We start from the raw sequence: 144,179 nt of genomic DNA, 5'->3' as shown, positions 1-144,179 counted from the left end.
TGACACACACTTGGAGATTTGATTTATATACAAACACACATACACACTCCTTGGAAAGGCTGGCACAGATTGACTAGTTATGCTCCCTTCTGCCCAGACTAAAAGGTAGTTATCACTGCCACCAGCCATCACTTTATAAGCTACTATAAGGCCCTTACAAAGGGTGACCAATTCTACCGTGTAATGTTACTATTATCCAAATGGCAAGTGTGACTTTCAAGGCTATTAGAGTGGCCCATACAATGTCAGCAAATACATATGCAAGTACTCTCAAGAGTTTTTAAATATCTCTAAACAAACCAGACACAATTAAAAGGTTTAATATATATTTAATGGGTCTATATTAGAACATCGAAGTTTCAGTACTTTGAATGTTCTAATATCGAACCCTATTCAGCGAAAGCTGAAAATATCAAAGCAACAGAAAACCATATTTTTTCCTAGGGAAAGAGTTTGGTTGTCCCTTTCTGTTGCTTCGGTATTTTCAGTGCTGTGGTGGAAAGTTATGGGTTGGGTTCAGGTAAGTGTGCGCTTGAGTGCAGATTAGGTTAGTTAGGGTTACGATGCGGGTTACGTATGTGTGCAATTGTGTGGACGTGAGGGTTAGGGCAGGTTAGGTGAGTTAGGGTTAGGGCGCGGGTCAGGTAAGTGTGTGATTGTGTGGACGTGAGGGTTAGCGCGCAGTAGGTGAGTTAGGGTTAGGGCGCGGGTGAGGTGAGTGTGCGATAGTGACTGACCTTAGGGTTAGTGTTTGGGTTAAGGTAAGTGGATAGTTAGTGGTGTGTGTATAGTTTAGTGTAGCGTTAGGTGTAAGATTTTAGGTGTATGTGTGTGGATTGCTGTTAGTTTGGTGTGCTTGTGTTGGTGTATGTGTTTTGGAACAGTAAATTTTTTCCCTAGGAAAAAATTCGCTGTTCTGTATGTTCAATGTGTTCAGCTTTCGCTGAACAGGGTTCGATATTAGAACATTCAAAGTTTTGAAACTTCGATGTTCTAATATAGACCCATATTTAATAATAAAAGAACAAGACAATACTCAATAACTCAATACAGTGACTACAGGGTTCAGAATCACAGTAAATATTTAAAAACAACATTGCAGGACAGTCTCAAATAAATACAGAAAACATCTGAACTAATCCTTACTGTATTCCTATCTATATCTAAGACAAATCACTTTTCCCTATGTCTTATTTACAGACAGCACCCAGGCAGAAGTGCTGAAGATTGATGTTTCCAGGTCTAAAGACAAATACAAAATGAGCAGTCTCTGAGAGAGTTCCCAAATTAATAATCAACATTACTGGTGAGTTAGCCAGGATGACATCATATTTTGTCACCTGCCCCAAGTTCCCAGGCTAACAGAAACTTCGAATTTAGCACCTCTGTGTCAAAAATACTATTCTCTCAGACGTTTGCATAGACCTGGATGCCGTAAAACAGTTAAACACTTTTACATTTGAAACCTAGTAATTATTTCTGTTTCAAGACAATAGAAGAACTTCTTGCTGTAGACATCCTGTGTTCTTGCTGTATTAACTAATTTTATAGCACATCATAAAACTCTTTACTTTTCAACTTATTTTCTTAGAGTTTTGCAAGTTTAACTCTCTATGTTCCAACTTATACTATGAAAACAGTCATTTGCACAGCCATATGGTTTATACACATTTCTGTTTTCCAGTAGGGTACACTGTGGTTACAGCAAAACCACACACACACAAAAAAAAATGTAAAAATAATAATAACCACCAAAAGGCTGCTGATTCAAGAAAGACGAATTTAATAAAACTTAGCGGCTCAGCTTAATAAAAGCCTTCCAAGAGTAAAAACACCCCATTTCAAGACATTCCTTGCATACAAAAATTAACAATTAAACAATTACATCATTATTAAGTCACGTACTTACAATTACATTCCTTGTTGAGCCCAAAGGGCTCCAAAGTGCCATACTTTAAAATTAGCAAAGTTTCCTTTCTTAGAAGTTTTTCCTTTAAACTCATACATTCCCGTAAACATACTTCTATTTTTTTTCCAAAATACAACCCTGTAAATCTTCAGTATTAGAACCATGAAAAGAGTTAAAATGACCACCCAATGTACTGTCCATTCTCTTATTTCTGATATCTCTTAAGTGTTCTTGAAAACAGACTTTAAAACTTCTAAAGGTTTCCCCTATATAATGCAGGTTACATGTACATCTAAGACCATAGAATATTCCTTCAGTACTGCATGTGAAATCGCCCTTTATAAAAAAAACCTAGATTTATTAATATAGGGAAAAAGGTTAACCGCTTGCTTACAAATGGAACATTTATTACAAGGTGTAGTGTCTTTATTCAAGAATATATTTCTGTCCACACTGACATCTGGTGAAATAAACTGGTTATGCATGAGCATGGCAGACAGATTTCTGGCTCTTTTATAAGAAATCTTGACATGTTCGGGTAAAATATGCCTTAACTCCCTATCTCTCAAAACCATGGACCAAAATTTTTGTACTTTTTTCACAATATGTTCAGAAATCACAGTAAAAGTGGTAACAAAATAAATTTATTTTCTATTACTTTCGGTGGTGGTGCTGCGGTAGCGTTTTCTCCTCACAGTAAGACGCTGTCCGGTTCGATTCTCAGCTAGAGTGTCATCTGCTTGGAGACATGCGTGAATGAGCGTACCTTCGTTGAAGGTTGTGCATCAGGGCTGGTAACTCGGCACGTAAAAATAACTACCAATCATTAGCGGACCGGAGTTCCACTGTGGCGACCCCTAACCGGGAAAAAGCCGAAATACATAAACAAACAATTATCTTCATGCAAAGATGTATTATTCTTAACATTTGTTATTTCCCTTGTATCAGACGTTTTTTTCCTACAATAGTTATAAGGGAAAACACCCCATCTATCATTCATATTATGATGCTATCTTATTTCCATAATTTTAGATTTAGCCTCCATAACTTGATCAACATTATAGCCTCTTTTAATAAACATTTTTTTCAGCCTCTAATAATTCTTTAGTAAATGCATCATCTTTACTACACAATCTGTTAATCTGCAAAAATTCATTATATGGTAGTACTGATAACAGATGTGCAGGATGACAACTGTTACCATAGAGGAATTGGTTTCTTTGATCACATTTCTTATGTAAGCTAGTCTCCAACCCATTTAAATCCGTATCCAAAAAAACTCACCCTGGAACATATTCGAGTTCCTTCAAACTGCAATACCATATTATTAAATTGTAAATCATTTACAAATGTCAGGACATCTCCTTGTTGCCCCTCACACAAAAAAATTAAATCCTCTGTAAATCAAAAGTACCATATTACCATTGTTCTATAGAAACTATGTGTATCAATAAAACATTCTTCAAATTTGGCCATAACAAGATTAGCATACACAAGGGCAAAAGCTGCCCCCATGGCTGTCCCTTGTAACTGATGAAGAATTTCCCCATTAAATGTAAAAAAAAATTATTCTTGAGGCAAAAAGGTATCAACTCAATAAGGAAATTGGACATGGGGGAATCAGCCATGAAGTGAAATAAAGCTGCTACACCTACATTGTTTGATTTTAGTGTACAAACTTTTAACATCCACCGACCAGCTCTTTACAAGCTACTATAAGGTTCTTACAAAGGGTGACCAGTTCTACTGTGTAATGTTACTATTATTCAAATGGAAGTATGACTTTCAAGGCTATTAGAGTGGCCCATACAGTGTCACCAAATACATATGCAAGTACACTAAGAGTTTAAATATTTCTAAACAAACCAGACACAATTAAAAGGTTTAATATATATTTAATAATAAATAATAAAAGAACAAGGCAATACTGAATAACTCAATACAGTGACTACAGAGTTCAGAATCACAAGAAATAATTTAAAACAACATTGCAGGATAGTCTCAAATACAGAAAACATCTAAACTAATCCTTACTATATTCCTGTCTATATCTAAGAGAAATTAGTTTTCCCTAAGTCTTACAGACAACACGCAGGCAGAAGTGGTGAAGATGGATGTTTCCAGGTCCAAAGACAAATACAGAATGTGCAGTCTCAGAGAAAGTTCCTAAATTAATAATCAACATTACTGCTGGGTTAGCCAGGATGACATCACACTTTACCTGCCCCCAGTTCCCAAGCTAACAGAAACTTAGGATTTAGCACCTCTGTGTCAAAAATACTCAACTCTCAGAAGTTTGCATAGAACTGGAAGTCATAAAACAGTTAAGAGTTTTACATATTTGTGTTTCAAGACAATAGAAAGAACTTGTAGCTGTGGACATCTTGTCTTCTTGCTGTATTAACTAACTTTATAGCACATCATAAAACTCTTTACCTTTCAACTTATTTTCTTAGAGTTTTGCAAGTTAACTCTGTGTGTTCCTGCTTCTACTATGAAAAAAATCACTTGCACAGCCATATGATTTATACACATTTCTGTTGTCCAGTAGGGTACACTGTGGTTACATTCTGGAAGCTCAGTACATAACATATAGTTCAACACACACTCCTGCACCAGTAGTTTAATATACACATACCCTATAGTTCTCTTACATTTGTAAGACAAACCTGTGGATCATATTAATATTCACAAATGACATATGATTATTTACAAAATTCCAGATAGCTGGGCTGGCATCCTCACAATGTCCATAACCTGATTTTGGCAGATCGATGAATATCAGCTAAAACAATTGCTGAGACACTATAGATATCTAGGGAATGTGTTGGGTTTATAATTCATGAGCATTTGGGCATGCAGAAACTGTCAGCCAAGTCGGTGCCCAAATGTTTCAATGCCGACAAGAAAAGACATCAAATGGACACTTGATTTTGTGGTATTTTTGTCGAGCTGGTGCCAGCTTTTTGGAATGACTTGTTACTATTGGTTAAACATAGTTACCACTATGATCCTGAGACAAAACGGTCCATGCAATGGTGGCACTCAGGTTCTCGCAAATTCAATGAAGTTTAAGATCCATAAGTCATCAGGAAAGGTCATGACAACAGTGTTTTGGGATCAGGAAGGGGTTGTAATGACTATTAAGGAGCCAAACAGTTAATGCAGAATGGGTCTACTTCATTATGTCAACCCACAGTTCGTCAACTGTCAAAACGGCGAGACAAAAATGCTATAATTGTACAAATACAAACTCCCTGAACATCATATATCCTCTCCAGGAAAGTAACCACTTGGCCATCAATGATGAAATCACAAACGGTAGCAAATTATACCCACCAAAGCAGGGGACTCCCCGCCACCACCATTTAAATATACCAACTCAGAAATCGCACTACACCGGAGAAAGGGCACAGTTCACCATGGTGGCCAAGTGGTTACTTTCCCGGAGAGGATATATGATCTTCCAGGTGTTCATGCTTGTAAAATTATGGCGTTTTCATCTTGCTGTTTTGACAGTCTGAACTATGGGTTGACGTTATGAAGGGGACCCATGCAGAATACTACTGCAACTTGCTGTGCCGATTAAAGGAAGCATTGAAAGAAATAAGGAGATGGAAGCTGCAGAAGGTAGTTCTCTTTTTGCAAGACAATGCACCTGTTCACAAGGCTGGCAAAACAATAGATGTTTTGACAAAGTTGGTGTTTGAGTGCATAGACCATCCATCCTACTCACCAGGTCTTGCTCCATATGATTATTTCCTGTTTCCAAACCTTACAAAGAGTTTGAAAGGGCAGCAATTTTTGAGTGATTCAGAGGTGATAGCAGCAGTGGAGCAGTATTTCAGTGAACAGACTTCAAACTTTTTTGGAGGGTTACAGAAACTTCAGGCATGATGTGGCAAGTGTGTTGAACTTCGGGGTGAATATGTTGAATAACTTGTAAGTTTCGTGGCTCTCTGTCATTCTTTTCTAGGTCGAGCTTAGAACTTTTCAGCACCCTGGTAAGCTCATTTTTGGTGCTTCTTTGAAGGTAAGAGTTCTAGAATTGTGTAAAAGTAGCAACACCAGTCCAGCACATTAAAAACAAAACAAGAATTGTTTATATAATGACAGACCTGTTTTGCTGCATAGTCATTAGGCCAGGTTAATGGTGAAAAAACCTGTTGAGCAAATGACACAGTAGTTGCAGCAGTTCTTTTCTGACACAGAAAATGATTTCAGAACTGGCAGTGTAAAGGTTGGCAGTTCCTTAATCTGTTTATCGAGACAGCCTAATTACTTCACCATGCTTTCATACCCCCCATCCTTTTGTTGTCAGTACACTTGCATGACCCAACATCCTGCAGAGACTGCTTGTCCAACAGTTTGCAACTCAAAAAAGCAAAGCCTGTCTCTTGTGCACCTTAAATGAGGATCTGTACTTGACTCTGTTATGTACTTCCTTTGTATTAAAAGTAAAACGGGCACATAGTCAAACCGGTAAGTAAAAACTACAAGAAAAACCTAGCCAAGTTAGGGTTTTCACTGTGTGATGCCTTAAACCGTCTATAAGAGGCCCATGGCATATGTGCAGGTGGACCCTTAAAGACATCATGTTTCAACTAAATGGCTGCTGAATGTCCATGACTTTTTACTTTTTCATGTTTAAGTCTTTATGGATTGTTTCAGGCCAATAAAGCCAATTGCTGCTAGTTGTAAACATGCACGTTTCGGCCTTCTTATGACTTTTGTCAGCACAGCATACGTGGACTATTTGGCTATAATGTAGAAACACAGGGTCTTTGTCTGTGTGCCATTTTTACTTTTTGGTTTAGTTGTCAGTTGGGATGCTTTGCAGACAACTTTACTGGTTATGGACATCAGCTGAGTTGAAAGACCCTGTGTTCCTACTGTATAGCCAAACAGTCCAGTTATGCTGTGCTGACGAGGTCATAATAAGGTGGAAACGTTCATGTACACAGCTAGTGGTGTTTGCTTTTATTGGCCTGAATGTGTCCATAAGGAAAATTAAAAAGTCTTGGACATTCAGAAGCCATTTACCTTAAACAATTTGTTTTTAATGGGTCATTTGCATATATCCTATCTTCCTCTATTACGGAAGGTTTAAGGTATCACACTGAACACTCTAGCTTGGCTAGCTTTTTCTTCTAGTTTTTACTCCCTTTGTGTTAAAGACCTTTGAGAGAATTGCAGGAATGTTAGCACATCTTAACATGCCAGTGACATGGTATGCAGTAGACAGACTGATTCTGTCCACCTTTTTACAGAAGCTGTCCAGGGTTGAATGGCAAAACTAATGACTAAATGAATTTAGGCTTCAAATCAGCCTAGCAATTAAAATAGTACTGTTTGGCCCAAGATGTCTTTCTTTAACAAGAAATGATCTCATATTTTTCAGTCGCTGATGTAAAAAATGATGGTTCCCTGTATTAAAGTATTCTCTTTGATCAAAATATATTATTCAGGGATCATATTCAGTCATTTACTGCCAGAGTTCACAGACATCTCTGAGGCCCCCTTCATACTGTCATGAATTATCGTACTGAAGAGGTAAGTAGTGTAGCAGGTGCTTTACTTGTACCTAGATTAACCTTTGCTAGCCATGTACTAACAGCACTGCAGCGTGCCTTAATAAGAAGTTAAACAGAACTTGCAGTTTGAAGTTTGTACCCAAAGTGAAAAAGAGTAAATTCCATGGATGCTTCACTCTCAGGAAATGAGAATGAATGTCCAACTTATTCCGGTACGCAAACGGATACAGAGGGATAGCAACTGAAGCCTGTAAAGCGTAGTCTAGCATTGGGGATCCTGTTCAGTGGAACTTCTTATTGGGATTTTTCTGGCTACCACACTGTACCATACCATTCCAGTTATTTTTCCCAAGAAGCTTCCCTTGCCCATGGATGCACATACCAGTTACTGGCATGTGCTTTAACATCACACACTGCAGTAGGATACTGTGGCAAGCCTGTGAGCCTTACAGTACTTTCCTGTCAGTATCACATGTCGAATTGTTTTTGTAATGAAAAAGTACACACATTGTTAATGTAGCCATGAAATCTCAACCCAGGACTTGCTGTAGCAGTGTGTTTCACTCGGGAGAGGAGTCTCATTTTCTGCAGTTAAAGAAGGGGGGAAATTTTTCGCCTGCCTTGCCTTGGCTACTGAGCAGTGTGGCTGGGCATTGTGCACTGCTGCACTTGGAGAGAATGGTAGTGTTTCACAGGAATTGGTGGAAAGGTCCTTTGCACAGCTCCAGGCCTTTGTCAAAGTAGCATCAAAAGGCTAAAGAAATGTAAAGAAGCCATTGGTCACATTCTGTTTAAGGAAAGGTAATTTCTTAGATGGCCTACTGGTCCCTGTATGTTGAGTTTGCTTTTACCTTCCAATTGAGTAGACAGTCAAGGGAGGTGCATCCCTGGCAACCAGCTTTGGCAGTGGGACATCTCAGGGTAAATTCTCCACTCAGTTCCTGGCGCATGTGGTGAGGGGCAGGTGTGAGCAGAGCTGCATAAAGTTTATAATGAGCTGATGAATTTGCTAGGCTTGAAGTACTTTGTGATCCCTAAAGCTTTTGCACATCCCCTGTGTGAGAGAAGAATATGCAGTGTTCTGAGCACTTAATTGTTATGTGCTTAGTAGTGTAGTGGCTGCTTATTACATTCTTTTGGGCTTTATTTTCTGTTGTGCTGTGTGACTTTGAGTTTGTTTGAACAGAGCTGCACCAGTCTGTGCTACGTGCAGCAGTGCACACTGCCCAGCCACACTGCATAGTAGCCAGTGAGTGCCTGTTTCTTTCACCCTCATTTCAGGTGATTTGAAATTTATCATTCAGACAACTACACTTAGAGCAGCAGCTTGCAACAGTGTGCAAACATCTGTGGCAGAATTTGTTTTGTTATATTTTGTTGCTAGTTTATTGGCACCTATGCCTGTAACCTGAGAGGATGATCATTTGATCACTGCTGCAGCAGCCTTAACTATGTAGATTGAGTACTGCTATGGAATCAGTAGCCGTCCATCTTCTAAACTTCAGGGCACATTCCACTCACTCAAACCATTAGTCAGCTAAAAGCTTGTTAGCAAGTTAAGTTTTAAAATCTATTAACCAAAAAAAGTAAAAAAAAAAGTTGGAGTGCCCTTGGTGGGCAAGAAAGAGCCAGTCTCTCTGGCTTTGGAGGAAGGGCAGCCTGTCTGCTTAGCCAGAAGGCAGTGCCCATTCCCATGAGTCTTTTGCTGCCAAGAGTGGGTTTGTTTCTTCAGATTTTCCTTTAAAAAGTTACCCTGAACAGGAGTAATTTATGGTTCTTAACTCAGGGTTTAGTTCAGGTTGTTGATGTTTTCCATATGGTCTCTGATGAAAGGAAAAGGTATTCTTCGTTTTCTGAAGAGATTCAAGACTTTGAATCTGAAAATGGTTGTGAAAGCACAGATTGTGTCTTCTCCAAAAAAAATATGGTTCTAAGGAGAGAGTGACTTCAGCCAGTAATTTTAATGGATACGTTTTCTCTGAAACTGTACATAGCATGAGACATTTACTTCCGTGGGAAAACAGTGATGCTTTTCAGGCTCTTGGGAAGTATTATTAATTGCTACAACTGGAATTTCTAGAACATACTCCTATTTTTCCTCTTATTCTGTCTCTTTTGGAGGATGTTTCACAGCTTGCAATTTTCCTGAGAGCCAGCCTGCTGCCCCAAGAAAACACACTTTGTAAAGTGCTGCAGTCTTTTTTTTTTTTTGTAAACTCATCTCAGATCTGACCCAGGAATTGCTTTAGTGAACCCCACTGCTGCTAAAACATCTGGTTAATAATAATTCCTCTACTAACAAGGACGAAGCAGTATTTGATACATTTTGGGAAAAAGTGTATTCTGCAACACACTTTCAAGCTCGTATATTGAAATTTATGCTTGCCACTTGTGTGAATATGAGAAATATTTTGGCATTGGTTTCTTGTGAGGAGAACTTTGCTTTGTGCGTCTTAGTGTATTTTGTGTCTCAAGTGACTACTCAGTGTTTGAAATGTGCTTATGATTCTGTTGATGCTATTTCCCAGGACTGCTGACACTGGAGCTGTTACTAGGAGGATTGCCTGGTTATATTTTCAAAACCTCCCAGGGGATGTTAACAATTAGATTTGATGCTCCCTTGAATAATTAGTTTTTGTGCAGAGGCCATTAAAAAGTGATATGAAATAGGTAAGCTGATTCAAAGGATCTTTCAGATTTTTCAGTCCTTCTCCAAGTTTGCTAAGGTATCATCAGTGCTCCCTCCACAACTTTCTTTGAAAAGAAAAATAAACAGTCACAGCAGGCTGCTGGAAAGCAAATGTTTAAAAAAGCAATAGTAATGAGGTTCCAGAAAAGAATGCAGGACTCCCCTTAGAAAAATGGGCAATCTAACAAGTCTGACTGACTATGTAAAGGATTTCCACCCCCACCCCACACACATCCTGACAATCTTTTAATCCTTCCAGAAAGTGTGAACCACAGTTTACCTGTTTGGCAACAGATTGTTTCAGACAAGTGGGTGCTCAAAGTAATTCATCTAGGTTACAGATAGCAGTGGGAGCGTCTCCCACCCTTTTGAAGAATTCCTCCTCACCCACCCGACAACACTTTTCTTTTCCCTCCTATCATTCATTATATGCTTGCTCAGAAGCTGTCCCTCTTCTTTAATTGGGGGAAAGGTTTTATTCCAAGATGTTCCTGGAAAGAAATTCTTTGGAGACTAGTTATTGATTTTTCCCTTCTGAATCAGTTTATAATAGTTCCTAAATTCAAAATGCTTTCTCTTCAAAATCTGTTACTCCTTATTCCCCATTTCAGTTTTCCACTGACTTTAGATTTAAAAGATTAATATCGGCTCGTTCCTGTAGATCCATATTTTAGATGTTTCTTTAGGTTTTCTGTCTCTGGATCACCCTACCAGTTCTCTGCATTGCCCTCTGATCTACCTACTTGCTCCGAGGGCATTTTTGTCTGGCTCCTGTGATACCCTACTTCAGACTGCAAGATGTTCACATTTTCCATATTTCAACAACTTGCTTATCTTTGCTGAGTCTTTTTCAAAGTGTCCATAGTCCCTCATAGGGTAAGAGATCTACACAGGCTAGGACTGCAACAGAACTTACAGAAGTCGTCTGATTCTTTTTCACAGCATTATTTTCCCTGGGGTGTCTCCTGAACATATCCAGTCAAAGAACTTTTCTTCAGAAGAGAAAATAGATCTATGTTTAGTTTTTTTCCTGGGTTTTTCCACTCAGACTTCGGTCTCAGCAAGGAAATTCCTCAGGATTCTAGGTCTCATGGCATCTGTGATATACCTCTTGCAAGAGTCCACATGTAAAAAGTTCATTGGTACGTGAAATCTGTTTGGTCCCAGCATCAACATCCTTCCATTTTTGGGATTTGTGAAAAGGGAGATCTTTGGGGTGAGATATGAAATTTCTCAAAATCCAGATCTTCCATTCTCCCCTTTTGCTCCAGCCCAGTCTGCCACAACAGATGCCTCAGACTTTGCCTGGAGAGTAGTATCAGTGGGGATAAAAGTTCATGGTCTTTTTGAATAAAAAAGGATTGGAAAAACAGATACGCACAAAAGATATTTTAAGTCTTATAAATACTGCCAACCATTTGTAGTCTCTGGGACTTTAAGTGTTTACAGACAATACCGCAGAGATGTGGTACATAAGGAAATGGGGAACTAGATCTTGATGATCTTGCAGACTAGCCTTGGTAGCCTGGGATATAGCTTTTCAAAACAGTCTGAATATACAGGCTTCTTGCATGCCATCAGAGCAAAATTGTGTGGGGGTCAGGCAAGCTGAGCAGTGACCGTACAGACTGCCACAAATAAAAATTGAATCGGGGGTCTTCCAGCAACTGTGATCCAGCTGCTGTGATCACCTCAACTACATCTGTTTGCCTGTGCTCTCAACAATTAGATGGCAAAATTCTCCAATAGGAATCCATGCAAGAAGGCCTGGAAGACTGCTACTTTATCTTTTCCATGGATAGGAATGTTCCTGTATGTTTTTCCATCCATTCCACTAATATCCAAGGTCATTCTGAAGCTTCAGAAGGGCTTTTAAAAGATAATTGTGTTGACTCCCTTCTCTCAGAAATGGACAGGGGCAATTACCACAAGCATATCTCTCAACTGTACAGATTTTTGCAGAATGTCCAGATTTTGGCCTCATATTTTTGGTCAGTTTTTCATACAATTGCGGTTTTCTGGAAAATTAGTGGTAAATCATAAAAGACTGAAGTTAAAAAATGACAGACATTTGAGTTTCAGACTTCTTAACCTTCAAAAAATTCATGCTAATACAAAACCCGTTATTCTATCAAATTTCAAAATTTGTAAGAGCAATATTTAAAAATTGGCCCTATTTTGGGGCCTTTTTCCAACTTTTATTTATTGCTTTATCCAGAGTTCTTGCTCTAAAGGGTTGCGATATGGTAGTAAACGACCTTTAATATTCCATCTTGGGTGATATGAAGATAAACATGGTGAGCTCCTTATAAAATGATCTATGAGGCTGGTAAGCAGCTAGCCTTGAGCAGCATACTGCCATCACTGTGAATGATGCCAGCCAAAAATGATCTACTTCACAACTGCCTCAGTAATTTCTGTCATGGGGTGGGGAGGCAGGAGGCAAATGAGTGTCAGCTTGGAGAAAGATGATTGCTTAGTCTTGCATGCTTTGCTAGGATGGCCTGCACCTCAGTTCCTGGGATTCTGCATAAAGCCAAAACATTTTCTACCTTTTTAAATAGTCTGTCTCCTACACCTGCCAGCTTTAACAGATTCATATCAGTCAATGTTGTATTACTGTGGCAGTACTCTGTGCTAGAAGCCTAAATAAACATAGTCTGGCACTGAGGTTTTCCTAATCCTTAAACATTCTTATGACATTTATATAGGTGTGGTTGTGTCTCGGATGGGGACATGTCTGGTTTTATTGGAAAGCCCATTTTTTGTGTCTAATTCCGCAGGATGGTAACCTAGAACTCCTCCACATCCTCGTAACTTCAGACAGTTTCCCCATCCAAATCTCCCCATCCAAATCTCGGCCAAATTCAGAACCCTTCCTGTGTTACCTGCAGCCCATGAACATACCTAAACAAATTAGAATCCCTAACTGTTCAATATAATACAGTAATTGTGGGTTACTTCGACTGTCTGTCAGTTAACTAGCTATATACACAAACAAATATGTAAGTGGTTCTTGGACATTAATGCCATCTCTTTCAACCACTTTGTGCCCTCCCCTAACAGGGACTCAAACCCAGTGGTATGTGGTTCTAACTGATATGGCATCATTTTGTACCACATGTGTAGCTGTCCCCTCTTTGGTCAAATCTGACTACCATAAAATCCCAGCCTAAGATGCTCTCAAATCCCACTGTCTTCCAAAACTTCTCCAAGACTAATTTTCTAACACTAACTTTTGACCTGTTGAGATTTAAAACAGCAGTTTATATCACCAATTTCTGTTCTTCACCAAAACTTGTATATTGGCTCTGTCCTCGTTCATCACAAGTACAATGCAAATTCAGAAGCAAACCCCTCTTTGATGGAATCCCTGCATCAACACACTTTATTAGCCCTAAGTAATAAGCCCAAATCCACTTGTTCCAGAAAAAAACAAACTCAAGAAGGTAAGTAAAGAACTAAGGTAAAAGATAAAGACCTGCAAAACTAAATGTGAATCAAATATTGCTGCTGTATGCAAAGATGACCATAAAGCTGTCCTTAACTATGTCAGGAAACATCCAGCACTGCTCTGAGTTGATATTTAAGGGGTACCACCTGCTCTAGCACCACTGATATCTCAGGCATACAAATGGACAATTCAACTTAGACTTTTCACTTATTTATTTATTTTACATTTGTTAACCGGGCTAGTCCAACTGGATATATTTCCATTTTCAGCAGAGGCCCGGGGAGAAAAGCTCCAAAAGTAATAAAAAAATTTACATTACAAATATGAAAGAAAATTATGTTAAAAATAACAGAGTATTTGCTAGTTAAAAAAGAATTCATTCTTATTTGAGCAACACAACATAGAGGATTTTCTACATTAATATAAATGAAATTATGTTAAAATAATCAGAGAGCATTAGCTAAAGAGAATACTATTTACGAAACTAATACCTAAAAGGATAAGACACACATTCATAAAGATATGTGAGGTAGCTTACAATGCATGCGCAGTTTCATTCATCTCAGTTCCTAGTTGTAAGAATAATTTAAGACAGTTATTACTTCCCAAGGGGAAAAAAGTATTAATTGGCGGAGGGAGGCAGTAAAGAGAGAGGGCAATAGCTAAAGCGGAGAATTAGTCCGGGTTAGCAGCAAGAGCATAACCATTTTGTTTTAAGATGTTTCTTGAGACTTTGTTTAAAGAGTGGAAAGGAGGGAAGTAAAGTTAGATCTGATGGTAACAGATTCCAATATTTTCCAGCGCTATTAGAAAACAAGGAGTCACCTGCCAAGTTATTGGACTTGCTTATGGTAGCCAGTAGTTTGGTGGAAGAGCTTAAGGAATTGAGGTTTGTATAGGGGGTAATAAGGTTAGAAAGTATAGGTGTGTTGTTAGCTTGGTAGAAAATCCTGTGGACAACGGTAAGTTGGGAAAGGATGAAGATGTTTTTTAATTTGAGCCAGTCTAGCTGCTGTAGGTTCGGACAGTGGTGCATTCCAAATGGGTTCCCAGTGGCAAATCTGGCAATATTGTTATAGGATTTGGCTAGTTTAGCAAGATTATTTTTCTTTAGGTTAGTATAATTGGGGAAGCATAGAGTAGAGTTGAGATTAGATGGGAGTGGGCAAATGTAGTTCTGGCTGTTGGTGTTAAGAAGGGTTTTATTCTGTATAAGGAGCCCAGTTTTGTATTTACGGTTTTAATAGTGTTATTTATATGGTTATCAATGGTAAGGTTATTGTCAATTATGATTCCTAGCAGTTTGGTGGTAGAGTCGGGGGTTATAAGTGTGCCATTATTCGATTTGATAGAGAAGTTATAGGGGGGGGGACTTACTGTTATGTGTGAAGAGTAAGAGTTTGTTTTTTTAGTGTTCAGAAGGAGGCAGCATTTCAAGAACCAAGTCTCGACTGTGTTAAATACTGTCTGGGTTCGAGATTGTAGTTTGGATGTGGAGTTGGCCGAACATATGAGCATGTAATCATCTGCATATTGTATGCAGGTAGCTTGAGGGATTGCTAAGTGTAGGTCGTTAATGAATAAAGAGAATAAAAGTGAACCTAGAGTGGAGCCCTGTGGGACTCTGAGGGAGACTGGCAGGAGGGCAGATAGATTATTCTCCCAGAGGACTGCTTGTTGCCTATTGGTAAGGTAGGACTTGAACCAGAGAACAGCCTTGGAGTCTAGTGAAAGGGATTCAAGAGTTTTTAAGAGTAGGGGGTGGTTGACCATATCAAAAGCTTTTGACAGATCAATATAGAGGGCTGATGAGAGGATGTTATTACGGTTTTTATTGATGGAGTCGGTGAAAGATAGAAGAGCTGTGGTGGTACTATGGAATGGCCTGAAGCCATGCTGACAGTTAGCTAGTATATTATGTAGGGTTAAGTGGTTTATTAGTTGATGGTGAATGCATTTTTCCATAACTTTTGCTAAGGTAGATAAGAGAGCTATAGTTGGAATAATCATAGGAGTTACCGCCTTTGTGTAAGAGGATAATGTGGGAGATTTTCCAGATGTCAGGAATGGTTCCTTCTTTTATGGTTCTGTTTATAAGTATAGATACTGGATAAGCAACTGCTTTAGCTGCTTTTTGCAGGTATTCAGATGGTACTTGATCAGCAGAGGGTGTACATGGCTTAAGTTTTTGGATGTACGAGGTAGCGATGGGTTGTATTTGGAATGTAGGGAGAGTATTAGGTAAAGAGGTAGGGATATTAGAGTTGTTTGTAGAGAGTTGACAGGCTAGAGATTTTATGGTGTCTGTGAAGAAGGTATTGAAGGCATTGGCAGTTTGATGGGAGGAATTATCAGACCCTGGGGGGTATGGTGTACTAGAGTGCTCTGGGTGTAGGAGTCTATTTAAGCTAGACCAGCACTTTTATGGATTGTTATGGTGTGATTGCTGTAGTTTAGAATAGTAGTTTTTTTATCAGTGAGTATTGCTTTTTTTGTAATATTTCTGAACTGTCTAAAATGCTTGATGCTCTCCACTTGGCCCAAGATTTACTCCTAAGCAGCATCTGTTGTTTAGTATCTTTTGAGTGCCAGGGAGCTGGTTCGGACTTTGTTCTGATTTGACCGTTTAGGTGCATGATTATCAAGGATAGATAAGAATTTAGAGTTAAAATATTTGACAGCCTCCTCAAGAGGGAGAGTCTTCAGTGGGTTCCAGTTACAGGCATTAGGTTCATTTTGGAAAACTACAGGGTTAAAGCGTTTGTTGGTTCTTGAGATCTTATAAGAGGGGTTGGTAGGGATGTCATTCTTTTGTCTTATAATGTAAGTTAACATATGATCACTTAGGTCATCTGGCAAAGTTCCTACCTTGTAGATTTGTTGCTGTTTATTAATAAGTATCCAATCTAAGATACGTTCTTTGTTGTTAGGTTTGTTAAATGTAGTGGTGGTGGCAATTGTTTGACTAAAGCCATGAAGATTAATGAGTGATGAAGGGTTATCTGTATATACACATTTCCAGTGTGTATTAAAGTCTCCTAGTATAATGGTTTCTTGTGGGTAAGACACCCAGCTTGGAATGTCCTCTATTGTAGTACTATTATTACCAGGAGGTATGTAGATGCAGATGATGTATAGGGCTTTGCTAGGGTTAAGTTGAAGTCGGGAGATAAGGACTTTGGCCTTACTATCTTGAGGTGGGTTATAAGGTATCGAGGTGATCTGTAGCATGGATTTAAACTGTGCGGTTGAGTCTCAATATATTATAACCTGGGGAATTATTTCATTATCTTTAGTTCCAGGCTTTAACCAGGTTTCAGTGAGACAGAAGATATCAAAGGAATGTATATCAAGGAGGGCATGGAGCAGGGCAATTTTGTTATTAATACTGCGGATATTGAGATGACCTATAAGTAAGGAATTAGAGACTGGTTTGGGTTGTTAGGGTGGAGGGAGTGGTAGAATGAGTTAATAAAGTGGGGACATTTGTTGGGCCTGGGTTAGGGTGGATGTCACCGTCTTTTAAGGTGGGTGTTTTTAGGCCAGAAACCGGGTAGTTAATGAAGCTGGTTAGATATTTCAGCTTCCTTACAGTGGTGTTATTTAATTTGATATGTGTGAGTTGATGACACTTGGCTAGCAGGTAGCAAGGAGTGGATGTGGTATTTGTTAGAAAATGGGTAAGGATATAGTTTTGAGTAGATGTTTGTTTAGGGAAGTAGTTAAAGTGGTAATAATTCACTTTTTCAATGGATATGAGGAGATGAACAGTGGTGAGGACAGGTATGAGAGTAGTTAAGAGTATTAACTTGGTTAGTAAGGATTTTGTTGTTGTATACATATTGTTAGGGTTATGTATACTGCTACTGTAACATCTGGGCTTAGATAAGGCAAAATGATGTATGGGGTTTGTAGAGTCCTTTGAGAGGAAGGAGTGGTAAAGGTAAATGAAATGAGTAAGTATTTTAAGAGGAGGTACTGGATGCCAAGGGTATGGAGAAAGGCAGATAGGAGAGGTTTGGTTACATTATATAGATTGGTGTAAGCATAGGATTGGAAGGTTGGGAGAGAGGGTGTGGCTAAGGAAGTACAAGTCTAGGGCCATTGGGGGTGGGTGGGAATTGGGGGTAGAGGAGCGGAGTGAGCCCGCAGGGCGAACAGAGCGAGTCAGAGCTGAGAGTGGCTGAGAGGTAATCAGTTATACAGTGAGACTGTGTTCTACAAGGCTTTGGGTAGGTAAGAGGCACTTTCTGTACTTATCTTAAGACATAAAAAGGGTGAGCTTTTGGTCTAGGTGTGTAGAGGAGAAGGTATTATTAAAGAGTTCTATAGCAGGAGTAGTACGTGACAGTAGAATAAAGCTGTCTAGGTTATTTATATTTATGACTAAAAGGTTAATTCCTTTTAATATCTTTCAGGTGGTGAGGGGTAATTTTTAGAAATAAAAGTACTAACAGGGATAACTGAGAATGGCTGTTCAGCAGAGCTAGTGGAGTTCGGCAAGCAGTAAAATACAGCTTTACATGCCTTATGTTCTGCTGCCCTCTAGTGGTATATGTAGGGAATTACACTAAATTCACTAAGCTAGTTATGAGGTAAGGAGGAAAAAGTAAGAAAGGGATGGACGGCCTCGGGGGTAGGTCTGCAGGTGTACTGGCCCTTACAAATAGTTCTACCAAAAGCACTCACAATTTTATAGTTAAATATCTAAAAAAAACTGTCCGTTATCACCTACACTGTGAGGCTGAGCGAAGAACGTCTAGGTAGTTCACGTAGGGCTTACATGTTGGGTATTCCCTTCAGTTCAGTTGGGATTTCTTTTATCTTGCAAGGTTGCTGATAGGGGGACAGTCTGTGTCTCAGCATAAGGCTTATAAGTTGAAAGAGACGGAAAGAAATAATTATAAAATGGCAACTAGGTTAAAGTCTATGCAGGAGTGGGAGGTGAAATGGTGAGGAGGAGTGAGGAGAAGTTCTACTAACAATATGCCCTCCCACCCTACCCACTCCTGGGCAGCATCCAGTTAGCACCTGTCATTGTGATTACTTCAAAACAGCTACTAAAAGCTGTCTCTGAAACAACAACAACAAAAACACTGGCTGTCTGGGTCCAAATAAAATACCAGGCATTTTCCTTGTTAGTAGTAAGCACTGTCTTTCAGACTTCTTTGTAAATCTGTTCAACCTCAGACTCTTGATTGCTTGTGTGTCTGAAGCTTGGAGAATCTCCAGATGGGTATGCCAACTACTGATCCTGGGAGCTATGTTCTGATTAGCCTTACCAGAACCTTTTGGAATGTAACGCAGTGTGTGTTAATGGAATTCATAAATAAGGATATTGGCAGGTAATCAGTTTGCCCCTGTGAAAGTCATATCCTCCTTACTTTACCTGGTTGACATTTTTAAGAGTCATTGAAGCATTTGAAAAAAGTAGGTATACACTACCTACCTAGACCGAACAAAGGTTTTCGACTCTGTCTTTGATAAAGTGACCCAACTAAATACAAACTACTGCACAAGTTGTTGTGTAGCAAGTGGCTAAATACACCTCCAGATTGGTTAAACAGTATGACTCCCTGAAGGTACTTCAGGTGCAATTAACTGTGTTGGTAGGATACCTGTTCAAGTCATTGTCAGCTACAGGACCCACTCAATGAGTCAGGACGCCCACTCTGCCTATTTGGATTTACTTGAGTCTCTCAAGATGCATCTGAACACCATGGTTTTGGGCGTCTTTAACTACCTGTCAGTTGACTGAGTAAATTACTTGTGCTCAAATTCACTTGCCCAAAGGTTCCTTGACTTTAATTCCAGTGCCTTGGACCAGCTGGTTGACACCCTGACAAGGGATGCCAACATCCTGGATCTGGTGCTTACCAATATGAGGGACCACTGTAGCACCCCCACTATGAGGTCTTCCCTGGTGCGATCTGACCACAAATCTGTCTTTTTTGAAGTAACTATCACATCTGATACCCCCTAGCAGCAACTAAACTAAAAAAAGCTTCTCCAAAGCAGATTATAACTTCTTACAGGATGTTATAATTTATGGAAGTGGCAACTATACCGAGTTCTACACCAATGCTTTATACAAACATCTGTATAATTGCATTGACTCTGACGTACCTGATAGGACCAAAACAAGCTCCTCAATGAAGAGCAAAGCTGCCTGGTGGACAGCTGCCATTAACGGGTTTTACAATAAGAAGAAGAAATTGCTGTCTAGGGGTAAGAGGGAGTGAGCCCTAAACTGGAAACACTCCCTCCTCAGCTTAAACAAGCAAATAAGATGACTTGTGAAGTCCTCCAAAGCAAACTACGAATCCAGATTAGCTTTCTCAACTAAGCACAACCATATTGAGTTCTTTAGTTATATCTGTAACCTAAAAGGAAAGGCCCAGATGTGTGCCGAACTGGTAGCTAATGATACCACATATACTGAGCCTGTGGACATAGCTAACCTGTTGGTCGACAGGTTCTGTGAAAACCTGACTCCCCTGTCCCTGCCACACGTGTACCCTATGACATACCTACCACCTATCCCCTACCTTGTATCTGTAAAGAGCAGGTCATAAGCACCTTCTAAGGCCAAAAACACAGCATCTGTGGGACTTGATAACATAACATCCCAGGCAGTGTCCTACATGGGCTCCAACAAGAATTAGCACCATGGGGTACTCTTTTCAGTCATAGTCTAAGTACCGGCTTCATCCCAGCTGAATGGAAAATGGCCACCGATATTCCCTTGCACAAAGGTGGTGCTTCCACTGACCCTGGGAACTGTAGACCTATTAGCTTGACTTGCCTTATCTCTAAGACCATTCAGCGAATCATCATGGACCTTATCAACAAAGATATAGGTAATCTCCAAACACTTGACCCTACTCTGTTTAGATTTGTCAAGGGGAAATCATGCCTATTAAACCTGGTGGGCTTCTTTGATACAATTACCAAGGCTGTGGACAAGGGGAAATCTATGCATACAGCCTACCTAGATTTAGCCAAGGCTTTTAGCACCATCACCCACTCCGGCATCATTGACAAACTCACCCAGGTAGGTATCAACCCTTGTATCGTTAGATGGGTCGGTAACTGGCTCACTGATAGAACACATATAGTCAAATTAGGGGACTCCACCTCCAGCTACAGACCAGTAACCAGTGGTGTTCCACAGGGATCAGTCCTGGGACCTCTACTGTTTGGAATATATTTCTCCGAAGTACATGCAGAAACTAAACGTCTGACTGACAAAGTTCGCTGATGACTGCAAACTGGAGTGGTCATAGAATATCCAAATGATGTCAACATCCTACAAGAAGGTCTTACACAAACAAACGATTGGTGCCAAAGTCATGGTCTTAAACTCGGCAAAAAAAATGTATTATCCCTTTCGGTAAAAGCGAAGATGTCCTTCAAGGATGCAACTGCAGTCCTAACATATGGGTTGTCCTGCCTCAGGCAACCCTTCGGTCGGTCGGATTCCAAAGTCTGGGTCCGGTGTCGGCTGATGTCGCCCCTTCCCCGACGTCAGAGCACCTGGGGTACAAAAGCGTCAGCCGACGCCATCTTCTTCAGTCTTTCTTGCCGCGTGGCGCCTGAAGCAGAAGCAGTTCGCAAGTGCCGGTCGACCAGCTCTTCTGTTTTCAGCTACTGAAGTCTTCAAAAAAGCTAAGTACCCCGTTGGGGACCTTTTCTTGCCTCAGCCGATGTCAGATAAAACTGTAAAAGTTAATAATTGTTTAACTTGTGGGAAACAAATACCTCATAAGGATTTCCACTCTTACTGCTTACCCTGCCTAGGCCCAGAACACAACGTCTCGGCCTGTACAGCTTGTGCTTCTTTCAATAGACGCACTCTTAGGCGTCGGTCAGAGTTTGCACAGGATTATTTTGGAGAAGATTTCGGTTATATCATGCCGTCGGAGCTTCCGACAGCACATTTACCTAAAAAACTAAAGGATAAGGACCGACACTCGTGATCCGCGGTCTCGGCCGACACCATGCTTAGGCCTACCGCGAGTGTCTCTGTCTCTTCTGAGCCCGTTTCACAACCGCTACAGACCGACGACACTGCCCCACCGGTTACCTCCGTACCGGAGGCCAGCTCGGTGCCGGTTTCTGTTCTCCCCTCTGAGACCGAAGACCAGGATACTTCTAACACCATTTCAGTGGATAAGACTACTCCACCACGCAGGGCTGCCAGGCCTCCAGTGTCTGTCCATTAAGGCCTACACACGTGCCAAGGCTGCCAAACAGGCTAAGTCTCTCCCTCCAAGATCTGTTTCTCTGGGATCCACTTCTGGTTCTCAAATTTTAAGTTTAGCTGAGGACCTTATTTCTTTAATTAGGGGTTCTCAGCCACATCCAGATAGAGGCTCTCAGCCGCCTTCTGTCAAGAGGCCTAGGGTTGAGCAGGTAGATCCCCAGTCCTCTGATGAGGCCTCAGGTGATTCTGCACATTCAGACTACCAGGAGGAGGCCTTCCTGGCCTACGAGGATTCTGATGCGGAGGAATCCATTCCCTCTGCTTCTCCTCCTGAGGAGTTTTCCTTTGGGGAAACACTTCATTCCACGAGGGAACACTTCAAATGGCAAGGCCAAGAATACTCAGATTCTAGGAAAAGGTTAAGGGAATTTTTAAAGCTACCTCAGCATAGACCCTTAGCTATTCCTCCAGTTTTAAATGTTTTAGATGATGTGTACTTAGATTCTAGTGTTTCACCTGACTCCCTCCCCCCTGCTCCTGTCAAGTCAGACAGGTACTACAGGGTCCCAGACACACATCAATTTCTGTACAAGGGCCATACTGCTGACCCTGAAACTATTTCTCAGGGGCCTAAAGGGGTTTCCTCCACTACTGCTAAGAATCCACTTCCTGCGGAAAGAGATTCCAGGGCTTTAGAAAGGTGGGGCAAAAAAGTATATACATCTTCCACCCTTTCTATGCGAGCATTAAATTGTCAATTTCATATGATTCAGTATCAGGAATACATGTTGGATGACTTGCAAAAGAAATTGGCTTCCCCTGAACCACTAGATAGAAAGGGGTTACAGGAATTGGTTTATAAGACTCAGCAGGTTAGCAACCATTTCCTTCAGTGTGGATATGATGCATTGGAAGCTTCATGTAGAGCAGCAATGACAGGTGCGGTCTTACGCAGACATGCTTGGTTAAAGGAACAAACATTGCCAGACCACGTGAAAATTAAGCTTTTGGACGCACCACTAGAGAAACATAAGCGATTTGGTGCTACTGCACAAGAGGTTTTAAAGAAAATAGAGGAAAAGGCAAAGTCAGTGCAAACAGTCAAAGATTTCCTCCAGGTACAGCCTCCAAGATTCAGCAGGAATTGGCCTTCCAAGCATTGGTCTTTTCCAGACACAGACAAATTTCAAAGAGGCAAAAACAGACGTGGCAGAGGTAGAGGGCAAACTCGAGGCTCCTACAGAGGACGTCAATGGCAGCCTCCGAACCAGAGAGGTGGGCCAGGACCTTCCACTGCTCCACAGGGACAATCTCAATGACTTGACTTTGACTCCGCCATCCAGGGCTCAATTAGAAGCACCTTTGGGCAGAAAATTATCTTTATTCTCACAAAATTGGCACAGTATTACAAAGGACAAATGGATACTGGACATAATAGACAAAGGATACAGATTCCATTTTCATACACTACCAACAAGACATGGCAGGCCAAACCTGCCACCAAATCAAAGGGCAGAGGCACTCAAACAAATAACAAACCTACTTCAAATAAGAGCAATAGAAAAGGTTCCTTCTGCAGAACAAGGCCAAGGATTTTATTCAAGACTGTTCCTTGTTCCAAGAAAAGAAAACCAATGGAGACCCATTCTGGACTTGTCCGCACTGATTACTTACCTTATTGTGCCAAAATTCAAAATGCTGACTTTACAGCAACTCCTTCCCATGCTGGGCAAGGGGTCTTGGCTGGTAACTCTGGACCTCAAGGAGGCATACCTGCATGTCCCAATCAGACAAAGTTGCAGAAGATACCTCAGATTTCTTGCAGGCTCAGAGCATTATCAATTCTCAGCATTGCTCTTTGGCTTATCTACTGCATCCAGAGTGTTCACGAAATGCCTGGCATCAGTAATTGCACATTGCAGACTTCAGGGGATACAAATATACCCTTACCTGGACGACTGCCTTATACAAGCTGACAGCCAACAAGCCTTGTTAAAAAACTTGGACTATGTCATTCACCTACTGCAGGCCTTGGGATACACGGTCAATATTCAGAAATCAAGTCTCGTACCATCCCAACAAATTCCTTTCCTGGGTGCCACACTGGACACAAACACCCAGATGGCATTTCTGACAAAAGAAAAACAAAAACAATTGCCAGAATACTTCAGAAAATTAGCAACATATACCCAGATGACTGCAAGGAAAATCCTGCAGGCCCTGGGTTTCATGGCATCTTGCATTCTTATGATTCCACACGCAAGGCTGCATATGAGGAAACTACAATGGTATCTAAAAAGTCTATGGTCTCAACACAGCCACAGCCTGGAAGCTTTGATCCCACTCATTCCATGCCTTCAAAAGGAATTTCTGTGGTGGGCCCAAGCAAGCCAGATAAACAAAGGTCTGCCTTTTAGCAAGCCTCATACAAGTCAAACCATAACAACAGACGCCTCAGACCATGGATGGGGGGCGCACATGGAGGGCAGATGCATTCAAGGACAATGGACACAAAAAGAAAAGCACCTGCACATCAACCAAAAAGAAATGCTGGCAGTGATACATGCAATCAAGGCCTTCAAAAAGTTCATGCATCAGGGCCATCTACTAATAAAGACAGACAATACCACAGTTATGTGGTACATAAACAAGCAAGGAGGTACCCATTCCTACCCTCTTTGCAGACTGGCAATGAATCTCTGGGATATTTCCCTTCAATTGAAAATAGAGCTACAATCCCAGTTTGTACCAAGGAAGGACAATGTTCTGGCGGACAGCCTAAGCAGAAACATCATGGATCCACACGAATGGATGTTGCATCTAGACATTTTCTTACAAATAACTCAAGCATGGGGAAGACCGGACATAGATCTTTTTGCCTCCCACCTCAACCACCATCTGCAAAAGTTTTGCACAAGGACATACCATCCTCAAGCATGGAAGGTGGATGCTCTCTCCTTCAGTTGGAACTCTCTAACACTATATGCCTTCCCACCTCTTCCTTTGATGACCAAGGTGTTACTAAAGATCAAGACAGAGCAGCCGAAAGTCATACTGATAGCTCCAGACTGGCCAAGACAACACTGGTACCCACTGCTACGGAGCTTGACTCACACCAATCCGTGGCTTCTTCCTCAATGGCCACTTCTTCTGACACAGCACAATTGCAGGACACTACACCCCAGCTTGAAAACATTGAAGCTGACAGCTTGGAAGATTCCATGATTATTCCTCAGGATACACTTTCCCAAAGGGTAAAAGATATCATCCTGGATACGCGCAGACCTTCCACTAGAAAAACATATTCAGCAAAATGGAAGAGATTTCTTATCTGGAACAGCAAAAAGGGTCAAGACCCATCAGTGATGAGCATTCCACAGATCCTAGAATATTTGGCTGAAATGCTCCACAATAGCCTTTCATATTCTTCCATAAAAATACATGCTTCAGCAATATCTGCCAAATATAACACTGGTCCGCCTGTTTTTTCTCACCCATTGCTAAGACAGTTTCTAAGAGGTATAAAGAACATCAACCCTCCAAGGAAACCACCAGTGCCTGCATGGGACCTCAACTTCATGCTGGAAAAATTAACTCTTCCTCCCTTTGAACCAACAGCATCTTCAGAGTTGAAATTTCTGTCTTGGAAGACAGCTTTCCTGCTGGCAGTAACCTCAGCAAGAAGAGTCTCTGAGCTACAGGCCCTTATGGCAATACAACCATTTCTCATTTTTCATCAGGGCAGAGTTTCTTTGAGAACCAATCCATCATTCATGCCAAAGGTGGTATCCAGGGTGTCCCTGAATCAAGCTTTTCACCTGCCTACCTTTTTTCCCAACCCTCAAAATAAAGGAGAGAGACTTCTGCACACCTTGGACATACACAGACAATTGCACTATTACTTGGACAGAACAAAGTCTTTCAGAAAATCTGACCAGCTTTTTGTAGCTTGCGCTGCTGGATTGCAGGGAAAAGCAATTTCCAAACAGACAATTTCTAAATGGATTGGAAATTGCATTCGATTCTGCTACTCTTTTCATGGAAAAACTGTGCCAGCTGACATCAGGCCACATTCCACCAGAGCTACAGCCACCTCCACAGCCTTTTTAAGAGGAGTGGCAACAAAGGACATTTTAGAAGCTGCTACATGGAGCTCTGTGCATACATTTTCCAAACATTACAACCTGCCTTTATATTCCAGATCCAGAGCAGGCTTTGCTTCTGCAGTCCTGCAAGGCATTTTAGCTACACCATCTTTGTCTTAGTGCCTACCACCCCAGGTTGGGTATGGTATTCAACCCATATGTTAGGACTGCAGTTGCATCCTTGAAGGACATAGTACAGTTTTGTATCTACCATAAATGTAGATGTCCGATAGGTATGCAACTGCAGTCAGGTTTTCCCTCCCACCTACCCCTCTGTGGTCTCCTTTTGGGTTCTACCCCTCATTTTAGCTACCTGGGGTAATCTTTTATGGTGTATTTGTTTTTATGTTGTTGTACTTGTCTGGAATGTTTCTCTATTTTCAAAATTTAGCCTTCCTTAGAGGGCACCTGGCATCTGGGGCAAGAAACACTGAAGAAGATGGCGTCGGCTGACGCTTTTGTACCCCAGGCGCTCTGACGTCGGGGAAGGGGCGACATCAGCCGACGCCGGACCCAGACTTTGGAATCCGGCCAACCGAAGGGCTGCCTGAGGCAGGACAACCCATATGTTAGGACTGCAGTTGCATACCTGTCGGACATCTACATTTATGGTAGGTACAAAACTGTACTTTCCTGCTATCACATCAATAGCAACATCCTAAGTATGTACTCAGTGGTGAGAGACCTGAGCATACAGGTTGACAGCAACGTTACTTTGATCACCATGTTTCCACAATGGTAAGAAGGGCATTCTGTATTGCTCATCTCATAAGTAAGTGCATTGCCTCCAGAAAAAAAAATAGTTATAACCTCACTGTACTCGTCTCTCATCAGGCAAATAGAGTACAATGCCCCTTTTGGTATGTACTTTTTCAAGTACCTACAGTATTTGGAGAGACCACAAAAGTTCCTCACAAGGAAAATTCAAGGTCTTCATCATCTGTCCTATGTGGATTGTCTGAAATTACTGTCACTTTATTCTGTTTCATACAGACTACTCAGAGGCAATCTCTGCCTTGCATATGAGGCAGTCTCTGACCTTGCTTTATTGGAAATGCTGCATATCCACAAGTCAAATGGTACTTGGGTTACTTGCTGTAATGACCTTAACCTGGTATATGACATTAATAGAACCTGCTGGAGGGACAGAATTGTCTCCGAAAAGTTACACCTTTGGAACAGACTTCCGCTTCATGTCAAACAGGGCACCTCATTGCAGTTTTCAAAGGCAATCTGGATGATTGAATGGGTAACCATAAATTCACACATTCACACTGGGGGTTCCACCTGTGTCCCTCTTGGACAGAGGCAGTAGATGCTTATTGTGGAAATAAGGGTAGAACTTGGCTTGGCTTGTAAGGGCCTAGTAACTTCCTGTGATTCAATCAGTAAGGTTTGGTGGTAGAAAATATGGAAATGGGGTGGCACCTTCAGAGGCACTGTTGCTTAAGAGGATCAAGACAAATATTTCCACCATGTTTGCTCCTGTTCACATTGTTTCTGGAACCCTTGATTACCTTTTAACCAGTAACTGACCACCAACAGTTGCTAAGTGTTTGGGGGACAAGCTAGGAAACTCTGGTGATACAGTGAAACTTCACTTTTCATTGGCAGGCTATGCATTCCTGAAAGCAGGGACTTGAGTAAAATAGCTGTTGGCACAATTTTAATTCAACTCAGTGAGAAAAAGCTCTGTGGAAATTAAAACTCCTATCTCTAGCTGCAGACAGCCTTCCAGCAGAGTACCTTAAAAGCTTTAGCCTACCCAGTTTCCATTCTACTGTAATGCTCAATTTAGGAATATAGCATTCTAGAAAAGATCCTGTCTCTACATTAAATGGTGCGACTCTTCAATTACAGCTTAAATGGTACAAATGGATTCTTTATTGAAACAACTTTGTGTAAAAGACCAACATTAAATTTACTTTTCTGTAGCTGAAGGCTCAGTGTGCAGATGGCTTTGAAATTGCAGTCCTTGGATTTCTGTGTAAAGTTTTCTCCAGCACCACAGGTCGACAGTATATTTTTTCCAACACACAGACTTAAGTCAGTTCTTGCAGCTATATATTGTTCCTGGGAAACTATAACTTTGACTATACTGACCTTTGTGAGCATTGTGATATCTTTCTCACTAATGTCTTACTCAGATTTTCCACAGCTTTCCTTCCAAAAAGCAAGGTTCTTTTAATTTTATGGCAGCGGTCATCTTCTGTAGAAATCATTAATCCTAGGAATATAAAATTTTTCATTTTCCCCTTATATTTGCAAAGGAGGTGAATAAGGTATATTGACATCCACATTTCTCTAAGAACTTGCCACAGTTTATTATCCACACAATCAAAGGCCTTAGAGTAGTCTGTAAAACAGGAGCAAGTATGTTTCTGAAGTCCATTGCTTTCAGTATTGTTCAGCGGACGTTGGCAGTTCTCTGGTGCCTGCTGTGACACTGCCAGCCCAGCTATCTGGAATTTTGTAAATAATTCTATGTAATTTGTGATTATTGATATGATTTATACAGAACTGTATGTTATGTATTGAGCTTCAAGAATGTAACCACAGCATATCCTGCTGGAACATAGAAGATTAACTTACAAAACTTCAAGAAAATAAGTTGAAATTAAGTGCTTTTTAATGTGCTCTGAAAGTTCAGTCCAGCAAGAAGGCAGGATGTCTAAAGCTAGAAATTTTTTCTGTTGTCTTGGAGAGAAGTGTTTACTATGTTTAAAATGTAAGAGTGTTTTATTTCTTTATCACTTCCTAGCTGCTGCACATCTGAGAGGTATGTGTTTTTTTTTTTAACAGAGAGATGTTAGTTTTGGTTTAGCTTGGGAGCTGAAGTCAGGTGATAAAAAGTGATGCCATTCAAGCTAACCCAGCAGTAATATGTGATATTGATTTAAGAACTCTCTCAGAGAGAGACTCTGCATTTTGTATTTTGTTTTTGACCTGGAAACATCCATCATCAATATCATCTGCACTTGCCTTGCTAATAGTAAATAACCAGGGTGCTGTAATTTCTCTTGGATATAGATAGGAATATAGCAAAGATTAGTTTAGATGTTTTCTGTATTTATTTGAGACTGTCCTGCAATGTTGTTCTAAAATATTTCCTGATATTCTGAACTCTGAAGTAACTGTGTTGATTAAGTATTGTCTTGTTCTTTTATTATTATTAAATATATTTAAACCTATCTTTGTGGCTGATATTTGTGAGACATATTTAAGCTCTTAGGGTACTTGGATATGTATTTGTTGACACTGTACAGGCCACGCCAATAGTCTTGCAAGTCTTGGTCAACACTACCATTTGGATAATAGTAACATTACACAGTAGGATTGGACAGCCTTTATAAGGGCCTTATAGTAGCTGATACATAGGGGTTTGTGACCGTGATGACTACCTTATAGTCTGGGCAGAAGGGGGCATAGCTAGTAAACATGTGCCAGCCTTCCCCTGGAGTGTCTGTGTGTTTGTATATAAATCGGTGTGTGTGTGTGTGTGTGTGTGTGTGTGTGTGTGTGTGTGTGTGTGTGTGTGTGTGTGTGTGTGTGTCAGTCAGCTACTTGGGCAGAGACACGAAGCACTGGTTGGACAGAGAGGGTGCTGGAGGTCTTGGCCTGACCCCTCAACTGAGATCTTAACTGTATAGCTGTGCCAGTGGGGAGTCTTATTGGGGATCTGGAGAAATAGGGAGAAACCAGCCCAAGACTGACTGATCTCTGCATGCTCTTAAGGGACATTGCACTTTAGCACTTTACTGTGTGTGTACTTATCCTGCCATTGTGTATGTCCCTCACTGTTGCCAGTGGTGAGGATTGTGGCTCCTTGATTACTGGGCCAGTGCAGGGTCGTCACACTTGCTCCCAATCTAAAACCCATTGTACATCTTAACAGTTCTCCGTCCATATATTGCCAAAGTCTAGCTTGTAAAATCTTTTTTTAACATGTTTATTCAGTTGTCACTTTAAGACATAGGCATGCATACATTAACAGAAAACAAAACATATTAACTTTTGTCATGGCTATGAATTATACATTACATATTTTGCTCAGTTGTTGCCTTCCCTTAAACCTCTCTCCTCGCTTTGAACATTATTCTGCAGGTATTATTCCTACAAATTCCTTTATGTAATTTGCTTATTCCCCTTTCTAAAGATCCCACCTCTAGTTATTTTATGTCCTTTGTAATATGAAGTACTTCAATTATAGTAGGTGTAGATTTTGATTTTTTTTTTTTTTTTTTTTTTTTTTAAGCCAGTAGCATTAAACATAGTAAGGCCTTACTACGTGCAGGCAATTCAGATTCTGTGTCACATTTGAAAAGAACAGATGTTCTTCATCTCACATTGCTGCAGTCCTTACACTTGGGTAGTCCGCTGTCCTCGGTCGGCCCGAATATCAAAGTATAAGGCTGACGTCGGTCAAGGCGCATTAGACTGACATCAGGACGTCAGGGTACAAATGCGCATGACCGACGTCATATCCTCAGTCTTTTTTGCCGCATGGTCCGATGCAGAAGCAGCGTTGCAAGTGCCGTTCGGCGTTCTGAAATTTTTCGAATTCGGAGTTTCAGACCGAGTCAAAGTTGGCTAAGTACCCCGTTGGGGAATATTTTAGTTTTTTCTTGCCTCAGTGGTTTACCGGATGTCAGAAAAAGTGAATAACTGTATTTCTTGTGGGAAACAGATACCGCATAGAGATTATCATACTTTGTGTATTCCTTGTTTAGGGCCTGAGCACGACGTTGTTGGGTGTCGCTTTTGTGCTAGATTCAATAAGCGCACTATTAAGAGAAGGTTAGATTGTGCCAGGTTAGTCTTCGGGAAGCGGTGCAATTATAATATGCCGTCGGATGCTCCGACATCCGCTTCTTCGAAGAAGCGCAAGGACAAAGCAGCTAAGCCCAGGCAAGAAGAGCCATCCGTACCGGACGCCGGTTCTTTAGAGGTGTCGGTGGAGCCGGGGGTTCCACCGGAGGTTTCTCTGGAGTCCCAGGGGGAGACTTTGTTATTGCAGGATGTGGCCTCTCAGGAGGCAGGTCAGGCTGAAGGGGCTTCTCAGGTTACTGTACTCCCCTCCCTTCCTAGGGTGGTTAGGCCCTCTCCTTCTGTTTCCAAGGCTTCTCCCAGAGGCAGGCCAGGTTTAGCTTCAGTTGGTGTCACTCCTAGTTCTTCAGGATCTGTGCCCAAGAAACATATGCTTAAAATGGCAGAAGATTTGATTACTTTGATTAGAGGTTCTTTGCCCCTTCCTGATAAGAGACCTAGGGTGGAACCTGAGTTGGGGGTTTTGAGCAGGCTTGGATGTTTCAGAGTCTTCGACTGAAGACTTGCAGGAGTATTCTCCTTATTCTGATTCTGATGTGGATGATTCTACTCCTTCTGCTTCTCCTCCTGAGGATTTTTCTTTTCAGAGACTCTTCATTCCATGAGGGAGCATTTTAAGTGGGAAGGTCAGGACTTCTCTGATTCCAGGAAAAGGCTTAGGGAATTTTTGTTTTTACCCCAGCATAGGCCTTTGGCTATACCTCCTGTTCTAGATGTTGTGGAAGATGTGTTTGCAGAGGCTTCTCTTAATCCTGATTCTTTGCCTCCTGCTCCTGTTAAACCGGATAGGTATTACAGGGTGCCTGAAGCTCATAAGTATCTTTTTAAGAGTCCTAGGGCGGACCCAGAAACTGTTAGTCAGGGGCCTAAGGGTGTTAAGGCTTCTGTTGTTAAAAATCCGGTTCCTCCAGATAAAGAGGCCAGAGCTTTGGATAGATGGGGAAAGAAAGTCTATACTTCTTCCACCCTAGCTATGAGGGCTTTGAATTGCCAGTTTCACATGTTGAAATACCAAAACTATCTACTTTCTCAATTGAAGTCTAAGGTAGATGCTCTGGCGGAAGGTATTGAGTGTAAAGAGTTACGAGATTTAGTGCATGTTTCTGAACAGGTGGGTAAGCATTCTTTGCAATGTGGTTTTGATGCTGTACAGGCCTCATCTAGGGTGGCTGCCACTGGGTCAGTTCTTCGCAGGCTGAGGGATCAGAATTTATCTGACCATGTTAAGACAAGGATTTTAGATGCTCCTTTACAGTCTGATGTGTTGTTTGGTTCACCTGTTGAGGCAGTCTTAAAGAAAATGGAAGACAAGGCTAAGTCTATGCAGACTGTTAAAGATTTTTTGCAGGTTCAGCCTCCGAAGTTTAGTAGAAATTGGCCTACCAAGGGGTGGACGTATCCTTCTTATGATTCCCAGTCTAGGGGTAGATCTAGACGTGGTAGGGGCAGAGCTCAGGGCTCTTTCAGGCCTAGAACAGGGAGTTCACCTGCACAGTCTTCGGGTGAGGGCAGGGGTCAGTCCTTTCATAAACAGACCCAATGACCTACCTTTTCAGCTGCCAGAGCCTTCTCGTCTGGCAGCACCTTTGGGAGGAAGGTTGGCACTTTTCAAGGAAAATTGGAGTTTAATTACCCAAGACAGATGGGTATTGGATATCATACACCAAGGTTACAGGTTTTATTTCCATACCTTGCCTCCTTTCAAAGGCATGCCAGACGTTCCTCCTCAGCAAAGAATAGAGGCTCACAAACAAATTTCTCTGCTACTTCAAATAGGGGCCATACAGCCGGTCCCTATGCCAGAAGTGGGCCTAGGATTTTACTCTCGCCTGTTCCTAGTATCAAAGAAGGGGAACACGTGGAGACCAATTTTGGATTTATCTATCCTCAACACTTATCTGGACATTCCCAAGTTCAAAATGTTGACGTTACAACAGCTTTTACCTCTGCTGGGCAAAGATCATTGGATGGTAACTTTGGATCTCAAGGAGGCTTACCTTCATGTTCCTATCAGACTGAGTTGCAGGAAGTATCTGCGTTTCGGGCTGGGACTTCTCATTATCAGTTCTCTGCATTGCCCTTTGGCTTATCTACTGCGCCCAGAGTGTTCACGAAAGTTCTGGCTCCAGTGATAGCTTTCTTCAGGCTAAAAGGAATACAGATCTATCCTTATTTGGACGATTGCCTGATTCTGGCTCAAGGAAGGGACGAGCTTCTTCATCATTTGGAATATGTGATAGCAGTGCTAAGATGCCTGGGGTATTCTGTGAACGAAATAAAGTCCAGTCTAGTACCCTCTCAGGACATGTGCTTTCTGGGTGTAAGACTGAATACAGCATCCCAGATGGCCTTTTGACCCCGGACAAACAAAAGAATCTTTCCCTTTACTTTCATCAATTGTCTCATCAGTCCAGGCTGACTGCAAGGACAGTCCTTCAAGCCTTGGGGTTCATGGCATCTTGTATTCTGGTGCTTCCCAATGCCAAACTGCATATGAGGAAGCTACAATGGTATCTCAAAAATGTATGGACACAGCACTGCCAGGATCTGGACACTGTCATTCAAATAATACCTTGCATTCAAAAGGAATTTTTGTGGTGGGCTCAGGAATGTCACCTAAACAAGGGACTCTCTGTGACCCGGCCAGAGGCAAGTCAGATTCTAACGACAGATGGCTCAGACAAAGCTTGGGGAGCTCATCTAAATGGAAAGTGGATACAAGGCACGTGGCCTGCCAGACTACAACATCTACATATCAACTTGAAGGAGATGTTAGCAGTCCAGTTTGCATTAATAGCTTTCAAGGATTTACTTCTTCCAAGGCAGGTGTTGATTCTAACAGACAACACAACTGTCATGTGGTACATCAACAAGCAAGGGGGAACACATTCTTATCCTCTATGCAGGCAAGCAATGATTTTGTGGGAGACTGCTCTCAGTTTACAGCTAAATCTTCAGGCAAGGTTTCTGCCGGGAGCACAGAACTCCTTAGCAGATGTGTTGAGCAGACGAATTATGGATCCCCACGAGTGGAAATTGGATCCTCATGTATTTCAGAAATTGACAGTGTCATGGGGAACTCCAGACATAGATCTGTTCGCTTCTCCACTAAACCACCAGCTGCCAAAGTTTTGCACGAAAAGGTTTCATCCCACAGCTTGGAAAGTGGATGCTCTTTCTTTCAATTGGAGCAATCTTCATGTGTATGCCTTTCCACCTCTGCCTCTCCTCCCAAAGGTACTTCTGAAGGTCAGACAGGACAAGCCAAAGATGATTTCAATAGCTCCAGATTGGCCTCGACAGCACTGGTACCCATTACTGAGAAGTCTGGTATGGGAGCCTCCATGGCCTTTGCCTTCGATTCCACACCTGTTGTCTCAGGAGAACGGTCATTTACTCAATGTCAAGCTTCACTCTCTTCACCTAACAGCCTGGCATATTCTGTTTTGAACCATAGAGGGTCTCAACTTCCACAGCAAGTTTTGAATGTTATTTTGGAAGCTAGAAGGCCTAGTACAAGGAAAGTGTACGCAGATAAATGGAAGAGATTTTTATTTTGGAGTGCAGCAAAGGATTTTGATGTTTCTGAGCCTAATTTAAGTGTGGCTCTTCAATATCTTACTGAGTTACTGGACAAAGGTTTGTCCTTCTCTTCTATTAAGATTCATGCTGCAGCAATTTCGGCTCACTATGACTGTGACCCACCATTGTTTTCTCATCCTTTGTTCAAGCAATTTCTTAGAGGGGCAAAGAATATAAGACCCCCAATGAGCTCCTACTCCTGCTTGGGATCTCAATTTTGTGTTGGAGAAACTCACTCTACAACCTTTTGAGCCTGCAGCTACTACCGAGTTGAAATGTTTATCATGGAAGACTGCTTTTTTGTTGGCCATTACCTCTGCAAGAAGGGTTTCTGAATTGCAGGCCCTTATGGCGGTTGAGCCTTTCTTAATTTTCCATAAGGATAGGGTATCTTTGCGTACTAATCCTTCATTTATGCCTAAAGTGGTTTCTAGTGTGGCTTTAAACCAAACTATTCATTTGCCTACTTTTTATGCAAATCCCCAAAATAAAGGGGAAAAGATTTTGCACACTTTAGATGTACACAGGCAGTTGCGATATTATTTGAGCAGAACTAAAGGGTTCAGGCAGTCTCAGCAGTTATTTGTTTCTTTTGCTTTGAGTTCTCAGGGCAAGCCTGTGTCAAAACAAACTATTTCTAAGTGGATTGGGTTTTGCATTGCTTTCTGTTATTCCCATCATGGTAAGGAGATTCCAGCTGGGATTAGGCCTCATTCCACTAGGGCTACTGCCACTGACAGCTTTTTTAAGGGGGGTGGCAACTAAAGATATTTTGGAGGCAGCTACTTGGAGTTCAGTGCACACTTTCTCTAAGCATTATCACCTTCCACTTTATTCTAAATCTAGGGCTGGTTTTGCCACTGCTATTTTACAGGGCATTTTGGCAGCTCCTGCTTCTTTATAGTTTTGCCATCCTCCCTTACCTCTGCTTTGGGATTCTACCCAAGTGTAAGGACTGCAGCAATGTGAGATGAAGAACATAGTACAGTTTTGTACCTACCATAAATGTAGATGTTCGAAGATCCACATTGCTGCAGTCCAATTTACCCTCCCTCCTTCCCCTCTGTAGTTAGAGGCGGTTGTGTGGGTTGGGTTGTAAATATTGTGTATATTGTATATATTGTACATATTATTAGTGCAAGGGTGGTTGGTTGGTTGTTTGCTGTCTTTTGGTTTTGACCTTTCTTTTTAGGGTCTTCTGACATCTGGGGCAAGAAAAGACTGAGGATATGACGTCGGTCACGCGCATTTGTACCCTGACGTCCTGATGTCAGTCTAATCCGCCTTGACCGACGTCAGCCTTATACTTTGATATTCGGGCCGACCGAGGACAGCGGACTACCCAAGTGTAAGGACTGCAGCAATGTGGATCTTCGAACATCTACATTTATTGTAGGTACAAAACTGTACTTTTCCTTAGTTACAGCCATTTGCTCCACCAATATTTCTGACAGAGTACTCTGTAGGGAAATTTTAAATTCTGCCACTCAATTACACTCCCAAAAAACATGTTCTCAGTTAGTACTGTTTTTCCATCACACCTCCAGCATTTGCTGTATACCCAAGGGAAAAAAACTTTGAAGTCTGTTTGGGGTGCAAAAAATACCAAAGCAAACACTTCCAAGCAAAAATCCTAAACCTTCCGGACATAAGTGGAAGCCATACAAAGGTCCTCCCATTGTTCCTTTCCAAATTGCCTTCCCATTCTCTTCCCATTCTTATCTACTATCCTCGGATTGATTTTTATAGTTATCAGACAGTATATTATATGCCCTACTAATCTGTTTTTTACAGTAACTGTACAGAGATATGATATTTCACTTAACACTTCCATATCCTTTCCTATTTACGTATACACTGATATCAATCCCTTCTATGGTAGTCCGGCTCTAACTTGTAGTCCAGACTTTTGTTTGGCCTCATCCTGCCATGTTACCTTTCCTTCTCTCCTTCTCAATATCTTGATTCCTTTGCCAGCTTTCTTCAGTAATATTCCTACTTGTCATCATACCCGTTGTCAGTATCTCCTTTCTTCATTCTCTTGTTGGCTTAGTTTGTAGAATACTTTCTCCAACTTTATGAATGTAATATTTTGTATGGTTATTTTCTTTAAGGATCTGCATCCCAAGTCTTACTCCCCCTTGAACCCCCCCCCCCCCAATTTCATCTCTTTCCACTTTGATATATAATTTTCAGCTTGTGTTGTGTATACGAGCCATTACTGCATGGCTGTTAAGTATTTATTCAAATCAAGCAGTCCCAACCACCTTGTTCTTTGAGGTCTTATCCTTCCAAATAAATTCCTTCAATTACTTATAAGATGTTGTCCACAACATCTCTTCTAGTTGATAAAAATATGCCTGACCTATATATAAAACTAAAGCGACTAAAAACATTAGCTTGTAGAATGTTCAATATTATCTTGTTAATTTTGCTTGCAAGTTAAATAGATGCAGCTGTTTAATTATGTGAATGATGTCCTTCCATATCACTGTTGCAGTATTCATAACAAAAGGGATCTCCTGCTAAGGATATCCCACTGTCTGGCCAGGGTACCAAAGCCTTTAACAGTTACATGTGCCATATGTCACACTTATACTCCCCTCACAAGTTGAAGGCCATAAAGGTGACGTACATACACACATACTCAGAACTTCTTTGCTACCAGTCCAAACGCCATCATTAAACAGTGGTCTGAATGCCCTCCTGTACTGGTTACCAAGAGAATGTTCGTGTGGGAGGCAGATTCTCCATAAAGACCGTTGTGACCAGAGTCGCTCCTGTTTGGGTGCTTCACACAGCTGTACACAGTGTTCTATCTGCCATGGTTTCGTCTCCAAGACCCTATGTAGTTGTCTTTCCTCCTGATCTATTTACCTTGAAAACCAGCATCTTAAGCTGTTGGCTCAAGGTGCTATGGTGGAGTCTTCCCGTTGCAGGGGTCAGCCACCAGGTAAGAAAAAGGCCAAAAAACTTGGGTCGAATATGGCAGCTCTGCAGCCTTCCTCAGATGGCTCTCTCAAGGCTACTAAAGCCCGGAGAATTGTCCACAAGTTGCTTTGTATTTCTCTGCCATAACCCCGTCAGAGGCCAGGATGGATCACACTTATCACACATCCTCTGAGGTTTTACAAACTCGCTCCAAACATTGAGGGAACCTTGGCTGTTTATATCCAAGGGACTGAAGAAGATTCTGCAGATCTTAGTGAAGGATATCTCTGCTACACTTACTGAGTTGTCACAAGACCCTCCCAGGGCGTTTCGTTCAGATATCCTGCAGAAAAGGAAACAGAAAACTAAGCATACGTCCCTTACAGTTAAGGATCCCTAATGAGAATGGCAAGATTTTACTTAGGGGTTGTTTAATGCTTTGATCACCTTAAAGCCTTCTCAAGGGGTGTCTGCTTGCCCCTCCCTTCTCTTCCACTCCCAGACCTAGGGAGCTGGAGTCTTCTGAGGATCAGGATTCAGAGGAGGTGTCCTTAACCTAGTCTTGTTAAATCTCCCTTGGACTAGGGTTCAGAGGAAGAGGATTCTATTAGTCCAGATTCCCCTCTGAGGAACTCTCCTTTGGGGACACTGTTTTCTGTATGATGGAATTCTTTAAGCAGGATTGCTCTCAAATCTAGATATCCAGAAAAGGTATTACGTGCTCCTTAAAATGGAGTCTGTCATGCCTTCTGCTGTTCCCCACTTTTAGCTACCCTACTGGAAACGTTTTCAGCATCTTCTGTGGTGCCTGGTTCTCGGCCCATAGCTCCCAAGAAATGCGACCGGTTTTATAAGGTGTCCGAAGAATGTAAATTTCTCTGTAAATGTCCTTCTGCTGATCTTTCTGTAGTGTCTGTCACTTCTGACAAGCCCTTCAAACTGATGCCCTCTTCCAAGCTGCTTCCTTCAGAGAAGGATAGTTGGGCCATGGAGAATCTGGGCAAAAAGGTTTATACTGCAGCCTCTTTATCTTTTAGAGCCATTAACTACCAGACTCTTGACCAGGTATGCTTTGGCCCTTTCTCGGTGTTCTCAAGTGATTTACTACCTTCATGACTCTTGAGGAAAAGGCTTCTTAAAGGCATCCTTCATATCATGCCAACCAGGAAGCCTATTCCACCTTCCTGGGACGTCAATTTTGTTGTTGAAAAATTGAATCGGGCTCCTTTTGAACCTGCCGGTTCAGCTTCCTTACAACATTGTACTTGGCTCTCATTTCAACCAAGAGGGTGTCTGAACTTCAGCCTCTCATGACTGTTCCTCCTTTCTTAGTTTTACACAGAGACAGGTTGTCTCTTCCAACTAATTCTTCTTTTATGCCCATGGTGGTCAGTGAGTTTTCCCTTAATCAGTCCACTCATTTGCTTTCCTTTTTTCCTTCTCTACAGTCTGCCTTCACACCCTGGATTTGCATAGACAGCTCAAATATTATTTGGATAAAACTAAAGTTATTCACAAAGCTGAGGAGCTTTTTGTTTGCTTTCCTCCCAGTTCTTTGGGTTCCTTTTCTAAGCAGATCATCTCTTCCTGGATCTCTAAAGCAATTTATTTTTGTTGTTTTCATTGTAAATGTCTTTCCTCATTAATAAAGGCTCATTCTATCTGATCTGTTGCTTCCTGTGGTGTTTTTTTCAAGGGGCCGGATACCATTTCCATCTTTGATGCTGCTACTTGGTTTTCTGTCCATGCTTTCACTTGCATTATAAGTTGGATTTTACTTCAAGGGCTAGAGATGGCTTTGCCAGGGCTATCCTGCATTGGTTTCTAGAGGGCTCCTCAGTGCCATCGTCCCCACCCACCAGTTTTCCTCTCAAACTTTTGTATGCTCCTTTCTGTTGTGAATACTGCAGCAGTGTTATAGAAGAACATAGTACAGTTGTGTAAAATCTTAGCATAACAGTAGATGTCCTTTTCTTCACTGTTGCAATATTCACTTCTTCCCTACTGCCTTCTCTGCCCTAGCCTGTTCTTCCTGCTCTGCTGCCCAAGAGGCTCTTCTGTTTTCTGCTTCTTGGATGCACACGTTCTTCCTTGTCCCTAGGGACATTCTGTTGCTTCTGGGGCTTTTTCAGTTCTGAGTGTGTTGTATTTCACCTTTATGGCCTACACCTTGCACGGGGCACCTGTGTGTGATGTATGGCACCAGTAAGTGCTAAAGGCTTTGGTATACTGGCCAGACGTTGGGCTATCCTTGGCAGGAGATCCTGTCTGTTATGAATATTGCAACAGTGAAGAGAAGGACATCTACTGTTATGGGAAGATTTTATACAACTGTACTTCCTCTAGCCTTGCCCTTTGTTAGGACTGGAATGTAAATTGAACTGTTCCAGTACAATGACCACCGTTGTGTTTCCAGAGTTTCCTGTAAATTACAACCTGCACTGTAACAGCGTTATATTTAGTAGGATTTTAAACAATTCATTTGGAATTCCATCCCTTCCAGACTTGTTATTGGCATATTTTTCTTATGCCCATTTAAGTTCACTTTTCAGGATGTCTGGTTCTAAATCAGAGAATATGCCATCATTATGTATCTGTTGTATTAGAGTTTTTACATATATTTGTTCCACGTCTTCTTAATGTCCTCTGCTTCTGCTAGGGCTCTCCCATCTGTGTGTTTTATTATGCCAGTTTTTACCTGGAAGCTTCAGTTAATATCACCAGTCTTCTCGAGGAAATCTCTTGTCAATCCCATTGTGTTATCTTCCATTTCTTTACACTGCTGATTTAAATGTGCTTCTTTAACTCTTTTTTCCATTCTGTGATATTCTCCGCATTTACGTCATCCTGATTACCACCTCAGAGAATGTTTTGCCACCATTTCCTAGTACAGCAGACCATTTCAACCAATTCAGTCTGTTCACATCATTTTTTCATGTAACATTTCCTTTATGGAAACACAAGTCCTGTTAATGCTCAAGTTTGCAATGCTGCCATCTTGAAATAGTGTGTCTATAATACTGATTCACTGTTGTGTAATGCAAGAATATTTTTGTAAAGATGAATCAAGTGTATCTTTTCTCCCTGGAAAACTTATACTAATGATCTCTGCCCAGCTTAAATCCATCTCTCAGTGGGATGTCAGGTATGCTGCCAGAGTGGAGCTGCTGCTTTTATGAAAACATGCTTATATTTATATATGCTCTCTACCAGGTGACAAAGTAGTGACATTAATTGTCTTAAGGTAAAGACGTGCTTAATCAGATAATTTCAGTTTTCCATAAAGTATATCTTGAAATTCATTGTTATGATTAGCCATGGGTGCAGTCATTGTCACTGGAAAAAAAATCACTTGTATTGATACAGAGGAGTTAAATCACTTGTATTGATACAGAGGAGTTTGGTTGAAATATCCTATATATCCTATGCACAGGTTGGCTAAATTAAAGCCAAACATATCTCTTGCCAGCTGTGCTGTCTGTTTTTGTTAAAAAAAATAATGATTTGAGGTTTATTTTAATTCATATTTTCCTCTCTCTCTTAAATCCTCTGTCATTCTCTCATTGGTAATTGAACATACTTGATGCCATGCACCATGACAGACATTTTGTGATTATTGCTGTATACCATTTAGCCTCAGGTGTATTTCTGCTGAAATGCAAACCTCATGACCTACTGCATCTTGGTTTTTATTTGCTTATTTAGTACTTATTGCTATCTTTGCTGTAAGGTGGTATTAACCAGGGTACTTCAGTAGTAGTTTGTATTTATCTTTGATAGAGCAGTGATCCAAAAGGACCTTTTTTTCAGACACCACATGTCTAGTTAATTGCTATACTGAGTCGCACAGTAGATAGATGGATGATGAGGGAATCAAACTATAGACTAGGAAGATTGTATGCAGTCTGGAACAAGCATGGTAGATTTGAATGCCTTGGCGTAAGGGAGGGGTGTTGGTACCGTAGACCTTTTTTAGCTGCATTGATATTTGTCCTGTGCCAGTGCAGCATTCCATAAGCTGACAGAATACCATTCCTCCCTGCAGCCACCTGGGCTTCATCATGTTCAAATAAATGGGCAGAAAACACTTGGTCATCATCTTATTTACTTTATTTATTTATTTATTTATGTCCTTACAAATGTACATATTTATTTATTTTTAGATTATCAGAAACTGAAGACCCACCTGTGAAGTTTGAAATCTCACCATTAGTTTCTTACTTTGGGGAGGTAAGTGACTTGTAGAGTTAGCTGTTCATGTACTTTGCTATCTGACTTAGTCCTGCCCTTTTTTAACCCATTGTACCAGTTGACTGATTTTAAAAGTAAAAGATGAACATTGACTGAAGTGTCAGTATTTCAGTAGTCTGGACAGCCCTTGCTAATGGGGGTGACTGTCCTTGAAGGATTAGGTTCTATTTTTGTGAGGTAGTTTTGTTGAAAGTCTTTTGCCTACAGATCATGTTAAACATAATGTTCCGTCTTACTGCTGCAGCACATGTTCAAGTGCACCACTCTACCCAAATATACCTTCCTAGGAAGCCTAGGCAATAAATCTGATCACTTGTATATAACTTGATAGTACATATATCAAAAAGTTCATCTATTTATTTGGGTCTATATTAGAACACCGAACTTTCAAAATTTCGAGTGTTCTAAAATCGAACCCTATTAATGGAAAATTTAAAACATCGAACATACAGAATAGCGAATTTTTTTCCTAGGGAAAAATTTGCTGTTCTAAAACACATACACACAACACAAGCACACCAAACAAACAGCAATGCACACACATACACCTAAACTCTCACACCTAACCCTACATTAAACTATACATAAACCACTAACTATCCACTTAGCTTAACACAAACCCTAACCCTAAGGTCCGTCACTATCGCACAGTCACCTCACCCACACCCTAACCCTAACTCACCTATCTCGCCCTAACCCTCACGTCCACACAATCGCACACTTACCTGACCCACGCCCTACCCCTGACTCCCCTACCCCGCCCTAACCCTCACGTCCACACAATCGCACACTTACCTGGACCCGACCCGTAACTTTTCACCACAGTGCTGAAAATACCGAAGCAACAGAAACGGACAACCAAATTCTTTCCCTAGGAAAAAATTTGGTTTTCTGTTTCTTCAATATTTTCAGCATTCGCTGAAAACAGGTCAATATTAGAACACTCGAAATTTTGAAAGCTCAGTGTTCTAATAGAGACCCATTTATTTAATTGTGATTTTTTTCTTAGGGTAATGTAAATATGTTAGATTATGTTCAAATTTGTACTAACATGTTTTGGGACTGTCACTTGGTATTGCTACTTGCTATTTGTTACCTATGTAATCTTTAATTTTTTATGTAACTGGAACTTTTCTCCTTGGGTTTCCACTGAAAACGGGCCTCTGACCCAGCTGGGCCAACCCGGTTAACAAATGTCAATAAATAAATAAATAATATAGTAACAGGCATTTAGGGAAAGGTCAGGCTGGAGAACATTAGATCTTACATGATCCAGGCCATCCACTTCACACTGATGAACTGGTTGCCACAGACTGTGCCACACATCAGCAGCTTAGCTATTCCCAAAGTTCGAGCTCCTCTCCTAACTTCTTCAGTGCCTCTCACTTCCTTGTATTCTCCAGACCTTGTTTCCCACTTGTCCCATTGGATAAAGGTCAGAGTTTGCGGTTTTGCTTGTGATAAGTCTTCTCTTATTTGAAGGGCTGCTAGCTTAATGATAACTGTATTATGTGGTTTCACTTTTACTGTTTTTAAGATTTTTTTTTATTTCAGTAAGATAGTCTTTTTCTGTCTAGTCAAAGTTGGTTAACTTCTCACGGCGACTTCTCTTAATGTCTCCACCAGAGTCTTCCACCAAGCGATAGCTGTAGTATCTTGACCCACTCTGAGGATGAGACTTGATAGCTTATCCACAAAGTGAGAGTTGTGCAGGTGTCCTTGGCACCATGAGGACAAGATCTGTAAGGAGCCCTTCTGCACATATGGATTGGGAGCAGATGATGAGGGCTTTGGTCAACACCCACATTGAGTTGGGTCCTCTGTCTTCCCTCTCTGTATCATAGGCGGTTAGAAAAGGACCCATTCCTTCCACATCTTATGCTGTTTGTCTGGGCCCAGTTTTTGTACCAGGAAGTGAGAAGGATACTTGCATCTTCCACATCAGCACCACTAGTTTTATTTCCTTTAGTGAAGCAACAAGAGCACCCAGGATGGAGACCCCTCCATGAAAAGGCAGACCAAGCTGAGGTTGTGTGGTTTTGCAGTGCTTCCTTCGATAGAGCCTATCTGATTACACCTGTGGTGAAAGCAAGCTTGGTCAAGAGTAAACAGGAGGGTAGAATGCTCTCAGCTGGCAGGGGAAAGTTTTACTATAGCACATGTTTTATAGGAATCAGACGTGTACTAAAAACTTCACTTGTGCATTCTTATGTGCACTTCTTGGATAGAAACTCCTGCAGCCATATGGTCTCCTACAGTTGATGTCACCCAATGTGAACTGTAGTGTCAAGGGTTCTGTCACCCTTCCATCAGGTAGCAGCAACATCTCCCTTGTCTACAGAAGGGAGATTGCATGTGTTGAATATATCTCCAGGATACATTCTTGCACATAAAAAATAGCCGTGGCATCAGTCACAGCACAATTGAGACTGTGGGGAGTCAGGATATCCCCATATCCGATGACTGTCTCGGCCTCTACCATAAGAAAAGTCATTAGTGCCTGCAAGGGACTACTACTGCTTTTTTCTTGGTAATATCAGTGAACGCTGAAAAGTCCCTGTTGGAGCCATTGCAAGAGATCTGCAGCAGTCCTTAAGTTGGAGGTTGTCGGGGGGAGGGGGTATTTCCTTCACTTATCAGATCAGTTTGCCATTACCACTGATATATGGGCAAGAATATTCAAATGCTATCAACCAAAATGTCTTTCCTTCCCCAACTCCATTGCTATCCTTGCCATACATACCCCTAATCAGAAAACTGAGGCTAAGGAAGAGAGTCAGAAGAAAAAGAAACTGCTATCCAAGAGATCCTAAAAGACCAGCAAGGACTAAATGATCCAGATTTATTTTAGTACCAGAAAAAATGTGACACCTTAGTCCCGTTTTATACTCCAGTGACCCTAATTGTCTTTATCCCAAACTCCTATTGCATCATCACCCTTCAGTCATCCTTCTTCCCCACTACCAGAGAAGATTAAATATGCTGTTTGGACCTTCAAGATGGACAGTAAAGATGGAGAAATGGTGAAGTAAATTCTTGTGCCTGTTGATACTAGTCATTCACTGTCAGTTTTGCTGTCTCCGTCAAGCCTTACAGTTCCAAGGATGTTTACAAAATGTATGTAAGTAGATGTCCGCTTGATGTTGCGGGGTACCAAACTTTCCTTTTCTTATTTGGATAGCTACCTCCACTCATTTGACAGTAAGTCTGACTGGAACCTGAAGTTAATTATTCTGCCTCTATGGAGAGCTGCCTTCAGTTAGCTTGCTACTGATCAGTAGGGACATTGATTTTTTTTTCCATTTTTGGGGGGAATATCAGTAAATCCTAAGTTTGGATTGTGTGAGTATTGGAAAAGCACAGAATTTTCACAGATTTTTTTTAAGCCAGTAACACTCATTAACCATACATTTCTTCATAAATTTAGATGCTTTTAGTTTGGCTTATTGACTATAATGTACCTTGAATCTGTTGTAGATTTGCATATACATAAGTGAGCCCAAAAATTATAATGACCAAAAAAACGCATTTAAAAAACACTAGTATAACTCTCAGATTTCATCTCAGGAACATGAAATTATTTGTTTATTTATTTATTTATGAGAACTGTAAATCAGTTGTACTCCTTGTGGGCTGTCAGGTCCCAGTGGAAAGGAGTCCATTTAGTCACTTTGTGCCAGTGCTTCCGTCTTAAAGGACAGATGTCAACAGATGTCACTCTGGTTTGGAGTTTCAGTTGCAGCTGTAAATTCAAATCCCTGGGTAGTATGGTATAAAGTCTGCGTTGTGTCCGTAACAAACCTGCGTGAAGCGCATACCTTAATGGTTATTGTGCACTCGTGCATTGGTTTCCTGTCCCTTAACAGGAATGCATCATTCCCAGCCTCACTTTCACATAGTTCCATGCACAAGCTTACCATTGATATTGTAAAACAATACAGGAGTCCATCCCACTCTGACTTTTATGAGACGTGAAAGAATTGTGAAGCAGTTGTTTGCGATGTACATTAATAGTGAGCTCACCATCTGCTATTGAGATGTACATTAATAGTGAGCTCACCATCTGCTATTGAGATGTACATTAATAGTGAGCTCACCATCTGCTATTGAGATGTACATTAATAGTGAGCTCACCATCTGCTATTGAGATGTACATTAATAGTGAGCTCACCATCTGCTATTGAGATGTACATTAATAGTGAGCTCACCATCTGCTATTGAGATGTACATTAATAGTGAGCTCACCATCTGCTATTGAGATGTACATTAATAGTGAGCTCACCATCTGCTATTGAGATGTACATGAATAGTGAGCTCACCATCTGCTATTCTTCCACTACACATTTTATTAGATGATGTCTTCGAAGACCTGGCTCTTCCTCCTGCTCTGAGAAAACCAAACAGGTTTTGTAGAGTGCTTGAAACTCACAAGCACCTCTGTAAAAATCCAAAGTCTGATCCATCTGTTGTCTCTGTTGAATCCAGTAAACGTTTACCTAAAGGACCAACAAGACATCCCTGCCTAATGACAAGGAAAGCAGATTACTACACAGATTTGGAAAGAGAGTCTATGCTTCTGCCGTCCTGGCAGTGGGAGCTTTGAAATGTCAATTTCATGTGTTTTTAAGTAGCTTGAATCTATTCAAGACAAAATGATAGCTAAGGTAGACTCCTTATCCAAGGAAATTCAGGGGATAAACAAAGAAGCTTTACAGGTCTCTAGACACTCTTAAAAATGTGGCTATGTTGCTTTAGAAGCTTTTTGTAGAGCAGCTTTTGTCATCCACAGACAAGCATGACTCACGACCGTGCCCTGTCAGATCAGGTAAAGCCAGAACTAGACGTCTCACTGGACAGGGTGTTATTTTTGAACAGACGTTTGAGAAACTGGACAAAAAGAAAGCAAATTAAAACTGTGAAAGAATTTTACCCATCTCCAACCCCAAGGTCCAGTAGGAATTGCCCCTCAAAACCTTGGCCATTCCCCCATAGACAAGACAAGGGGAGACCTCCTCATGGCAAAAGACCAAGACAGTCTAGGAAATGGAAAACAGAATAATCTGAAAGCGTAGGGGGCTCCAAGAAATCTAACCAGCACCAAGAGCAACTGTGACAATGTTCTACTCCTCCCCTTCCTTTCCACTTCCCATCCCTTCTAGACCTCTAGCAGGAAGACTGCCCTTCCTAAACCAATGGAAAGCCATAACCAGGGATGAGTAGGTCGTCAACATTGTAGAGAAAAGGGTACTATATTCAATTCAGAGAAATTGCAGCCTTCTTGGGCATTCCAAAACCACCAAAGAGCAAGAAAGTCTCTTACTACCTGTCTTCGGAGAGCTACTCCAGCAAGTATCCCTTCAGTGTGCCCCTCCAGAACAAGAAAGAAAAGACTTCTCAATGATTTTTCTAGTCCCAAAAAATAGGGTACTTGGAGACCCATTTTAAACTTCTCAAAACTAATCAAGTTCCTCAACATCCCAAATTTCAAAATGCTTACATTGCAGAAATTACTGCCTTATGATCTCCCAAGATGTTTCCATGGGCCAAAAAGATGCTTAACTCCATGTCCCCAGAGTAGGCAGCCACCGAAAGAGCCTACAGTTTTTATCAACAGGCTCCCACTTCCATTTATTTGCTTTACAATTTGGGCTAATGCACCCAGAGTTTTCACAAAATGTCTAGCTCTTCTGAAAGCACATTTCAGAACTGAGTCCATATTTACTCCTCCTTAAAAGACTGTCTCATTCAAGGAAGATCCACTTCAGAGACCCAGGGTGCCTACAGGTCACTGTAGACTGTTGTCAGAAGGTAGGTCCCACCCTAATTCTTCAAAAATTTAAAACTTTCCCAACAACAAGGATCCTCTTCCTGGGGACCATCATAAACTTGTTTCACCAGAAAGCCCTCCTTCCCCAAGACAAGATTGTTTTCTTGATAGGCTGCCTGACTGGCCAGCTTTCGCAGCAGCTCATCACTGCAAGAGAATTCCTTAGGATACTGATGTACATGGCACCCTGCATAGTTATGATTCCATTTGCAAAGTTACACGTGAGGAACCTTTAATGGTTTCTAAAAAATGTCTCTGAACAGCATTCCCTAGAAACCCTGCTGCCCCTCTTTCCATGCCTGAAAAGAGAACACCTATGGTGGAAAACACCATATAAAGGAATCTAGGAGCAAATTTCACTCTGCCAGAAGCAGACGAGACTATTAGCGCAGACAGCTTGGACAGCCCACTTAGGTCCCCTGAAAGTTCAGTTCATTTGGTCCCCACAGCAAAAGAAGTTGCATGTAAACCAAAAGGAGTTACTAGCAGTCTACCTGTCCATAAAAACCTTTGAAAAACTTAAGCCTAGGGACACTGCAGTCTTGACAGCCAATTTCACTCTTATGTGGCACATAAACAAGAGGGAACTTTGTCCTACTCCCTGTGCAGCTTTGCCAGAAAGATATGGATGCTGGCCCAAGAGATAGGGTTAATCATTATAGCCTCTTATATTCCAGACTAGAGCAGTACCCTTGCAGACTCTAAGCAGGAAACTTCTAAACCCAAATGAATGGATGTTGAAATGAGTTGGTCTTGTATCTGACTACAGTGGGGGAGCCCCTCATTAGACCCGTTTGCTTCTCTTCACAACAAGCAACTACAGAAGTTCTGCTCCAGAACACAACAGATAGGCACTTGGAAGATGGATGCATTCTCCTTCACATGGTCAAACTGATCCCTGTATGCATTCCCGACCTTGATTTCCAGAGTAGTAACAAAATATCAAGGTGGACAGACCCAGCATGATCCTAGTGGCCACCTTCTGGCTGGGGCAACACTGGTTCTCCCTCCTCCTGATGCTCAGCTTGGCCAAAGGGGTCTGTCTTCTGTCCCCACCTAACCACCCTTAAGTTAACAGCTTGGAGGATTGGATTCTGACACCTAGGATAGCATCTTCTCCCGTGGAGGTGGTGCTCTCCATTCTAGGGGAATCAAGAAGGCCCTTAACCAGGAAATCATACCCGGCAAATTAGAAAGCATTTTCCACCTGGTGACACAGCAATGACGCCGACCCTACTCAAGCAGGCATCAGCTCAGTCTTGTACCATTCAAGCCTCTTTATACTAGGCCTTTCCTATTCCAGCATTAAGGTACATGTCTCTGCAATTGCAATTTGTCTGTGCAGTGCTCCACATATCTTTTCATGCCCCCACATGAAACTTTTTCTAAAAGGGGTGATTTACTTCAGACAACTCAGAAGGAACCCCAAACCTCCTTGGGATCTGAATTGTGTTAGAAAAACTAACTTTGCCACCCTTTGAACCAGCTGCCAGTGCCTCTCTAATGATGCTCATCTGGAAGACCCCCACCTTCATAGTTGTGACTTCAGTTGAGAGAGTTTCTGAGCTACAAGTCACCATGAGTAAAGAAACTTTCACTGTCTTCCACAGGGATAGGGTCACCCTCATAACAAACCCAACCTTTATGCCTAAATTGGTATCAGAATTTGCTTTAAATCAGGCTATCCACCTGCCAGTCTTCTACCCAAATCCACAGAACAGGGCAAACCAAGTTCTGTATTCCCTGTATGTGCATAGGCAGATCAGTTATTACCTAGACAGGATAGAAAATCGTAATATAGCGGAGCAATTGATAGTGGCTTCTGCAGGGAGTAAACAAGGCAAACCTGTCTCCAAACAAACCATCTCTGAGTGGATAGCTAAATGCATTAAGTTCTGTTACTCACACTATGGAAAGGATTTCCTGAGTATATTAAAGCCAACTCCACCACATATGGGGTGAGTATCACTGCTTTCCCCAAATAATTTACCTTCCAGACGATCCTAGAGACAGCCACGTAGAACTCTGTCCACACGTTCACAAAACACTATAGAACCTAGGCAGTGCCTCCAGGGATAGAGCAGGTTATGCTTCTGCCATCTTGCAGAATCTTATTTCCCTAGGTCATACAGATGACCCACCACCCAGTTTTTAGCTTTGGGAGTCCTCCCAAGAATCAGTAATGCAGCACTGACTATGAAGAACATAGTTTAGATGTGTCACACTTACCATAACTGTAGATGTTAATTTTGCAGTACATACTCCCACCCTCCAACCATTGCTGATAACGTGTCCTCCCCTTGCTGGGCATAATGGGTAGAGGAGTTCTCTACAGGTATTCCTCTTTTCTCCATCATCCCCTCTCTGCCTCTTATGATTTCCTCTTTTTCACTCAAATTCTGAAAACTGGGGGGGTTGTGCTGTCCTTGGGCATCAGACTGCTTGTTCACTGCTTAGAAAGACCTGAAGATGGAGCTGACAGTTGCCGTTCAAGTACTCTGATGTCCAGACGTCTATTGTCAGATATCTGTTGGTTAGGGATGATGCAAAGACTCTGAAAATCAGTCTAGTCTTGGGCTTCTGCATGGTAGGAAGAACCAAAAATCATTACTGCAACTTATCTACTCAAACATGTACAATTATGGTAAGAGAGAGACAACTGTACCATTGGAGAGAACCTGGGTATGTCATGGCCTGGGTTGACTAGCTGAAGATTCATTGCATTTCCAAGTTAAGACTGTGCTGCTGATTCTGATGTGTCAGCTGTCACAGTCTTCACAGTATTGTTTGCACATCTGAGGTTGTGGGTGTTGAGTAATTTGTGACTTAGTCGAGAAGAGGAGAAACTATTTCCTTTAGAGAGTTACAAAACAAATGTGGGGTTTTACAGACATTTCCTGGATGATTTGTTTTTAATTTGGACAGACAATGAAATATGCCTGCATGACTTTATATTGGAGATAAATGGTCTGAGTATTTGAGTTTTACAATGGAATATTCACGACATAGTATATCATTCTTACATATATATATATATATATTGAGGGACTGGAGAATGGTATGCTGAACACGGGGGTACATAGGAAGGCATGCCATAGAAATACACTGTTACACAGGAAGAGCATGCATCCCCAGTATGTGTTCAGGAATGTAGCGAAAGGTCAAGCTATGAGGGCATCTAGGTTAAATCCCACACAGGAGGGGTATGACCAAGAGCTACATGACCTAAAGGCAAGACTTCTAGATAGAAGTTATAAATTGAATGAAGTAAATATTGCTCTTGAGGAAGCTAGTTTATTAAGGGCAACTAGAGCCTGTCCATATTTTTCCAATGCAAGTGTCCAATTGAGTGACACGCTAAAAGAAAGTACAGGTAATCAAATAAAAATACCAGTGTTCTATACCCTAGATACTAATAATTTGAAAAACATAGTACAAAAACATTGGGATATTTTAACATTAGATGAGGGTATCAAAGAAATAGTAGGAGAGCGACCAGCGTTTCTACTTAAGAATAGAAAGAGTTTGAAACAGCTTTTATGTCACTCAAGAAACATAAGGAAAGGAAATGAAGAAAATGGCAATATTGTCCGTGGAACTAAACCCTGCAATAGATGCAACTTTTGTAATTATACAGATACTAGAACCTCATTCATACATCCAGTTACACAATATGACTATCATTTTTACATGAATGCAGATTGTCAGACAGAGCACGTAGTCTGTCTTGCTAGGTGTATGTCCTGCAGTGCATTTTACATAGGTAAAACTAATAGGAAATTAAGAGAGAGGATGAGGGAACATCTGTACCACACACGCATCAGATCTGAGCACAGTGCACTAGCTAGACACACACTAGAAGCAGGTCCATTACATTATTTTAAGTTTTTGGTACTACAAGTTATTAGTCCTAGTTGTCGAGGAGGGGATGTTAAGAATTTCACAGAAGGATGTGCGCTGAAGTGGATCATAAAATTTAGAGCAGATAAGAGACCGGGACTTAATGACAAGGTACCTCTTAAACCAGTTCTACAAAATAGAAGATTGAAATCTACTAAATAAATAAAATATTTATTTCTACATCTATTTGCAAATTTTATATACACTTTATTTATATGAGTAGTTATTAGGTGTCTTTTGTTTTAGTTTCTGTAGGAATTATTTTATTTTTCACTTGTATATTTAATCATATACATATTTATTCGTTTTTATGAATAATTCATTTATATGTAACCGTCACATGTAAAGTATTTTATATGACAGTTAACTATATTGATTATACACATAGTCTCAATTACCTTAGCAAATGAAAGAAGAAAAATTTTTTTTTAAGTTTTTATGAGATATAATGCAGTTTTACTTTCTCGTAGTGGTAAGGAAGTGATGTCAGCATGACCATTTGTACTGAATTGATGAATTATTCATGAGGAGACCTATTTAAGAAAGATTGGGTCTCTATACTTATTTGTATTTGTTTGGTCTGATGAAGTCTTAACGGTGAAAGCGCTTACCAGGTTTCATTAATAAAAGTGTTTGTTTTACACAATGGTGTAACTGGCAGTATTGTGTTCGTATTAAAAGACTTTTTTAACTACAAGGAGATTGCTTAATTAGCCGTGGTTTGTTCCAGTGGATGTTCTACATTTTCTACTTTATTTCCACTTTCCATACCACAGGAACATTCACTCTGTCAGGGTGCTTTTTTGTGTTACTAATTTGTGACTTGGGTGACAGTGCAAGATCACAGACTTGGATCTGGTGTCAGATGCTTGTTGAAAGGCCCTAGAGTGGTGGACAGTTCCATACAAACTATTGGTGAGTCTTCTGTGCCTTAGTTGAAATCCTTCCCACATTCTAATGACACATACTTCAATTACAAGCTGAAGAATACCTCTAGACAGTGTGGTGTCCACTGGAGAAGGGAACTCCACACCAGTCATTTGAAATTACAAGCTAGTCTCTGTGATGCTAGGAGCCTTCTAAAAAGCTGGTGCTTGCATCCCTTTTAATCTGGTCACTTGGTCAGTCAGTCCTTCCATCTTGTATTTTATCTGATTAAACACTAGAGCAAATGCTTATACTACTCCAGCATGTAACTACTTCTTATCAGGCATTGGAACATTCAGGCTGCATACTCAGGAGTTGTGTTTTATCAGAGTCTTCCAGGAATAAGATACTCCAAAAATTTCAGCAGAGCATGCAGAAGGCAGCACTGCATGTTTTCTGTCTCCTGTGTCATGAAAGAGTATTGTAGTCTCCAGTGATTCCATGTTAATGATGGAAAAAATCAGTCTTGTTACTCCTTGCTGGCCAAGACTGGTGTATTTTAAGCTCTCAGGTCCCTTACAATGCAGGTACTAAGTGCTGCCTGTTTAAGCCCAGGATGCCTGCAACATTTAAGCTGGCAACTGGATACACCTTGGGCTCTGGTTGCTAATATATATCCTTTTACCCTGCTAGATTTGCCGCTTGAAATCTTAGAGGTTATTAGGGCTGCTAGCATACCATTGCTTGGCAGGTTTATTCTTGGAAGTGGAAGCAGATTTTCATCGTGCATACAGCTGCAGTCATAACAGATGGGTTATCCTGCCGTCAGGTGGGTCCTCAGTCGGCCGAATTCCAAAGTCTAGGTTCGGCGTCGGTTGTCGTCGCTTCTTCGCTGACGTCAGTGCGGCAGGGGTATAAAAGAGCCAGCAGACGCCATCTTCTTCAGTCTTTCTTGCCGCCCGGTGCCCGAAGCAGAAGCAGTTCGCAAGTGCTGGTCGGCCAGCTCCTGAGATTTACGAAAATATTTCAGCCGAAGTCTTCTTGAAAGCTAAGTACCCCGTTGGGGAAACTTTTCTTGCCTCAGACCGATGTCAGACAAAGTTAATAATAGCATTTCATGTGGGAAGCAAATACCGCATAAGGATTTCCATTCTTTCTGTATTCCTTGCTTAGGCCCAGACCACGACGTCTCGGCCAGCCGTTTTTGTGCTAGATTCAACAAACGCACTATTAAGCGTCAGGCGGAGTTCGCCCACCACTATTTTGGTAAAAAATTTAATTACATTATGTTGTCGGATACTCCGACTCCAGTTTTGAGTAAAAGACGCAAAGATAAGGACCGTCATACGAGGTCCGCGACTTCTTCCGACACCACGCTAAAGCTGACTACCGGTGCTCCGGTTTTCAGCGAGGCGCCTACGCAGCCCCTGAGTACCGATGACACTTCATTACCGGTGTCTTCTGTGCCCGAGGTCGCAGGCTCCTCAGCCCCCATTCCGACTACAGATACCGACGCCACTCTTGGCGGAGAAACTCAGAGTTTAGACAGGCCTGCCACTTCTCAAGGTGTCTTCAGGCCTTCCTCCTTTTCCATTAAGGCTGTCACAAAATCTAAAGCAGCCATGAAAACTAAAAAAACAAGGACCACAGTCCCCCTCTCAAGGCCCCATGCCTAAAAAAACAGATGCTCAAAATGGCTGAGGATTTGATTACTCTTATCAGGGGTTCTCAACCCTCCTCGGACAAAAGGCCCAGATTGGAGGAAGAATACCCTTCCTCAGATCAAGCCTCTATTACCTCAGAACATTCTGAGGACCAGGAATATACATATTCCCCTTTTGAAGACTCTGATGCAGAGGAGTCTATTCCCTCTGTCTCCCCTCCTGAGGACTATTCTTTTGGGGAAACCCTACATACCTTGAGGGAACATTTTCAATGGGAAGGCCAAGATTACTCAGATTCCAAGAAAAGGCTCGGGGATTTTCTCTTGCTTCCCCAGCACAGGCCTCTGGCTATCCCTCCTGTCTTAGATAGATATACTAGATGATGTGTACACAGAAGCCAGCCTCAACCCAGATTCTTTACCTCCAGCTCCTGTTAAACCTGACAGGTATTACCGGGTACCTGATGCACACCAGTTCCTATACAAAAGCCATGCTGCTGACCCAGAAACTATTTCACAGGGTCCCAAGGGAATTAAGGCCTCTACTGCTAAAAACCCATTACCCTCAGAGAGAGATTCCAGAGCTTTAGAAAGGTGGGGGGAAAATGTGTATACCTCGGCCACTTTAACCATGAGGGCATTAAACTGTCAGTTCCATATGTTAAAGTATCAACAGTTTTTGTTATCTCAGTTGAAAAGCAAAATGACACAACCTGAGCAACCAGATTTAAAGGAGTTGCAGGATTTGTTGCATAGTGCAGAGCAAGTGGGTAAACATACCTTGCAGTGTGGTTTTGATGCTTTAGAGGCCTCCTGTAGAGCTGCTGTTACAGGGTCTGTCATACGTAGACATGCTTGGCTCAAAGAGCAAACCTTACCAGATCATGTCAAAGCTAAATTACTAGATGCATCTCTTCAAAAAGATGTATTGTTTGGTGTTAAAGCTGAGGAGGTATTAAAGAAAATGGAGGAAAAGGCAAGATCAATGCAAACAGTGAAAGATTTCCTACAGGTACAACCTCTACGTTTCAGCAGAAACTGGCCTTCAAAAAATTGGTCCTTTCCAGCCACGGACAGACCTCAGAGAGGCAGATACAGGCGCCCGAGGGGTAGAGGGCAATCTCAAGGATCACTCAGAGCCAGACAATGGCAAGCACCAACCCCAAGAGGTGGAGAAGATAGATCACAGTCATTCAGAAAGCAGACACAATGACTTTCCCCTTTGCATGCCAAGCAAAGCTTTAATGGCAGCACCTTTAGGCGGAAAACTGGCATTATTCTCAAAAAATTGGCATATTGTCACAAAAGACAAATGGATCCTGGGCATTATAGACAGAGGCTACAGATTCCACTTTCACACCCTTCCAAAAATGAGAGGCATGCCAAACCTGCCACAAAATCAAAGGGCAGAGGCACATAAACAAATTTCAGCTCTCATGGACATGAAAGCTATTCAAGAGGTACCTGCAAAAGAACAAGGTCAAGGTTTTTATTCCAGACTATTCCTGGTACCAAGGAAGGACAAAGGTTGGAGACCTATTTTAGACCTATCCATCCTAAACACATATTTACACGTACCAAAATTCAAGATGCTCACATTACAGCAGCTTCTTCCCATGCTGGGCAAGGAGTCTTAGCTGGTAACATTGGACCTCAAGGAGGCATACCTGCATGTCCCTATCAGACAAGATTGCAGAAGATACCTCAGATTTCTTGCAGGTTCAACCCATTATCAATTCTCTGCATTGCCCTTTGGCTTATCTACTGCGCCCAGAGTGTTTACGAAATGCCTGGCATCAGTAATTGCCTTCTGCAGACTTCAAGGGATACAAATATACCCATATCTGGACGACTGCCTGATCCAAGCGGACAACAAGCACATACTTCTGAAACACCTGGCATTTGTAATAAAACTGTTGAAGTTTCTGGGATACACAGTCAACAAAAAGAAATCAAAACTAATACCCTCTTAAACAATAATTTTCCTGGGTGCCAGCTTGAATACAAACACCCAGATGGCCTACCTCATGCCAGAGAAGCAAGGGCAACTATCTCAATACTTCAGCAAAATGGCAACCTTCACCAGGCTGACTGCAAGGAAAGTCCTGCAGGCTCTGGGATTCATGGCATCTTGCATCCTGCTGATCCCATGTGCAAAACTGCATATGAGGAAACTTCAATGGTACCTAAAAAACTTATGGTCTCAACACAGCCACAGTTTGGAAACAATTATACCACTCATTCCATGTCTTCAAAAGGAATTTCTGTGGTGGGCTCAAGCATGCCAAAGAAACATAGGTCTCCCCTTCTACATACCTCAAGCAAATCAAATCATCACAACAGACGCCTCGGACTATGCCTGGGGGGCGCACATGACAGATCAGTGCATTCAGGGAAAATGGTCCCAAAAAGAGAAGCACCTACACATCAATCAAAAGGAAATGCTAGCAGTGCAAAATGCTATTATGGCCTTCAAAGACCTACTGCATCCAGGCCAGCTATTGATAAGGACAGACAACACCACAGTGATGTGGTACATAAACAAACTGGGAGGAACTCATTCATACCCCCTGTGCAGACTAGCCATGTCCCTTTGGAACACGGCTCTGGAATTGCAAATCCAACTTCAAGCACAATTCCTGCCAGGGAAGGAAAACACACTGGCAGACAGCCTAAGCAGAAATATGACAGATCCACACGAATGGAAGTTGCATCCTCAAGTTTTCGCAAAGATAACTCAGGCATGGGGACAGCCAGACATAGATCTCTTTGCTACCCACAGAAATTACCAACTGAAAAAATTTTGCTCAAGGACCTATCATCCACATGCCTGGAAAGTGGACACACTTTCTTTCAATTGGACAACATTGACAGTCTATGCCTTTCCACCTCTCCCTCTGCTGCCCAAAGTTCTATTAAAAGCCAGAGCAGAGAGGCCAAACATGATTCTCGTTGCTCCAGACTGGCCAAGACAACACTGGTATCCACTCCTGAAGAGCCTGACACATTTCCCACCATGGATCCTGCCTCTAGTGCCTCTTCTGTTGTCCCAGCACAACTTCAAAACTCTTCACAGCCAGCTAAAAACCCTCAATCTAGCCGCATGGAGAATCCCTTGATTTCCCAACAGACCCTCCTCTCCAAGGAGGTGCAGGATGTCATCTTGGAGGCCAGAAGACCTTCTACTAGAAAAGCCTACTCTGCCAAATGGAAATGGTTTTGTGCCTGGAATCAGAAAAAGGGCCAGAATCCTTGGGTAATAAATTTACCTCAAATATTACAGTACCTAGCTGAGATGTTAAACAGTAGACTTTCCTTCTCCTCCATCAAGATCCATGCTTCAGCCATTTCTGCACAATACAACACAGATCCTCCTTTATTCTCTCATCCTCTCTTAAGACAGTTCCTCAGAGGGGCTAAGAATATAAACCCCCCAAGGAAACCACCAGTACCTGCTTGGGACCTCCACTTCATTTTGGAAAAACTGACCCTGCCTCCATTTGAGCCAGCTGCTTCAACAGAACTACAATATTTGTCATGGAAAACAGCCTTCCTTCTGGCTATCACCTCAGCACGCAGGGTTTCGGAACTACAGGCCCTTATGGCTGTGCAACCTTTCATCATTTTCCATCAGGACAGAGTTTCCTTACGAACCAACCCTTCCTTTATGCCAAAGGTAGTATCCAGTGTAGCCTTGAATCAGACTATTCATTTACCTACCTTTTACCCTAACCCACAAAACAAATGGGAAAGACTACTACATTCCTTGGACATTCACAGACAACTTCGTTATTATTTGGACAGGACAAAGCCATTCAGAAAATCCGAGCAACTCTTTGTGTCCTATGCTACAGGTGCTCAAGGAAAGGCTATTTCCAAACAGACAATCTCAAAATGGATAGCCCACTGCATATGCTTTTGTTACTCATTTCATGGAAAAACTGTGCCTTCAAGCATCAGATCCCACTCCACAAGGCCCACAGCTACCTCTGCAGCTTTCCTCAGGGGGGTTCCTACCAAGGACATTTTGGAAGCAGCCACTTGGAGTTCTGTGCACACTTTCTCCAAACACTATCACCTTCCACTTTACTCTAAATCTAGAGCGGGCTTTGCCACAGCAGTCTTGCAGGGCATCCTTGCTCCTCCCAGTTCTACTTAGTGCCTGCCACCCCTATTTAGCTTTGGGATTCTACCCATCTGTTATGACTGCAGCTGTATGCACGGTGAACATAGTACAGTTTTGTACCTACCATAAATGTAGATGTTCAAGTGCTAATACAGCTGCAGTCCAGGTTTCCCTCCCTCCATCCCCTCTTAGGACAGGCCTTATGACAAACACCTTCTCATACATCCTAATTGGGTATTCTTTTATGGTGTATTTGCTTGCAAACTACTGTTTTTTGATTATTCTATATTGCATTATTACATAAGTTTATGTTTTACCTTCCTTCTGGGGGCCCCTGACATCTGGGGCAAGGAAAACTGAAGAAAATGGCGTCGGCTGGCTCTTTTATACCCCTGCCGCACTGACGTCAGGGAAGAAGCGACGACAACCGACGCCGGACTTAGACTTTGGAATTCGGCCGACCGAGGACCCGCCTGACGGCAGGATAACCCATCTGTTATGACTGCAGCTGTATTACCACTCGAACATCTACATTTATGGTAGGTACAAAACTGTACTTTCTTGGTTTGGGTGGAGCAGTTCATATATCACTTTGTGGGTGATTTTGATGGCTGTCAGGAAGAAAGCTATCAGTAGTGATAGGGACTTGAAACTGCAATTATGAGACTGTGAGTTCCAGTGTTAGTATACTTGCATCAGGACTGTGGTATCTCTAAGAATTCCTCTTACTATGAGGTACATTGAGCTTTGAGATCTGGAGGACTGCAGGCGTGCATAAGACTTTGTCCCACTCCTACAAAAACACTTGAGTAGCTTTGATGTTTCTTTTAGCACTCACAGTTTTGTGATAGCACTTTTCAGTGAGGACTAGCATTTCTGTCAAGTAGCTAATCTTGACTTCAGATGCCTGTGCGACTTTGATCTCAGTTTTTCCATGACCAGGGTGCCCATTTAATATACCTCTGAGCATCATGACCTGGTGCAGGATAGGACGAAGAACCCAGTACCAGCTGGTCTAACAGTTTCTTTAGGGAGTGCTGCACCTCTATCCCTCATTGAAGAACACCGCTCATCTGCAGAACTTTAACATCTTGGATTTGCCCATTCTTTATTTGAGCCTGCATAGCTCAGTGGCATTAATTGTCATTTCTGGTAAATCCCTTTTTCTAGGCACAATCAACTCTTCTGCTAGGATCAGGGCCTTATGTGTAGGACACTATATTTGTTTATTTCACAAGGATTATGCATCTGTGGACACACTGACTTTTCCTTTTGAAGCTGACTTAAGAATTGTCCCTGAATGTTTTCTTTGCAGGGGTAAAAACCCAAAAAGTGACATACCTATCCTTTGTAACATCTTTATTAAATTACCACTTAACTCATTACAGCTGGGTGATGCCTCCAGGTGTTTCTGCAGTTGCATCCTGTTGATGCCAACATCAAATATTGCTTGTTAATAATGTTTGCAGTAATAATTCCAAAACCATGATGTAATCAAAGTATTAAAATATGTTATCTTAAAGATTAAGACAATGATAAATGCAACTTTATTGATATTTGCCCTCTGTGTGGTGCAGGTAAAGAGATGATAATTATTGTTCGTATAATGTTTATGTGGTCATAAATGCCATGTTTTACTTTTGTTCTCGACCACCAAGTAGCACAGACAGGGTTGCTTAGCCTCGTATGAAAAGTGTCAGCTGGATGAGTAAAGTTCTGATAACAGTATATGTAGAACTTGAGTGGCTGCTGAGATATTGTAAGCTGTTTACTAAACATAGTTACTTACAAAATCCAGTTTGATCTAAAACCTAATGAACACTACCGCTATAAGAATAGTTTGTGCTAAAAGAGTTTGTCATTTCAACTGCTTTTAGTGACCTCTGTGGTTCAGGGCAGCCGCGGTGGTGCAGCATTTAGCGTTGCCGCCTCACAGCAAGAGATTCTCCGGTTTGATCCTCGGCTGGGGGTGCCTTTTGTGCGGAGTCTGCATGTCCTCCCTGTGGTCGCGTGGGTTTCCTCCGGGTGCTTCGGTTTCCTCCCACATCCCAAAGACATGCTGTAAGGTGGATTGGACACACTAAATTGGCCCTAGGTGTGTGTGTGTGTGCGTGTGTGTGTGTGTGTGTGTGCCTTCTGTGGAAGGTTGGGCGCCAGGCTGGCAACTTGACACCGTAAAACTCCACTGCCAGTCATGAGTGGACAGATGATCTGCTGTGGTGACCCCTAACCAGGAAAAGCCGTAAGAAGAAGTGACCTCTGTGGTTCCAGAGATATGAACATTTGTTAGAAATGTGAGGACATAATTTGATTCTTTCAGAAACCTTAGGCTGCACCCATTGGAAGCTACAGTGCAAACTTCATTGGAGAAAATGCTGGCAAAGATACATTAGCATAAAAGAAAACAAATATATTAACATGTTTACCAGTTTACATACATTGTACATCACATATCGTTTCTACCCTTTTAATTTTCGTCAGACAACATTTTATTAATTGCTAAATTCATGCCAGCCTTTAATTCTCACTGCCTCTCCTCCTGAATATTATTCTACGTGTATTGTTATCTCAATTCCCATTTATTTCAATGTAATTTCCTCCTTCCCTTTTCTAAAGTTCCCCTCTTCCATTTCTTTTCTCTCTTAAATTCAGTACTTCAAATCAAGCTGCTTTAGACTTTGATTTCCATTTTCTAGTCATTTTTATTTTTTTTTTGCATATAACAGAAATAAACTTAAGGTCTTATTACTATGTTTAGGCAGTTCAGATTCTATGTCCAAGCTCAAAATAATCATTTCCTTTAGTAAAGCCTTGCTGAGTCTAATTATGGTGGCTGCCAAAAAAGCAATTACTAGAAAATGGAAATCAAAGTCTAAACCACCTTTACTAGAAGTAGTGAATATAGTAACAGAGATAAAATAACTGGAATTGGGATCTTTAGAAAAGGGAAGGAGCAAACTACATAGGAAAAAGTGGGAATGGTGGGAACAGTATATGCAGAGCAGGAAAGAGGTTTAAGAGGCAGGATTTCAATGAGCTGTATAATGCGCTTAACTGACAATGACTGAATGGGTTATAAGTGATGTATAATGTTTGCGACTACAGTTGTTTCAGTGGTGTCTGTGATGTAAATTGTTTGCAACTAAAGTGGTATCATTTTGTATGTTTTTCATTTATATAAATGTAAGATTGCCTTTGTCATATGAAAATTTAATAAAGATGTTTGGAGAAAGTAAAAAAAAAAATGTTCTTAGCTACAGCCATATGCGAATCCAATATTCCTGACAAGAGCTCTCCATCTCACCTACAACATTTACTATCTACCTGAGGAAAAATTCTTTGAATTCTGTTTGGGGTATAAAAATACATACGCAAACACCTCCAAGCAAAGATCCCATTCTTTCTGGTCTTCATTGCATACTTGGGAGCTATACATATGTCTTCCCATTGTTCTTGTAAATTGCTTTTCCAGTCTGTCTTACCAATCTTTTCTAACCTATTGATTCTTATAGTTGTTAAGCAGTGTTTTATATGCCCTTCTAATCTTTCCTTTAACAGCAGCTTTTGTTCTAGATTCAACTAAAAACTCTACCAGAGCAGATCTTTCACTTAGAATTCACCTATCCCTTTCTGTTTGCCTATCCTCTTGTCAATCCAAGGTAGGGAAGGTATTCTATACACTGCAGTCCAAATGTCATATTGGCCTCATCCCACTCTAGTACCTTTCCCTCTGTAGTTGTATGCTCTCAATACTTTGATTCCTTTCCAGTTTTCTCCACTAAATTCCAGCTCCCTCTTGCCTATTTTCTGCATCCCTGTTTGCAGTCATCCCTATTGACAGAATCTCCTTTCTCCATCCTTTTGTCTGCTTAGTTCTTAACATACTTTCTGCTACTTTATGAATGTGATATTATGTATGGTTGTTATTCTACTTAAGGAACTTCATCCAGAATCCCTCTGTCTTTATTTCTCAACCCCCCAGCTTCATTGTCATCCCTTTGCATTTTGAATTATAATTTTCTGCTTATTTTATGTATATGAGCCTTAACAGCATAATGCTATTGGAAGGATCAACTTATCCCACTTGACAGCTGCCCTCTTCCCCTCCCAGATACATTTCTTCAACTCTCATTATTATTGTCCATAATTTCTTCTCTGGTTGAAAAAAGTATGCCTGAACCTTATATAAAATTAAAGGGACTAAAAACATTTTCTCTGCTTATATTTTACTAAACATATCCATAAACAAGAACTTCCAGTCTCTCAGTTCTTGTATTATCTTTTGTTTATTCTCTTCCCACATATCCTTAGCTGCCATAACAAAAGATCTGAAGTAGTTACTTCATTTGATCTGCAACCTGTGGGTGTCTGATCCGACCTCGGATCCGATCCGGCAGCTTTCCAAGATCCAAGCTCCTAGCCCCCCCCCCCCCACCCATAATCACATACTACCAACCACATTACCTTAGATCGTTTTTTGCCGCGGCTGAAGAAGCTTCCCTGTGAAGAGCTCCTGGCTGGGTGAGATCATTGCTGGTTTTAAACCACTTTTTTCAACCAAAGTTGTCGTGTGTGTGCTAGCCCCTTTTTCTACTCCTTGTGCTAGTTTTTGGTCCCTTTTGTTAATTTTAATCACTAGCTTACCTTCACTCCCCCTCCTAGTGTTTGGGTGTGTGTGTGAATAATGTCTGAAGGGCCTAAGGCCGTTTTTTCTAAATGTACTGAGTGTGGCCACAAGCTTTCCCCAGCTGATGGCCACACTCAGTGCGTTTTGTGCCTGGGGGCAGCCCATTTGTCAGAGGCCTGCCAAATCTGTGTGGCCTTTAACCCCCGGGCACTTCGGGATAGGAAGAACAAGCTGATCCTGGCGGGAAAGCTCCCCCAGGAGTCGGCTTCTTCTTCCTCTCCCGTTCGGGCTCTAGCTGCTTCGGCAGCTTCGGCGCAGTCTGTCCCCTTAGCTCTACCCGGGACTCAACCTCCCTCTTCAGGTTTGAGGTCTGGGGAAACTAGTGCCTCTTCCCTTAGAGAGAAGAGGCACAAGGATAAGGAAGGACATAAGTCCCACAAAAGACGGGCCGAACCTCATCCTTCGGCTCCGCCAGTGAAACTGCTTAAGTCTCCCTCGAGGGTCTACGGATCCCCCTCCTCTCGGTGCTGTTCGCCCTGTTTCTCGCCGGAGGTGGAGGATAGATCTCCCTCGAGATCTTCGAGGTGGCCCTCCCGGCCCGCCTCTACTACTTCGTCCAGGTCGACTCGAAGCATCTCTGAAGCGGATATGGATCGGATGATGGGTCGGTTCTTGCAGACCCAAATGCAGATGGGGATGCTCTTGCCTCCCCCCCCCTCTGGAGGGGAGTGCGGCCCCCATATTTGCCCCGATCAATCCTTCTCTGACTCGTTTTCGGGTCTCGGAGTCATCGGATCCAGGCCCTTTCGGACCCGGGGAATTGTCAGCGCCAGTAGCTGTGGTCTCTTCGCCGACTATACCTTCGAGCTTGTCAGACCCGAGCTCTCAGGGCCGAGGGCTGAGCGTCGGATCCGAGGGAGTTGCTGTGTCTTCGGCACTGTTGGCATCGGAGCACACCTCTGCCTCGGCGCCGACTGCATCGGCTCCGACCCCGATCCCTTCCTCGGATCCGAGGAGATTGCTCTCAGAGGCTGGCGAGAGTGGCTCTCCTTCGGCTTTTGAGGTAGTGGAGAGGGTACTGTTGAGGTCCTCCAGATCCCCGACCCGGGCTTCGGATCCATCCGTACCCCCACTGTATGATGGTCTGTCTTCCATCATCCGTCCATCGGGACAGCCTGCCCAAGCCCTCCAGCTAGTTCCCGCGGAGGAACAACAACCCGTGGACAAGCCCTCTTCAGACAGCCCCACCGAGGAGGTCCCTCGTTAACATCGGTGCAGAAGGAGGCACCTGGACTCTCCCGAGTCCGTTACCACAGACACAGACTTAGATGATACGGAGGGTTCCCCAAGGTCACCCCCTGAAGATGTCTCCTTTGGAGACATCATGGAAATGTTGCGTATCAGAGGGGGGGGTGGTCAGCCCAAAAGCCCTCCCTTGATGAGTCCGTGTTCCTGGAGGCCTTTGAGTCAGGCCCATCTACCTCCTGGGTGTCCCCTCCGGCCGACCCCCTGGTGGACTTAATTACCACCAGGGCGTGGAAGGAGCCCGAAACCATGGAGCCAATCCCTAGGCGCCCCGATAATGTCCTCAGCCCACCCACAGATAGACCGTCTTGGGCCAAAGGAACCCTCATTGATGCCATGTTGGTGGCGGCAGCCACCAAGAAAGAACTCGCGCAGGAGAGTTCTTAGGTTCACCCACCGGATAAGGAATCTCGAGCGCTTGACCGGATTGGGAAGCGGATGTTTGCTTCAGCGACCTTTTCCATAAGGGCGCTGAACTATATGGCACATAGCATTAGGCTACAGCGAGACTTTATTAAGGAATACGCTGCAGCCCCCCCGGAGTCCATGTCGGTCCCAGACGAGAAGGATTTTGAGACTCGAATGGCCACTCTAAAATCCATCTCCAATACATCTATGCGGCTTCTCTCCCATGCAACGGAGGGAGCCACTAGAGCTAGCGGAGCCGGGGTCGTCTTGCGACGTCTCTCCTGGCTCCGTCTTTGTGACTTCACGGATCCCTTCAAGGCGTCCTTCGGGAACGCCCCTTTTGATGGTTCTGCCTTGTTTGGCAAAACTGTTAGCGACACGCTGGTCCAAAGAGAAAAGGACGGGAAGACGCTGTCTGCCATCGGAGTCCGCTTCTCTAATCCCCAAAGATCCTTCTCCAGGAATCAGAGGGGACAAAAGAAGCTGTGGTTCCGTAAGTCTCAGCAATCACATCCTGCTGCGGACCACTCGTCCTCTAGAGGCAGAGGAGGACAAGGTGGATGCCGGCCCAGAGGCAGAGGGGGGCCGCGTAATTTCGGGTCTAGAGAACCTTTCTGGAAATACCCGCGCAACAGCCCTGAGGGCTTGCCTGACTGTCCCTCTCTGGAGGCAGTCGGGGGGCGGTTGTCGGAGCACCTGTCAAACTGGGAGTCCCTTACAACAGATCGATGGGTGCTCCGGATCATATCCAGAGGATACTCCATTCCTTTCATAAACCTTCCCCCCAAACCCAGACGTCTCCCTGATGTCCCACCCGATCAGAGGGAGGCAGCGGCTTTGGAGATTTCAAAGCTGCTAAGAAAAAGAGCCATCCAGCCCGTCCCCCCAGATCAGTCCGGATTGGGTTATTACTCCAGGTTCTTTTTGGTGCCAAAGAAAACGGGGGACCTCAGACCCATCTTAGACCTTTCCGCTCTGAACCTGTTCATACCCAAGGAAAAGTTCCAGATGGTCACTCTCCAATCAATTCTCCCCCTTCTGCGGGAGAACGACTGGATGTGCTCGTTAGACCTCAAGGATGCGTATTACCACATCTTGATGGACAGACGATCCAGGAGGTTTCTCCGCTTCCGGCTCGGAGCCAGTCATTATCAATTCAGGGTTCTTCCATTTGGCCTCACCTCAGCCCCCAGAGTGTTCACCAAGGTCATGGCAGTGGTTGCAGCCCACATGAGACTCCAGGGCATTCAGGTCTTCCCCCTACCTAGACGACTGGCTCCTCACCGCGACCAACAGGCATCAGCTCTGTGTGACGAGAGATTATGCTCCGTTTCTGGCCCACAACCTAGGCATCTCAGTGAACGAGTAGAAATCCTGCCTGTGCCCCACTCAAGCCCTAGAATTCATAGGGGCCAGGTTAGATACACGAATCTCCCGAGTTGTTCTAACATCAGTCAGGCTGAACAGCTTGTTGTATCAGGTGTTAGCCCTTCTTTGGAGCCCTGCTCCTCCGGCGGAGTTAGTCCTGAGGGCACTGGGGTCTATGTCAGCAGCGATTGGTCTCTCTCTTCATGCCCGTCTGCGAATGCGCATATTACAATGGACCCTTCAAGTCCAATGGTCCCTGTCGATCCACCCGTTAAGCACGCCAATACCCCTGAGCAGGGTGTGCAGGGACTCCCTTCTGTGGTGGTTACATGCGCAGGAACTGAGAGAAGGGAGGCCCTTTGTGATCCCCCCGGTCGAAGCCACGTTGACCACGGACGCTTCTCACCTCAGGTGGGGGGGGGCATTGTTCAGGCAGATACGTTCAAGGCACGTGGACTTCCCTAGAGACCGCATTGCATATCAGTGTCCTAGAGATGAGGGCGGTGCTTTTGGCGTTGCAAGCTCTCCATGACCTTCTTCTCCTGGGGACTATTGCAATCCAGACGGACAACATGTCAGTAGTCTGGTATATAAACAAACAAGGAGGGACCAGATCTTATCCCCTGTGTCGAGAAGCCATGAGAGTGTGGGAATGGGCGATTTCCACCAACCGCTTTCTGATAGCAACGCACATTCCGGGACGGTCCAACATATTAGCGGACAAGACAAGCTAAGTCGAGTGCTCCTCACTCCATACGAGTGGTCTCTGAATCCGTCTGTTGCGAAGCAGATCTTCCACAAATGGGGTCAGCCTCGCTGCGATCTTTTCGCTTCTCCTTTAAACACAAAATGCAGCGAGTACTTCGCGATAGTTCCCCCCAGAGGGGAGACCCCCAGAGACGCTCTAGTCCATGCTTGTCCCCCCGGACTCCTTTATGCTTATCTCCCCCTCCCACTCATGATGAAATTCATCCAGAAAGCCTGTCGGTTGGGGAGCAGAGTTATCCTCATAGCCCCATTCTGGCCTCGACAGATCTGGTTCCCCTTTCTGCGGTCAGACAGTATGGCTCCTCCATGGATTCTGGATCCCAGTCCAGACCTAATCTCGCATCCAGCGAGATGCCATACCCCAGACCTGGTCAATCTCAAACTTGCTGCTTGGTTAATCCAGTTCCATTAATGGCTAGGACTCCCGGTATCTCATCCCCCGTTAAGGCCATTCAGGTAGCGGCTCATAAACCGTCTACCAGAAAACTTTACAACAGTAAATGGAAACGTTTCTCCATCTGGGCCAAAGACAAAGACTTGGATCCATTTACTGTCCCTGTTCCGACTATTCTGGACTTCTTTCTCTGCTTTTTAGGCAGGGAGCAAGTGCCTCCACGGTTAAGGTGCAGCTGGCGGCTATCTCACATTTTCATGTGGGGGACGGCATAGGCTCCTTAGCATCTACAAAGTTGTGCAAAACCTTCTTAAGAGGCGTTTTTCTTTTGAAACCATCTGTAAAGACTGTGGTTCCCCCGTGGGATCTCACTCTGGTCTTGCAAGCCTTGACGAGACCACCTTTCGAGCATGTGGCCTCGGTTCCGTTGAAGTTCTTATCTTGGAAAACGGCTTTCTTGGTGGCTATTACTTCAGCCAAGAGGGTTTCAGAATTGCAAACACTGTGTATCAAACCTCCGTACCTTATCTTTCACAAGGATAGAGTGTCCCTCAGGACTAATCCGTCTTTCTTGCCTAAGGTGGCTACAGAATCAAATATTAATCAATCAATAAATCTTCCTGTATTTTTCCCAAATTTTCACAACAAAGGTGAATACACGTTGCACAAATTGGATGTACACAGACAACTGCATTTTTACTTGCACAGGACTAGAGAGTTTCGCAAGTCGGACCAGTTGTTTGTTTCTTATGCAAAGTCAGCCATGGGCAAGGCAATTGCTAAAGTGACTGTAGCAAATTGGATCTGTCAGTGCATTATGCTGGGATACACTTCATCTGGGAAGCCAGCTCCGGTTGGCGTCGGTGCTCATTCCACAAGATCTGTAGCTACCTCAACAGCCTTTTGGTCTAGGGTTCCAGTAGACGATATATGTTCAGCAGCTTACCTGGTCCTCATCTCATACGTTCATTTCTCATTACAAGCTGGATATGATTTCCAGGAGTAGGGCTTCTTTGGCTCCGCGGTGCTTAGGAATATCCTTCCGTAAGGACCACCCAGGTTCTTGTAGGTTAGCTGGGGACTCTGTCCCACAGGTTGCAGATCAAATGAAGTAACTACTTCAGATAAAGAAGTTATGTACTCACCATAACGTTCGATCTGAGTAGATACATTTGTCTGCATCCGACCCCCCCCCTGCCATCCCCCGAACCTGTCGGGAATTTTTCTGATCATTCGGAGTTGGTTTCTGTCTCAAGTTGGTGAGGCAAAAAAAACGATCTGAGGTAATGTGGTTGGTAGTAGGGGATTATGGGTAGGGGGGAGGAGCTCGGATCTTGGAGCTTGGAAAGCTGCCGGATCGGATCCGAAGTCGGATCCAACACCCACAGGTTGCAGACAAATTAAGTATCTACTCAGATGGAACGTTATGGTGAGTACATAACTTCTTTGCTTTTTAATCCATATTCCTAAATACTTCATCTTATCATGTCCCCATAAATATGGGTATTGCTCAGCAAGTTCATGAGGTGGTACATAGTTACAGCTATAGCCTTTGTTTTATACAAAATAATATCACTTGCAAATCCATATTTTTTGATCATCCAATTATATCCTTGTATTTCTGAGTCCTTTATTTTCTTTGCCAGTGGCTGTAAATATAAAGTAAATAAAGGGAAAGAGGACACCCCTGCCTGACTCCTCCTGTTCAGATGCAACTTAATAGAGAGGAACCTTCACACTTTATTGCCTCCAATCCTTCATATATCCCCCTAATTAGCCTTATTATTATATGAGGAAATGCAGATATTTCCATTGCCCAACTCATAAAATCCCAGATTTCCTATCAGATGCTTTTTCTCCATCAAGACCCACTAACAGCTGTATTTTCTTATATTTTGCTTTCCCACTGGATCGTCATCATTCTATAAATATCAAATGTTTGCCTCCTCTCCACAAAACCACGTTGATTATTGTCCATCAATTCTGGCAACACATTCCCATTCTTTCAACTAGTATAGACATAAAGACTTTATAATCATGGTTTAAAATTGAAATGGATCTCTATAATGCTGGGTCTGGTATTACAGCACCACAGCTTTCTTCCCAGATGTTGTGTCCACTCCTTTTACAATACTGTTGAAGTCTTTCAGATCTTTAACATTTTCTTCCCACCAAACTTCCATAGAAGTAAAATCTGTTCTTGAGGATGTTTCTGAAAATAAATTATACATCACTGTTTTAATCTCCTCTCCTCCTGTGTTAACAGTTACTTGTTGAGCCTCCTCTTCCTCTAACCTTGGCATAATTAGGTCTTCCATTTGTGCTCTTTATTTCCACATTTCTGTACTTTATATAAGTTTTCATTAAAATTTCGAAATATTTACAACACCTCTACAAGATCCCTGCTTATTGTTCTTGTTACAGGCTTCCTAAGTTTACCAACAACCTTTTATTTTTTCTCTTTCCTAAGTCATCGTGTTAAGCATTTTTGTGCTGTAGAGTTATCAGAACACAGTTGGTTAACAGAAATCTTTCTAAAGTTATACATATTACCAAGATATTCACTTATTTTCTCTCTAGCACTCTGTATTTGTGCCTCTTGTTCTGTGAGATTCCCCTAATTCTGCAACATTTTAATCTTTAAGCACCCTTTAAGTGATTCTTATTACTTCTTGACCATATCTTTCTCTTTTATGTGTATCCTGTTTTTAAACTCCATTGTAGTTATAGACCACTCACTAGCTGTTAACTTCTGAAGATACTTCTATCTTCCCTTATAACTCTTGAGTAATTTCTACTACCCATTCCTTAAATTCCTCTTTCTTTAACAGGTGGGTAGGAAAAGTGGTGCCTCATTTTTACTTCATTGTCCCACATTTTTGTCTCAGTTTTTATCAGTGCAGGATCTGAAATAGTTATTGGATATGTGTCAAAGCTTACAATCATGTGCAGATGTTCCTGTGAAATATAATTTCTGTGTAGTCCTTCCTAGATGTTCATCGTGCATACAGCTGCAGTCATAACAGATGGGTTCTCCTGCCGTCAGGCGGGTCCTCGGTCGGCCGAATTCCAAAGTCTAGGTCTGGCGTCGGTTGTCGTCGCTTCTTCCCTGACACCAGTGCAACAGGGTATAAAAGAACCAGCCGACGCCATTTTCTTCTGTCTTTCTTGCCGCGCGGTGCCCGAAGCAGAAGCAGTTCGCAAGTGCCAGTCGGCCAGCTCCTGAGATTACAAAAAATTTGGAAACCGAAGTCTTCTTAAAAGCCAAGTACCCCGTTGGGGAAACTTTTCTTGCCTCAGACCGATGTCAGACAAAGTTAATAATTGTATTTCTTGTGGGAAGCAAATACCGCATAAGGATTTCCATTCCCTCTGTATACCTTGTTTAGGCTCAGACCACGACGTCTCGGTCTGTCACTTTTGTGCTACATTCAACAAAGCACTATTAAGCGTCGGGCGGAGTTCGCCCAACATTTTTTTGGGAAAGCATTTAACTATACCATGTCATCGGATCCTCTGACTCCGATTTTGTCTAAAAAACGCAAAGACAAGGACCGACACTCGTGGTCCGCGGCCTCTACCGACACCACGCCAAAGCCGACTACACGTGGTCCGGTTCTCAGTGAGGTGCCTACGCAGCCCCTGGTTACCAACGACACATCTTTGGCGGCATCTCCTGTACCAGAGGTCGCAGGCTCCTCGGCCCACACCCCAACTAAAGATACCGAAGCCACTCTTGGCGTTGAAACACAGAATGTGGACAGGACCACCTCCACTCAAGGTGTCTTCAGACCTTCCTCTTCTTTCTCCATCAAGGCTTTCACCAAGTCTAAAGCAACCATGCACCCTAAGAGACCAGCTACACAGGGCCCATCTCCAGGCCCCATGCCTAAGAAACAGATGCTTAAAATGGCTGAGGATTTAATTACTCTAATCAGAGGTTCTCAGCCACCTCCGGACAAAAGGCCCAGAGTGGAGGAACATTCCCCCTCCTCTGATCAGGGCTCCATTATTTCAGAACACTCTGATGATCAGGAACAGTCTTACTCCCTTTTTGAAGACTCTGATGCAGAGGAGTCTATTCCTTCTGTATCCCCCCCTGAGGATTACTCATTTGGGGAAACTTTGCATACCTTAAGGGAACACTTTCACTGGAAAGGCCAGGATTATTCAGATTCCAAGAAAAGGCTCAGGGAATTTCTTTTGTTACCCCAGCACAGGCCTCTGGCTATACCTCCTGTCTTGGACATCCTAGATGATGTTTACTCGGAGGCCTGCCTTAACCCGGACTCTCTACCTCCAGCTCCAGTTAAACCCGACAGGTACTACAGGGTTCCTGACTCGCACCAATTTCTTTACAAAAGCCATGCTGCTGACCTAGAAACCATCTCACAGGGGCCCAAGGGAGTTAAGGCTTCCATTGCCAAAAATCCATTGCCTTCCGAGAGAGATTCCAGATCCTTAGAAAGGTGGGGGAAAAAGGTATATACCTCGGCTACCTTAACCATGAGGGCTTTAAACTGTCAGTTCCATATGCTAAAATACCAACAGTTTCTGTTATCTCAATTGAAAAGTAAAATGTCACAACCTGAACAACCAGACTTGAAGGAGTTGCAGGATTTGATGCATAGTGCAGAACAAGTGGGTAAACATACCTTACAATGTGGTTTTGATGCTCTAGAGGCCTCATGTAGAGCTGCTGTTACAGGCTCAGTCATACGTAGGCATGCCTGGCTCAAGGAACAAGCCTTGCCTGATCATGTCAAAGCTAAATTACTAGACGCCCCTCTTCAAAAGGATGTACTATTTGGGGCAAATGCTGAGGAAGTATTACGGAAAATGGAGGAAAAAGCTAAATCAATGCAAACTGTGAAAGAATTTCTGCAGGTTCAACCCCCACGTTTTAGTAGAAATTGGCCTTCCAAAAACTGGTCCTTTCCTGCCACAGACAGACCCCAAAGAGGCAGATACAGGCGCCCGAAGGGCAGAGGACAGTCACAAGGATCGTACAGAGGCAGACAATGGCAAGCTCCTACACAAAGAGGTGGTGAGGACAACTCACAATCTTTCAGAAAGCAAATCCAATGACTTTCCCCTTTGCAGGCCAACCAGGTCTCAAATGGCAGCCCCCTTAGGAGGAAAGCTGGCACTATTCTCAAAAAATTGGCATGTTGTCACAAAGGACAAATGGATCCTGGGCATTATAAACAGAGGCTACAAATTCCATTTTCATACCCTTCCAAAAATGAGAGGCATGCCAAAACTGCCACACAATCAAAGGGCAGAAGCACAAAAGCAAATTTCAGATCTTATAAACATGAAAGCTATTCAAGAGGTACCTACACACGAACATGGTCAAGTTTTTTATTCCAGGCTATTTCTGGTGCCAAGGAAGGGAAAAGACTGGAGACCTATTTTGGATCTTTCCATCCTAAACACATTCCTACTCGTACCAAAATTCAAGATGCTCACTCTACAGCAACTTCTTCCCATGCTGGGCAAGGAGTCTTGGCTGGTAACATTGGACCTCAAGGAGGCATACCTGCATGTCCCAATCAGACAAAATTGCAGAAGATACCTCAGATTTCTTGCAGGTTCAACCCATTATCAATTCTCTGCATTGCCCTTTGGCTCATCTACTGCGCCCAGAGTATTCACGAAATGCCTGGCATCAGTAATTGCCTACTGCAGACTTCAAGGGATACAAATATACCCTTATTTGGACGACTGCCTGATCCAAGCAGACAGCAAGCACATTCTTCTGAAACATCTGGCTTATGTAATAATGTTATTAAACTCTCTGGGATACACAGTCAACAAAGAGAAATCAAGGCTAATACCCTCTCGGAATATAACTTTCCTGGGTGCCAATTTGGACACAAACACCCAGATGGCCTACCTCACGCCAGAGAAGCAGGGGCAACTAATTCAATATTTCAGATCACTGGCAAATTGTACCAGGCTGACTGCAAGGAAAATCCTGCAGGCTCTGGGATTCATGGCATCTTGCATCTTACTAATCCCATGTGCAAAGCTGCATATGAGAAAACTACAATGGTACCTAAAAAACATATGGTCTCAACACAGCCACAGTTTGGAAACAATAATACCACTAATTCCATGTCTGCAAAAGGAATTTCTGTGGTGGGCTCAAGCATGTCAAACAAACACAGGTCTTCCATTCAGCAAGCCTCAAGCAAATCAAGTCATCACAACAGACGCCTCGGACTACGCCTGGGGGGCGCACATGACAGACCGGTGCATTCAGGGCAAATGGTCCCAAAAAGAAAAGCACCTACACATCAATCAAAAGAAATGCTAGCAGTAATAAATGCTATTATAGCTTTCAAGGACCTTCTACAACCAGGTCAACTATTGATAAGAATGGACAACACCACAGTTATGTGGTACATAAACAAGCAGGGAGGAACACATTCTTATTCCCTATGCAGACTGGCCATGTCACTTTGGAACATGGCCATGGACTTACAAATGGAACTACAAGCACAGTACTTGCCAGGCAAGGAAAACACGCTGGCAGACAACCTAAGCAGGAATATGACAGATCCACACGAATGGAAGTTGCATCCAAAAGTTTTTACAGAAATAATCCAAGAATGGGGAAGGCCAGACATAGATCTCTTTGCCTCACACAAAAATCATCAATTGACAAAATTCTGCTCGAGGATCTTCCATCCAAAGGCCTGGAGAGTGGACGCTCTCTCTTTCAGTTGGACATCAATGACGGTTTATGCCTTCCCGCCTCTTCCTCTGCTGCCCAAAGTCCTATTGAAGACCAGAGCAGACAGACCAAAGATGATCCTCATTGCTCCGGACTGGCCAAGGCAACACTGGTACCCACTCCTGAGGAGCCTGACGCATTCCCCTCCATGGACCCTGCCTCTAATGCCTCTTCTTCTGACTCAGCACAGCTTCAAAATTCTTCACAGTCAGCTAAAAACACTCAATCTATCTGCATGGAAGATTCCTTAGCATCACAGCAGGCCCTACTCTCCAAGGAGGTGCAGGATGTCATTTTGGAGGCCAGAAGGCCATCAACTAGAAAAGCTTACTCTGCAAAATGGAAACGTTTTTGTGTCTGGAATGAGAAAAAGGGCCAGAACCCTGGAAAACTGAATTTACCTCAAATACTACAATATTTGGCTGAACTGCTAAGCAGTGGACTTTCGTTCTCCTCCATCAAAATCCATGCCTCGGCCATTTCTGCAGAATACAACACTGATCCTCCTTTATTCTCTCACCCTTTTTTAAGACAGTTCCTCAGAGGGGCTAAGAATTTAAGACCTCCAAGGAAACAACCAATACCTGCTTGGGATCTTAATTTCATTCTGGAAAAACTGACTTTGCCTCCTTTTGAGCCAGCTGCCTCGTCAGATTTGCAATATTTGTCCTGGAAAACAGCTTTCCTTCTGGCTATCACTTCAGCTCGTAGAGTTTCAGAACTACAGGCTCTCATGGCTGTCCAGCCTTTTATCATCTTCCATCAGGACAGAGTTTCCTTACGGACCAACCCGTCCTTTATGCCTAAAGTGGTATCCAGGGTAGCTTTAAATCAGGCCATACATTTACCTACTTTTTATCCCAATCCTCAAAACAAAGGGGAGAGATTACTACATTCCTTGGACATCCACAGGCAACTGCGTTATTATTTGGACAGAACAAAACCTTTCAGAAAATCAGAACAGCCCTTTGTGGCCTATGCGGTAGGAGCTCAAGGAAAGCCAATTTCCAAACAGACAATCTCAAAATGGATAGCCCACTGCATACGCTTTTGCTATTCCTTTCATGGCAAAACTGTACCTACAGGCATTAGAACTCATTCCACCAGGGCCACAGCCACCTCTGCAGCTTTCCTCAGAGGAGTTCCTACCAAGGATATTTTGGAAGCAGCCACTTGGAGTTCTGTGCATACTTTCTCCAAACACTACAACCTACCATTATACTCCAAATCTAGAGCAGGCTTTGCCACTGCAGTCTTGCAGGGCATTTTGGCTCCTCCTAGTTCCACCTAGTGCCTACCACCCCTTTCTTAGCTTTGGGATTCTACCCATCTGTTATGACTGCAGCTGTATGCACGATGACCATAGTACAGTTTTGTACCTACCATAAATGTAGATGTTAGAGTGCTAATACAGCTGCAGTCCAGGTTTCCCTCCCTCCTTCCCCTCTAGGGGTATTCTTTTATGGTGTATTTGCTTGCAGCTACTGTTTTTTGATTATATTGCATTGCATTATTACATAATTTTATGTATTGCCTTCCTTCTGGGGGCACCTGACATCTGGGGCAAGAAAAACTGAAGAAAATGGCGTCTGCTGGTTCTTTTATACCCCTGTCGCACTGACGTCAGGGAAGAAGCGACGACAACCGACGCCGGACCTAGACTTTGGAATTCGGCCGACCGAGGACCCGCCTGACGGCAGGAGAACCCATCTGTTATGACTGCAGCTGTATTAGCACTCGGACATCTACATTTATGGTAGGTACAAAACTGTACTTTCTTTTACTTTTGGGAATAATATGTAAATTCTGTCCAAGTTTGTACTACTGAATTCACATCTCCCTTACCAAATATTTTCATACATTTCTTAAGAAATCTACCATCTTTTGTTGCATTTTCCCTTCTAGGTCCACCTTATGTATTTCCACTATTGCAAATCAAGTTCCAGTCCCCACCTATAAGTAATATTTCCTGCTGAAAGCTGATTATTTCTTCCCCCATTTTCTTAAGCTCAGTAATATCAGTTTTCACTGGAATAAATTTGCCAACATAAACCTCCTCTCTTGCCAATAACTATAACTCCTTACTGTCATAAATCTACAGCTATTGTTTTTTTCCCCTTCTTCTGTCATTATTGGAGTTCCTCTAGTAGTTTGTGTAATTACACTCCTTTTCCTTTGTCCCTGATATTCTGTTGAATGTCCAGCTTGAAATCATTTCTTTATTAAATTCCCATGCTCATTTCTTTCCAAAGTTGTCTCCTGCAACATTACTATCTTCATTCTGCATTTCTTAATGTAATTCATTACTCTTTCCTTTTTAGCTCTCTGTAAGGCATTTTACTTTCTAAGAGAATTTGGATAGCGTAGCCATTGTAATAAAAAAATGTTGTTTCCCACCTATTATGCTTGTCAGTTTTTTGAATGTGTATTTCCAACTTTCGTGTTACATGTACACATTAATGTTTGAGAGGCTTATCTTTTGTACAGTTGTTTCTTCTCATCTACGTTTGAACTTCACATTTTTTGAGACACTTTGTTTTTTATGAAACCCTCAAACAAAAAACTAAATTAATTGTCAAAACACCTCCATAACCCATTGACTTAGAAGTAAAGAAAATTATGTGCATCTTCAAACAATAAAGTTTAAACCCCCAGATGGAAACAGTTGCCCCAATTCAACAGCTGTACCCGGCATTACCTAACCTAAAATTAAGTTTACCCATGCTAAAATGCATACTATAGCCAGTGTGCCCACTTAAACTGATTGCTGTCTGTTATTTTGTTATCTCTCTTCCCCTTCCAGGTGTGAAAATCAGCTTGTGTGCTTCGGAAAACATAAATACTTAGCCCTAAGAAAAAGTGCACTGGCTAGCTTTAAAATTAAATTAAATTGTACACTGTTACTTTAAAAGGATTAAAGTATTAAGGCGGCTAGAGAGGCTATCCTTATTCATGTCCCACAATTTCAAACTTTATTTTTCACTGAACTCTTTGCCATTGTACCTTTAAATTTTGCATTTTACTCATTAAAGAATGCTCAGAACTTCCTCATCAAAGAATGCTCAGAACTCTCAAGATGATTTGCTTGCACCTGCAAATAGCTCATCTCCATGTAGTAAATGTATCTATGCAAATTTCACTTGTGTCAGAATGTACAGCTGCCTTAGCAACAAACTTTCTACCCCCATTGAACATCTGCTAATGGAAAAATAAAAAGAAGCTAATATCTTTGCAGGTGTAAGAAGGCATGTGATGGCTTTCATCATTTTATCTTTGGTTTCAAGCCTTCTTGTTTACAAAAAACACCAGCTTAAAGCTTAAGCTATGGGCATAAATCTAGACAGTCACTCTTGTAAAAAAAAAAAAAAAAAAAAAAAAAAAAATATTCTATATTATAGTTTTTATCTATGCACTTTTTACACCCCACCCCAGCAGTCCAAAACCCCAAAAAGTACTTGGTTTACTTCTATATCTTTAACACCTACAGCAGTCACAGAAAAGATTCCCCCATTTAAAATACCCCTGACTGCACACAACACATAACTGCTTTATTATATTTAACATGCAGTGTGTCATGAAATGTTTTATACAAATACTGATAATTGTTTTACTTGATTACTTTTTCCCTTATAGTGTCTTTCTAAACATTAATGACATAAATTGGGTATGTGTTTTATAGTCTACCCACAAGTTTAACAGAGTCAACAAAAGTCCAGTCTTTTTCAGACACTTTTTCTTGTAAATCCATGTCCCAGAAATGGGGATTGATCCTTTATATTGTCCCATTTATTCGCTAATTTCAGTGTTGCTGGTGTCTTCCTGTTCATTTCTATTTCCCATCACCAGACTCTGGTTCAAGTCCAAGGTACTCATGATTCTTCCAGTCAAACCCTGTGCTTTTTTCTCTTTCTCAAGCATTTTAGTTTGGAACATTGGGAAAAGGTTTCACTGTTAAATTCTGAGCTTTGTCAGAAGAATGAGTAGTAGTGCCCCTTCTGTTTGCTGGCTCACATTTTGTTGGGTAAACATTTCCTTCCTCCTAATCCTGTTCTGCATCAAAAAGTCTCCTTGCTCCTCCAGGAAAAAGATATTCTGAAGAACTCTAGATATAGCACCTTGAATCTCACACTTGCCTCTCAACATTCCCTGATTGCTGGGATAAATTTGCTTCTCTTCCACCTAATTTATACTGTCTTCAATTTTTAATACTTGGTTACAGTTTTGTCAGGATCAACTCTTTCTACTGCTATGATTGCATCTTCACTAATACAGGTCTTGGTTGCTTTGTCAAGGCCAGATTTGGAGCAGATGCATTATGTGCTCCTTCAATTAACAAACCCTGCTGTGGAATACCAGTGCAGTTGATTATTAGTGCTTGCATAAAATTAATAGTCTGTTCCTTCCAGTCATAGGTAGAGCAGAAAATCAGATTTTTTCCTTGCGTGCTCTGTCCTTTAATTCTACCATTTTTTGAAACCACTCTTAGTGATCGGTTTCATACTCAGCCAGCCTTTTCATTTTGACATCTGATTTTGTAGTTTTTATCAGTTCACCTGAACAGCCGTTTAAAGCTTCTTCCATTTTTTCATAGCCATTTGTTATTTGAGTTGATGTACTAAAGTGTTTCATTTATTTTAATCAGCTCTGAGCACATTTTATTTTTTTCGTCTAGATTACTGGAAACCATCTCTTGTACCAAAGCTGGAGTTTGAACTGCTTTTTTGCTGAACAGCTGCAGGATTCTTTCCAGCCATTGTTTTCTCTTCACCTTTTCCAGCTGATTTTCTTTCAGGCTCCTAAGTGTTCTCTTGGCTAGCATCCAGCTAGCCAGTAACTAACGGAATTTTACTAAAACTGGCAGAATCACTAGCCCTTTTCCTTCACTTTATTTCACTCTGGTAGAGCTAAAATTAGGCTGTTGGTCAGTGTGCAGCCATATTGGAAGTCCCCACATTATTACTCAGTTTTGGTGAATCAGCCTTAGCATTACATCTGAATATTATTGGACGAAACTTTGGCTGTAGCCTTATTATGAATGCAACTGATTTGTGGTCTAATTTAACAAGGGAAGATGTTTCAGTTAGTAGGGAGCAAAGCAGTCTGATAGTGGTAAGGATTATATCCAGGATTTTGATCACTCGTGGCTGGGGTGTGAACTGTCTAGAGAGTTTGTAGTGATAAAGTCAAGGAATTTCTGGATGTACATGTTTGATGATTTGTAAATCTCCCAATTGATGGAGGGGTACCTGAAGTCACCTAGGAGAATGGCATTTGACTTGATGTATAGAGACTCCACACTACTTTGGTAGGAAGTATGAGCTGAGCAGTACATTGGGGGTGGGGTGGGGTGGGGGGGGGTTATAGTTAGCTGTGATAAAAGTTTTCTTTTTTTTCCCTAAGCTATTTATCTGAGTTTGAAAGTGATTTTTTTTGTAACAGTATGGAGACACCAGATGCCTTTAGTGCCTTCATCTTGTGCGTTGGACTTGAACGTGTTGCAGGGATTGAAATCATACACAAAGTGCTCTCATTGGTTTTTACCCATGTCTCCATGATGATATGTGTATCAGTGTGATGTCCTTCCATATCACTGTTGCAGTATTCATTACATTGAGAATCCCCTGCCAAGAGTCACCCAACATCTATAACAAAGCCTTTAGGTTGCTTTAAGGTACACTGTACTTCACATGTATGCTCCTTGCATAGCATAGGGCATAAAGGTGACATCTAGATGTACCATCCTCTGAACTTCTTTGCTGGCAGTCTGAATGCCATCTTTTGCTTGTCTGTCTGATCGCCCAAGTCGTTGCTGGTTACCTAGCTGTTCAGATAAGTGCCCTGTTTAACTTTTTGATTTATCCTTTTTTGCTTTTAGCATTTATGTTGTGGGGCTTCATGTCATCCAGAAAGGGTAAATGCCAGTGTGGGAGACATTCCCCATAAAGACTGTCATGAGCAGTGCTTGTTTTATTTAAGAGCTTTTCACACCATATGTCCTGTACAGTTTGGTAGGCTTTTGTTCCAAAGACCTTACATGGTCATCTTTCCTCTCTCACAACTTATCTTGACAGCATCTAAAGCTCTTGGTGAAAAATGCTACAGAGGGTACTTCCCAGCCTGGGAGTCAGATGTCCTCAAAGAAGGCCAAAAAAAGTCAGGTCAGATTCTTTGACTGTGCCTCCTCCACCGGACGTCTCTCTTGAGGTTAGTGAAAGCCTGGCGGATCGTCCACTTTCTGGGCTGGATTTCTCTGCCATGACCAGTTCGGAGGCCAGCATGGATCCGGCTTCTCGCAGATCCTTGGAGACCTTGCAGACATCTGCTTTGGATGCTCAGGGGGAACTGCAACCGGTGATCACCGAAGGATCTAGGGATTTCCTTGGATACTGGTTCATAGGTTGGTACTAGTCTATCAGCCCTAGGGCCTATACAAGCCTAGCCATAACAATTCCCTCGATATTTCTTCCCACAATTATTTACTTCCCTGGACCCCTGTCTAGCAGGGTGACTGTCGTGATCTCCGGGGTGAATTTCCTATCTCCCATCCAATCGTCAAGGTTCAAGGAGACGCTCTGCTTGACATGTATGGGCAGTCTATTCCAGAGTATGGGGAGTCTCTGGGTCAGGAACCTATCCCTCCAGCATGTTTTTTTTTTATTGTGATGACAATATTTAGATCCCTGGAGAGTGTGGCTGTGAGGGATTGGGATTTCTTTAACTGGAGCATGAGTGTAGGCCGGCATCAGAGCCTTCTTTCTTTCATAAGGCAGACATCCCCTTAATGAAGCAGAAGAGAAACCATATTGCTTCTACTCCCAAGGACCCTCAAAGTGAATGGCAGAATTTTACACTGGGGTTTTTAAATGCTCTTATGGCTGTGAAGCCTCCTCAGGGGGGTCTCTGTCCTCCATGGTCATCTTTCCCTCTCAAGATCTAGGGACCAGGATCCCTCTGAGCTGTGGAAGATGAGGATTTGGATGAGGAATCCTTGGCCTATTCTACCCAGATTCCTTCACCTCTGGAGTATGTCTCCGAGGAAGAGGAGTTTACTAGTCCTGAATCCCCTTTTGAGAAGATTTATTTTGGGGATGCCATTGCCAGGATGATGGAGTTCTGTCTTTAAATGGGATTGGTCCCAAATGTCTGAAGTGCAGAGGAGATATGAGCTCCTCCTAATGTGGGTGATAGGATTTTGATCCCATGTTGGATATCATTTTTTTTGAAGACATGTTTAGAGTCCTGCAGGAGGCCAGGAAATCCTATTTATCCAAATGGAAGAGGCTGTCTGGTGTCTTCCTCATAACCTGGATCCACTTTCTGTGGATGTTCCTTTGATTCTGTCCTATTTGTGTGAATTGCTCATTGCTGGGTTGGCCTATTTTTCTGTTAAGGCCCACTTATCAACTATTTCTGCGTGCCTGCCTTTTTCTCCTCCTTTGACTTCTAGATTTGAAGCTAAACAATTTCTTCATATTAGGCCTCCCAGGAAGCCTGTTCCTCCTCCCTGGGATGTTAATTTTGTTTTTGAAAAATTGACCCAGGCTCCTTTTGAGCCTGCAGCTTCAGCTTCCTTGCAACTTTCTTCTTGGAAGAATGTACTTTTGTTGGCCCTTACTTCTGCCAGACAGGTGCCTAAGTTTCAAGCCTTTATAGCTTGTCCTCCTTTTTTGGTGCTTCATAAGGACAAGAGTGTCTTTGCATATTAATCCTTCTTTTATGCCCAAGGTGGTTAATAAGTTGTCACTTAATCTGTTTCCCCACTTTGCTCCCCCTGTCAGCAATCTGCCAGTGAGAGAGTGCTGTACACACTGGATGTGCATAGAAAACTCAGATTTTATTTAGATAAGACTATTAGGAAATCTGATCAAATGTTTTTTTCTTTTCATCCTAGGTCCCTAGGATTAGCGGTTTCCAGGCAAACTATTTTTCTTGGTTCTCTAAAGCTATTTTGTTTTGTTATCCTTTTCATAAGAGCCGTCCTTTTCCCATTAAGCCTCATTCTACTAGAGCTGTGGCTTCTTCTGGTGCTTTTTTCAAGGGTTTGGATACTACCTCTATTCTTCGAGCAGTAACCTGGACTTCTGTGCATGCATTTACCAAGCACTACAAGTTGAATGAAATCACCAGAGCTAGAGCTAATTTTGCTAAGGCCATCCTTCATGGCTTCCTAGAGGGCTCAGCTCGTCCTTCCTCCTCCCAAGTTTTTTCCTGAGCTTTGGCATTCTCCCTAATGTAATGAATACTGCAACAGTGATAAGGAAGGACATAGTACAGTTCTGTAAAATCTTATCATAACGGTAGATGTCCTTCTCTTTATTGTTGCAGTATTCACTACCTCCCTCTGCCCCCTGGTCCATTTCTCTTCTGGATGTACTGATTATCTCTCTTTTCTTTGAAATGGCATTCCTATTAGGTCTCTCAGTTCTGAGGATGGTATGTCCGGATGGCACCTTTATGCCTTGCACTACACGAGGAGCATACGTTTGATGTATGGCATACCTTAAAGCAGCCTAAAGGCTTTGGTATACTGGCCAGACATCTGGCCGTCCTTGGCAGGGAATCTCCAATGTAATGAATACTGCAACAGTGGAGAGAAGGATATCTACCATTATGGTAAGATTTTACACATCTGTACTTTCCAGGTAAGGAATGCTGGTATGGATTAGAGTTTTTGATAAGGTTCCCAGCACTGAGCAGAAGTACCTTTGTTTTCTGGATTCTGTGTTATGTTGGAAGCTTTAGGAGACTGACATTACCTAAAAAAGTGCTATGGTATAGATAAGGATTTAGCCAGTATAAGAAAGCTTTGTGGGGATAAGTGTAGGCCAACCATGGCAAAGCAGTTAGGACTGTCCCTAGGAAATGATCAGCTGAGGTTCCCCCCTCACTGTCTGGAGCAGACATTTAGAAAGCCTCGGAGGACGTTTGAGAAGTTGGATCTATGCCGGCATCCGATGAGGTCATGGCAGAGGAATCCAAAGCAATGGCTGGACGATCCTCCAGGCTTTCACTCAGCTTGAGAGACATGTCTGGGGAGAGGCTGTTACAGCAGGCTATCAGACCTGAGTTTTTTGGCCTGTTTCTTGGCTGACAGCTGAACCTGAGGACAGGAAAACTCCGCCATAGCATCCTGAACCAATAGCTTAAGATGTTGGTTTTCAAGCTAAATTGACAAGGAGGAGAGGCAACTATAGAAGGTCTTCGGGACAAACACTTAACAGATAGAACACTGTACATGATCATTGGAAGTGATCAAACAGAAAAGACACTGGTCATGATGATTTTTATGGGGAATCTGTCTCTCATAGTGACATTTTTGCCTTTCTGGATGACATGAAACCAACAACTCTAAAAATAAGAGAAAGATAAGAAAGAACCCAGTGGGGCACTTACCTGAAAAAAGGCTTTATAACCAGCACAGAAGAAACGATAACCAAAAACAGCGTTCGCAGCAACTAAGTAACCAAAAACCAGAAGGTAACAGCTAACGCCACAGGCTATGTAGTCTTGAGAAACTGGTAACTCCTTCTTTTGATATAATAACCAAGGTACCTTCCAACAAACGATAGCAGCAGCCCTCTGATAGCAAAAATCCATAATTTATTAAAAAACGATACATACACAAAAAAACGGTTTAGCGCTTTCAGCTGTGCACAACGCAGGCTTCTTCAGAACTGACTTACATTTTTGATTTAGCCCAGTTTAAATTACTTTTTTGGCGCCAAACAGAGCTCACAAATTTAAAGACACACTACCATAATCATTTATCTACGTAAATGTTACTGAATACATAATATCCAAATTCATAAAGACTGATCAATTCATTCTATAAACAAAGAACTTCATGAAATATAAATAATGTTATTAAGTAAATAAAAATATATAAAAAAATAAATAAGTAAAAATAGGAATATATAAATAATTTAATCAAATGCATATCAGAGTGCTTTCAAAACCAATTATATATATATATTTTACATGTATGTTAAAAAATATATATGTTAAAATATGTATATATATTAACAATATATAACAAAAATATATATTTTTCTATATATTAATTATTAATAAATAGGAATATTATATAATATGTTAATAAAATACTTAAAATTAAATATCTTACATAAGTAAAGGTTTAATTGAAATATTATCATTCAGGCCGGGAGTTGAAGAGGCATCCGTGAATAATTGCCACCACATTTCATGGAAAGATAAATACCCTTTGCAGTCACCCCCCCGGGTTCTGACTTAATAGTATCTATAATACTAAAAGTGAACCGATGATCCGAACCATACTGATTAATATGTCTATACAAAGCATTCTTATCATCACCATTTTTAATACAATACATATGGTCATAGATACCCTTATTAAACCCATTTTATAAGAATGACATCGTTATATAGTAATATGTTGGAGGAGGTAACATATATAATTAAGTTATTCAAAGACAGACGGTATGATGTAAAAATGATGGATAAAGTAAAAAAACAAGTAGTTAAGGGATGGGGGACTATATATATTCCGTTATTAGGCTTATCATATAGAAACTCTTGTAACAGTAATGGAACATTTACCTGTACCCCTAAGTCTACTAATTTAAGTAGAGCATGTATTCTTGAGTATGGGCCACATATACATAAGGTTAAAGAGATATTAAATAAAAATTGGAATATCATTCAGACAGATACATATGTATCCAATATAGTTGGTAATAGGCCTTATTTTGTAAATAAAATGGGTCCCAATATAAAAAGAATTTTAGAGAAGGGACCAATATTATTAATAAATAATATAGTCACACATACACACAAATGTGGTAGTTGCAATTGGTGTTATTTGATTAACACCGAAGAAGTAGTGAGGTTAGACAATATATTTAGGTCTTACATTAAATTTAGACAAGGAAATTGTAAAACTAGGTTTGTGGTGTATATCGCATTATGTGTAAAGTGTTCAGCTTTCTACATTGGGAAAACTGAGAGGCAGTTTAATAAGCGTATCTATGACCATATGTATTGTATTAAAAAGGGTGATGATAAGAATGCTTTGTATAGACATATTAATCAGTATGGTTCGGATCATCTGTTCACTTTTGGTTTTATAGATACTATTAAGTCAGACCCCAGGGGAGGTGACTGCAAAGGGTATATATCTTTCCGTGAAATGTGGTGGCAATTATTCACGGATGCCTCAAACTCCCGGCCTGAATGATAATATTTCAATTAAACCTTTACTTATGTAAGAAATTTAATTTTAAGTATTTTATTAACATATTTGTAATATTCCTATTTATTAATAATTAATATATAGAAAAAATATATATTTTATATATTTTTTATATATTAATATATATACATATTTTAACACATTTTAACATAAATATTTTTTAACATACATGTAAAATATATATATATATATATATATATATATATATATATATATATAATTGGTTTTGAAAGCACTCTGATATGAATTTGATTAAATTATTTATATATTCCTATTTTTACTTATTTATTTTTTTTATATATTTTTATTTACTTAATAACATTATTTATATTTCATGAAGTTCTTTGTTTATAGAATGAATTGATCAGTCTTTATGAGTTTGGATATTATGTATTCAGTAACATTTATGTAAATAGATGATTATGGTACAGTGTGTCTTTAAATTTGTGAGCTCTGTTTGGCGCCAAAAAAGTAATTTAAACTGGGCTAAATCAAAAATGTAAGTCATTTCTGAAGAAGCCTGCGTTGTGTACAGGTGAAAGCGCTAAACTGTTTTTTGTGTATGTATCGTTTTTTAATAAATTGTGGATTTTTGCTATCAGAGGGCTGCTGCTATTGTTTGTTGGAAGGTACCTTGGTTATTATATCAAAAGAAGGAGTTACCGGTTTCTCAAGACTACATAGCCTGTGGCGTTAGCTGTTTCCTTCTGGTTTTTGGTTACTCAGCACAGAAGAAAGTCATTCAGGCTGACATTTAGCGATGTTGTCCAGACTGTTCCGGACTGGCAGCAAAAAAGTTCTGAAGTGTGTGTGCTTCTGTACATCACCTTTAAGCCTTACACCTTGAACAGTAAGCGTATGCGTCACATACAGTGCCTGTACATACTAAAGGCTTTGGTAAGTTGGCTGACTGTTGGGCTATCCTTGGTAGGAGATCCATTACATAAGGAATATGTACAGAGTACCACACTAACCCTCTTCAAGCGCAACCTTGATGAGTGGATGGGAAACCACAAATTTGTCCCAGGGGTTCCACCTGTGTCCCTCATTGACAGGGGCGACAAGTGCTGACCGAGGTTTCTTTTTGGGGATAAACTCTTGGCTAGGCTTGTAAGGGCCCCAGGGCCATTAGCCTAGTAACCTCCTATGAATACTGCAATGTTAATATAGAAGGATATCCTATCTTGCATTTTTGGAGCAAGAGGCTGAGAATATGGAGACAAAGAATTGGCCTGAATAGTGTCCATATAAGCATCTAGCACTGGGGGGGACTTGAGGAGGAGCAGGCGTGCCCATTTCTAATATGTTGCAGTATCTCTTTTGCACCTCAGACACCTGTCTGGTCTGCCATTCATAATGTATCATCATGTTTTGTAAGATTTTACCAAAGGAGGCTTCTTCCAAGGGGGAAATCTGGAGAGACGGACAGAGCCTCCTCATCTGAGGAAATCTGTTCTGAAGAGTGTAACAGGGATGAATAGTTGAAAGACTGGATCCCTGTTCAGTGCAGAGGAGGAGGAATCTAAGGTCTGCTTGTGTGGTGTAGCCTGAGAAAGGCGAGTCACAAAAGCAGGTGGCTTCAGAGATGCTATTGCCTTGAAAAATCAGTCCATTCTTTCTCCCTGGAAACAGAGGGGAAGTCAAGTGTTTAAGTTTTTGCTTTTTCTTTTTAGGGGTGATGTCTGCCTGAATCAGCTTGAGCCTTGGCACATATCTATCAGGGATCCAGAAATCTCGGGATTCCTTGAAGGCCCTCTGAGGTAATGAGTAATGGTTCATCAGAGGACTATGTCATCTACAAGGCTTTAGAAACCATACCGGCTTCCAGTGGGGCTGAGGTAGAGAGCTTATGAGAAGACGACTGGGGTACAGCGGGTTCAACAACCTCAGCAGGTATGTCCGATTCTAAGACAATGGCAGGAGAATACTTTCTAGGCCTTCTTTTTTTTTTCCCTCTCTCTCCAGGCCTTTTAAGCTTTTTCTTAGGTGAGAGCCAGACATCTGAGCCTTCCAACATAGTGGAATGGGCCAAGTGTTTCAGACCATGGAGTTCGATGAAGGTAATAAGTGTGGATAGCCAAGACAGTAGGGCTTTAGGAGCTATGTCTGACAGATGGAGCAGGATTTATAGTTGTGTTCTGAGCCTAGGCAGAGCAGGCACTTACTGTGCAAGTCTTTGTACAGAATTGGTCTGCTGCAATCGCACTTACCCTTCCTTGCTGACACCTAACAATTAGCAAAATGGTTAAAAGTTTAAATCAAAGGATACCCAGTGGGGCATTTATCTGATCCGACAAGTGAAGCTATGGTGCCAACAGACCAAACAATTACAGTCCATTGGGTGCAATGACCAGCATATGAGATAATGGTGAGAGATTCTGATCATCTCATATATATGTCCGATTTTATACCCTGACATCTACAAGCTGTGGTCATCACCCAGATGTACATCCTAGGAAGATAAAGCTTTGGTGCCCTGACCAGACGTCAGCGAGCTACAACCCATCTGTTAAAAATACTGCAACAGTGACTCAGGACATCATCAGTTGCTCAGAGAAAAAAATGTCACAAAAATGTTACAAGGTGATCTCAAATAATTTCACTGGAGACTCTCAGAAGAGATGTTTTGCTCTTCAGAAGCAGTGTTCTTTAGCAGGTTTGTTGAAAGATAACACTCACAGAATACCACACAACTCCATGGGTGGTGATGGTAGCATACAGGTTCATAGATGTGTACTAGGCTATTGGCCCTGGAGCCTGTATAAGCCTAGCCCAAGAAGATTCCCTTGCGTCATGCCACCCAAAGTTAGTTCCCAGTGCCCCTGTCAAGCAAGGCCACTGAAGTGATCCCCGGGGTGAATAGATATGGATATTACCAAATATCTACTTATTTCAACACCCACTGGTAGTTGAGATGGTGATGGCATGGTCATAATAAGCAGCAAATACAGGTTTTAGTAACAGTCCAGATAATGACCAGAGTCAAACATACAGAGTCAGAAAGTGGTTATTTTGGGAGTAGGAAGCAAGAACTCAAACCACATGAAAGCAAATGACAAAATAACTTGATCATATTTAAATGAATATCAGTATGGTTCATTAAGGAAACGCTATGTCTGTGACAGAAAGACTGAAGCAAAATTTTCTGTGGGCATTGTTTTTTTTTACAGGATTGCATGTAAACAAACATCCAAGATATACAGAGAATTTGGCTGCTTTGGAGGTGGAAGTTTGGAAGGCAGGTTGTTTGCAAAACCAATGGACATTTAATTGATCAGAGTTAAATTTAACAGTTTGTCAGGGAGGAGCAGTGTAGGTGTGAGAAAAATAAGCTGAAGTACATTATTTTGTCCACTGTTTTGTTTATTTGATCAAGAATATGAGAGGCATATATAGTTACAAACCTGCCTAGATATTTTGAGGAGAGGCTGTGTAGGAAGACTGTGCATGAAGGCAAAAGCCTTACTTGATAACAGCTAAGAAATAGTCAGTGTGGATTTTCAAGTAGGGAAATGCATGTGAGTACAAGATGAAATATTGTCAGAATTACTACAGCTCGACAGCTCCTAGAAGAAGAGAAAAAAAGGAGGGGGGCATATAACCACAGAGAAAGGAAAAACACCCTGTAAAGTTGAAACGTGCACTGACACAAAATCAAGTTCCAGTACTTTTGATCAAATTACTAAAATCCTGGACAAACAACAAACTTGATCTTTCTTCAAAACAAACATACACCACACATGCATTCATATTTCTAGTTTTACTTGAGGTGGATTTAGAGGTAACTGGACTGATGCTGACAGCTGCAGTCAGAATTTCATGAAGTAAAAGACATGAGACCCCAAAGGAATGAATAAGAAAAGTTCATTCATGACATGGGTATGTAAATCTTTGAGAACACTGTTGGGAACTCAGCCTAAAGAGGAAGGACTGACCACACCAGCTTCAAAGTGGGCATAAAGAACTTTTCCAAAAAAAGATTGCTGGATGAATGGATCATGATACCAGAGGAAGTGGCAAACTACAGGTCCACTAAAGCTTTTTGATAAGGCATAGAAGAGCTGCTGGAATGTAGAGAGATGCAGCAACAGTGCTGGATGCATACAATGGTCATACTAATTTAAATGACCCATTAATTAACTGGTTTTGTTAATCTTTTCTGGTGTTGACCATGGCCTCAATGGCAAAGCAAAATACAAGGTACATGGGCATTTCAGAGCAGCCAGTCAGAGAACCTGTCTTTTTGAGACTAATGCCAAAAGAAAATCCACAGGGACGTGGCCAATATGCAGATTAAACAAAAACATTGGCCTGAGGTCAGGACTGAACCTTAAACCTGCAGCTCTGTGGCAGATATATTAACTACTCAGCCACTGTGCTGTCCAAGTGGACAAATCTATTTTTTCTACTTTCACACACGTGTAATGAACTGTAATGCAAGATTTTTCTGGTCAGTCACTCTAAATACAGACTGATCTACCTACGTCTGCTCTTGAAATTTATCTGCTGGATAAGTTGCAGACTCTAAAAAGTATACAAACATCCTGCCCTCTTGGATACATTTTCAGCAGCTGCTGTAAAACCTGATTCTCTGCATGCAATATTCCTCATAACTGTTCCACATGTAACTGTGGTTCGCCCATGCCCACTTTTTTTTGGTACATTCCCTCTCAGAGCAGAAAGTTAGAAATGGTGGCAAGTTTGCGCGGTTCAATCCTGAGACAGGAGATTGCTACTACACTTATTGAGTGTTGCCAAGGGGCCTGCTGTCCCAGGGTTTTTTGTGCGGATGTCTTGCAGAAAAAGAAACAAAAGAGCGTATTTTCTCTGCAGTTCAAGATCCTCAACTAGACTGGCAGGATTTTACTCCTAGGTTGTTTAACACTTTTATGGCTTTAAAGCCTTCTCAAGGGATCTCTGTGCCTGCCCTCCTCTGATCTTCTACTTCTTTTAAAAGACCTAGGGAGCAGTATTCCTCTAATGAGGATCATGATTTGGAGGAAGAATCATTAGCCTGTTGTTCTTGGATCCCTTCCCCCTTGGACTGTGGTTCAGAAGAAGAGGATTCTAGTCTACCAGATTCCTTTGTAGAGGAACTGTCTTTGGGGACACTATTTCCCATGTTTTGAAGTTCTTTAAGTGAGATTGTTCTCTGGTTTTGATGTTTAGAAGAGGTATTATGAGCTCCTCCAGAGAGTCTCCCAAACCTGCAGTTCCTCAAGTTTTGACTGCCCTTTTGGATACATTTTCAGCAGCCGCTGTAGAACCTGATTCTCTGCCCCCGGCTCCTAAGAAACCTGACCGATTTTGCAAGGTGTCTGATGACTGTAAATTTCTGTATAAATACCCTTCTTCTGATCCTTCTGTGGTGTCTGTCTCCTCTGACAAACCCCCCAAGCTATTGCCCACTATTGAGCTGCTTCTTTCAGATAAGGTTAAGTAGGGTCATGGAAAGGCTGGACAGAAATGTCTATGCTGCTGCCACCCTGTCTTTTCAGGCTGTTAATTACCAGACTCTTACAACTAGGTATGTTCTAGCCCTTCTCTCTCTCTCAAGTTTCTCTGATTTTATAGTCTTCCTGATTCTGAGGGGAAGGTTTTGGCCCTTGCCTTGTTGGGTTCTACCTCTTAATTTAACCGCCACTCTATTAAATACAGCTGCTGCTTCTTCCAGGGCTGCTGCATTTGGTTCTGTTATGAGGCATTACTCTTGGCTTTATCTTCAGGCTGTGCCTGATACCATTAAGGCCAAATTATTGGATGCTCCTTTGACTAATAGAAATCTATTTGGTACTGTTGTTGCTGAACTTTTAAAATCTGTCAAGGATAATGACAAAGCCTTGCAGGAACTGAAACATGTTTGTTTCTCCTATTCCAAAGTTTCAGAGGAATTACCCTTCCAAATCTGCTTTCGTTTGCAGACAGTCTTGCCATCTGCCCAAGGGTTAAAAGAGTTCTAGGCGTGTACCTCCTGCTAAATCTGCACAGATCCTGGTTTCCCCAGAAACCATCTTTTCAGGACAAGCCAGGTTGTATCTGACAATTTGCTTCCCTTTTCCCTTGGATGGGTTCTCTTGTCACTTCCAAATTGGTTAAGGATCCCAACAGACTCTTGGGTTCCAGCCATTGTCTGCCAGGGGTATTTCATTATTTGGAAATCTCTTCCTCCTTTTTTGGGCATCTCTCAGCCACATCGAGAACAGCTTCTTCTCTTCCCAGAGGTGCTTCATTCTCTTTTCACCCAAGGCACCATTCAAGCTATGTCTCTGCCCAGGAAGGGAGTTTTTTTTATTCCAGAATGTTCATGGTTCTCAAAGGAGGGCACCTGGAGACAAATGCTGGATGTTTCTCAGCTTATCATCTTTCTTAAGGGCCCCTCTTTTTAGATGTTGTCTCTTCAAATTTTATTTTCTCTTCTTCCTCAGGCCTTTCTGGTCTCTGTCTCTCAAGGATGCTTACCTTCATATCCCCATCCATCCCCTTTTCATGAAATGTTTGTATTTCTGTTTCTTCCTTGCATTTTCAGTTTTCTGCTTTGCCATTTGGCCTCTGTACTACCCCAAGGGTATTCACCAAACACCTTGCTCCTGTCTTTGCTTTTTACAGGATGAGAGGGTTTCAGATCTTTGATCTGCTCATTCCAGCTCCGTCCCCCTAAGCTGTGCTTCAGGATCTTCAGTTTACTGTTTCCCTATTGCAAAGCCTGGCGTTCACCATAAACTTTCAAAAATCAGTCTTGACTCCATCTCAGGTTCACGTTTTCCTTGGTTGCAGGATACAGATGGTCTCCATGCTGGCATCTCTGCCTGCCCCCAAGGCCCTGTCTGATTGCTTTTTTCCAGTGTTGTCTTACTCTGGCTTCAGTCACGACCAGCTACTTTCTCAGGGTCCTCAGGTTTATGGTTTTCACCATTCCCATGCTACCTCTGGCCAGGCTCCATATGAGAAAGCTTCAGTGGTACCTCAAGCCAGTTTGGCTTCAACATTGTCACCTCCCTGAAATTCAGTTCCCTTCCTTCCTTGTTTCGAGTTCGAGCTTCAGTGGTGGATTCATCAGCTTTCTCTCAACCAGGGGCTTCCTTTCCAGTTTCCAGTCCTGACTCAATAGCTCTTTACAAATGTCTCATACAGAGGGTTGGGAGCTTCCTTCAGCTCTCTCAAGGTCCAGGGTCTCTTGCCTCTTCGTCAGAGGTCAAACCACATCAGCATCAAGGAGATGGGGGGGTTGTGCATCTAGCTCTTCAGGTGTTTCATACCCTCTTTCATCCTGGGCCTCTTAAGTTTTCACAGACAATGCCACATTGATGTGGTATGTCAACAAGCAAGGGGTACAAGGTCCCACATCCTCTGCAGGCTAGCTCTTCAGGTCTGGGATCTAGCTGCCTAATTTCAAGTGACTCATCAGGCTGTCTACATTCCCTCAGACCACAGTCTGCTGGCAGACTATTTGAGCAGGTCCAGTACACAAGCTCACAAATGGATGCTTCACAGAGATGTGTTCCTCGACATTGTCCATTGGTGGGGTACTCCTCAGGAAGATCTTATTGCCTCTTCTGTGAACAGACAACTTCCTCTTTTCTGTTCCAGAGTTCAAGTCCTCTGGCTTGGAAGGTGGATTGCGCTATCTTTTCCCCGGAAGGGAATGTTTTTGTACACCTTCCCCTGCTTCAGAAAGCCTTGCACAAGATCAGGCAGGACTCTCCCAATATCTTGTTGATGACTCCCTTTTATCGCAGACAGTATTATTTTCCCCTTCTTTCTCACTTTGAGGGGGGCAATCACCACAAGTTACCTCACTGGGTGGACCTTGTCACATAACAAGACAAGGGGTTTCTGATCTATCCTCATTTGATCACTTAAGTGGATGATAAGGTTTTGATTCTTTTTAGGTATCTCTTTTCTGAGGATGTGCTTCAAGTCATGCAGGAAGTCAGGAAGCCCACTACCAGGAAATCATATTTGTCCAAATGGAAGAGATTTTTCTGTCTGGTGCCTCTGTCACCATCAGGATCCCCTTCTGTGGAGGTTCCTCTGATTCTCTCTTATTTGTGTGATCTGCTCCATGCTGGATTGGCATATTCTTCAGTTAAAGCTCACCTGTCAGCAATTTCTGCTTGTCTGCCCTTGATTCCTCCTTCTCTGGCCTCCAGATTTGAGGTCAAACAGTTTCTCAAAGGGATCCTCCATTTCAGGCCTGAGGCCTATTCTGCCTTCCTGGGACCTCTTTTTTTTTCTTGAAAAATTGACCCTGGCTTCTTTTGATCCTGCTGCTTCAGCTTCCTTACAACATTGTACTTGGAAAACTGTTCTTTTGGTTCTTTTTTCAGTCAAAAGGGTTTCTGAACTTCAGGCTCTCATGGCTGCCCCCACTTAGTTTTCCACAGGGACAGGATGTCTCTTCGTACTAATCCTTTTACATCGAAGGTAGTCAGTGATTTGGCCCCTTATTCAGTTGATTCCTTTGCATTCCTTTTTTCCTTCTCCACAGTCTGCCACTGAGAAGGTTCTTCACACTTTGGACTTGCATAGACAGCTCTGATATTATTTGGCTCAAACTAAAGTTATCCGCAAATCAGGGCAGCTTTTTGTTTCTTTTCATCCCAGGTCTTTAGGTTTAGCTGTTTCTAAGCAGACCATCTCTTACTGGATTTCTATAGCCATTTCTTTGTTATTTTTCCAAGGCAAATGTTTTCCCTCTTCAGTAAAGGCACACTGTACTAGAGCTGTTGCTTCCTCTGGTGCTTTTTCAAAGGGTCACATACCCATTCCATCCTTGAGGCTGCTACTTGGGTTTTCTGTTCATACCTTCACTAAGCATTATAAGTTGGATGTTATTTTCAGGTCTAGAGCTGGCTTTACCAAGGCTCTCCTGCATGGATTTCTTCAAGGCTGTTCAGTGCCATCCTCCTCCCCCCAGGTTTCCTCTTGAGGTTTTGTACTCCTTTATGTAAGGGATACCGTGACAGTGATATGGAAGGACATAGTACAGTTTTGTAAAATCTTAACATAACAGTAGATGTCATTCTCTTCAATGTTTTCAGTATTCGCCCCCCCCCCCCCCCCCCGGCTGTAACCTGTTTTCCTTGCCCTCTTTTCTGGGGATTCTTCTCTCTCCTTCTGGATGCACATGTTCCTCCTGATCCCTAGGGACATTCTGTTCCTCCTAGGGCTTTTCATTTCTGAAGTTTGTACATCTGTATGTCAACTTTATGCTTTATGCCTTGCACAGGGAGCATGTGTATGTTTTTTAGGTTCTTTATGGGGTCTTCACATTTTCAGTTTACTGCTTTGCCCTTTGATCTTTCTACAACTCCAAGGGTTTTTACAGTGTCCAGCATCAGTGGCTTTTTGTCGCATAAAGGTCATACAACTCTTCTTTTACCAGGACGACTTTCTACTCCAGGCTTTATCCAGGGACACTATTCTAAAGCACCTTCATTACACTATGCACCTTTTGACTCTCCAAGGATTCACTATCAATTACAAAAACTCCCAGATCTTTCCTACCCAGCAGCTGACTTTTCTGGGATGCGGTCTGGACACATCTGCCATGCATGCCTCTATTCTTCAGGAGGTCACCTTCCTAGCTAACATGTTCCTACTGCTTTCCAACAAGGATCATTGCTCAGCCAGACAAACTCTCATGGCCCTGAGACTTGTGGCCACCACCATCCCTATGTTGCCCCTTGCCAGGCTGCAATTGAGGAAAATACAATAACATCTGAAAACAGTGTGGTCCCAGCACTCCCACCCCTCTCGATACTGACATTGCCCTTATTCCTTGAATCCGAAATGTACAACTTTGGTGGAACAGCCAGGTTATGGTCAATCCAGGTCTCCTATTCACTCCAGCCCCACACAGCTAAGTCCTATTTACAGATGCTTCTGACAGGGCATGGGGGGCTTGGACAAGTGACCACAGAGTCCCAGGTGAGTGGCCTGCCCATATACTCAAAGAACACATCAACTTATAGGAAGTAAGGGCACTTCTGCAAGTTCTACAGACTTTTTCCACATCTTTGGCAACTAGGCACACTGCTGGAGCACATGAACAGCACCACCGTGATGTGGTACATAAACAGGGAGGCACAAGATCCTGTCCTCTGTCCAGTCTACCATAGGAGGAATGGTGTCTAGCCTCTCAGATAAATATTACATTATTCTTGCAGCGACTTAAATTCCATCTCAACAGAATGTATTGGCAGTCTCTCTAAGCAGGGATTTGGAGGACCCCCACAAATGATCATTGAACGCAGAGGTTTTCAAAGCTGTAACTCTCAGATGGGGTCTTCTCAGATATACCTCTTTGCCTCCTCTGAGCATCATCTTCTCCCACTTTTTACCACAAAGAATCCATCACCTCCAGGCTAGAGAGCATATGCCTTCTCCATCCAGTGGACGGGGAAGTTCCTTTATGCATACCTCTGTCTCTGTTCCCAAGACTGCTTCTTAAGGTCCAGAAGGCATCTGCAAAACTCCTGCTTCTGGGAACTTTCTCGCAAAGACAACACTGGTTCCCACTCCTGTATCACCTATCAAATGGGGAAGTTACTGGAGAATCCTTCCATAGCCATATCTAATCACCCAGCAGAAAGGGCAGCTCCTTCATCCCAATCTGATCTCACTCATTCTAACGCTCTGGATGACAAGATTCTAAACCCTACAAGACACAACTTTTCTGAAGAGATGGTTTGTATCCTACAATAAGCCAGTAAACCCAATACCATGAAGGCTTACACAGCTAAGTGGAAGAAATTTTCCATCTGGTGCCTTAAGCTCATACTCCAACCTCTTCTATCAAGCACCTGCACAGTACTCCAGTACTTGTGTGACTTACATTCGGGGTTAGCCTACTCTTCCATTAAGGCTCTCTTATCTACCATTAATGCTTGCCTACCTCTTGGAGCCCCCTCTCATGTCCAGGACAAAGGTTAAGCTTTTCCTAGGTGGGGGGGGGGGGTACACCTTAAACCCACAAGGAAACATATCACCCTTTTTTGAGATCTTAATTTTGTTTGGAAAAGCTCACTTTACCCACTTTTGAACCGGCTTCTTCAGCTACTCTAAAATTCTGCACTTGGAAAACAGTGCCTTGACTTCAGTGTGCAGGGTCTCAGAACTCCATGCTGTCATGACTATTCCACCCGTCCTCATCTTCCACATAAACAGGGTAAGCCTCAAGGCCAATCCATCCTTCATGCTAAAAGTGGTTAATGAGCTTACACTCAGCCAAGCAATCAGTCTGCCTACCTTTTTCCCCAACCCCCAGAATAGCGGAGAAAGAATATTACACTCTTTAGGGATTCACAGACAGTTGAGGTTTTACCTGGACAAAACTAAGGATATCAGAAAAATAGATAGCTGTTCATCTGTTATGGATTCCACATTTGGACAACCTTTTTCAAAACAATATTGCTTTCTGGATCTCGAAGACCATTTCCTTCTGCTACTCTCACCATGGAAAGACTTTAACCACGTGGCAAAAAGCACACTCCACTCAAGCAGTGGTTTTATTAGGTGCTTTCTACATGGGTTTGGATACCAGATCCATTGTAGAAGCCACTACCTGGTCATCTCTTCATATCTTCAAAAAATAACTACAAGCTAGATGTCTTCTCTAGGTCCAGGGCAGTGCTTGCCAGAACTGTTCTGTCTGTCCTCCTGAATTTCTCATCTGCTTTATCCCCTTAAACCTGCCACCAGTCTCTCTCTCTACAGCTCTGGGAATCACCCATGTGCTAAGAATACTGCAGCAGTGACTTATTCAGGACATAGTGAAAGAACATTTACTTCCTTCCCACCTTATATCCCTTCTGTTTTCTCCTTATTGGTGCAAACACTGTGCCTTACATGCACACACCATACCTCCCAACCGTACCGAATAACTCAGTTTTTACCGAGTTTTGGGGGCCAAATAATGGGGTGCCATGATTCCCGAGTGGCACCCCTTCATTTCTGACTTTTTCACTGCTTTTTTAACATTTTTTGTTTTTTTTTTTGCGGTTTGAACTGACGTCATCATGTGCGCAATGACATCAGCTCCGTCGGGGCTAACAGCCTCTCAGACGAAAAACAAACTAGGAAAAATACAAAAAGTGCTGAGAATTGCACCAGGATACTCCAACACATGAATGCAACAGATATAAACGCTGTTCTTGAAGCAAAGGAAATTTGTTTAATGAAACACAGTACTTGTAAAGCACTTTTCGTCCCACTAAATAGTGGGACTTCTTCAGACAAACAAATGTTCTAAACTGCTGTTTAAATAACCCTGTCCTACATTTGAAAGGACCACACATAATTGATACAGTTAAAATCAAAGTAACAGTTGGTGGTTTAAATTAGTAGTTAAAGCAAAAGATGCAGGCATTAACACTGTGTGCAAAACCATCGTGTAATGCAACGTGTTCAACAAATCGAACACATGATTTAAACTGTTCTAACACCCACATATATTAAGTAATTATTAATATTTACTGTGTGAAATGTGTTTACTTATAAAGAATAGTACTGTAAAAAAACATATATATATATATATATATATATATATATATATATATATATGTATATAGATATATATATATATATATATATATATATATATAGCAGCTGCGGCAAAAGAGCCATGCATAAAAGGTCACCAACAGGTAAGACACCACCTTGATGCTTTACAATACATACATGTTATACAATACAATAAAAAATAAAATTCAAAATACACATTTTACATATAAAAATATATAAGAAACATAAAATCAGTAGTATATGTCTGAACAACTAATTCATGTTCCAACAAAGTAAAGGCATACACACCTTCAAGTTTTGTGGTGTAAGTAACAGATATAATAAATATATTTTCATTTCATAAATATCAGAATACACATTTTACCTATAAAAATGTATAAAAACCTTCAAGCTTTGTGGTGTAAGCAACTAATATAGTATATATATATATATATATATATATATATATATATATATATATGTGTGTGTGTGTGTGTGTGTGTGTATATATATATATATATATATATATATATATATATATATATATATATATATATATATATATATATATATATATATATATATATATATATATGTATATGTATATATATATGTATATGTATATATATATATGTATATGTATATATATATGTATATACGTTTAATTAATATAATGTGTGTAAATGAAATAGGAATAAATATAAATATAAGAATTAAAAATTAAATGTAACGTAGAGAACGTGACTGTTACCTGGTCAAACTCTTCATTTTTAAAATGGGATATATGGAGAAAGTCTCATTAAGGCCTGGGAATGAAAAAGCATCGTTACGAAGTTGCCAATACAGTTCTAATATTTCCAACCGTACATAGTCAGGGTCCCCCCGACCATCATTTTGAACTCAGTCTACCGCCTTAAATAAAAATCTATGATGGGGAAAATCACTAACATGTTTGGCTAATGCATTTTCTAATTTGCCTTTCTTTATATAGTAAAGATGTTCGTACACCCTCTCACGTAGCCTTCTATCTGTCTTAGCAAAGTAGCATTCAACTTATCCTAAATCCTAACAAAACCAAACTACTACTTTTTACCCCAAACAAATCAAAAACAACTCCAGTCTCCTTCTCTATCTCCTCCAATAATGGTACTATCATCTCTCCACACCAAGCTCCTTGGCATCGAAATAGACAACAACCTCCACTTTAACATCCATATCTCTCAAACTATAAATAAGGTGCACAAAAAATGGGTTCCTTATACAGGCAAAAGAACTTTCTAACTAATCAAGCTAAAGTCACCCTAGCTCAAACCCATCTCCTATCTACACTACTGTATGCAGCCCCAATTCTCACTTACATTAGGAAATCTGACCTAGACAAACTTGAGTCCTGTTATAACAGAATTGCCAGTTTGCCAAAAACTCCCCATTTAGAACCCATCACTGCATACCTCTCAGACAACTTCAATGGCTCGAACTGCCACAGTTGCTACTATATCACCAACTTGTTATATCATACAACATCCTAAAACAACCTGACAAAATTCCCGCTTTAAGCATCTACTGACCAGCCACACTCCAAATCGTCCACTCCACTCAGCCAACAAATCACTCCTCACTATTACCTCAGCAAATAATACAGCCGGCAAATCTCTCTTTTCACACACTATAGCTAAAACTTGGAATAATCTTCCCCCATCTGTGACTTCTGCAGCTAACACCACTCTATTCAAAAACTCCCTTAAGGCCCATCTTACAAGTTCTTGGCTCTGTCCATGTATTACATAGTCCACAATCTGTTACCTCTACAAGCATCTCCTATCTCTCTTTTCATGCCCCAATAAATATGTTTCCTCAAAATATTATCCATGGAAAACATGTACCTGTTAAAATCTGACTGTTGCTCTTTGCAAACTAAATGTATATATGTAAATATTTTTTGCAATTGTCTACTGTTTTTAATTTCTTTGACTTCTTTCTAGAAACTACTAGTTTAATAGATACTACTTCCTACGCATTGTATTATATGTTTATTTCTGTAATGTGTTGTTCTAATGTAACTGGAGCTTTTCTTCCCGGGCCTCCGCTGTAAACGGACCTCGTCCAGTCGGACCATCCCGGTAAACAAAATTAAAATAAATAATAAATAAAATGCCAAACATTGCTGGCATTGTGCAACATAAACAACACCTTTGGTCTGGCAATTGAATCTATTTTTTTTACCTTAAATGTATGGTTTCTAATGTTGAAGGTCTCACCAGTGGCCATATTAGGACAGAAGTTACACATGTTAAATTGAAACATACCCTTTCTCCATGGCAACTTTGGGGTATTACTCTCCATGATTTTCTTCAAATTCCTACCCCTTTTCCACACTATTTTAGGGGTGTTAGGCAATTTGTTTCTTAACTCATTGTCGTTGAAAATCAATGGCCAATTTTTGTGCATGATAGATGAAATAAATTCACTGTCAGTACTAAAGGGTGTTATAAAAGACAAATTCAATTGGTTATTTTCACTGTGTTGAGTCTGAATTGTGATGTGTAGGTCTTTACCCAGGATTGGTTGGAAAAAACCTAACCTTTTTTCTTGGACTTCCTCAATGAGGTTAATAATTAGTTGTTCTGGATAACCTTGGTTGGTAAGCATATTTTGCAATGTTTCACATTCTTCTAAAAAGCTCCCTTGATACCATCCAAGTGGCCCGGAGCAACTGCCCTTTCTCTACAGATCTCTTTTGGTACCAAGGGTGGTTACTTTCATAATGTAAGAAACTATTGGAATAAGTATCCTTTCTGTAAATCATAGCACAGTAGGTTTTGTTCTGAAAGTCTTTCCATAGTTCTACATCTAAATAGACAAGCCTGTCCTTACCAAATGTGTACGTGAATTCCAAGAATTCAAAACTAGTATTAACATAGGTTACAATGTTCTTCGCTTCATTTTCGTCTACTTGGATTAAAATAAAAATGTCATCAAGGAAACGTGTAGAGTTTAATCTGATTGTTCACTTGCTCATTTTTCAGCACAATTTCCTGCTCCCAGTAAGCCATCACTAAGTTTGCGAAACTACCTCCACATGGGGATCCCATGGTGATCCCTACTTTCTGGAGATAAATCTTGTTATTAAAGGTCAAATAGTTGTAAGACAAAACAATGTCTAATAACTCTGAAACGACTGTTAGTTCAGCTTGGGTAGCTCCCCTTTTCTGCAAAAGGAGGCAAAACCATTCTATACCAAGCTCATGGGTCTATACATGAGTACAAATCCCTCATAGCTACGGTTAAAAAATGAAGATTCTCATCAAATGTGAGGGTATTCATTTTCTCTAGAAATGACCAGGAATCCTTACAAATGTCCACTTCCTGTTTCACATATTTTTGTAGTATGTTGTCTACTTCTTTGGCACAAGGATAAGTGATACTGTTCCTTCCATCAACTAGTGGTCTCATGGGAGGGTCAGAAAGTGATTTATGAATCTTAGGAGTACCAAATAAAATAGGAATCCTGGGTCTAATCATAATGAGATAATTAAATGTTTGCAGGTAAGTTCTACCTTCAATGAAAAAATCATTGAAAAGTGAACGGATTCTTGAATAAGCCTGACTTAATTCATTTTTTGAAACCTCCTAATACACGTTACTGTCAAATATTTTAAACATTTTAGTAGTGTATTGTTCTTCTGTCATAACAACTAGGCCCCCTCCCTTGTCAGGTTTCATAATCCTTACCCGTTTCCTTCAGTCTAGTGATGGTTTGTTTCTCGTACCTACTTACATTAAACACAGTATTCTTGCAAAAATTATTTGATGACAAAACATTACGTAAGTCCATTTCACAAATTTTGTCAAACAAAGCCAGTGTAGGATGCATTGGTGGAATAAAAGTACTTGCTACGTGACAACAGTCATGTCCCGTCATCTTCTCCCCAAAAAACAATTTTAAATTCATTCTCCTAACAAAAAGTTTAAAATCAATTAATGTGTGGGCTAAGTCAGCTTTACTCCTTGGTACAAAAGTACAACCTTTTGAAAAAATTTCAGTAACCATAGGGTCTATCTGTACATTAGTGAAATTAAAGATTTTAAAATCCTTGTTAGCGTTGAACAAAATAGTAAAGGCATCATGATTTAAACACAGAGCTTTGTTAGAGGTTACAGTAGTTACCTTCCCCTCTTCCTTCGAACATTGTTCCTGTTGTTGGGATTGTATAGGTGGTTCATGTTCTGCCTCAAGTTGTAATGGGATGCTCCAATACGAAAATTTTCTTATCGCCCTTCATTAGAGTTAAAATTGTTGACATTCGTAAAACCGTTACTGTTTTCTTGGTTATATCTCTGCTTAGTGCCATTCCTTTCAGTTTGTAAACTACCTTGTTGGGTTAATCCGACGTCTTCTACATCGTTGTGGATTTGGTCATTTCGGCTTTCTCTGTTAGCCTATTCTGACCCAATCAATGAACCCATTTGTGAGGGAGGAGGGTTCGGGTAAGCCCTACCATTGCTATACGCCTGCCGGTCCCGGTTTACATTTTTAAGTTTGGTTTCCTTAATTTTATTGACATACTGGTCAATACTGTGAAAAATACATTTGTGGTCGTATTTGTATCGTGAAAAGTCACTGTTCTTCTGAATGTCTTCATCCAGAACAGTAGCTTCAGATACTAAAATGTCCGTTGATTTTTGGTAATGCACACACATAAGGTCTAATAGCTCCAAACCATGTTTGTTAAACAGTTTAAGTCCTCATGAAACAGTGATCCCTCTGTTTAGCCCGTTGGGTACTGCCAAGACCTTAAGCCCTTAGGCACAATCCCTTCTGCTAGGCACTCCTTAAAATAGGCGATTTCCTGATGTGTCTTCCAGTATTTCACTAGTTTCTGATCAAGATGTTTCAGTTGCAATGAAATGTCCCCAGTTCCCGGAGCCGGTTGCTACTGATGTCAACTGCTAGATGGTGTCTGCATGGAAATTGGCTCCGCTAACCATTGCAGTAGTTTAGGAGCCCTAATAAGCCCATTTGATCTATTCATTTACTGTGTTATCGTTGCGGGTACTTTCAGACAGTGAAGTATTACTGTTAGGGGAACTACTTGTTGTTAATGAAGTTGCTGGTGGGTCGACCCTTCCATTTTCAACTACTGGTAAGTTGGTTAGAACAACAGTCAAGTAAGAGCTGTTAAAGGATGAATGCACGTTAAAGGCAGAAGTGTTACCAGCTAGGCTATCAGTCCTTTTAGAAAGAGAGCCCACTTGTTTAGTCAGGGACTCAGTTAGAAGAAGTAAGTTCATATTTGGATCTTGGACTTCTTTCAGTAGTACGGTCGGAGAGGGTGCAAGTTCATCAGCCATAAATACCAAAACTCCTCAGATGAAAAACAAATCAGAAAAAATACAAAAAGTGCTGAGAATTGCACCAGGATACTCCAACACACAAATGCAACAAATATAAATGCTGTTCTTGAAGCAAAGAAAATTTATTTAATGAAACACAGTACTTGTAAAGCAGTTTTCGTCCAACTAAATAGTGGGACTTCTTCAGACAAACAAATGTTCTCAACTGTTGTTTAAATAACCCTGTCCTACATTTGATAGGACCACACATAATTGATGCAATTAAAATCAAAGTAACAGTTGGTGGTTTAAATTAGTAGTTAAAGCAAAAGATGCAGGCATTAACACTGTGTGCAAAACCATCATGTAACGCAATGTGTTCAACAAATCGAACACATGATTTAAACTGTTCTAACACCCACATATATTAAATAATTATGAATATTTACTGTGTGAAATATGTTTACTTATAAAGAATAGTACTGCGCTTATATTTGTTGCATTCGTCTGTTGGAGTATCCTGGGGCTAACAGCCTGTCGGAATTGAGCTCAAGGGCTCACAATCACATATTTCTGGCCAGCTTTTTGAATGATTGTGTGTGCGGGAAGCGTCTGGATGCGAGCATCAGAGCATTTGTTCTAATGGAGCTGTTCTCTTTTGGGAAGTGGATTGTGGCTGGAATTCATTCTAATGGAGCCATTCTCGTTTTGGGAAGTGGATTCATTCGTCCACCTGCATGGAAAGAATTCTGGCTGGAGCAGAGCAAATGGAAAGGACTGAAGTAAGTTGTGTCTGTGTGTGTCTGTGTGTGTCTGTGTGTGTCTGTGTGTGTCTGTGTGTGTCTGTGTGTGTCTGTAGTAAAGCCAACCACAACCCTACATGCAGGTGCTATGCCCCCTGAACCCGTGTTGGACATCTGAGTTAACTGCACTTCAGAGGTAAGGGGAAATCTTCACTTGCAATGATTATACCCATTTAAGCTAAAAAAATAACCTAACATTACAACTCAGACAGTTTTTAGCCAGATGTTCTTCGTGTTTCACTGTTGCAGTCATTACATTTGGGTAATCTGCTGGCAGGTTGCCCTCAGTCGGCCTGAATAACAAAGTCTTGGGTCCTGCGTCGGTTGCTGTCTCCTCTTCCATGACGTCAGATAGTCAGGGGTATAAAACATGCAGCCGACGCCATTTTAATCTGTCTTTTTTGCCGCGTGGTGCCTGAAGCAGAAGCATTTCGCAAGTGCCGGTCGGCCGACTCCTGTGATTTTTGTTTTAGAGTTTCAGAACTGAAGTCTTCAAACTAAAGCTAAGTACCCTGTTGGGGAAACTTTTTCTTGCTCCTTACCGATGTCAGTAAAAGTTAATAACTGCATTACTTGTGGGAAGCAAATACCTCATAAGGATTTTCATTTGTAATGTATTCCTTGCCTAGGCCCTGATCACAATGTGCCTTGCTATCGGTTTTGTGCTAAATTTAATCAACGTGTCTGTATATTTTTGCTTCAAGATTTAACTACCCTGAAATGTCGTCGGTTAGCAATCCGACTACCGGAGTTCACAAAAAACGCAAGGAAAAAGACAGAGACAGACCGTCGAGGTCCAAAACCGACGACGAAGCTTCTCCTAAGCCAGTCGCCGGTTCGCCGGTACTCAGTGAGGTGCTTTTGCAGCCCCTAATACCCGCTACTTTTGAGTTGTAGGCCTCTACCGAGACCCATTCGGGGTCCGGTATGCTGTGCGATTCTGCAAATATTGAACCCGTGGATGTCTCTCCCTTGGATGGGTCTGGAGCCGCTGAGCAGGCACCGGCTTCTGAAGGTGTTTTCAGGCCTCAACATTTGTATATTAAACCGACACCATCATCAAAAACAAGGCCAAAACCAACTTCTATGTCTAAAAAACCAACTTCTATGTCTAAAAAACTGACGCATGAGCCACGTGCTCAGGCCCTTATGCCTAAAAAACAAATGATTAAAATGGCTGAGGATTTAATTACCTTGATCCGGGGTTCCCAGCCCCCCCTGCTAAGAGGCCTAGGCAAGGCACTGATTATGAATCTTCAGATCAGGTTTCTATTTCTTCTGATTCCTCTTCTAATCAGGAATGTTCTATTCCACCTTACGAGGACTCTGATGCAGAGGAATCCATCCCTTCTGCTTCTCCTCCTGAGGATTACTCTTTTGGAGAGACTTTGCATACTTTAAGGGAACATTTTCACTGGGAGAGTCAGGACTTCTCAGAATCAAAAAAGAGGCTTAGTGATTTTCTTCTTCTTCCTCAGTACAGGACTTTGGCAATACCTCCTGTACTAGGTATTGTTGATGATGTGTTCTCGGAATGAAGCATGGCTCCTGATTCCCTGCCTTCAGCTCCTAGTAAGCCAGAGAGATATTACAGGGTTCCTGACTCCCACAAATTTCTTTTCAAAAATCCTGCTGCTGGCCCTGAGACTATTTCTCAGGGTCCCAAGGGTGTTAAGGCTTCTACAGCCAAAAATCCTACCCCTTCTGATAGAGATTCCAGGGCGCTGGATAGATGGGGAAAGAAGGTTTATACGTCTGCAACCTTGGCAATCAGGACTTTAAACTGCCAGTTTCATATGCTTAAATATCAACAGCATGTTATGGGCTTACTGAAATAGAAAATGATGTTGATTTCGGATTGTGTAGAAAATAAAAAGTTACAGGATTTATTGCATTCAGCAGAACAGGTTGGAAATCATATTTTGCAATGTGGTTTTGATTCCTTGGAGGCCGCTTGCAGGGCCGCCGTAACTGGATCTGTGATAAGAAGGCATGCCTGTCTCAAGGAGCAAAATCTGCCTGATCATGTTAAAGCTAAATTGTTGGATGCCCCTTTACAGCATGATAGTCTGTTTGGTAATAAGGCAGAAGAGGTTTTAAAGAAAATGGAAGACAAAGCTAAATCTATGCAAACTGTAAAAGATTTCTTGCAAGTGCAGGCACCCAGGTTCAGTAGGCACTGGCCTACTAAAATTTGGTCCTTTCCTGTGTCCAACAGAGCCGTTCAGGACAAACTCAGACGCTCCAAAGGCTCCAGATATCAATCACAAGGATCTTACAGGTCAAAGCAGTGGGGTACCTCCACCTCCAAATCAGGAGGTAACAAAGCACAACCCTACAGTAAACAGTCTCAATGACTTTCCTCTACCATCTCCAGGCACTTATCTTTTGGCAACCCCCTGGGGGGAAAAGTAGCATTTCTTGCTCAAAATTGGCATTTAATTACCCAGGACAAGTGGGTATCAAACATAGTATCCCAGGGCTACAGATTTCATTTCCACACGTTGCCAGTTCCAAACGGATGGTCAGATCTGCCACCAAGCCAGTGGGCAGAGGCCCAGAAACAAGTCATGTCCCTCATGGATATGGGGGCTATTCAACTAGTACCAGAAAAGGACAAGGATTTTATTCAAGACTTTTCCTGGTACCCAGAAAAGACGAATCATGGCGTCCAATTCTGGACTTATCAATTCTAAACACGTTCCTGGACATTCCAAAATTCAAAATGCTGACTTTACAACAGCTACTGCCTATGGTAGGCAAGAATGTCTGGTTGGTAACTCTGGACTTAAAAGAGGCATACCTGCATATCCCAATAAGGAAATCTTGCAGAAGATACCTCTGCTTCAAAGCAGGCTTTTTGCATTACCAATTCTCTGCACTGCCCTTTGGCTTATCTGCTGCGCCCAGGGTCTTTACAAAGTGCCTGGCACCAGTAATTGCATTTTGCAGACAAAGAAACATTCAAATTTATCCTTAGCTGGACGATTGTCTCATTCAGGCAGAGGACATGGACACTCTTTTTCAACATCTGGCGTTTGTAAAAAGGCTTCTAGCATGCCTAGGGTACACCATAAATGAAAAGAAATCACAACTGGTACCCTCTCAAATAATTACATTCCTGGATGCAAGCTTGAATACAACTGCCCAGATGGCTTACCTCACACCAGACAAACAAATTCAATTGACAATATACTTCAAACAAGTGGCAACAGAAACCCAGCTATCTGCAAGACAAATTCTGCAGGCTTTGGGGTTCATGGCATGCTGCATTCTACTAATTCCATATGCGAGACTGCATATGAGGAAACTTCAATGGTATCTAAAAAGCTTATGGAGTCAAAATTGTCACAGCCTGGAAACAATGATTCCTCTCATTCCCTGCCTGCAACAGGAGTTTCTTTGGTGGGCAGAGACATGTCACCAGAACAAGGTACTGTCATTCATTCTATCCTCTGCCACCCAAACCATAACTACAGGCGCATCAGACTGTGCTTGGGGGGGCCCACCTGGCAGGGAGATGCATTCAGGGCAAATGGCGCTCAAACCAAATGCATCTACATATCAACCAGAAAGAAATGCTAGCTGTTCAGAATGCTCTGACAGCCTTCAAGGACTTCCTTTATCCAGGACAACTACTAATAGACGGACAACATTACAGTTTTGTCGTACATAAACGAGCAGGAGGGTACCCACTCCTACCCCTTTGCAGACTAGCCACGGCCTTGTGGAACACAGCCTTGACTTACCAAATTCATCTTCAAGCTCAGTTCCTGCCAGGAAAGCAAAATACTCTGGCAGATGACCCAAGCAGAAATCTTACGGACCCACACGAATGGAAACTGGATCCACAAATCTTCAGCATGTTAACACAAAAATGGGAGAGCCCAGACATAGATCTATTTGCCTCTCCCCAAAACTATCATTTGGACAAATTCTGCACAATAACTCATCACAAAAAAGCATGGAAAGTGGATACTCTAGCCTTCAGCTGGAAAAACCTGTCAGTCTATGCCTTTCCCCCTCTGCCGCTACTCTCCAAGGTCTTACTAAAAGTCAGACAGGAAAAAACAAAAATGATTCTAATTGCTCTGTACTGGCCTCGCCAACACTGTTACCCGCTTCTAAGGAATATGTCACACCTTCCTCTGTGGTGCTTGCCTCAAACACCTCACCTATTGTCCCAGCAGAACTATCAAATTCTGCACACTCAGCTCCAAACTCTGAATCTTGCAGCATGGGTAATTAACTAATTTCACCAACCACATCTCTCAGTAAACCTGTGATGGATGTCATTTTGGAGGCCAGAAGGCCTAGTACTAGAAAATATTATGCTGATAAATAGAAGAGATTCTGTTCTTGGAACCAAGCACAAGGAATAGACACAGCAAGGCCCAATATTCCTCAGCTTTTGCAATACTTAACTGAGATGCTTCACAAGGGCCTATTTTTTTCTTCAATAAAAATCCATGCCTTTGCCATCTTGGCTCATTACAACACAGAGCCTCCCCTCTTTGCCCATCCCCTGCTCAAATAGTACCTCAGAGGGGCCAAAAATGTAAGGCCTCCCAGGAGAACGCCAACTCCTGCATGGGACCTCAGTTTTGTGCTGAAAAAACTCACCCTACCTCCTTTTGAACCAGCAGCTACTGCGGATATAGCATTTCTTTCTTGGAAGACTGCCTTTCTTTTGACAGTCACTTCAGCTAGAAGGGTTTCAGAACTATAGGCTCTCATGGCAGTGGAGCCTTTCATTATTTTTTACCTGGACAGGGTGGCCCTCAGGACCAATCCTTCTTTTATGCCTAAGGTGGTATCCAGTGTGGCTCTTAACCAGACCATTCACCTGCCAACTTTCTTCCCAAATTCACAGAACAAGGGGGAGCGGATTCTGCATTCATTGGATGTACACAGACAACTAAGATTCTACTTAAACAGGACAAAATCTCTAAGAAAGTCTGAGCAACTACTGGTGGCATTTGCTGCAGGATCAGAGGGGAAGGCTATATCAGAGCAGACTATTTCTAAATGGATAAGCCATTGCATTCGTTTCTGCTACTTGCACCATGGTAAACCTGTGCCCAAGGGGAATCCGATCCCATTCCACCAGGGCTGCCTCTACTTCAGCAGCTTTTCTCAGAGGGGTCCTTACCAGAGACATTCTAGAAGCTGCTACTTGGAGCTCAGTTCATACTTTCACAAAGCATTACCATTTACCTCTCTTTTCTAAATCCAGGGCAGGCTTTGCCACTGCAGTCCTGCAGGGCCTTATAGCTGCTCCTAATGCAGTTTAGTTCCATCCTCCCATCCATAGCTTTGGGATTCTACCCAAATGTAATGACTGCAACAGTGAAACACGAAGAACATAGTACAGTTGTGTACACTTAACATAAATGTAGATGTTCGAGTGTAGTCACTGTTGCAGTCCAGATTACCCACCCGCCAGCCCCCTTTCTATACCTTTTCTTTCCTTCACTATACTCAAAAGCCTTTGTGGTGTATTTGCTTTTAGTTGAAGGTAAATTTTATGTGTTCTAAAGTGCATTTTTATATTTATAGTTTTATATCTATCTATATATATATATATATATATATATATATATATATATATATATATATATATATATATATATATATATATAATTTGCTCCCCATTTGGGGGGCACCTGACATCTGGAGCAAGAAAAACTGATTAAAATGGCGTCGGCTGCATGTTTTATACCCCTGACGACCTGACAGCAGCCGACGCAGGACCCAAGACTGTTATTCAGGCTGACTGAGGGCATCATGCCAGCAGATTACCCAAATGTAATGACTGCAACAGTGAATACACTCGAACATCTACATTTATGGTAAGTGTACACAACTGTACTTTATCTCTCCACCAGTCTGATTTATGAAGGATGCTGGGAAGCTAGCACAGTGTGAGTGGAGCACATGTGCACTGTTAAACATGGAGTGGTGGATAATTTCTGGCGCACAGTTAATCCCAGCTGGCAATCGGTGGAGCTCATGCATATCTGCAAAGGTGCAAGAAGGGGAATTGTGTTAGAAGGATCATATTTCAGTTCTACATCACACTTTCTGGGATAGGAGGAAGAGTACCTAAACAACCTAAACCCCCCACCCTGAAATTGCATGCAATGCTCATCACCCATGAGCCCAACCTAGTAGTCCGACAGTGGGGAAGTAAAGTGTGAAAGGAGAAAGAGGTGGCACTCTAAACTGTCACTGCATGAGAGAGTATATAAAAAGAAAAGGTATGTTTTTGCCAGGATGTTCATCGTGTTTTACTGTTTCAGTCATTACTCTTGGGTTATCCTGCTGGCAGGGTACCCGCAGTCGGCCTGAATTCCAAAGTCCTGGTCCGGCGTCGTTTGCTGTCGCCTCTTCCCTGACATCAGTGTGCCAGGGGTATAAAAGATGCAGCCGATGCCATTTTCTTCAGTCTTTCTTGCTGCGTGGTGCACGAAGCAAAAGCAGTTCGCAAGTGCCGGTCGGCCAACTCCTGAGATTTTCAAAACCGAATTTCAGATCCGAAGTCTTCATTAAAGCTAAGTACCCCCTTGGGGAAACTTTTTTCTTGCTCCAGACCGATGTCAGAAAAAGTTAACAATTGTATTTCTTGTGGGAAGCAAATACCTCATAAGGATTTTCATTCTTACTGTATTCCTTGCCTAGGCCCAGATCACGACATTGCTAGCTGTTGGTTTTGTGCTAGATTTAACAAACGCACTATTAAGCGCCGGCATGATTTTGCCTTTCATTACTTTGGCCAAAGGTTTAATTATATAATGCTGTTGAAACAGCCGACGACTGAAGTTTATAAAAAGCGCAAGGAAAAGGACAGGCATCCGAGGTCCAAAACCGACGACGTGGGCCCCGCTAGGCCAGTCGCCGGTTCTCAGCGAGGCGCTTTCACAGTCCCTGACGCCCGCTACCTTAGAGCCACAGGCCACTTCCGACTCCCACGTGGTGCCGACTAGGCCTCTGGATGCTCAAGGTATTGGACTCCCGGAAACTATTCCCTCAGATGGGTCCGGTGCCGCTGAGCAGGCATCGGCTTCTGAGGGTGTTTTTAGACCTACACAATTATATGTCAAGCCAACCTCAGCTTCAAAGACAAAGACTAAAACAGCTCTAAAGACAAAGAAACAAGTACAGCATTCTCCTGGACAGACTTCCATGCCTAAGAAACAGATGCTTAAAATGGCCGAAGACCTAATTACTTTGATCAGGGGTTCCCATCCCCCTCCTGATAAGAGGCCTAGGCAAGAGACAGAATATGGTTCTTCTGATCAGGTTTCAATTTCCTCTGATTCCTCTTCTGAACAGGGATACTCTTTCCCTCCCTATGAGGATTCTGATGCTGAAGAATCTGTTCCTTCAGTCTCTCCTCCTGATTATTATTTTTTTGGGGAAACCCTACATACCATGAGGGAGCATTTTCACTGGGAGAGCCAAGATTACTCAGAATCTAAGAAAAGGCTCAGAGACTTTCTTTTACTACCTCAGCACAGATCTCTCACTATTCCACCTGTTCTAGACATTGTAGATGATGTATTTTCAGAGTCCGGCCTCTCTCCTGACTCTTTACCCCCTGCACCTGCTAAGCCAGCCAGATACTACAGGGTTCCAGACTCTCATAAATTTCTATATAAAACCCTGCTGCTGACCCAGAAACTATATCTCAGGGTCCCAAAGGGGTCACGGCTTCCACTGCAAAAAACCCTGTCCCCTCTGATAGGGATTCTAGGGCTCTGGACAGATGGGGGGGGGGGTTTACACTTCTGCTACCCTGGCTGTAAGGGCTTTAAATTGTCAGTTTCATATGCTTAAATATCAGCAATACTTAATGTCACGGCTTAAACAGAAAATGTTGACAAATTCTGAATGTTCTGATAACAAGGAAATGCAAGATTTATCGCATGCAGCTGAACAAGTGGGAAAGCATACTTTGCAATGTGGTTTTGATTCACTGGAGGCCTCTTGCAGGGCCGCTGTTACAGGTTCGGTCATTAGAAGGCATGCTTGCTTAAAGCAACAGAATCTGCCTGATCATGTTAAAGCAAAATTATTGGATGCTGCATTACAGCATGATACTTTGTTTGGTGTTAAGGCAGAAGTGGTGTTGAAGAAAATGGAGGATAAAGCGAAATTCATGCAGACAGCTATGGATTTCCTACAGGTACAGCCACCCAGATTTAGCAGGAACTGTCCTACTAAGAATTGGTCCTTTCCAGTGTCAGACAGGCCACAAAAAGGCAGATACAGACGCCCCAGAGGCAGATCTCAGCCCCAAGGCTCCATGCAGGCCTAAACAGTGGGGTGCTTCTACCTCCAAAAGCGAAGAAGACAAATCACAACCATACAGGAAACAGTCCCAATGACTTTCCTCTGCCAGAACCAAGCACTTATCTTTTGGCAGCCCCCTTAGGGGGAAAACTAGCACTTTTTTCACCAAATTGGCACATTATTACCCAGGACAAATGGCTCTTGAACATAGTGTCTCAGGGCTACAGGTTCCACTTTCACACCCTGCCAAGGGCAAAAGGTATGCCAGACCTGCCACACAATCAATGGGCAGAGGCACAAAAGCAAGTTTCATCCCTCATGCACATGAGGGCCATTCAGCAAGTACCACAACAAGAGCAAGGACAAGGATTTTACTCAAGACTTTTCTTGGTGCCCAGAAAGGACTGGAGAACCAATACTGGACCTGTCTATACTAAACACTTTTCTGGATGTTCCAAAATTCAAAATGTTGACTCTAGAGCAGCTACTGCCCATGCTGGGCAAGAAGGCTTGGCTCGTAACTTTGGACCAAAAAGAGGCATACCTGCATGTCCCAATTAGACAGTCTTACAGAAGATACTCAGATTCATAGCTGGCTCAATACACTACCAATTCTCTGCACTGCTCTTTGGCTTATCTACTGCGCCCAGGGTCTTCACAAAATGCCTGGCACCAGTAATTGCATTTTGCAGACAAAGAAGAATTCAAATATATCCTTACTTGGACGACTGCCTTATTCAAGCAGAGAACAAAGACATTTTGCTAAAGCATCTGGCGTTTGTAAAAAGATTCTAATTTGCCTAGGGTACACAGTAAACGAAAATAAATCAAAACTAGTACCCTCTCAAGAGATAATATTCCTGGGTGCAAGCTTAAGTACAACTGCCCAGATGGCTTATCTCACGCCAGACAAACAAAGGCAACTGACTTCTTACTTCAAAATGTTGGCAACAAAAGACCCAATTATCTGAAAGGAAAATCCTGCAGGCTTTGGGCTTCATGGCATCCTGCATTCTGCTAATTCCATATGCCAGACTGCATATGAGGAAACTACAATGGTATCTAAAAAGTGTTTGGACTCAACATTGCCACAGCCTGGAAACAGTAATTACCCTCATTCCCTGCCTGCAACAGGAGTTTCGATGGTGGGCACAGGCCTGTCACCACAACAAGGGACAGCCATTCACTTTACCCACAGCCAGGCAGACACTAACAACGGGTGCATCAGATTACGCCTGGGGGGCCCACATGGCAGGAAAATGTATTCAGGGCACATGGCCCGCAAGCCAGATGCATCTTCATATCTATCAAAAAGAGATGCTAGCTGTTCAGAATGCCGTGACAACTTTCAAGGATATACTTCATCCAGGACAACTACTGATAAAGACGGACAATACTACATTTATGTGGTACATAAACAAGCAGGGAGGCACACATTCCTACCCCCTCTGCAGACAAGCCATGGCTTTGTGGGACACAGCATTGACTTGTCAAGTTCACCTGCAAGCACAATTCCTGCCAGGAAAAGTAAATACTCTGGCAGATGAACTAAGCAGAAACCTCATAGACCCCCACGAGTAGAAACTGGATCCACAAGTCTTCAGCATGATAACAAGGAAATGGGGATGCCCAGACATAGATCTATTTGCCTCCCCTCACAACTGCCAATTACAGAGATTCTGCACAAGGATTTATCATAAGCAAGCATGGAAAGTGGATGACCTATCCTTCAGCTGGAAAAACCTAACAGTATATGCCTTTCCTCCACTGCCTCTCCTCCCCAAGGTACTCCTAAAGGTCAGACAAGAGAAGCCAAAAATGATACTGATTGCCCCAGACTGGCCACGCCAGCACTGGTACCCAATCCTAAAGAACTTGTCTCAAGGTTCAGCCTGGACATTGCCTCAAACTTCTCACTTACTGACCCAACAAAACAATCAGATCCTACATAGCCAACTCAGAACCTTAAATTTGGCAGCATGGCGGATAATGTAGCCATTCAGAACACTCCTCTTTCAAAAGCTGTTATGGATGTTATCTTGGAGGCCAGGAGACCCAGTACCAGAAAATCTTATGCAGAAAAATGGAAGAGATTCTGTGCTTGGAACCAGGAACAAGGAATTGACACGTTTGTACCAAATATTCCTCATATTTTACAATACTTAACTGAGATGCTGGACAAAGGCCTATCCTTTTCATCAATTAAGATTCATGCCTCTGCCATTTCAGCCCATTATAATACGGAACCACCTATCTTTTCACATCCTTTAGTAAGGCAGTACCTCAGAGGGGCCAAAAACATAAGACATCCAAGGAGAGCACCAATACCTGCATGGGACCTCAATTATGTCTTGGAAAAACTCACACTGCCTCCTTTTGAGCCAGCCACAACAGCTGATATAAAATTCTTATCCTGGAAACAGCTCTGCTCCTAGCAATAACCTCTGCAAGATGAGTCTCGGAGTTACAGGCACTCATGGCTGTGGAACCTTTTATCATTTTCCATCCAGACAGGGTTTCTCTGAGGATGAACCCTTCATTTATCTCTAAGGTGGTGTCCAGTGTGGCCTTTAACCAAACCATTCACTTGCCTACCTTTTATCCAAACCCACAGAACAAGGGTGAGAGACTTCTGCATTCTTTGGACATACACAGGCAGCTACGCTTCTACTTGGACAGAACTAAAGCTTTCAGAAAGACTGAGCAACTTTTAGTGGCATATGCTGCAGGATCACAAGGAAATGCCATCTCAAAACAGACTATTTCAAAATGGATAAACCCATTGCATTTGTTTCTGCTACTCACAGCATGGCAAATCAGTGCCCGGTTACCCTCCCACCATCCCCCTTTCATTTGCTGGGTCTTAGCTGTACTTCTCTACTCTTTACAACCTGTGTGTGGTGTATTTGCTTGTAGATGAAGGAAATGTTTACTTTAGTGCATGCATGTTTATTGGCATTATCTATTTAGCCTACCCTTTTGGTGGCACCTGACATCTGGGGCAAGAAAAACTGAAGAACATGGCGTTGGCTGCATATTTTATACTCCTGGCGCACTGACGTCAGGGATGAGGTGACGGCAACCAACGCCAGACCAAGGACTTTGGAATTCAGGCCGACTGCGGGTAGCCTACCAGCAGGATAACCCAAGAGTAATGACTGCAACAATGAATACACTCGATCATCTACATTTATGGTAGGTACACAACTGTACTATTGCTTCTCTAACTTTGTGTTTTAACAATCATTTGTGTAAATATGTTTTGTAAAATAATTCCCTCACTTAATTCCATTTTACATTATTTTAATTTGTTTTCTGGTTCCTTTCTCTGCAGTCTCCCATCTGCCATGTTTCAGAGCATCTCCTGAACTTTCCATACCAAGAACATTGCACTTGTGCTGGCAGATTCAACTTTGATTTTATGAAGGTATTTTTAATAAAATGCCTGTAATGTAAATAGAATGACACAGAGTGAGATGAAATTAAAACAAATCAAATAAAACTTACAGACAAGCCCAAAGACAGCATAAAACAATTAGACATAAAATCATCTGTAAATGCCTAATAATGGGTTCAAGTAAAAGAATAAACCAAAATATAATTATAACAAGTCAACCCACACAGTCAAAGGCCATTTCATGTAGGTAGATTTTAAGCAACCTGCAAAAGCTGTCCAAGGAAGGACACTTTCAAAGCCAACAAAATAGTAACTCCCCTAGGTGTGGGTCCTGAGGAACAAAGAAATGAATAGTACATGGTTCTAGAATTAAGAGTTTTTATTGGTTCTCCACATAAGAACTTAACAGAATTTTGTTTTCATGGGCAAAGTAAACCACCCCATTTTAATTTTTGTTTGTGCAGAAAAAGGTTATTGCGTCTGCTGTGGTCATGTTTCCTGAAATAAAGGTGAAGGTAAACACTTGCACCATACCACAATCATCACATAGTCCTCAAAACCTACACCACCAAAACACACACACAGAAACACGAAACACACACCTAAATTCGTGGAGGCTCTCAATAAAAATCTGCTCAAGCAACAGAGACCTCCAAAGCAGAAACGCAAGCAACCTCCACCCCCAACACAACCTAAATGACACACAGCCCACAGACTCAGTGTGCAACTCAACCACAGCCCATAAGGCATAACGTACTCAACACTCTAGTCATAGGTGACTCTATAGTCAGGCACACTGATGTTCCACTCACCAGGCTAAACAAGGAAAAAGTTACTGTAGCTGCCTGTTGGGTGCCAGGATCCACCACATAACGCACGCACTCAGGTCACTGCACAACAAGTACAAATATGACTCTGTCATTGTCCATTTTGGTGTGAATGACCTGAGATGTACCTCCCTGGACTGCATGAAAAGAGACATGGAGGAGCTCTCCGATCTTGTAGCCCAGGCAGGTATGACCCTAGCCCTGAGTAGCATCCTGCCATCACCCAGAATGATACCACAGTACAAGAAAAAATGATTGACTTCAACAATTGGCTAAGCTTCTGGTGTCATTCTGAGGGGATCCATTATCTGTCTGCCTGGGATGACATGATTGACAGACCACGATGCTTTGCCAGAGATGGCCTGCACCTGTCACCCTTGGTATTTTAGATACTGGCAAAGGCTCTTGCCACCACTATAGTGCCTTTTTTAGGCAAGGTTCAAATGACAAATTCACCACCTTAACAGGTACAAGCAAGCAAAATCTGAGGGAAATGCTACTCAGTGCTAAAAGTCTAAACTTCAAAATACATTCACTCGAGGCACTCCTTAAAATGGAGTATATCGACATCTGTGCAGTGACAGAGGACTGATTCAAGGCTCCAGAGAGCACCCGTGCATTACCATATTACCAGGTTATAATTCATACCACAGATTTCGGCCACCTAACCTGGACCGAAACACTAAAGCGGAGGCGTGTCCATATTCATTAAGGATATCCACACCTACAGGCTAGTTGTTCAGCATAATGCATCCGAGATTATCCAAGTACAATTAACTCTGGGCAAGACTACAATCCAAATTGCAACTTGCTACAGATTTCCACCATGCCCCAGGATTCCCACTCCTCATTTCTTGATACACTGGAAAATATTAAGGTACAAACCAACACCCTAATATTGGGCAGTTTCAACTACACCACCATTAACTGGGAAAACTACTCATGTACCAACACTTTTGCTCATCATTTTCTGGAATTCATAAATTCCAATGCCTTGGGTCAACTTATCCACACTCCCCACCAGGGGCAGCAATATCCTAGACCTGGTCATTACCAACATGGGCAACCGGTGTCCCACACCAGAGGTCAATTCCTCATTGATCCGATCCGACCACAATCTAATCAATCTAATCACCCTAGATATCCACATCCCAGCCCCCCCCCCCAATTAGGGGAAACCACTGTAAATAATTTCTCCAAAGCCAACTTTGCGCTTCTTAAGACAGAAGTGTCAAACTTCATGACACCCATGCAGATGGACAATAGAGGTACGACTGTTGAATCCTACACAGATGCACTTTATAAGCACTTACATGAGTGCATGGATCATGCTATCCCTAACAGAACCAAGATGCTATCTCCAAAAAAATCTGGTGGCCCCCTGCCATAAACAAACTCTACAACAGAAGAAAGAAACTGTTGTGAAAAAGAGTAAAATCCCATGATTGGAGGAACTCCCTGGTCAGCCTCAGTAAGAAGCTGTGATCCCTCATAAAATCCCCCAAAGCTAGTTACGAAAAAAAAATTGCCACCGATTCTGAAGATAACTGCAAAGCATTCTATAGCTATGTCAAGAATCTCAATGGCAACACTCAGATCTGATCTGAGTTACAGCACAACGGCACTAAATATACAGAACCAACTGATATTGCCAACATCATGGCAGATAGGTTCACTGCTAACTTTGCCTCCCCCTCTCACCGCCTAAAGGGCCTATCTCTATAGCAGAAGAATGCAAAGTTCCTGTAATCACGACTACACAGGTAAAAACCACACTCCAAGAACGCAGTTTCCATGGGACCTGACAACATCCCAGGCTGCGTTCTATACGAACTGCAGAATGAACTGGCACTGCACCTAAGCACCATGTTCAATCATAGCCTCACCTCAGGCTTTGTGCCCACTGAAATGGTGCACAGCAACGGTTATCCCATCTCCACAAAGGGGGAGCCACCATGGACCCTGGGAACTACCGCCCCATTAGACTAATGAGCCTGGTCTGCAAGGCCATGTTACGTATCATCATGGATCTTTTACACAAAGACATTGGTAATCTCCAAACTCTGGACCCCACCCAGTTAGGGTTTGTAAAAGGCAGATCATGTCTCCGAAACCTGATAGACTTCTTTGAAGCGGTCAACAAAGCTGTAGACGAGGGTAAGGTGGTTCACACAGCCTATCTAGATCTCGCCAAGGCTTTTGACACCATCCCCCACTCTGGAATTATAGATAAACTCACTAAACTAGGTATAAATCCCTATGTCACAAGATGGGTTGCCAACTGGCTCACTGACAAGAACCAACACTGTGAAAGTAGCAGGCTCCAAATCCGACTTCAGACCAGTGACAAGTGGAGTACCACAGGGTTTAGTCCTTGGTCCTCTTCTGTTTGGTATCTACTTTTCTGAGGTGCAGGCTAACACAGAAGGTCTTTGGCTAATGAAGTTTGCAGATGACTGCAAACTAGGAGCCATAATCGAAACTCATAACGATGTGGACATCCTACAAAAGGGCCTCACGGAGACAGATGCCTGGTGTCAAAGCTATGGCCTCAAGCTCAATGCCAAAAAGTGCATTGTCATCCCCTTTGGTAAAAACTCTGTACCCATGAGTTACCACATAGATGGTAGTCTAACACCGAAAGTGTGATGAGAAACCTTTTGGACACAGGCGGACAGCAGTCTCTCCTTTGATAATCACATCGCCACAGTAGTCAGGAAATCCTTCTACGTGGCACACCTCATCACAAAAGGTTTATCATCCAGGAAAAAAGAGGTCATTGTTCCCCTCTACTCATCACTCATTAGACCCATTGTAGAGTACAGCGCCCTTTTTGGTATGTACCTCACAAGACATCTACAACAACTGGAAAGGCTGCAGAAATACCTCACAAAGAGGATTACCGGGCTCAAACAGATGCCCTACGCAGAAAGTCTCTAAAAACTCCAGCTTTACTCCATCGCATATCGCCTACTCAGAGGCAATCTCTGCCTAACATACAAAGCTATGTCAAACCCAGAGCTGTTGGACATGTTCCACTTAAAGAAATCCCAATCCCTCCAAGCTACATGCTCTAGGGACCTAAACCTTGTCACTATAATAAACAGAACATGCTGGAGGGATAGATTCCTGTCCCAGAGACTTCCCATACTCTGGAACAAACCACCTATCTATATCAAACAAAGCTCCTCATTAGCACTCTTCAAAAAAAATCTTGATGATTAGATGGGAAATAGGAGATTCACCCTGGGGATCACCCCTGTGGCTCTGCTCGACAGGAGCACAGGAAAATAATTTTCTTGGGTGGCGAAAGCTAGGGTACCTTTTTGGCTAGGCTTATATAGGCCCTAGGGCCAATAGCCTAGTACCTACCTATGAACCTCTAATTCCCTTTGGGGCTGTACTTTTTTATATATGTAGGTATATTTCTTTTGAATTTGTGGGTACAGTTCAAAATCTGTTGAACTTGCATGAGAAACACAAAGACCCTGGTTCATTGAGTAATTTGTGTATAGATAACTGTGTGTGAAAATGCCCCAATTTAATACACCTGGTGGCTAGAGGTTCTCCGGCTCAAACCCTGTACCTTGGGTACAGGGTAAAAAGAGCCTAATGTCCCTAGCCACCTCCACTTCTGAATTTATGCCTCACTTTTGATCTCTTCCTCATAAAGTCTGTGGTTTTCAGGATTTTTGTGGCAATTACTTGAAGAATTGAAGTCACTAAATAATTACAGGCATTTGAATTTCAGACTTCATATTCTTCAGAAAATAGATGCCAACACAAAACCTTTTATTCTAGCAATTTTCTAAGTTTATAAGATAAATTTGTCCCTATTATGGGGCTGTAATTGGCTTTGTCCAGGATTTTTGTGCTAAGACGAGAGCTATGATGAGAAGTGAGAACTGAATTATGTATTCCCCCAACCCCCATTATTGGTTTTGTCCAGGTTTTTTGTGCTAAGAGATTGAGACCTATGGTGACAAGTGAGAACCAAATTCTGTATTCCCCTATTATTGGCTTTGTCTAAGAGGTTGAGAGCTATGGTGACAACTGTGAGAACTGAACTCTGTATTCCCCCATTATTGGCTTTGTCCAGGTTTTTTGTGCTAAGAGGTTGAGAACTATGGTGACAGGTGAGAAATGAATTCACTAAATGATAGCCATTTAAGTTTCAGTCTTCCTATCTTTCAGGAAACTGCTGTTTTGGCATAGTGATATGTTTTTCTGACTGTAGTGCACAGGGTCCTGGGTTCACGACTTGGCAGTGAAATGCACTGTGGCAGCATAACATTTTATTCTAGCAACTTTCCAAAATGTTTGTTGCCTCCACCCAAAAAAAAACTGAAATTGAAAATAAGTGCAAGATGCCTATGGCTTATACTACTGTCATTCTGTTTTATATATAGATATAGATATATATTGTGTGGGGGTGGAAGTAGACTTTTATGATGGAAATATTCTGAATTGGGCAGTTTTGTCATTATTGATTCATGCATTTTGTTTATTTCCCTACTGGAAAAATGTTCAAACAATAAATTTAAAATGCGCTCTAACAAGTGTGCTGTACAAGGAATATAATTTAATAAACTCAGAAAGGTGTATCAAAGAACATGTGTATGTTTCTTGTTTTGTGTGCAAGGGGCCAATGATTTGAAAATATCTTTATCCACCGCTGGCCATGCATTTTCTTTGGATGTGGTGTGGGTTTCAGTGTTTCAAATAATGTGAGTTTCAAGGGCAGAAAAGTTTTAATGCCAAGTCTGTTTTCATTGTGAGACAGTATGCTTTGTTTAGTAGATTTCTATTAGTGTTTGTGCATTGTGCTACAAGATGTAAAAATAAAATCCAAATAATCATTGTAGAACTGAAGCAGTACGCACACATTAGTGTTTATGGTAAATGGGGCGGAATAGACATGTAATGGGACATTGGAATGGCTGTGGGGGGGGGACTCTGGTGCCATATTTTGGTCGTCTGTTCTTCAGTTTGCATTTGAAAGTTGGCATCCCACAATTCCAATGGAGGGGGCGTGGTTACATAATTATGTATGCTGATTTGATGTTAATCAGTGTACAGATTTGTACCTATTTTTAAGGGGCTTGTCCAGATTTTTGATGTTTCCAGGTTGAGTGGTATGGCACGCACACAAGTGCTTGCGTGCGCACACACACACACAGATTCAGTATCCCAAGATTTTACAGCCTTTCTAAGGGGGAACTTGATTACCCTTTTCAAACTAAGCTCCTCCTACCTGTCCTGCCTTCTTTCTTGGTTTTATTCGGGCCACTGCTGGCTTGGACGTGGTCTGAGGATCTCATACATATGTTCAATTGTATACTCTGATGCCTACAAGCTGAGGTCATCACCCAGATGTACATCCTAGGAATGTGAAACTTTAGTAACCTAGCCGGACATCAGCGAGCTACAACCCATGTGTTAAGAATGCTGCAAAAGTGATCAGTAGGACATCAACTGCTATGGTAAGTTCTTACACAACTGTACTTTGATTACCTTGCATAGTAACAAGTTATGGACTCATTGTTTGAATAATTTGTTGTACTATGTAAAAAAGGAGAAAAGTGAGATGGTATAATATTAATCACTTTGACAGAGCCCATCCAGCACCTGGTGCTGGTCTTCATTGTACTGCCCCCCACCCACTTAGTTCTGTAAGTGAAGTGCAAAAAAGACATCTCACTGTAGAAAGTCAGTTGCCCCTCTGCTTCCTACAGCAGCCAATCCACTTCTCTCTCGTATCTTCCTTTGGCATACCATAGAAAGCTGACTGCATGCCTCCCCTCCTGCCATCTCTTCAGTTGAAGAGCAAAAAAAGCTGTATATTGGTACATAGAAGGGCAATCCTTCAAGTACTCTCGACTGTGCCCCCTAACACTTGGTTCTTGGGGCATTTGCCACTTCACTCCATCCTTGCTGTGCTGTTGTATTTTGTCATATTTCTGAGTTGCAGTTTTATTTTTTCTTAAGTATAATTGTTTCATTAGTACGTTAGTTGTGTTAGTAAAATACTTCAGGTTAGTCCAGAATGTTTAGGATTTTTGCTTGAAATGTTTGAATATGTATTTTATACTCCAAGCAGACTTTAAAAATGTTTTCTTCAGGTAGCCAGCAAATTTTGTAGGTGTGATGGGGAAGAAAGGAGGTAACTGAAAGCATGTTTTTGGGGAGTACAATGACCTGGCAGTTAAACATTTCCTGTAGAATACTGTGGCAGGAGTATTGAAGGAACAAATGGTTGCATGAAGGAAATACTATTTTCAGCTAGGACAAAGGATCTGAATTGCCTAGACGTATTGAGGTCTTATTAAGTTTAATTCTCTTTGCTGTCCAAAAAATGAATTTGATAGAAAATGGAAATCAAAATCTAAACTAGCTGTATTTGAAGTGTTGAATATTGTAAAAGAGAGAGGAGAACTTTGAAACTGGAACTTTAGAAAAGGGAAGGAGCAACTTGTATAGAAATAAATGAAATTAGTGGGAACAGTACGCAGAATGTTCAGGAAGAAGAGTGAGGGTTAAGGGAAGGCAAGAATTGAGCTATTTACATTATTGTAGATTAAATAAGAGTTGTTATACAGAAGAAAAACATATGTAATGTATAATGTGTGTTAATGAAAAAAATATCAGTATGGTTTGTTGTGTTTTCAATTAATGTATATGTACCCTATGCCTTAGATGATAATTTATTAAAGGTCTTTAAAAACAGAAAATACTTGAGGTTGAAAGTGTTTGTAGGGTGGAAAATGTTTTGTAATTTCAAGATTTTGGTTTTCTTAATTTTTCTTTTTTTAAATTAAGATACACAGAGGAAACCATTGTATTTCAGCACCTACTGTTTTGGCATTGTCATTTGGTGAAGACATCACTACACACACAGTAAAGGAGATAAAATTTTCAGTATTTCATGTAATGATGAAATCTTTAAGGTGGTAGTCCTGAAACGTAGAAATTTGTACCTCATTTACCCCCTTCAACTATCACAAAATCCTGAACATTTAAACAACTGAAAATATAATTTGGCTGTAAAGTTGTGGGAATGTGTACGATTTGCTTTTTGAATTCTTTTTAAATTGAACTTTATATTCTTTTCCCAAATCCTGGTATGGTAGTGTAATAAAAAGCAAAGAATAAATGACCATCAACAAATGTCATATTGCTAGTACTTTGTAGAGTTTTGTGCTTTTAATGTAAGCTTTATGTTTGGTGATCAAAGCCTTTTATGAAATTTTTTAATTTTCTTCTTATGTTCCCCCCTCCCAACACACACACGTTTTTAATGGAAATTCTTTGCATCCAGTTTTAAACCTTGGTGTATGCAACTGTGGCTATTCACAAGGGTACCTAACCATGGAGCCACCTGCCCTGTTGTGCATCAATTCAGAGGTTGTGTTGTGAAAGAAAGTTGTATGTGTTTCTTGATTTTGAATGTAATAAGTAAACCAGACTTGATTAGGAATTGTGAAAGCAAGTTGTATAGTTTTCCGTAACTCTTCTGAAGTTGCAGACTCCTTGTCTAGCAACAGGATGGACTATTAGCTAGAAGTCACTTTGTTTTTCAGCAACTGAAAGCTTACTGCACAGTCATCAGCTGTAACTCTTGAAGTTGTAGTTTTACAAATAATTGTCACTTCACTGAAATAATGAAAAAAGGTTAAAGTTGTCTTAGATTTAGGAAACTTTGAACATTGACTTTGAGGTGGGGGAGTTGCTGGACATTCCCATATAAAAGTGGAAAGGTGTCCCAGGTCTAGATGGTGCTCTTACTTTACTGTAACTAAAAATGAAAAGGTTTTACTGACTAGAATCACAACATAGTTGTGTTATTGTGAGCTGCTACCTCTGTTTTTCCTCACTGCTTTATGCATGTATGTATTGTAGACTCATAAGTGTGTGTGTATGGGGAAACATTGTGAACTAAAAATAACTTCACAAAAATCCCAGTCTTAAAATAATTGTAGCCCATTCTGCAGTGTAGTTGTAACACTGTTGGTAACTGGAGATAATTAGAATTTAATAAGAAGGATTGGGGGGGGGGGGTTGAAGTCCATTACATGGGGGGGGGGGTTGGTGGTTGAGGCCCCCTCCAAATATATTTGCTGCAAGGTCACACCATTACTGCAAACATCACCTTAATGAAATATTGGCATATATATTGGTGGAACCTCCTGACATCCCTTTCATCCCCTTCATTGCAGTTCGTCTTAACCGAAGATGTCAGGCAGTACTGTTTTTAAAACAGTAAGAAGTATTAGCAGTCTGAAAGATGTAAACCTATAACAAGCTAAAAGATTGTATGGTATTTTGCAGGGACTTGAAGTATACTTGAAGGACAGAAAATTCCACTCTCCATTTGTGTTGGATGAGAACATGGCACAAGAATTGCTGAATGCGTAAATAAGTAGATGAATCCCTGAAGAGGATGTGGAGACAATACGAAGATAAAAGTGCTTTACAGTAAAAAGTGCTGAAGTATGTTCATATCGTAAAACTTAAAGTACAGAGGCAACAACATTCCAAAACTAGACCAAAGATGGACTGTTCAGTGCAGCAAATCTACTTCATGTGCCAAGATATTATGAATGTTTCCTGCAAATTTCATATCTATATGGGGCATTTTTATGCTTATATTAAAACCTGCTGTGGGAGAATTACATACAGGGATCTTTGCTCATGTTTTTTTTTTTTTTTTGTAGAACTATGTGCAAAAATACTAAGGTGAGATGCAACCTCATGCGTGCACAGTAAGAGAAAGGCTTTTATGAAACTTGAACCTTTTAGCTTTTGGTTTATTTTAACTGCATTAATTGTTGTATACATTGTTGGCAGTGTCAATGAAACAGTCTTTGTAACATTTACTTTTGAAGTCTGTTAATTTCAAAGAACTGATTATTACCCATCAGAACATTAGGGAAATCATTCATGCTGCTGCTGTTGCAGTGTAGAGTTGAAGGATAATGTAGCTTTGTTTGATTTTTTTTTTAAAACTGCTCCTTCAAGTGCCTGTACGTGGGGTACTGCATTCCACAGCAAAGAGACGGGAATGTGTGAGCATGCACATACCCAGTAATCCTCAGATATTTACAATATTTCTGCTATACATAGCTGCAGGTTACCTTTTTTGATCAAAACCCTGATCAGAACATCTTCAATCACATTTCTTCCTATGGTTAGCTAGGGTACACCTGTAGAACTGTGTGTTTGTCTATCAGTTTTACTAACTGGTTTCTTTGTGTGCTAACAGTTCATCATAGCCTCAGGAAGTGATGGCAGACAGCTGATAAAAAAGTGTGTTCTAACTGAGAAGCTGGAATAGAGGGGGCTGCTGGGGATAAAGAGAGCTGTTGACCTTCTGAACTGAATGCATGTTATTGTCATTAGGGATTTGTTTTAACCAAAATATCACCTTTCAAAGAGGCTTTCTTTAGAAGGCATCACTTCGATATGTCAAATGATCGGAGAAGGTCTACTCTTTCTCCTTATGGTTGCTTTGTCTGAGCCTTGCATTCTCTCCCACACCAGATAGTTTGTTACATTCAGTGACAATTTTTCAGGTTCTGAAATTCCTGTTTTGATTGTCTGATTCTTTTTAGTCAGTTTTCTTTCCCTTCAGATACTGAGTTAGGTCTGGCAGCAACATTTATGTTGTGTTCATATATGGGCAGTGCAGCAGGCCGCCTGGCTGAGTCTATATTTTTTTGTCGAAACGGCATAACAGCTAATGCCGTTTCAACGACAAATAAACAGCGAACTGCAAAAACAGCAAAACCCCAGGTCACCGATTTTTTTCCTAGGGAAAAAAATTGGTAGACCAACAAGACGCAACACACCAGTTAAACATTTCAAAGTGGGGGGGGGCTGTGCCCACCACACACCCACTAACTAAATATATCAAATCTGACGTCGCAGTACAGTGGGGTAAAGGACAATGTCACAGCAACGGCCAAGCAATTTTTTTTTCCCTAGGAAAAAAATCGCTGACCTGAGCTTTCACTGTATTTCCAGTTCGCTCTTTGTTGTCGAAACAGCATTTTCTCTTATGCCATTTACACAAGATAATATAGACCCACCTGGCTGGATCTGTTCTCTCCTGATTGTTGTTATAAGCGGATTGTCGTCTTCTGTGTATCCTGATTGCTTGTACATGTTAAGTTGTCCTAAATTTGATTCTCTCGTCTTCCATTTTCATATGATTTGTCTTTAACAAGGTCTATTAATCATGCCAGTGATCCTGCGTCTTCTAGATAACGAGGTTGTTTTACCTAGTGAATCTTATTTGGTTAGTAAATATGCAGATGGATAGCATCCCAGGTGAATGCAGTGTCTTTTCTTTCAGGGCCAGTACTAACTTTTTGGATCCTTTATAATTACTGTGGTTGTTTATTAGCTACCTACAAGGGTCAACCTTTACTTCTTGCTTGGGTTATATACTTCAGCTGAAATCTGACTTTCTTTTTTGGAAAAAAATCATGTGGTTGTGGATATCTTCACACCCTCTCATATGATACATGCTTTAATGTCAAGCACGGCCTATACTTTTTTTGCCACTGGAGTAATTCAGCTGTAACTTTTTATCCATAGTAAAGTCCTGCGTTCACATACATTAAGCACATTGTAGTAGATGCCCCTGTAGCCGACAAGGTCTGCCTTGGTATCACCTGTACTGTCTTAGGAAGGAACATGATAGCTGACACAAGACCTTCATTCTGGCTATTAAGCATTGAAAAAGAAAGAAAAAGTTGTTATCTCAGTTCCCCAGATGGCAGCAGTCAGTAGCTCTTCACAAAAAGATAGGAGGGTCCTTCTTGTGTCTGTAGGCATTCATTGAAGCGTGACCGCAAGACCAAGCACTCTGTGGCCTGGTCCAGGCCTGAACCTTTTACAAGTAAATCATGTATCCAGCCCCACATCCACCCCATTCCCTTCATATGGTGTGCTGTCCCTCAACTAGTGAGGATTTGAGCCTGAAAAAGTCGTCCGTTTCATTTTTGGAATTTGGGAATGAGGAAATGCACCCTTGGTGAGCATTCTGAGGTTCTTATTCCTCATTGGCTTTGGATGCTCAGCTTCGTTGGAATTCTTAATTGACTGTCCTGCCCCCAAAGAGTGAGACTAGAAATTTTCTTCATGGATTAGCCCCTGTACCTTTGTGGGCATGTAAACCCCACTCATGGAGGGACCACCTGGTTATTCTTAGTTGTGGATTTAGCCTCAACGTACAGACATAAAAGCATCTGTTTGTTGGGTACGAGCTTAAGATGCACATGTGGGGTAGTACCTTTATGGGTCTTGGTTTGAAGCCTTCATCAGCATTGATGCAGTTTTTTCCTACCCTGCTCCACTTCCTACTTGTATGTCTTTCAGCACTAGTTGCTGGTCACCTGGCACCAGTCTGTCTCACACTCATATCTGCATGAGCTTATGTTTGCAGGTAGCTAGGGGTAGTTCTCCCTTTATTAGATCCGCTTTTGGAGTATTGAGTTTTTTGTGGCCTTTATTCCAGAGACTGACAGGGATAATGAGACTACTGTTCTTTCTGTTGATGTCCATGTGATCCTTCCATTACAGATAATGATACACTGTTCCTTTGCCTCTTCCCTTTCTTGACAGAAACACCTTAGAATTTTTTAAAAGCCTGAGGAGCCTTGTGCCCCATCCTATCTTTTCAGCCCATTAAGGATGCAATCAGAGCAGCCTGGATACATCCAAACTCTGCCCTGTCAACTCCAAGAAAGGTTCATGCCCTTTAAAAGCCATCCACATAGTCAGCATGTTATGTCACAAGTTATCCCATTGTGGATTCCTTTATAATCTCTTCAGTCCAAAGCAGAGCCCAGTGACCACAGCTTTTTGCCACCGTACTGCCAGTTAGAGAATCTAGAGCTTTAGATAGATGTGGAAAGAGAGTTTATACTGCAACAATGAGGCTTAAAGCACTCATCCAGCTCACCTTTTTTTTCTGTTTCAGGGAAGACATATTTTAAGATAATGGGTGAAAAATGTTTGTGTTTTCAGATTAAAAAAAAGATTTGTGATCTCGTGCCATCTGCTTCTTCTTTAGGATCCCATGTTCTCACTTTATTTTTACCTGTGTAGATAATATAGCCAGTACTGCAAATTCTGATGCATGTCTGCACAGGATGGATAGGCTAACACACCCTTCCCTTATGAATTGTCTAAAACTCAATGTCCTAGATGCCAAGTTTTTGGGGGATTTGCTAATTTAGCCAGTCCTGGCCATGGTCAGTGACATTCTAAAGAGGAAAACAGGCCTGCATCTCTGGAGGTTGTGCAGTCAACTATTTCCACTTGCACCCGTTCCATGCTAGACCAGGTAAAACCCACAAGAGGAAAAAGCCTTCTTGTCAGCCAAGAAAGGCCTTTTGGCTTGGGACCATTTTGCCACTGCAGTCTTGATAAGATTGACCAGGGTGTCAACTCCTCTAGTGATCCATAACAGTCCTAATTGTGGTTTGGGAGCTATCAGGAGGAGGTGGACATATTTTGTCTTGAGTTTGGATCAGCTTGTAGAACCATCAAAACTGACCAGTGGATTGTAGATTTGCCTACTTTCAGACTTCCCTAGGGGTTACAACTCGTCCACCAGAAAAGGTTCCTTAAGCAGACTAATCGATGTCAGTGGAGCTTTTTGGACAAGCCTAACCCTCTTGCTGAAAACAGGTTATGAAGCTATCCCGTGCCAGAAAAGGGCCCTATTTCGGTCTCCTGGTTCTGAAGGTGGCAGACCACTTTCTTCTGTTTGTAGACCCAGATACTTCAGCCAGTACATTTGGTAGAGATAGTACAGAATTGTTATTCCACAGGGGATCATTCTTTGCTGTCACCGTTTACTGGATGATGACATTGAATCTGATGGTTATGTTTTAGAATCTTACCATATGGCGTCTCTATAGGAAACTCCTATAGTCCACTTTGGGTAGCAGCACTTCCAGTAGAAAGCATTGCTGTTTGGGTTTTTTCTTGGTAATGCCTTTTCAGCAATGTATTGATTGTGGCAGCCAAACATTTGCAGATGAAAGAGCTCCCAGAATTTCCTTACTTGTGAATTGGATTTTGGTAAACATTTTCAGGGTCTGCAAGGGTGCTGCTGTGGTACAGGCCAAGGTCATCATGAATTAGAAGACCTCCCTAACTCAGAAGAGGTTCTTTAATTAAGGAGTAGTTGAACATTCTCCCTTGTTATTGCTGCACTTGGAAAGTGTTCAGAAGGTCATACCACTAACCTACTCACCAAAAGTGCAGTGTGCAGTCCAGGCTCAAACATTGCTGTACGTTTTTTGGCTTGATGGTGGCCACAGTCATCTTGATGTCCTTCACACACAGAGGATACCGGTGGCGTTGTGGGTAGTGAGATAGCAGCTGCTTCAAAGCCATCATGCTCACAGGCGCATTATTGGTGTTGGATCCTTGCAGCTGGGCCTTGAAGTGGAGGGCCATCCCCACCAGCCTTTTAACAAGGCTTGCCTTTATGCAGCTGCTGCCTTTGCAGATCTTGATGACAGATGCTTAGCCAATGGGCTGAAAATGTCACCTGTGCTCCTGCATATTAGAAGCAGTGTGGATCCCCTTTGTAGGTAGGATAAAACTTCATGAATTTAGAACTCTGGGCAGTGATTCTGACTTGAAAACCTTAATAAAATATCTATTTTCAGGTCCTTTGCTCATCTGGTCAGACAGATCAACCTGTCATGTGGTATCTAAGCAGGGGAGCACAAGATCTTTGCCACTGTCCAGTGAAGTGGTGCTCATCTGGCACTGGGTCATAGGCTGGTGTACTCCTTTCAGTAGTTCACCTCTGGGGTCAGAAAACAAGTCAGCAAATGCTCAGAGCTCTGTCGCCAACCCTCTCCAGGAGCTCAGCACTCCGAGACTATGTCTGTAGCATATCTTCGGAAAGGTAGGGCACAGCAGAGATCAACCTATTTGCCTTTGAAAAGAATGGTATTCATACTTTATGTAAAGTAGCTGTAGATGCAGTCTATCCTGTGATACAGAAAGTTTATCTACAACTTCCTGCTGGTACCATGCCTGATTACACAGTTCATAAAAGAAAGGTAAAACTCATCCATTCCCTTGGTGACCAAGTAAGGTATGATTCTAGGCTAAATGTCCTATCAGTATGGCAAATGCTGCAGTTCTAACAAAGGATTCCCTCAATGGCTGGGGGCAACAGGCAGGGCAGGGTTCTGATGAAGACCACTCCTTCTGCTGGAATTACCAGCCAATGTCTGAATTCATTAAGGGTACCAGGAACCTTCTACTTGACAGGTTTATGTTTTTAAGTGGAAAAGGGTCTGTCTGAGCAGAGTGGTACTCTGTACACTCCATTTTGTTCAGCTTGGAGGTAAATCTATACTGCCTGCAAATGCCTGTGTGAACAGGGCTTCAGTAATTAAGGTGCATCTGACAGTAATTTCTGTGCAATTTGACCATCTGGATGGTCATAATTGTGGTCCAGTACCAGATGTTCAAGCAGTTCCTTAAGGGAGTGCTGCATACAAGTCCATCTTTGAGGAAGTTATCCTCTGTAGGACATGAACTTTGTAGTAATCAGACTTCTACACCGTTTGAACCTGCTAGCTCAGTTGCACTGACATTCTTCTCTTGCAAGATGCTTTTCTTCATGGACATCATCTTTGCACATAGTATGTCAAGAGTTTCAAGCCCTTAAGTGAAGGAAACCATATTTCATCTTCCACAAGGATAAAGCATCCCTTAAGGCAAAGCTATGCATCCTTCTGAACATGGTTTCAGAGGTTTCCCTGAATCACTCTATCAACCTTCCAGTTTTATTTGCAGTAATAGAAACTTGAGGGGAAAGGCCCTTTATATCCCAGATGTCCATCAGTAATTCGGGTGCTCCCTGTGAAAGGTGCACAACTTTGAGAATAATGGCAGTGTGTGCCTCCTCTTTGTTCCAGGGAGCGAGTCCTTGCAGTTGCCTAGCTGATACTCTAGGTGGATTGTTATCTGTATTATATTTTGCCTTTGGTCTACTGCAGTCAGCTTACCCACACTAGAGAGGTGCCTGCCTCAAGTTCTTGTTTTAAAAATATCTGTTATATAGATGTTTGTGTCATGGTGATTTGGTCCTCAGTGCACACTTTGTCAGTTATTGCTGTCTTGGTTTGGGTTACTTTTGGGAAGTCATACCTACAAAACAGTCATCTAAGCCCTGGTTTTGAGTGACCCTTCAGCTCCTGCCATTCTGGTGGCACTGCTTGAGATTCTGCTCTACCTAGGATTCTTCAAGGAAGGCACTCCTACATTGATAGAACAAATACATTCTTACTGCATCCGTTGTATTGCTAAAGATACTTCCTTGGTGGGGCAGCAATACCTTCAACCAGATCCAGCATCATGGCATAGAAGGAAGTCCTGATTATGTAGCAGGTGACTCTTATTTGATTAGCAACTTGAGTGCATGTAGAAACTGGCTGGGGAAAATAGGAGTGAATAACCACTGATGACCCATCAATCCTGGAGGGGAAGGAAGATGCCAGGAGTTCTAGGCCAGCCAAGCCCATGTTGCTGTAATGCATTTACAATATGTAGTTGATGGGAAATTGGACGAAGTGGGGGAGGGGCGCTGCTCTTTAAAGAATAAGGTAGGCTGCCCCACAGGGCCAGCAAACTGGCCTGCTCCCTGCCACCTATCTCACCAAATATTGAGGGATAATTGGGGCTCCCGGGCATGAATGAATGGACCATAGGACTTTTGCCAAGCTTGAGATTACCTGGCACCATGTCTGCCGGAACAAATGGGACAGTTTGGTAGAGGTATGGGAGACCATAGGCAAGTGGGGCTGGGGGGGTAAGGCAAAGAAAAACCTTTCCACAATCACCTTTTGGGTGAGTGGTCCTTATTTCAGCTTCAGTTACTTGTAAGCTGTTAGTTACCTGTAAGGTGAGCAAGTATATATTGTGTTACTTGTTTTAATAATATGGTGCAAAGTCTACTTTGTTATGTTTTGATTTTTTGGTGGGTGCTTGCAAGTGGCTTGATGCTAAACTGTCAAACTACGAAGAAAAAAGTTCTTCATCTTAAAGCATGCATCATCTGGGTGCATAGATGTCCCTGTGCATGGTATTTTGCTGAAAAGAATGTACGTTTATAAATGGTGAACTATAACCCAGCCAAGGAGGGACTTATACTAGGTCAGCTCATATGATAAGAATGCATCAGAAGTTTCCATGGTGGTTGTGGCATTGTCTTTTTCAAATCCTTTACTAGTGTTGTGACTGCAGTGTCAGTTATACAGAGTAAGGGGCAGCTGCTGAGTTGATACTGGTGCTGCGGAGGTAAATCAGGGCATTTTTAGATTCTCTAACAGTGTTTTGGTGATTATACAGGTTTTATGGGGAGGGGTTAGTGTCACTTACAAATCTGATGCCAGTGCTTTTACTTTAGATCATTCTTTGGTGAGGACTGTTGCAGCAGAACAAGAAATAAACTACTGACTGCCATTAACCATCTTCTAGCATGATTTTTATTACAGCTTTAAACGGTCTGGGATAAGACGGTGTCTTTCATGCCAGTCTTGTACGATTGTAGATCTGCTTGTATCCCGTATAAAGGCACTATTGCCTTTTGCTATCATCATTTCTTCTTTTGGCCTAGAAACTTGTATTCGCTTGACTTAATTTTCCTTTTTTCGAGTAGTTTGAAAATTCACTTTAACCTGTATACTAGTACATACTAAAATTTTTGATGTTCTCTTTGAGACTCTGAATAAGGAGGATAATCTTGGTAAAATAGTCCTTCCTCAAAGGGGCTATTTATCTGCTGTAATTCTTCATCATTTCTCCATGGATTTTCCTTGTCTTTGTTCACCCCGCTGTGCTTCATTGTTTGGGGAAACACCCGTATGGGTGGGAGGCAAACCCTCCTCCATTTCTTTTCCACCACTATTATTAGAGCTTGCTTTACAGTGACTAATTACTACAAACTACAGTTTGCTTTTCCATTAATAAGTTCAGCTTCATAGTTTTAATGATTGTGGTTTATTGATGTTCTTCAAGGATGCATCTGCAGTCCTTACAAATGGGTTGTCCTGTCGTCAGGCAGCCCTTCGGTCGGCCGGATTCCAAAGTCTGGGTCTGGCCTCGGCTGGTGTCGCACTTCACCCGACGTCATAGCTGCAGTTATTCGGGTATAAAGGCATCAGCCGACGCCATTTTCCTCAGTGTTTCTTGCCGCGTGGCGCCCGAAGCAGAAGCTGTTCGCAAGTGCCGGTCGGTCAGATCCAGAGATTACTACTACCGAATACTACTTGAAGACTTCTAAAAGCTAAGTACCCGTTGGGGACTCTTTCTTGCCTCAGCCGATGTCAGAGAAAGTGAATAACTGTTTATCTTGTGGGAAACAAATACCTCATAAAGATTTCCACTCCTACTGTATACATTGTTTAGGCCCAGACCACGACGTAGCAGCTTGTTTAGCCTGTGCTTCTTTTAACCGACGGACGCTTAGACGTCGGTCGGAGTTTGCTGAACAAATTTTCGGCTCTGATTTTGCCTACATTATGCCGTCGGATCCTCCGACAATACAAATTTCCAAAAAACGAAAAGAAAAGGACCGACACTCGCGGTCCGCGGTCTCGGCCGAAACCGCTATTAAACAAACCGCGAGTGTCTCGGTTTCGGCCGAAACCGAGCAAGCGGTTCTTTCTCCAGCCGAAACCATGCCTTCTACCGAGGCGTCCTCTAACCTGGTAGAATCGGCTTCTGAAATCCAGCCTCCTGTTGCGGTTTCTCAGGAATTATCAGACACAAGTCCCCTGGATATTTCAACCCCTGCACGTGGAGCTGCTAGGCCTCCTGCAGCCATGTCTATTAAGGCCTTTGCCAGGGCTAAAGCAGCCAAAGCTTCAAAAACTGTGCCTGCCAAACCCCCCTCACACAGGCCCAGCACTAGCTCTCATATGCTTTCTTTGGCTGAGGATTTAATTTCTTTAATTCGTGGATCCCAGCCTCATCCAGACAGGGCCTCTCTCCCACCTCCAGAAAAGAGACCTAGAGCAGAGCCCCCTAAATCAGTTTCCACTGATGGTTCCTCTGATGAATCAGAACATACAGACCCTCCTGAGGCTTCTTATTCTCCTTACGAAGACTCTGATGCTGAAGAGTCCATTCCTTCAGCCTCTCCACCTGAGGAATTTTCCTTTGGGGAAACCTTGCATGCTATGAGGGAACAATTTCAGTGGCAGGGCCAAGATTTCTCAGACTCCAGAAAAAGGCTTAGAACCTTTCTACATTTGCCACAACATAGGCCTTTAGCTACACCTCCAGTTCTTTCTGTTGTAGATGATGCATTTAATGATGCTTGCACTGCTCCTGATTCATTACCTCCGGCTCCTGCTAAACCCGATAGGTTCTACAGGGTCCCGGACACTCATCACCATTTATACAAGGCTCCTTTTGCAGATCCAGAGACTATCTCCCAGGGCCCTAAAGCTGTAGCTGCTACTTCTACTAAAAACCCCCTCCCCTCTGAAAGGGAATCCAGGTCCTTAGAGAGATGGGGTAAAAAAGTTTACACTTCTGCTACCTTGTCAGCTAGGGCTTTGAACTGCCAATTTCATATGATTCAATATCAAGAGTTTATGCTTGACCAGTTAACTAAAAAACTTTCCTCTGAAGAATCTTTAGATAAAAAATATGTTCAGGAAATGGTACATAGCATACAGCAGGTTAGTAACCATTCTTTAAAATGTGGCTATGATGCACTGGAGGCTTCCTTTAGATCAGCCATGACTGGCACAGTTATCAGGAGACATGCATGGTTGAAAGAACAGGCATTACCAGACCATGTCAAATCAAAGCTTTTGGATGCACCCATGGACAAGGTCAATTTATTTGGTTCCCCTGCTCAGCAGGTACTAAAAAGATGGAAGAGAAGGCGAAATCTGTACAAACGGTGAAAGATTTCTTACAGGTTCAACCTCCAAGGTTTAGCAGGAACTGGCCCTCCAAGAACTGGTCCTTTCCGGAATCCTCTAAGGCTCAGAGAGGCAGGAATAGGCGCTCAAGAGGCAGAAACCAATCCAGGGTGCCTACAGGGGACGCCAATGGCAAGGTAACAACCAGCGAGGCACGGACACAGCCACCACCACTACAACAACTCAATCACAGTGACTTGACAGTGGCACCGCCTACCAGGGAACAACTAGAAGCACCCTTAGGCGGAAAACTAACCTTATTTTCAAAAAACTGGCATTGCATCACAAGGGAAAAATGGATTTTGCAAACTATAGACCAAGGTTACAGGTTCCATTTCCATACTCTACCAGGGAAGAGAGGAATGCCAAACCTACCACCTACTCAAAGGGCAGAAGCTCTAAAGCAAATATCTCAGCTATTAAGAATGAGAGCTGTGGAAAAGGTACCATCTATGGAGCAAGGAAAGGGATTTTACTCCAGACTCTTCCTGGTACCAAGAAAAGAAAACAAATGGAGACCCATTCTAGACCTGTCCGCTTTAAACACATTCCTTATTGTTCCAAAATTCAAAATGCTGACCCTACAGCAGCTTCTTCCCATGCTGGGCAAGGAGTCTTGGCTGGTAACTCTAGATCTCAAGGAGGCATACCTGCACGTCCCCATAAGACCAATTTGCAGAAGATACCTCAGATTTCTTGCAGGATCAGAGCATTATCAATTTTCAGCATTGCCCTTTGGCTTATCTACTGCGCCCAGAGTGTTCACGAAATGCCTGGCATCAGTAATTGCTCATTGCAGACTTCAGGGAATCCAAATTTATCCCTACCTGGACGATTGCCTGATACAAGCGGACAACAAAAGCAAGCTAACAGCAGACTTACAAAGAGTCATTTACCTGCTGCAAGCCTTGGGATATACAGTCAATATAAAAAAGTCAAGGCTGATTCCATCCCAAAGAATAACCTTTCTGGGTGCAGAGCTGGACACATCAAAACAAATGGCATTCCTAACTGCAGAAAAGAAAGAGCAACTGCCTCTCTACTTCTTGGCATTAACAAAGCAGAACCACCTAACTGCAAGAAAAGTACTGCAAGCTCTAGGCTTCATGGCATCATGCATAATTCTGGTCCCTCATGCCAGACTGCATATGAGAAAGCTACAGTGGTACCTAAAGAATTTGTGGTCCCAACACAAGCACAGCCTAGAAACCAAAATCCCAATAATCCCATGCCTGAAACAAGAGTTCCTATGGTGGGCTCAGGCCTGTCAATCAAACACAGGATTGCCTTCTGCAACAGCCAACCAAGCCAAACCATCACGACAGATGCCTCAGACCTCGGTTGGGGGGCACACATGCTGGGCAAGTGCATACAAGGCTTATGGACTCAAGACCAGCTGTGCCTACACATAAATCTAAAGGAAATGCTGGCAGTAAAATTGGCAATCCAGTCATTCAGACCATTTCTCCAAGAAGGTCAGTTGATGATAAGGACAGACAACACCACAGTTATGTGGTACATCAACAAACAGGAGGCACCCATTCATATCCTCTATGCCGGCTGGCACTGGACCTATGGGATGTGGCCCTGAGCTACAACATTCAGTTACAAGCAATTTTGTACCGGAAAAGAAAACATTCTAGCAGACATATTAAGCAGAACAACCACAGATGCCCACGAATGGATGCTTCATCCGGACATCTTCAAAGCCATCACAAGGGAATGGGGATTACCACAAATAGACTTGTTTGCATCCCCACTCAATCACCAGCTAAAGAAATTCTGCACAAGGACGTACCACCCACTTGCTTGGAAGGTGGACTCCCTATCTTTCAGTTGGAAAAAACTGACAGCATACGCATTCCCACCACTTCCTTTGATGCACAAGGTGCTTCTGAAGATCAAAGAGGACCGTCCAAGGATCATTCTGATAGCTCCAGACTGGCCAAGACAACATTGGTACCCATTGCTGAGGAGCATGTCTCGGGAACAAATATGGACACTACCCCTGATTCCATTACTGTTAACACAGAACAACTACAACATCCTGCATCCAAACCTGAAAACTCTGCAGCTAACTGCCTGGAACATTACATAACAGCAATTAACCCAAATTTATCCCAAAGGGTTAAAGACATAATCCTGGAGGCTCGCAGACCTTCAACAAGAAAGAATTATGCAGCAAAATGAAAAATATATTTCATTTGGAGTACTGCAAAGGGAGAAGATGTGACTCTGGTAAACATGGCCAACATCCTGGAGTACTTGGCAGAGCTCTTCCACACAGGCCTGTCCTATTCTTCCATCAAGATACATGCATCGGCTATTTCAGCAGAATACAGCTTGGATCCTCCTGTCTTCTCTCATCCCCTGCTCAGACAGTTTCTGAGAGGAATTAAAAATGTAAAACCTCCCAGGAAACCACCATTGCCAGCATGGGACTTGAACTTTGTGCTAGAAAATTGACACTTCCTCCTTTCGAGCCAGCAGCAACAGCAGAATTACAATACTTATCCTGGAAGACTGCTTTCCTGCTGGCAATAACTTCAGCAAGAAGGGTCTCTGAACTACAGGCATTAATGGCAGTGCAACCCTTCCTGATCTTCCATCAAGATAGAGTGTCCATGAGAACAAATCCTACATTTATGCCTAAGGTGGTATCCAGAGTGTCATTAAATCAGGCTATCCACCTACCTACATTCTTCCCAAACCCACAGAACAGGGAGAAAGACTTTTGCATACCTTGGATGTACACAGACAGTTACGCTACTACCTGGACAGGACTAAGTCCAATAGAAAAACTGACCAGCTTCTGGTAGCATATGCCACAGGAAAGGAAGTAAAACCAATTTCAAAACAGACAATCTCCAAATGGATAGGAAATTGCATTAGATTTTGTTACTCCTACCATGGAAAGAAAACTCCAGAGAACATCAGGCCTCACTCCACAAGGGCTACAGCCACTACCACAGCCTTCTTACGAGGAGTGGCTACCAAGGACATTATAGAGGCTGCTACTTGGACCTCCGTGCATACATTTGCCAAGCATTACAATTTACCTTTATACTCTAGATCGAGCAGGTTTTGCCACTGCTGTTTTGCAAGGGATCCTAGCTACACCATAATCTCTACTCTTTCCTCCTCCCTTGTTTAGCTATGGTATTCTACCCATTTGTAAGGACTGCAGATGCATCCTTGAAGGACATAGTACAGTTTTGTACCTACCATAAATGTAGATGTCCGATAGGAATGCATCTGCAGTCAGGATTACCCACCCACCTTCCCCTCTGAGGTACTCCTAGGGTATTTGCCAGCCTTCAGCTAGCTTGGGAGGGATCTATTATGGTGTATTTGTTTGTATATATGTACATACATGCTTATTTTTTGTGTTTGCTCTCTACTATTTGGAAACATTGGCATTTATCCAAATTTAGCCTTCCAAGAGGGCACCTGGCATCTGGGGCAAGAAACACTGAGGAAAATGGCGTCGGCTGATGCCTTTATACCCGAATAACTGCAGCTATGACGTCGGGTGAAGTGCGACACCAGCCGAGGCCAGACCCAGACTTTGGAATCCGGCCGACCGAAGGGCTGCCTGACGACAGGACAACCCATTTGTAAGGACTGCAGATGCATTCCTATCGGACATCTACATTTATGGTAGGTACAAAACTGTACTTTTTCCCATCCTTTCAGTGGCATAATATCTGAGACACTGTTTCGTTAGTGTGGTTGTGAACAAAAGATAGCAGCCCAAGACCAGCACTTAACTGTTCCTGTACTGCCTGGTGCTGAGTCATTACTAATATGTGTACATTATTTGAATTTTAATCAAGGTACCTTGTAGTGAAAGAGGCTGTGTAGGAACACCTGGAAGCCGAGGCTAAAGAAAGAGAATTTCATTCTACAAGAAAGAAAAAAGTGTTCCTCAGACATCTGTAAACTGAAGATAAATGAAGATGCACAAAATGGGACCTATAAATTCAAGGAAAGAAAGGGGTTTTCTTCCCCACTGTGTTGACCCCTAGACAGTGAAGGCAGAGCTCATCAGCCTTTATTGACAAGGGAGCATACCAATGTGCTACTAGAATTTTGGGCCACATGCAAGAAGCTTTCTCTGAACAGGAAAAATAGTCTCCCAGATTAAAGAGAGTATTGGGAGTGGAAGAACATAGATAGTTTGAGCTCCCCTATTTGGTGCTCCTTTTCTTTACTTTGAAAGTCACACAAAAGCATGTATTTTTTGTTATCTCCTAAATAACAGGAGTCTAGATAAGAGTCTAACAAGTTGCCACCATCTACGTCATCAGTGAAATGTCTGACATTTCAGTGGATGGCAGTTCTCATCTGCCTAAAAGGAACACTCTTTAGCAAGTTATACATACTTAAGCAGAACGTTGACCTCTTTGCAAAGAAAATTGAAGTGGTAACATTCCAGCCTGTCTTGTTTCTCTGCTGTGCATGCTTCCAAACTCCCATTCATACTGCTAACAGATTTTTTTTTCTTAGGTTCAAGGTAGAAGGCAATCCTTTCCAGTTCATAGCCTTGCCATGTCCATCTGGTGTTGGCACATAATATTTTCATGACATATTTAACTTATTTTTTAAACACCTTTATTGAATTATCACTTGTGACATAGGCAAAGCTCTAATGGAAACAGGAAATGTATTTTATCATACACAGACAATACCCTACTGCCACTGGCATGTAGAGGTGCTCTTGTCTTTGCCCAAGAGAAGCTCTTGACTTGTATTTGAAGTGCAAACAGTTAACCCTCTGCATGCTAGAATCCAAACTAAAGACAGCAACTGAATATTACTTTCCTGGGGTCTGTTTCTAGACTTCAAGTGACAAATGTTTGGCTTACCACAGAAAGAAAACTCTACATTATTAACTGTTGTTACAAGAAAATCCATAAGGATTTGTCAGGGAAAACACTTATTCTAGTTTCTTCTTTTGATGGCAGTAGCAGTTATATAGCGGAGGGCTTGTGCTAACTTTGCATCCTGATTGTAATGACTTTTCAAGGATGAGGATCTGGTGTCAGTCTTGGCTCATATACCAGTGCTTTGGCTGCAGTGACCGATATTTCAAGTAGAGTAGCCCTCTGCGTTAGGAGTGACGTGATATTTACTTTCCAGTGATCCTATCCCAACATGCTATTTTGGATCCTCTAGTTCCCAGTGTGAGACAAATATGTTGAATGTTAGCGCATGCCTTTGATGTCACATGCTAGGTCTTAAATCCTGTCCCTCCCTGATGTTCTTCATCTCACATTGCTGCAGTCCTTACATATGGGTAGTCCGCTGTCCTCGGTCGGCCCGAATACCAAAGTATTAGGCTGACGTCGGTCATGGGCGCTCAGATCTGACATCAGAGCGTCAGGGTATAAAAGCGCATGACCGACGTCATATCCTCAGTCTTTTTTGCCGCATGGTCCGATGCAGATGCAGCGTTTGCAAGTGCCGTTCGGCGTTCTGAAATTTTCGTATTCTGAGTTTCCGACCGAAACCAAGTTGGGCTAAGTACCCGTTAGAATATTTTTGTTTTTTCTTGCCTCAGTTAATTCCGGATGTCAGAAAAAGTGAATTGTATTTCTTGTGGGAAACAGATACCGCATAGGGATTACCACTCTCTTTGTATTCCTTGTTTGGGACCTGAGCACGACGTAGTCGGGTGTCGCTTTTGTGCTAGGTTTAATAAGCGCACCATTAAACGTAGGTTAGATTGCGCTAGGCTTGTCTTGAGCGGTGTAATTATAATATGCCGTCGGATCCTCCGACGCCCGCTACCGCGAAGAAGCGCAAAGACAAATCTCTAAAGTCCAGGCAGGATGAGTCGTCCGTTCCGGACGCCGGTTCTTTAGAAACTACGGTGGAATCTGTGGATCCAGCCGAGGTTTCAGTTGAGTCTCAGGGGGAGGCTTTGATTTTGCTGGATGTGGCCTCTCAGGAGTCAGGTCAGGCTGAGGGGGCCTCTCAAGTTGCTGTTCTCCCTTCCTTGCCTGAGGTGGTTAGGCCTTCTCCTTCTGTCTCTAAGGCTCCTTCCAAAGGCAGGCCTGGTTTGCCTTCCACGGGTGTCAGTCCTAGTTCTGCAGGTTCTGTGCCTAAAAAACACATGCTTAAAATGGCAGAAGATTTAATTTCTTTAATCAGAGGTTCTATGCCCCCTCCTGATAAGAGGCCTAGGGTGGAGCCAGAGGTGGAAAGTTTGGAGCAGGCTTCAGATTACTCAGAGTCTTCGGCTGAAGACATTCAGGATTTTCCTCCTTATTCTGATTCAGACGCAGAGGATTCCACTCCTTCTGCTTCTCCTCCAGAGGATTTTTCTTTTTCAGAAACCCTGCATTCTATGAGGGAACATTTTAAATGGGAAGGTCAGGATTTCTCAGATTCCCGAAAGAGGCTTAGGGAATTTTTGTTTTTACCACAACATAGGCCCTTGGCTGTACCTCCTGTTTTGGATGTTGTTCAAGACATTTTCTCTGAGGCTTCCCTTAATCCAGACTCTCTGCCTCCTGCGCCAGTTAAGCCAGACAGGTATTACAGAGTACCTGAGGCTCATAAATATCTGTATAAGAGTCCAAGGGCTGACCCAGAAACTATTAGCCAGGGACCTAAGGGTGTCAGGGCTTCTGTTGTAAAGAATCCAGTTCCTATAGATAAAGATGCTAGAGCTTTGGATAGATGGGGTAAGAAAGTGTATACCTCTTCCACTTTAGCAATGAGGGCTTTGAATTGCCAGTTTCATATGTTGAAGTATCAGAATTTTCTCCTTACTCAACTAAAATCTAAAGTGGATGCTTTGGCAGAGGGCATAGAGTGTAAAGAATTACAGGATTTGGTTACATGCCTCTGAACAGGTGGGTAAGCATTCTTTGCAGTGTGGTTTCGATGCTTTACAGGCTTCTTCCAGGGTGGCTGCCACTGGTTCATTTATTCGCAGGCACGCCTGGCTTAAGGATCAGAATTTGTCAGAGCATGTTAAAACTAGAATTTTGGATGCTCCTTTACAGTCTGAAGTTTTGTTTGGTTCTCCTGTGGAGTCTGTCTTGAAGAAAATGGAAGACAAGGCTAAGTCTATGCAGACTGTTAAAGATTTTTTGCAGGTGCAGCCTCCTAAGTTTAGCAGGAATTGGCCTACTAAGGGATGGGCTTATCCTTCTTCTGATTTACAGTCTAGGGGTAGATCTAGACGTGGTAGGGGCAGAGCTCAGAGTTCTTTCAGGCCTAGAACATGGAGTTCACCTGCACGATCTACAGGTAAGGGCAGGGGCCAGTCCTTTCGTAAACAGGCCCAATGACCTGCGTCTTCAGCTGCCAGATTCTTCCTGTCTGGCAGCTCCTTTGGGAGGAAAGTTGGCACTCTTCAAGCAAAACTGGCTTTTAATCACCCAGGACAAATGGGTGTTGGACATTATAGACCGAGGCTACAAGTTTTATTTCCATACATTGCCTCCTTTCAAAGGCATGCCAGACGTTCCTCCTCAGCAAAGGGTAGAGGCTCACAAGCAGATTTCTTTACTTCTTCAAATGGGGGCTATACAGCAGGTCCCTCTGTCAGAAGTGGGCCTAGGATTTTATTCTCGCCTGTTTCTAGTACCAAAGAAAGGAAACACTTGGAGGCCAATTTTGGATTTATCTATCCTCAACACATACCTGGACATTCCAAAATTCAAAATGTTGACGTTGCAACAACTTCTACCTCTGTTGGGCAAAGATCACTGGATGGTAACTCCGGATCTCAAAGAGGCTTATCTTCATGTTCCTGTCAGGCCCAGTTGCAGGAGATACCTGCGTTTTTGGGCTGGGACTTTACATTATCAGTTCTCTGCATTGCCCTTTGGCTTATCTACTGCGCCCAGGGTGTTCACAAAGGTTCTGGCTCCAGTGATAGCCTTCTTACGGTTAAGAGGAATACAAATTTATCCTTATTTGGACGATTGCCTGATTCTTGCTCAAGACAAGTACGAACTTCTTCATCATCTACAGTATGTGATGGCAGTGTTAAGGTGCCTAGGGTATTCTGTGAACGAAACAAAGTCCAGTCTAGTACCCTCTCAGGAAATGTGCTTTCTGGGTGTGAGACTGGATACAGCTTCCCAGATGGCCTTTTTGACCCCGGACAAGCAAAAGAACCTTACACTTTACTTCCATCAATTGTCTCTACGGTCCAGGCTGACTGCAAGGACAGTCCTTCAAGCCTTGGGGTTCATGGCATCTTGTATTCTGGTGCTTCCCAATGCCAAACTGCATATGAGGAAGCTACAATGGTATCTCAAAAATGTATGGACGCAACACTGCCAAGATCTGGACACTGTCATTCAAATAATACCTTGCATTCAAAAGGAATTTTTGTGGTGGGCTCAGGAATGTCACCTAAACAAGGGACTCTCTGTGACCCGACCAGAGGCGAGTCAGATTTTAACGACAGATGCCTCGGACAAGGCTTGGGGAGCACACCTCAATGGAAAATGGGTTCAAGACACGTGGCCTGCCAGACTTCAACATTTACATATCAATTTGAAGGAGATGTTAGCAGTCCAATTTGCATTGATGGCCTTCAAGGATTTACTTCACCCAGGGCAAGTGTTGATTCTAACAGACAACACAACTGTCATGTGGTACATCAACAAGCAAGGGGGAACCCATTCATACCCTCTTTGCAGGCAAGCAATGATTTTGTGGGAGACTGCTCTCAGTTTACACCTCAATCTTCAGGCAAGGTTTCTACCAGGAGCACAGAACTCCTTAGCAGATGTTTTGAGCAGACAGATAGTGGATCCCCACGAGTGGAAATTGGATCCTCATGTATTTCAAAAATTGACAGTGATATGGGGAACTCCAGACATAGATCTGTTCGCTTCTCCACTAAATTTCCAGTTGCCAAAGTTTTGCACAAGAATGTTTCATCCCACAGCTTGGAAAGTGGATGCTCTATCATTCAGTTGGAGCAATCTTCACGTCTATGCCTTTCCGCCTCTGCCTCTCCTCCCAAGGTACTCTTGAAGGTCAGACAAGACAAGCCCTCCATGATTCTAATAGCTCCAGATTGGCCTCGACAGCACTGGTACCCTCTGCTGAGGAGTTTAGTATGGGAGCCTCCATGGCCTTTGCCTTCGATTCCGCACCTTTTGTCTCAGGAGGGCAATCATTTCCTCAATGTCAGGATTCAGTCCCTGCATCTAACAGCCTGGCATATTCTGTTCTAGAACCTGGAGGGTCGCAGCTTCCACAAGTTTTGAATGTTATTTTGGAGGCCAGAAGGCCTAGTACAAGGAAAGTT

General features: G+C 42.1%; 1 protein-coding gene and 1 long non-coding RNA gene across 2 annotated transcripts in view; both read left to right on the top strand.

Annotated features, from left to right (window-relative positions):
- Positions 1–5,806, top strand: part of UAP1L1 (UDP-N-acetylglucosamine pyrophosphorylase 1 like 1) — a 397,656-nt gene extending 391,850 nt beyond the window's left edge. The window contains exon 7 of the mRNA XM_044058150.1: positions 5,429–5,806. Coding sequence (XP_043914085.1) covers positions 5,429–5,806 — 378 coding nt within the window. The remainder of the gene's footprint in view (positions 1–5,428) is intronic.
- Positions 5,807–41,433: 35,627 nt separating this feature from the next.
- On the top strand, positions 41,434–124,587 carry LOC122790369. Its single transcript, XR_006363006.1, has 2 exons — positions 41,434–41,507; positions 124,242–124,587. It is a non-coding gene; the product is annotated as an uncharacterized LOC122790369 (long non-coding RNA).
- The last annotated feature ends 19,592 nt before the right edge of the window (positions 124,588–144,179 follow it).

This window comes from Protopterus annectens, chromosome 16.part0 (assembly GCF_019279795.1).
Source record: "Protopterus annectens isolate FY-2018-M chromosome 16.part0, PAN1.0, whole genome shotgun sequence".
Taxonomy (NCBI): Eukaryota; Metazoa; Chordata; order Ceratodontiformes; family Protopteridae; genus Protopterus; species Protopterus annectens.
This window is presented reverse-complemented; position numbering and strand designations above follow the sequence as displayed.